At 37.8% G+C, this 144179-nt stretch overlaps 1 pseudogene; it reads right to left on the minus strand.

Moving 5' to 3' along the window:
* Nucleotides 1-17136: 17136 nt before the first annotated feature.
* On the minus strand, nucleotides 17137-17291 carry LOC122789536 (annotated as a pseudogene).
* Nucleotides 17292-144179: the final 126888 nt, after the last annotated feature.

Here is a 144179-nt window from a genome sequence, read left to right on the forward strand (position 1 = left end):
AGTTACATGTCTCAACTTTAAATTGCAACTGGCATGTATAAACTCAGAAGTTAAGCATCCTTCCTTAAATAAACACCCACAGTAGAAATGCAGACAACAGCTCTCTTTCAGTCTGCCCACTCTAAAGCTAAGATAATTTCACCACTGTGTAGAAGTCAGTGGGCTATTCAGAATGATAGTAACAGACATCCCAGAGAGCTATTTTCAAGGATTTCAAAATCCTAATGTTAAACTACTGAATGGAGCTGATCAGGCCACACATTTAAACACTTTAAATTTCAGCTGCCAATACCCAATGAATCTGCAAGACCACAGGCAAAGACATGCACAAAAGTATAAATGTCCGCCAATATAATTACAGTTGTAATAGCACTCATTATGGGATTTAATATTCAGGTCAGGTTGTATGTCTGGAAAGTAGATTTTGCAGCACTTCATTCTTGGCTGCCTGCTAAGTTTTCTGCATTTTAAAATTGCTACCGTAGATTAATTATAGATATGTATAACTTCAGAGTAATGTCGTTTTCGAATGGATTTTTGCTTAACATTTTCAAATATCGTAACCATTTTTTTCAGTGACTAAATCATTTTAAGCAGCCTTCAAGGAACATATCTGTCTTTGTATATGGCCTGGCTTCACCTTCTGTCAGAGATGCAGACCTCAGTTCCTTAGGGCAAATATAATGTGAAAATCAAGAATATTGCCTGTTTATTATAGATGTGTATGGTTATGCTGGCAACAAGTTCAGAGAAGCATTTACTTCTTTACCTATAGCCTACAGGAATTAGAATCAGCTTACAGAAGAATAAAATCTGAGAGTAGATGAGGACCAGTGGGCCACCTAAGCATTTTCCCAGTATACTTAATTATTCCTAACAGCTGGTGCCAGGGCAGAGGGTATTTGTGCCCTGGCTGCATTTTCAGCAAAACTGGTTTAATAGGAAGATCTGGGTACTGGAAGAGTTGCTCAGAAGGGTCGAAGTATGTGTTTACATTTGGTTAATTAATTCTTAGGGATGGAAGGCAGCTTGGTCTGCTTGTGATACTGCCCCTACTGAATCATGGGCAGTAGTATGGCAAAACAGAGAAACTGAAGTTGATTGTTTGGCCTGCCAGAAGTCTTGTATATACACAAAATATGAAAAAATTTATGAGAAAGTTCCTATTACTCCCATAAGATGCCTTCACCCTCATCAGAACCTCCCTTCGGTCCCTTCTGATAACATGGATAGTGGCAGAATGATTTGCCTTGGACAGATGAAATGATCAGGTAAGTACAGGAATAAAAGTATAAAGAAAAAAAATCTTGCCCCAAACTAGATTTAAAAATTGATTTTTTTGTGTTTCAAATAATGTTGTGGGTCATTTTACTTCATTCACCACTTCTCTGGCTAAAATACTTCGTAGGGTCATTGAGATAAAGGTTTGGTTATCAAGCTTTGCCCCTTCTGACATGCAGCACCTTCACTGCTATAACTCCATAATAATTCATTATACATTATAAATGCAAGTGTATAATATGTGTGTGTATTTGTGAACGTGTGTGCATGTATATATATTTATGTTAAAATACCAGGTGCTTCAACAAAGTATTAGTTTAAGCGTGTGCACACACAACAAAATATTAGTTTAAGGGTGTGCACACTTATGCAACCAGTGTATTGTACGTTTTTTATTTTTTATATTTTTCCCCTAACAGATTTGTTTGTTTTTCATTTGAATTGTACAGGTTATAGGCCATATTAAAGGTGGGAAAAGTTTTGAAATTATTTATTATGTCTCATTTTTTATATCATAAAAACCTGGCATTTTAACAGGGGTGTGAAAACTTTTTATATCCACAGTATATACACACACACATGTATAAATATATATATATATATATATATATATATATATATATATATATATATATATATAGATAGATATATAGATATATAGATATATATATATATATGTGTGTGTGTGTGTGTGTGTGTGTGTGTGTGTGTGTCCATGTCTATCTATACATCACTATATAATAATTTAGACTTTAAAATTTTTAAATATCTACTTTTCGTGAATTGGGTAATCGTATGTTAGCAGGGTGCCTTTTTAAAGAGTAGTTTCTATCAAAAAGTATTAATGAATATAAAGCAATTGTCACATTGATGCTCAACAGTTACATTTTGAGAAAGAGTACAGATGATGGAAAAGAACAAGTTAGAAATTAATTGGGTAAGAAGTACTTGTATTACATAGGGACACTGCACCCATAATTAATTAAACATCTTATACAGAGTCTGTACAAAGTTGTACTGAAGATCAGTAACTATCTCAATCCCAAACCGCACGCAGTAGCCTGGTCAGTATCAGGAAAAATGGGGTTTACATGTACAAAGTTGTCCTTACACCCAAATAAAATAATTCTGCAAAATGGGTCATTAGAGTTCTGCAGAAATATGATTTCTGAGAAGAAGAGAAGAGAATGATATTGAATGCTCTTTCTTCATATTTTAGCTGCAGTTCCTTATATTTATCTAAAACAGCTATCAACATAGTAAGATCACTGCTAACGCCTCAGTTCCGGTTTCTTCTTTTTTTTTTAACAAGAGGCTTTTCGTAGAAAATAGTGGCACCATTGTTTTTTGTTTTTATTTATTTATTTTTTTTTTTGTTTAATTATTTTTGTCTATGTCTGTGTCAGAAATGATAATGTTATAGCCTGGTGGGGGAAATTCATTTTTTGGTTCCTGACAAACCCTGGTTTCTGTGACTAGTAAGATGTCTGGAGTGTGTAGTGCACTGTGATGCACACATTTCGGGAACTTTGTTGTAAATGCTTTATATATGAACTCCAGAAGGAATGTGGGTAAGATGGCAGTGGTAAAGAAGCTGATATGGTGTGAGAGAGAGAGAGAGAGAGAGAGAGAGATACCATCAGGAACAATCTTCCATCAGTGTGACTGAGCCAAAGGTATTTACTGTATATTAAACTGTCTGCAATACTTTATTTTTGCTTCGAAGAACCTGCACAACTCCCACTGCTATACTGTTTTACAACTCCTCTTTATGCCATCTCAATACCTTTTCTTGCTAGTAAGAATTTCTACTTCTCTCTTCCAGACCGGTTTTCCTTTTTCTACCTTACACAGAAAAAGTCTCATTTTTTTCCCTTTCTTCCCAAAAGCATTGTTTCAAAGTTGAAGCACACTATCTCACAAATTCTAAACCTCCTTACTTATTCAGCACATATGAAGCCACCATCCCTTCCTCTGTACCCTTAAAAGAGTGCTTGCAAGAATATCTGATGTATATTGCCTACTTTATATCACATGACACCTTGTATGCCATTTTCCAAACTTTCTTACAAATAAACATTCCCTCTCTCTATAATTCTCTAAGCATCTTCCATTGTTTTTACAGCTTTCTCATTAACTTACCTTGACTCTTCCTTAAAGACCTATACATCACTAGTATCCATCCTTCCTTCCTAAATATTGTCCCAGTCATTTCCTGGCTCTTGCTTCCTTAAGCCAAAGTAGCCACTATTTTTGTAAATCATCTTTTACTTTTAGTGACTACTTTATTCAGTTCAAAAACTCATATAAATGCTAAATCATCTTTATGCACATTAAACATTTCCTTCAGCTCCTTTCATTATCATGCTTTATTAATAAACGTCTAACTGTTTATATCCTCCTTTAATGTGCCAGGCCTTACATTTCTAAACCCCTTTATGTCATTCTAACCATACTAATATTAACACATACTGCCTTATCTATATATTGGTTGAGATGACTGTGGGGTGTAGGATAAATGTGTTATATTTATGGATTTGTTCATCGGGGGACAAAACATTTTTGAAACTCTTAAGACCACATAATAGGGATCTATGGCTCATTTTTGAGCAATCTCTAAACTTGGATGAATTCATAGGCAATTTGGTGGCCGGATTTTGTCAAGGAAGGGATATGATTTGTAGATGTACAGATAAAGGCATCATTTATGAAGAAAAGCATTTTTCTCCATTTCATTGCAGCTTGAACAATTTCATCTGCAGAGTTAGAATTAATGAAATCTAGGAGATTGTGGGCATACATATGACTAGCAGTATACGACCTCAAATTTATATATAGATAATTGAAGTCACCTAGAATTTAGATAATACATATAATCCTGAGATGATGTTGAAGAATATTTATAGTTGACAAAGATTTGGTATTTGACTTTATTAAATATAACAAAAATGCTAAGAAGTTTAAATTCACAACATTGAAGTATTTGATATAAATTAATATGATTCAATGATATGTTTAACAAGCCATGGGCCTTCATAGGCTATTTTACAGTTTCCTTTATAGTAGTTCCTGATATGTAATGTACATCACTAAACCAATTTTCTAATAGTATCTTGAAAGATATAACATATTTTGCCTATCTAATAGACTTAAGTAGTGACATTCAAATTCTACCAGCCCTGGAATGAAAAAAAAATGAGCCTTTTAACTTAAAATTTGCAGTTGGTGATCTAACCAACAAATTATTTCTGATATCACTAACATCATCAAAATTTATATCCAGCATAATAGCTATTTACAATTTTTAAACCATTTATAAATTATTATCAGGTCACCTCTCAAAAACATATATGCAACCAAATATAAAGACAATCATTCAAGTCTTTAATTGTATGGCAAATACTTAAAACCTTTGTTAAGCTACATTTTTAATTGTGTAACACTCAACACATAAAAAGACCATCTATAGTTAATATAACATGCATACTAGTTGTATATATCTTAAGTAATACCTGACTATCTCTGACAAGAAAGGAAGTATATGCTTGATAAGTCCATAACATTTCCTAACTGTATTAGTAACATTTGCATCTGATTTTAAATTTGAGTCCACCACAATACCCAAGTCCTGTATCACATGTGTGGTGATGCTCAGATCTGATAACCCAGTGCATAATAAGATAAATTATTACAGGTCACAAAATACAGAATCAGTTACCAGCAAGAGAGATAGATGTTATTTATTTATTTATTTATTGGCATTTGTTTACCGGGATAGCCCACTGGGCTGTTGAAAGCCCATTTTTGGTGGAGGCCTGGAGAAAAAAAGCTCCTCAAAAAAACAAACATAAACAAATATAAGCACAGAATGGGATTTAACATTTGAAGAGTCCCATACAAATCATGCTCATAGAGCAGTAAATACGAATTAGTTAAATTAAGGGTTAAACAGAATTTGGTAATAGTTAAATAAACTTGTTTAAATAAAGTGTTTAAATTGTTTTAAATAGTTAAACAAAAAGTGTTTGCACCTGTAAAGAATGCCTAGCTTTTCGTGTGTTTTGTTAACATTATTCTGTATGTGCATGTCAAATTTTAAGCGTTCGTCTATAGTTACTCCTAAGAGTTTAGTGTAAGAAACAACTTCTATTATTATTTTGCTCTAAGAGAAAATGGTAAACTGTGACTTGTCTGTGATGTTTCTTTTTCTTGGGGGTAAATATAAGTAGCTTGGTTTTATTTGGATTAAAAGACAGGTGATTGTTACTAAGCCAGGTCTCTGTGGAGGTAAAGACCAGTTCAGTGGTATGTTGCAACGCAGATATGAAATTAGCAGAGCAGATAATATAATCATCAGCATATTGTATTAGAAGAGTATTAACTGTGTGAAGACTGGAGACTGTTAATAAAGATGCTAAAGAGGAGGTGATCTAAATAGTGCCTTGAGTAACACCAATAGGGTTAAGTATGAGAAGAGGGAATTATTCCATTTAACTGCCTGTTGTCTGTCTGCTAGGTAACTTGAAAACCAGTTAGGAGAGGGAGTGGAGACACCAGTTTTTGAGAGATGATTTAGAAGTAGCTAACCTTGGCTCTAGATGATTGTCACTGTTGAAGTAACACCCCAACACTATGTGCAAAAATGGGAAAAGGGGGTTGTGGATGGATTTAGATGTAGTGGGTGAGAGACTGTATCAAAAGCCTTGGATAAGTCTAGAAATAGAGAAAGAATATTTTGCCTATGTCTCAGGCTTTGTTGACTATGTCCACTAAAGATATCAAGGGAGTCATGGTACTATGACCTGGTCTACAACCATGTTTTGTAGGAGATAGAATTTGGTTATTAAGAAGAAAGTTTAGAAGTTGTACATGAATGCATTTCTCAAGGAGCTTGGAGATTGGGTAGATAACACTTATAGGAAGGAAGTTGGAGATTTCAATAGAGATGCCCCATTTATGAAGGGGTAGAATAAATGCCTTTTTCCAAATTTTTTGGACATAGGATTCAAGGCTAAATCTGTTGACTAGTATATTGATAGGGAAGGCAATGGCATCAGCAGCTAGTTTTAAATATTCTGTGGGTAAGTTATCAGCTCCATTGGAGCAGGTTTGATTTTAAGGAGGAGTCTTCTTATAGTAATAGTTAGAACTGATTTAACTGTGAATGTGGTTACTGGGTGGGTTACTAATTCATGAGAATTGAGAGAGGAGGGAGAGGAAGGAGAGTGGGTGGGAGGGGATGGTAAACATGGACTTGTATAATAAGAGTTATTTGAGAGTGTGTCAAAATAAGGTTGGGGAAAGTTGGCAGTGATGTTTGCTATAGTTTTAATAAAATGAGATTAAAAGAGATTGGCTATTTGTGCCAGAGTTTTATCAGGATAAGCACATGAGTTACTAGTAGTGCCAGGAATTAGAAGAGACATTATGGCTGTCCAGAGTTTTTGGGGGGATTCTGCTTATGATTGGTTTGTAGCATTAGATAATAGTGTTTTCTATCTTTGGTCACTTGTCTTTTTGCTCACTTACGAAGCTGTTTGAATTTCAAGAGATCTGGAGGATTTTCATTTTTTGCCATTGTTTCCAGATTTTGTCGCTGTTTAGCTTTAGCTATTTAGTTAATTTAGTTAGCCATGGGGCATGGTTAGTTTTGATTCTTTATACCTGAGGAGGTGCAAGGCCATTTAGGGCATCCAGGAATATTGTATTACAGTAATTTACCATATCATGTAGAGGTAGAGTTTTTAGGGACTCCAGTTCAATGTTTTTCAGTAGATTGGTGAATGTCTGTGGGTTGAAGCTGGTCAGATTACATATTTGTTTATAGTGATGTTCCTTTTAAATGGATGGTGCTGTTCTAAGAACAAAGGCAGGGAGATGGTCACTAAGTGCACTTGGGAGAAAACTGGCTGAGGAGAGTTTACTCGTGTAAAAACCAGTATCCAGTCCAGAATACAGCCATCAGTATTACATCTACTGAGGCCATTTGGAGTGATGATAAGCTGAGTGAACTTAAATAAGTTGATGTTTGAGGATGTGAATTCAGAGCAGAAGTTTAGCCAATTAATATTAACATCACCCAGAATGATAATTTCATTTTTAATTATATAGGTTATCCAGGCAAGGATATCTTCCAGAATAGGTATATTATTGCCAGGGAGTATATATAGAACATATGATACATGGACTTTTGGATTTATTTATTTATAGGAAAGAGATGAGAATTTCAGCATTAGAGAACATGTAGCATAGTATTAATATAGGGGTTATGTTGTAGGTGCTAGGAAAAAGGACAGCTATACCACCTCCTTTCTTGTAAACCCTATCAGACATAATGGTGTTGAAGCTTGGAGGAAGGAACTTGAGTGTTTTACATAAAGTTTGAGCCAGGTCTTAGTGGCAGCAATGGCATTTGTTTGAGTCCAATCCAAGCATGAGGGTCAGTAATTTTGTTATGAATGCTTTGAAAGTTTAGTGTAACAATTTTAAGGATTTACAGTAATAATAGTTGTTGTCTAGAGCAGAAAGGTTGGTGGAAGTGGGTTCTGGATTAAGGTGGCTATCACCGCATAGGGGTAAGCCTGAAAATCTGGGAGAGTAAAAGGATATTAATTAAATTATTTTTAATTTGTTGAAGAGATTCTATTGTGGGTAAGCATATGAGGTATTACTAAATAAACCTTCCGCAAATAATTTTATCAGCTCTATTGGCTCGGTGATATCATTTGACCCCTTTTTTAGAACTATTCCTGTGATATCATCATATCCATAATTTCTCAAATAATAATTTAGAGCAAGGTTTAATTCATAGCTTTTTTCACTTATTGTATTTCCTTTATCCATGCCTTCTAAATATAAATGTTTTTATTTATAACTATTTGATAATCTTTATAATTCTTCACATATTAATCTTTTCCCTTCTCAACTTAGATAACCTTATATTCCACCACAAATGACTACTTATCCTGTTCTAAGCTTGAACCCTACTGTTATATAACAATATGTTAAATAATTTATGGAAGTGTAAAAACTTTCCCAATTATCTCTTTTCTTTATTTTCAAAATTCTTTCCCAGTTGCATAAAAGGATGTCATCTCTGATTAAATCAACATCGGATTGATAAAACATTTTTACTTATTCTCTTTGTTTAATATGTGATGGATTACAGATTGACACCTCAAAAATAACATGTAACTGATTTGATCTTCCTAACTGTGGTCGAACATCACAAGCATTTAGCTTCAGTCTTTCACTTATCCCTACAACATCCAGATTAGTTTTACTGAATGTAAATGTGTTTACTATTTGTGAATAACAATTTGTTATACTGGTTTTTATCAATGTGTTTATCTTATTCGATGTAGCAGGGGCTTTCTTGCCAATCAACATTAGGAACATTTATATCCCCTATAATGATATCAACATTGAAGCATTTACTAATACATTATGTCAACGTATTGTCTGATTAATTAATGATATTTGGTGGATGAAAGAAAACAGCTACCTTACAATTAAAACCCCATCAACAATTTTGCTATTACAGATTCAGTACATTCATCACTTAATATTAGTAGGGAAATATATTTATTTGAGATATAAACAAATACCTCTCCACCCCTTTAGTCAGATCTAAAAATATGGTGCACAGTAAACCCAGGAATACTTACTGGTTGCTATCACTATTGAACCAGGTTTCTGTAATAAATTGTACATCAGTTATATCAACCACTATAATAGCCTCTAGTTCCACAAATGTATTATTTAAGCTGTGAGCATTTAGTCAACAAACATCTTAATTTGGTATTATTTGGTCTTAAAAGACTCATTAAGTCAACTCTAAAAAAAATGTAATCAATGTTTTTTGGTATGTTCCCATTACTGTATGACCCATATGATTCAAATGCAGCTTGTCTATAGAAAAATGCAGTCTTATTATGAAAAATCTCCCAGCACAGAATTACCTTTATTGAGTTTGATAAAGATTTAAGCCTTAACAATTTGTCACCAAAGGCTAGCTCATATGCAGATGTTTTACTGAAACCATACTGTGTCTCTTACAACCATTTGAATGGAATCGTCATGTGTCCTTGTTACATCATTATTCCCGCCTACTGCTATACTACTATAAGAACATCATACTTCAGTGCATTATTATATATTTTCTTAATAGCAGCTCTTATATCAGCCATTTTATATCACCTCAGTGATGATACTGTTACCAAGTCTCTATTTACTCTGGTATAATACTCCTCAAACTTCTCAACATCAAGTCACCAATAACAGGAATTTGCCTTATGTTCTTTGTTCCACTTCATTCAAAAGAGCATGAGTTACAAATACTACAGACATCCCCTTCTTTCTGTATAGCTTAGTAAGTTTCTTTCTAAAGCCCTTTAGAATGCATTTCACAACTTGAGTAATCTCATCTATTGTTGTATCTTCAACTTCATAGAGCACAGACATATATGTGCGACATACTCCCTCATCAAACCAGCTAGAGCTCCTAGCACTTATTCAGACAATCTTATAATACTGTGAGTGCTATCAGAACATGGATACATATGCATATCCCAGAAACATTGGTAGAACTGGTGCAGGTTATGTACAAAGATCCAATGACTCAAATATAAACACACAGAGGGATTCCCAATGGGAGTGGGAGTGCATCAGGGTTCAGCTCGGAGCCCACTGCTGTTCATACTGTTGATGGACTACATTAGCAAACAGGCTAGAGGGGATAGATCAACAAAGCTGCTGTATGCAGGAGATGTGGCATTACAGGCAGACTCTGAGCAAGAACTTCAGCAAAGAACAGGTGAATGGAATGCAAAACTGAAGGCACATGGATTGAAATTGAGCACAGATACAACAGTTGTAATGGCAACTAATGGTGGAAATCAGAAAAAGCTGAGAATTAATATAGAAGGGAAAGTAGTGGAATAGGTCAACACTGTCAAGTATCGGGGAGGGGTCTGAACAAGGAGGCCAAAGTTAGAATCAGAAGGGCTGCAACAAAAATGGCACAGAATGTCAAGGGTGTAAACAGTACTACTGTGTGATTCAGAAACCTGGGCACTAAAGGCAAAGCATATAAGGAAGCTAGAGGTCATGGAGATAAAGGGCTTAAGATCAGTGGTAGGATGTACTCTGTGGGACAGATAAAGAAATAAGGACATCAGTGCACAAGCCAAAATAGCACCAATTTCAGACAATGTCAGAAAGAATAAATTACATTGGTTTGGGCACATTTGCAGAAAAGAAGACAATCTGGTGAAGATTATTTGGGACAGACAGAAAGAAGGCCATAGGAATTGAGGGCATTCAGCTAAGAGGTGGATGGCTTGTGTATGAGAAGACCTGTGAGAGTCAGGCATGAGTGTTGAAGAAGGAAGTAGACTGGCACTAACTTGAGAGTGATGGTGACAGCTGACACAACACCCTCACCCCATGTAAAAAATGGGAAAAGAGGGGGTTGATGATGATGATGATGATGTACATGCAGGAGTTTTAGGAAATCTCTATATCAGGCAATTTGTTGTTCCCACAACCATCATTCATCAGTGAAACTTAAATGTAGCCTTGCTTAACATTTACTAAGATGGAATGTCTAACAAATTAATTGTGCCTAAAAAAGCATTGTTGGTATAGAAAAGCTATTTCACAGCTTATGGAAACCCTGCAAAGAATAAAGTAAAACAGAAGCACAAACCAGTCCAAAAAAGAAAAGTAGCCAAAGTGAAGCAGCTGGATTGGACCCACTCATCAAAAATGGAGGACACAGTAGTATAAATCATAAAACCACTTTAATTGAAACAGTACATAAATCCAGGAACAAAATGGATAAGCGCTTTCGTCTAGATAATCTAGACTTCATCAGACAACAGTTAAAGCATAGATACTTCCTTTTATTCAAACCAAACAGGAAGTGACACAATTCAAAGTTAATTAGGGAAGATAAATGACTTTACATTAAATATTCATGAGATTAATAAAATAAGATAAAATGAAATCCTGAATATAGCAACAAACTGCAAAACACAAAACCCCCACAGCAGTATAAATACAAGTTAAGTACATTAAATATAAAGAATGAAATTACAAATTTAGAAAAAGACTGATGGTATGTAATAAATATAATTAAAAAAATTTAAAACCATGTAAAATAACAATATGATATCTGTGTGTGTAACATGGTATATTAAACAGTAATTATTTGGGAGGTCATATTGCCTCTCCAATGCCTTTAATTTCAGTAAGGAGCTGACTGAAATATATTCATTTAAGCCTGGCCAGTTCCCTGCATTCAGGTCTAGCTGCCAATATAATTCTCTTTTTTCCAACAATAGTGACCATGCTCCTCCTCGAACATCAGTGTTGATACTGTCTATAATGAAGAATGTAAATTTATGATTGTTGTTCTCCATTATGTGCTAATTTAATACATTATTGTCTTTAGTATTTTTAAAGTCATATAAATGTTCATAGATGTAGTTTTTCAGCTTCCGGTCAGCCTTGCCATCATAGAAACATGAACAGACAGTGCACATAGCACAGTAAACTACTTTCTCAGAACAACAGTTATATTTCTGCCTGATCTTAATTTCCACATTGTTAACACAAAATGTATTACCTTCTTTTACAAATTTACAATAGTTGCATCTAACACACTTATTCTTGGAACCAGGTTTTTGGTGAAAGACCAGGATCCTGGTTTCAAAAATGTTCTTTAAATTCTTTCCTTTTTATACACAATAATAGGTTGTGAGCCTATCACAGATCTAATATTCTTTTCATGTTTCAGAATGGACCAATTGTTCAATAAAATATCCTTTAAAATGAAACTCTCATCAGTAAAAACAGTAATAAATGAGGTTTTAAAATATGTACTTTCTTCCACTATGCTAGTGTCATGAATGTTGGATGAAGGAGAGGTAATGGATGTACTATCACCAGAAAGTAAGGGGAGGTAAAAAACCCTCTCCCTTTTGTTGAAAACCTCAATCATAATGTTAATAATAAATTTGTGAGGGTAACCTCTTCTTAGAAACATTTCTTTCAGCGTGTCACATTAATTCAGAAATTCATCCATTAAAAACACCATACATGCTGCACGCACGAATTGACCTTTAAAAATAGCCTTCTTTTTTTCATAGGGTGGGTGATAGAATAATGTAGCAGAGAGTTAAAATAAGTATTTTTTCTAAAAAACTTTGAAATGAACTTATCATGATAGTTTTTGAGTAAGAGGATGTCAAGGAAAGAAATCATATTAAAATCACTGGTGTGTGTAAACTTTAAGAAACCAGTGGTGGTTCCAATATATGCAATAAAATCATTAACAAGTTCATTAGGTCCATCCCATAAAATAAACATGTCATCCAAAAAACTGGTATAAACCTTAATATATCCAAAATACTTTGAGGGGAACAAGAGTTTTTTTTTCTCTCATTGTTTTACTACAATGTTGGTATATAGCCCACCACATGCTGACCTCATGGCCAGTCCTTCTTGCGTAAATATATTTCCTTATTAAAAAGTATAAAATTGTTTTTGAGAACCATTTCCATCAAGTGTACATAAACCAGAACATCAAAGTGTGCTATACCTTTCTTATAAAGGTATTATGTGAACCAGAATTGGTGCAGGTTATGTACAAAGATCCAATGACTCAAATATAAACACACAGAGGGATTCCCAATGGGAGTGGAAGTGCATCAGGGTTCAGCTCGGAGCCCACTGCTGTTCATACTGGTGATGGACTACATTAGCAAACAGGTTGGAGGGGTTAGATCAACAAAGCTGCTGTATGCAGAAGATGTGGCATTACAGGCAGATTCTGAGCAAGAACTTCAGCAAAGGACAGGGGAATGAAATGCAAAACTGAAGGCACATGGATTGAAATTGAGCACAGATACAACAGTTGTAATGGCAGCAAATGGTGGAAATCAGAAAAAGCTGAGAATTAATATAGAAGGGAAAGTGGACAGATTAATAGTGTCAAGTATCGGGGAGGGGTCCGAATGAGGAGGCCAAAGCTAAAATCAGAAGGGCTGCAGCCAACTGGCACAGATTGTCAAGGGTGTGAACAGTACTACTGTGTGATTCAGAAACCTGGGCACTAAAGGCAAAGCAGATAAGGAAGCTAGAGGTCATGGAGATGAAGGACCTAAGATCAGTGGTAGGATGTACACTGTGGAACAGACAAAGAAATAAGGGCATTAGGGCGCAAGCCAAAGTAGCACCAATTTCAGACAAGGTCAGAAAGAATAAAGTACATTGGTTTGGGCACATTTGCAGAAAAGGAGAAGACAATCTGGTGAAGATGATTTGGGACAGACAGGAAGAAGGCCAGAGGAAATGGGGGCATTCAGCTGTGTGAGAAGACCTGTGAGAGTCAGGCATGAGTGTTGAAGAAGGAAGTAGATTGGCACTGAACTGAGAGAGATGGGGACAGCTGACACAACACCCACACCCCATGTAAAAAATGGGAGAAAAGGTGGTTGATGATGATGATGTACATGCAGGGGTTTTAGAAAATATCTATATCAGGCAATTTGTTGTTCTCACAACCATCGTTCATCACAGAAACCTTAATATAGTCTTGCTTACCATTAACTAGGATGGAAATTCTAACAAATTAATTTTGCCTAAAAAGGCATTGTTGGTATAGAAAAGCTCTTTCACAGCTTATGGAAACCCTGCAAAGAAGGGGAACTCTATCCCTGACAAAGTAGGCTGACTTGTTAATCATCATTTTCTGTTTTGACACAATCTGGATCCATATGGAATGTTCCCAGTTAATAAGCTACTTGCTAAAATAATTTATTTTTTCAAATTGTAGCACCACTGTCAATGAAGGTGAGGTACTGCTGACGACAAGTGTCTTACCTACCTCAGACATATAAATGCAGAGTTTATCTCTTGCTCTCTCTCTCTCTGGGTCTCTTGCTAGCTGTCTACATCTACTACAATGTAAAGCCACTGCAGGTATCTATCCTTCTGTGCCAACAATGGGAGTGTACTCATTCTTGGGTTGAAGGGAAATAAGGGCTGAGGTCACATTCTAAATCTTGAGTACCAAACAGATAGCTGATCGTGACCCTTTCTCTGCACAGCCTACTGTTTCCAGGATCTGTATACTTGACTATAAATTCAGGTTTAGCTAATACACTATAATATATGACTGCAGTCACTGGAGTTCCTTATGAATGTAGGCCTGCAACCAGGGAGGCTCACTTTAATCGTGGAAGAAGGTGCAAGTAAAGATGTGTTACAGTGAGAAGTGTTATGTGGCAAAGAAATGCTCAGAGGAGGGCTTATCAGTTTAGATAACAATGTCCACATGGTGTTGGCAATATTGCATTGACTGTTAAGTTATTTAAGTTGTTTACTGACATGTCTAGTGTGTGACAGAAATAAAACAGTGAGAAATGAAGGAAATCAGTTTCCTCCTGATAGTAAATTCCAAGCCAGGTATATAAAAGTATCACTGAAATGCAAGTAAAATGTAGATTAATGCATGCTGCTGCACTTAGCACAGACGGTCTAAAGACTAGGGCAATATAAAACAAAATCAGATTAGTGCAGCAGGACTCCAACAAGCTCAGCACTATAAGCCACTGATCCCACAACTAAGCTTCATAAATGCTAGATAGAGCCAAAATGGAAATAACACCAATCAGCAACAACGAAACAGACAGCAAGTCAGTAAGAATAGGAATCAAGTTCATAAGTTGTGAAATACATAGTGAGGACTAGAGTTACAAAATAATTGCAGCTGGAAATAATGTATTGTGTGCACAACAAGATTATAGGTCATCATCTGGAATGTGAAACATCTGTGAGATTCTGTTACGGACAGCAATTGAGATGTTCAAGGCAAGCTTGGCAGCAAAGTGCTTGGCAGTTAAACTTCAAAAAGGCTTCCAAGTGGCAAAGACAAACTAGGCTGCTCAGCCTGACATCCTCCCTGAAGACAGTTATTGGTCTGTTTGATGTCATTAGCAAGTGCAATGACTATTTCTAATAGACCTCACCATGACAAGACTGAAATAGATTCATGTAGCAGAAGACTATCCTGAAGCAGATCAGTTTGACACAATGTGCTTCACAGACTCCATCCCAGTCTCATCAGGTCATGGGGCTCAAGATTATAGCATTGCAAACATGGCATGAAATGGAGAGGGTGTGACTCTACTCTGAACCCTCAAAACATCAATGTTCATACTGAAAATGTTCAGTCAATCTTGAAACTTACCATTGACATGAAATCAAAGTGCAATACCTCAAGGGGAGTGATTTTGCAGGGGAAAGCATCCCTATAGTAACATATAATAAAAATCTGGATAAGCAGCCAAACTGATTTCAACATGAGGTGTCTACCTAGGTAGACAAGATCCCCTTCCAGAGGAATAAGGCAACCAAATGTAGTTTTCAAAAGTACTGTTTATTTTTTGTGGCAACCCCCTGACCTTTAACCTATACATGGGAAACCCAGCACAGGCTCATGCAAACCACAAGACCCTGGTCATTGTGTGCCATCCAAGGTACTCTAACCATAAGACAAATAAGGCTGTGATCAGACTATATGACCAGTTCTGTCACTACCTCTCGGATCTCAACACCCAGATGGAACACCAGGCCAAAAGTATATTTTGGGTAGCAGTGGCAACAGCTTTACCCCTTTGTAGCACAAATTACTTGTTAGACAAGAGTGCTAGGTTTATAACTAGACTTTAAATTGAAAATAGCCAGAACTAACTGTCTTGATGATACCAAGACAGAGTAGACCAAGGGAGGTGGAGAACTCCTTTAAGAGCAGCCTTGCACTACCCATTGGATGGTAGACAATGTGGTACCAATAGGTTGTTCCTGCACCCATAACATATCATAGAAACAGGCAGTGCAAATCTTATCAACCATCAACCTTATGGTTGAATGATGCAAAATAACAATCCCACTGCCAGACAGGCTCAGGCTAAGAATTGCATATCTGCAAACCCGGGGACACTTTTGCCATGAGAATCTTCAGGTATCAGTAATAAAGACCTTAATAACATAAAGGACCTCTGGGTGGACCACAAGGTCCCTACCCATTTACCTCTGAACAATTTCACCCCCTCTTGAACTCTCAATTCAAAGTTCTTGTTCAACTTTCTCTTACAATACTTGTCTGCTGTCAGTTTCGTGCAGGTGTTTAGCCTTAAATGGAGTGTACCACATGCTTTGGGCTGCATTCATAAACAACCCAGCTCTTGGAAAACCTGATCTATCTGCAGGCTGAGCTTCAGTCACAAAGACTTGGGCCCCCTGGGCACTGATGAGGAGACAGACTTCTGTATGCCACATTTCTATGTGGCTGTCACAAGAGCAGGGATTTGGACCTAGGCTCTTCCCTCTTCACTCACCATTACTGAGGGAATCTTGTTTAGTTTCTTTTCTTCTGCTTAGTAATCTGCTTAAATCTGGGGGGGTCACCACATCTGATCTGAGGTCATGTTCCAAGCATGGTTGCAGGGGGGCAGTGGCGGGGGGGTCATGCTGCCCCTCCCCTGATCCAAACCCACTCCCCCACAGCCTGAATCTGTTTGGTGGAAGAGGGCTGATGTGACCTGGTACACATGAAATAGGTGGGTGGACATTGGGCCATGTCCTCTGGAAGGGCAGCCGAGTGGTGGTACCACTGACAGCCTCCAGGGGCAGGACAGACAGGCTTCCCAGCTGGGTGTGGTAGAGACTCCTCCCCTCTATCCATTTCTCACCCCGGGGAGGATGGTGGCCCATGATGGCCTCTCTGGACACCCCAGCTATGCCCTCACTGGGGTAGGACAGCTCCAGGGGCAATGGAAGGCATGATGACCCTTAGATAGGTATAGCCCCAGAAGTAACCTGGGGATGCAAAGTGCATTCAAAGTGTTGATGTTCAGTGTGTTCATGTAATTCACATTAATTCTAGCAGCTAGTTGCAGTCTTCATCAACACATGAGCCGAGTGATCCACTGCTCTGAGTAGTACCTGTCTCACTCCATCATCATGGGCACCTCTGCTGATACAGCATTGCACCAAAAGATGAGCAGGCAAGATTTCAAGGGCATAATCATGGGCCCTCAGACCAGGGTTACTGGCCCTGGGCCATGGGATGGCAGGCAGTGCTGCTGTGGCTGGCACAAGGCTGACCTTTGGGTTCTTCAACCTGATGCCCAATGGGGAGTGGAGAGTCCTCTTTGGGTAGCTGTGACCACCATTAAGGATAGAGGACACCAGTGTATGCCCCTGGGGTGGCCCTGCATAGTGTCTCCTGCTAGGACTGGACCCTCTACCCATCCTCCAATGGGAGCCTGCCACCTCCGAGGTGCTCTGCAGACTGCGCTGCTGTCCAGGCACTCCCTCAGTGGCTGTCCCCTCAGGGAGGTGGAAGAGTTCCTGGCACAGCTGTGCTTTCTGCCACATGGACAGGACCCCTCACTGCCAGGAGGTGAGGGGGAAAGACACTGCCCTGCCTCTTGCTCCCCCTTCCCCCCAGGAGTCATGGGCATGGTCCCAGCAGTCTCCCCTGGGGCAGTTGGAGAAGGAGAGAGAGGGTTGAGGTGGCAGAGTGAGAGAGGCAGTCTCTGGGATGGTGGCATCCTGGGATCCTGCACATTAATGATTCTTCAGCAGGTTCACCTACAGAAATGTTATTATGACTTTTACTTCCTCTAGATATTCAAGTTTGATTGTCTTCTCAGTGCACAATTACAGTCATGACCAACGCCAGTGGGGTTGACATAGGACCTCACTAAACCAAACAGTCAGTAGTAGTGATGGGCAGTGTGCATTGCAGATACTATTATATTAGCTTTGCATTTAAATAAGGTATTATGGCCTAATTTAAAGGGGAAAAGGCCCCATTTAACTGTCCTGAGTGGAAAGTGGGATCCATTGTCATTGATGATGGTTATGGTGAGCCAGAGAGAAGGCTAAACATCAGTTAATGGTCTGGAGGAAGACTGTTGTAAATGGCAGGTGGTAAGAAGAGTAATTGTGTGAAATATGTGGACCTGCATGACTGAGTCCCATTATGTGGAGACTGAGTTGCCAAAATCCAGATTTACATATATTAAGACCAACATTATCATTTTCCCTTTTCTCTGAGTTATGGCAATCTCAAGAATTCATTTATGTATGCTTGTAGGTTGTGGAGGCCCCTGGAAAAAAAGAGTTTTAAAGGAGAAGAGAGTTGGTACATATTTGGATTTTTGGTCTTTTTTTATTTCTACATGTCTGAACTTGGCATTTTATTTCTGACATTTCAATAGGTAGCCAGTAAGAAGATAGGTTAGACATACTACATGGATGGAAGCAGAAGAGTTACTGTAGAGATACAGACATAAAAGCTGCAACCCCAAAATGGAGTTGGCTGAAGGCTTCAAGTACAGGAATAATATGTTTTATGTAGGAATGATGAAGGAAGGGCAGAACTGGTCAGGTTTTATAAGGATGAGATGGAGAGTGTGGAAAACAGAGGACATATATGGCTATTAAAGGAAAGCCTTGCCTTAGCCTTAATAAAAAATGGGAAAGGAGCATTCTATGCTTGGAGAAAACTTCAGCAAAGCAAAGAAAGCAATGAACAGCCACTGCTGTAGACTAGAAGTAGGTAGAGAAAGAACGGTCTGTCATATGGGAGGCTGACCTCGTTGTCTTTTTACCTACATCCTTACCAATTTGTTCAAGTTACTATAGCAGATCCTCTGATAGAAGTCTTCATCTGATCCCCCTCCATGTTTGTGGAAAGACTTATTTCATCCAGTGCTATTTTCCTTTGCACAGTTTGCTGAGCTATGCTTAGTTATGGCTTACACAATTTACATTACCTCCACTAAGTGTGTTAGGGTGTTGCAACTTCAGTAAAATGCAAAGGACAAAAACAAATGTTGCTGGGCTGAGTTTTACAAGAGATCAGTAAAACAGCGACTGTCTCAAAGAATACAGATTCAGGACATTTTGTTGTTTTTACCCCCAACAGAGTCTGGTAAGAAAAAATAAAAAAAAAATAAACTGGAGCTATTATGTATGCTATTTGAGCTGCAAGACATTGCAGTTTATTTAAATGAAACCTATGCATTATTTCTGGTAACAGCCTGTCCACTCTGCTTCCTACTGGCTGCTATGACATTGAGACTTATTGGTTATAGCACTAACCTACAGGGCTCATGATCATTGTGAAGTTACAAAGTATCTTGTGTCTTTGAGAACAATGGTGACATACTGTTTTAATCACTGTTTTATTGTCTCTGTCTGGTACAAACCTGAAGCATAAAGCAAAACTGCCAGGTTCCTTGTGAGTCAAGTTACTTGGTGATTTGCTCCATTTATTCAAAAGATTAGGGTAAATTAATTGAGGTCAGCTTTGCAAATTGTTTTTATGTTGTCTATTGGCTGCATAAAAATGACGTGAATTTTATGCACTGAAATTTTTTTGAGGCTTCTCATATTGTTTGTATTTCTGGTGATTTGGTTGCATCCAATGTGTATATGTAGCAGTTTCTTTTGTTTATCACCCGTTTGTGGGATAATTGGTAGTGGTATTAGAAAGGCACAGGATTATGAAGGAAAGATTTGTTAGTGAGTTGTCATTCCTTAGTTGTCTTAGTGTATAATTGCAGATTCTTTTTTATTCTAGTTTTTGTTGGTGTGTTTTAATTTGTAGCAGCTCTATGTGGGTAAATTTGATTTTGGATTAATTTTAAGGGATTTAGAATTATTTATGAGTGAGATTTTGTCAGTAATCATTACTTAGATTTTTGAGTAGTATGTATATAATTTCATCTGTGTTCCCCCTGTTTGGTTTCAAATAACATTTTCAGTTGTTCAGCAAATGTTATGGGTTAATTAGTGGTAGGAATAGTTAGGTGTGCTATAGATTAGGTAGGAGAGTGGCTTTTGGTGAGTTGCCATTCCTTAGTTCTCTTGACTGCAGTCTGTGTATTTTTGTAGTTACAGTCTTTTTCAGTAGTCCTGATTTAAATTAGTGCCACTCGTTTTTGGCTGCTGTTTGGGGGTTAATTTGTTGGTTAGGTTTGTTATAAGAACTTAAGGTTAGTTACAGGAGGTCTGTTAAATGAGTTATTTTTCAGTTTTCTACAGAGAAGTATGTATAATTTTAGCTGCCTCCCCCTGATTTGACTTAGTGTTATCTGTTTTTTAGCAGACATTAATTAGTGGTTGGCTAATTCAGAGTGGCTTACAATTAGGTGAATGAGAGGCTTCTCTGCATTGACATGCCTTATTTTTCTATGGTACTTTCTCTGAAGCTTAAAGCACTTTTTGACTGTGATTACTCACTTATTTCACAGTATGTGATGGTCAGCTGTGCCATGCACATCTCATAAGGCAGGCTCAGTGACAGTGCACGTGATTTGAAGAGGGGCTGTCATGAAAGCTGGATGGTGACTTGGTTTTATGTCATGATCTACTTGATGCAAGTAATCCTGCAGGCACTGATCTGACAGTGCTGCAGGACCATGATCGGGACCTTGAAGGACAGGTTCTGCTAGGTGTAGATGAACACTGATGTGGGCTGCATGAAAGCTGTTGCACTTGTTCCCCCAGACTAATTGCTGTACTTTCTTGAGCAGCACTTGTAGTCTCCTATGATTAGCCCCAACATGTCCAGACATTAGCCCCTCCTCATCCTCTTCCAATACTGACTCCTGCTTGAGTGAAGTAAGTCCTAACCAGTGTACAAATGGGGGCAGCCACTGATGCTTGGTGTGCAGCCATACTAAGCATCACTGTGATTATGGCATTATCCCTACTCTGTGACATTTCCATGTAGTGCTGGCAATCCTCACTATGCATCACTGTGATTATGGCATTATCCCTGCTCTGTGACATTTCCATGTAGTGCTGGCAATCCTCACATGTGCCCTGGAGGACTTTGATAATTTCCGATTGACATTCTGCAGCAGTGCTCTGAGCCCTAACTATGTCACAGCACATTTATTGCTGGGCAGTAAATGCTTTACTTATTTTTTAGGGTTGCTGTAATAAATTCCTGCATTTCAGCCCCCCTTTGTAAAGATGTTACTGTGGACACTCTTACATTTGAATGTTTGCCATCATCCTAAAAGTTTTTGTCTGGGTTTTGAGATACTGGCATAGACATTCATGAGTTTTCTCCTAGTACAAGCATGAGTGTAATGTTAGCATGTACTTGACTTTGTGATGCACAGTCACTTCCTGTAACGTTACTATCATGTCGTGGCATGTGAGATCCTGCCATGAAACTAAGAGATTGTATGCTACTTTCTTCAGGCTGCCTCATAAATTTAACTATGTTATCATCATCATCATCACCTTCATTAGCCATTCTGCTACTGATATCCAATTAATCATAATAATAATAAAACTGCACTCCTATCATGTATGCACAGTAATTACTTTCACAGTGATCACTAATCATTTTCACTGCTGCTGTCTAAAGCCATGACATTTACCCATCTTATCCATAAAAATAAACATTCCTTGAACTGACCTCACTAATTTCACATCCTTTTCTAGTGTTTTGTATTAATTTACACTGTTTCTGTTATTTGTTCTTACTTTAAAATGTTTGCAGTTTTCTAAGTCATTTACCACCTAAATCATTACCACAAATTAATATGGTGGTGTTAAACTATTTCAGGTAAATTCAGGTCTACTTTCCCATTTTGTATTCAAATTCAGTCCTTTTATATTTATCTTCATGAATCACAGTAATACACACATGTGTATGGTCACTTATGCTCATAAATCACTCTCTGCTAGTAATCAATGTAGTCTTACGTTCAAGTGAATGTGGTAGGGACAACAGCGGACTCGGCTTTAGTCTTCAGCAATCCCCACCATGCCATGAGAATGTGCAAAAAACCTTAGATATGCTAAAAGCTAAATAAGTTAAGAAAAATCAAAGTGGAGTCATATTCATGACAGTTTGCACAACCATGAAGTATTATCCCTGCCTATCGAACACTATCACCTAAAAGCACTCAGCATGTAAAAAAAGTTGATACGCACTCACATATCAATATTTATTCTTGCAAAATAAAGCCACCCCCAACCCAAAAAATGAAAGTTTGCTAATGGAAAGTACAGCAGCGGTAACAATGGTAAGTCATATAAAGAAAAATAAAGATTGTATAATGTCCTTTATCTAATGCATAAGTGAAATATAAGTTAACCAATAAAAAAAAATAATAATAAATAAGTGTTGAACATGCTCCATCTTAGCAAAACCAAATCCACTTGATCTACATGCTCTAGGGATATAAACCTCAACACAACAATGAATAGAACATGCTGGAGGGATAGATTCCCTTCGCAAAGACTTCCCTTGCTATGAAACAAGGTCCTGATCTACATAAGACAGAGCCCCTCACTATCACTCTTCAAGAAGAACCTTGACAAGTGGATGGGTAACAGAATGTTCACACCAGAGGTCATACCAAAAGCTCTACTAGATAGGGCCAAGGGTACTAGCTGCTAGATCAAGGGCCTAGGGAACTACCGCACAACATGGCTGGGCTAATATATGCCTTCAGGCAGATAGCCCAGTATCTACCTATGAACCTATTAACCTATATGAATGTATTCCTTTACAAAAAAGATCATGTGTGTGACAAAGCATTTTTGGCTAAATCAAACTTGCCAGTAATAACAGTAGCTGGTCTAATGCCCCTGCTGGTTAATTGACTTTGGTTAGGGTGACATCATATCCAAGCAGGAATGATACTAAACAGCTGGTCTAATGCCCCTGCTGGTTAACTGACTATGGTTAGGCTGACATCATATCCTAGGAGGAATGGTACTAAACAGCTGGTCTAATGCCCCTGCTGGTTAACTGACTTTGGTTAGGGTGACATCATATCCAAGGAGGAATGGTACTAAACAGCTGGTCTAATGACCCTGCTGGTTAACTGACTTTGGTTAGGGTGACATCATATCCAAGGTGGAATGGTACTAAACAGCTGGTCTAATGCCCCTGCTGGTTAACTGACTTTGGTTAGGGTGACATCATATCCAAGGAGGAATGGTACTAAACAGCTGGTCTAATGTCCCTGCTGGTTAACTGACTTTGGTTAGGGTGACATCATATCCACGGAGGAATGGTACTAAACAGCTGGTCTAATGCCCCTGCTGGTTAACTGACTTTGGTTAGGGTGACATCATATCCAAGGAGGAATGGTACTAAACAGCTGGTCTAATGCCCCTGCTGGTTAATTGACTTTGGTTAGGATGACATCATATCCAAGGAAGAATGGTGCTAAACAGCTGGTCTAATGCCCCTGCTGGTTAATTGACTTTGGTTAGGGTGACATCATATCCAAGGAGGAATGATACTAAACAGCTGGTCTAATGCCCCTGCTGATTAACTGACTTTGGTTAGGGTGACATCATATCCAAGGAGGAATGGTACTAAACAGCTAGTCTAATGCCCCTGCTGGTTAACTGACTTTGGTTAGGGTGACATCATATCCAAGGAGGAATGGTACTAAACAGCTGGTCTAATGTCCATGCTGGTTAACTGACTTTGGTTAGGGTGACATCAATCATATCCAAGGAGGAATGGTACTAAACAGCTGGTCTAATGTCCCTGCTGGTTAACTGACTTTGGTTAGGGTGACATCATATCCAAGGAAGAATGGTACTAAACAGCCGGTCTAATGCCCCTGCTGGTTAACTGACTTTGGTTAGGGTGACATCATATCCAAGGAGGAATGGTACTAAACAGCTGGTCTAATGTCCCTGCTGGTTAACTGACTTTGGTTAGGGTGACATCATATCCAAGGAGGAATGGTACTAAACAGCAGGTCTAATGCCCCTGCTGGTTAATTGACTTTGGTTAGGATGACATCATATCCAAGGAAGAATGGTGCTAAACAGCTGGTCTAATGCCCCTGATGGTTAATTGACTTTGGTTAGGGTGACATCTTATCCAAGGAGGAATGGTACTAAACAGCTGGTCTAATGCCCCTGCTGGTTAACTGACTTTGGGTAGGGTGACATCATATCCAAGGAGGAATGGTACTAAACAGCTAGTCTAATGCCCCTGCTGGTTAACTGACTTTGGTTAGGGTGACATCATATCCAAGGAGGAATGGTACTAAACAGTTGGTCTAATGCCCCTACTGGGTAACTGACTTTGGTTAGGGTGACATCATATCCAAGGAGGAATGGTACTAAACAGCTGGTCTAATGCCACTGCTGATTAATTGACTTTGGTTAGGGTGACATTATATCCAAGGAGGAATGGTACTAAACAGCTGGTCTAATGCCCCTGCTGGTTAGCTGACTTTGGTTAGGGTGACATCATATCCAAGGAGGAATGGTACTAAACAGCTGGTCTAATGCCCCTGCTGGTTAACTGACTTTGGTTAGGGTGACATCATATCAAAGGAGGAATGGTACTAAACAGCTGGTCTAATGCCCCTGCTGGTTAACTGACTTTGGTTAGGGTGACATCATATCCAAGGAGGAATGGTACTAAACGTTTGAATCGCAGCTCTACTCATGCTTTCTTCTTTCTGGTTCTAGCACTTTGAATCATGGTAAAGCCTGTGAAGCCTCCAGGCCACGCTCCAAGCCAGTCAGATAAGTAGACCAAAATTATTCCCTACCTTCTTAGCGAGTCTTACCTGGATAAGATCCAAGTGTGTGTGACGTTTTGATTTGGAACAGATAGACATCTGTCAGGGGTCAGGTGAGTAGCTGTTATACCTAACAGGGATCACCTGCCTCAGTCACCAATGCTGACACAGGTGCAGCAGCATACAGAAGAATAGGCCCAATTTGCTGGCCAAGTGAGTTGACTAGATAATGGCGAGAAGGCCAGAATTCCATAGTAAGTATAACTTTTTTGTGTCTCAATTTTTTGATTATATTAAAATAAAAATAATCTATAAGTAGGTTGTATACATGACTGTATTTGCTAAAAATATGTGCAACTGCAAATTTGTGTCTATAATGTTATTATAATGGAAAAAAACAAACATATCTGTACATAGAACTGCATCTACACACAAATATATGGCATGTTTAAGTGATAACATAATTGTATAAAAACAAGAGCATTATATGCATTAGTAAAATAAGCTGCATATATATATGTATGTAAATCACAGATATATATCTGCATGAGTATACTTAAAACTGTTTTTTAAATATATGTGTTTATACCAAAACCAAAAATAAAAAATAATGCATTACTACATACTTTAATTTAGTATTATATTACCTTAAGTAGTAGTTACAGTACTTTCCGTTTCTGTAAACAAAGGATTTTGTTTGAGTAAGCCAGAAAAATATTTACTAGTATAGTAATTATTCAAGAAAATCATTACTTCAGCAATACCAGCTGCATGTAAAAGATGGATAAACTCAATCAGACACCCCACCCTAGTCCAGAGTAGAGATTGTGGTGGGGAGTTGCAGTATCAAGTAAATGACCAGCACATACTCTAGTGAAAAGTGACCAATTGTGTTACTTCTTTATTACTTCAGTACACATTTTTAAACCATCCCCTTATGTGCTTAGAATTATTAGTTAGAAAATTATTGACACATTATTGCAATTCATATAGTAACAAATATTTAAACAAATACATAGCAAGCAAGTGCATCAATGAATGAAATTCCTTGCATAGCAGTATTACTGATATCAGCAGTATTAGGAAAATGAAGTGAAATATAGTTAAATAACAATTGTCTTATTTCTTTTTCTAGCAGAGGAGAGAATAAATTGCAGTTGGAATCAGCAGGGTAGGAGAACAGCTAGGCTGGCTGAAGCCACTTGATATTATGAATAAAGTAGTAAATAGTATTGTGTCTGATTTCATTAAATTTATATAGGAAAGTAAATGAAGCACTGTGGATGCATTTCTTGCATGCATTTCACATGACTTGAAAGATGTTCTATGATAGCTTGATTTTTTTTTTAATTTATTTGATGGTATTTTATATATAATGAGTGCAATGTTAATTTAACTTTAGTTCTGATGAAGTCCTTAGATATAGGACTAAAGTGATTAACAATGGTTTTTAACCAATTTGGGTGACTACAATAAAATAAAATATGTCACATCCATCAACTTATTCCCATCTACTTTGTAAAAATTGGTAAGGCTAGATGACATTTTTTTTCCTTTTTGGTGTTGAACAACAAGTCAGCTTTTATGCTTTCTCCTTTAGCTTTCATTAATGAACTGTTGAACTGTTCTACCCTTTCTGCCATTAGAGTGCTGTCATATGCATATTTGAAATTATTTCTATTCTTTCCAGCAATTTTGATTTGAGCATCAAATTAGTCTAACCCGGCATTTTGCATGATATAATTCTGAAATATGATTCTGTAGCAGACATCTTTAAATTTTATACTAAATTGAAATTAAGTGCTATGAAATAACCAACAAGTTTTGCATTAAAAAGAAAGTCCACAGCAGCTCCCAGAAACAAAGGCATAGACAGTTGAATCACAACAAACTATGAAATGACTGAGGTTACAGAGCATGGAAAATCTACATTTTCCATTAGAAATGTCACGCACACATCTTTTTTGAGCAAGTTGCAGAAAGCAAATGTACTACAAGCACACAAGCATCTGTACTAGAAATGTCTGCCATCACCAGGAATAATGCTAAGCAACAAAGACAAGATAATTAGCTTTTGTAATTGGCTATGTAGCTTGTGTCAGTCTTAGAGGATCTAGTATGTGTCAGCCTGGTACAAGATTGCTGTCAATCCTCCTGTTTTACCAGAGATGGTCTGCATCTCTCTTTCCAAGGCTTTAGCATTCTGGCTGAAGCCAGCTTTGCTGTCATTATAGCACCTTTTTAGGCAGAGTCCATTTGCTGGACATTTTAATCAAGTAAATTCTAATTTGGAGCATATTAAAGTAGTACTACACAGTGCCAGAAAGTAAAAAAAAAAAAAGCTAGAACCTGAGGCTTTACAGCAACTTAAACACATTTACACATCTTCAAGAGAACTGTCTTAAACAAACTGATGTTTTTAAAGAACTATTACAACAACAGCAAATCAAAATATCTGACATGGAGAATGCCATGAATGTCATAGATGGTAAGTTAAAAGAAAAAGAATCTGAAATGGAATTTTACTAAAACAAAATACATGGCTTCTAAACAAAATAGATGACTTAGTCAATAGAGAAAGGAGTTTTGGTCTTCCAGACAAAAACAGAAGGTGAGGATTTAATTTCATTCTTAAATACTTGGATCCCTGAAATATTAAATCTACAGGAGGGTCTTTCTTATGTTATTGAAAGAACCCATAGAGCTACAGATAAACCAATTCCTATTTCACCTTCTGCTCCACCTAGATCTACAGTTATAAAACTTTTATCATATATTGATAAAGAACTACTACTCAAAACTGCTTGGAAGAAAGCCCCTTTGAAATGTAAACAGAATTCAATCAGATTTGAAAATGACTACTCAACTAAAACAATGTACTTAAGGAAAACTTGCTGGCCGCTTGTAAAAACTCTAAAATAGAATTGTTTTAAATCACAGATAATTTTTCCAGCAAAAATAAAAATTCATATGTCAAATGGAGTAAAAGTATTTAACAATTTAGAGGAAGCTTCTGTATTTGTCAAAAATAATAATCTTATTTCTATGACTGAAAACATGGATCTCCTTCTCTGAAAAGAACCTTGGATAAAAATATATGGACTGATATGAAGAAGAAACTGATTCCAGTTCTACCAGTGGTAAAATTACAAACTATTCAGTCATAAAATTAATGTTGCTTTTGAACACTTCCTTCTGTTTTTAATCCATAACTATCTGTTTGTCCTTGATAATAATATCCTACAAGTTCAACATATAATTGCTAGATACATATTACTTAAGCATACCTTGTTGAGAATTTGCTCTCCTACACCTCTCCTAAAGTCAAGATGGATATTACAGTTTCTTTATGTTAGCCATGTGTTATTTCTTTTGCACAGGTAACTTCTTTCTTCACATATCTTCTTTTACAGTTTAATAGTGAATGGTTCTAGGTGATAAGGCTGAATTATATCCCTATTTACTTGAATATCTCACTACTTACATTATATATAGATTTGTAGGTACTATAATCTAATTTTAATTTCTTGGGATCTCTATTTTATACAATAGAAATCTATATAATACACTTCCTGATTTGGATATGTATATCTTCATATGACATTGGAACGGTTAGAAGAATTCCTAGGATATATCAACAGTTCCACGTCCTTCCTATCTTTCACACATCAAGTACACAAGGACAGTATCAGTTTTTTAGACATTACGCTCACGAAAATAGACAATGGTTTTAAATCACAAATTTTCAGGAAAGAAACTTGGTGCAATAGCTACCTCCACTTTGACAGCCTGCATCCTTATCATCACAAAAGAAGCATAGTCAAGGGACAGGCAGTCAGAGTGGCCAGGATGACCTCGGAATTTCATGATTTAATACAAGAATTCATTTTCTTGGGGGAAAAATTCATTGATCGAGGTTATCCTAAGGAAATGGTCGGGGGCATTCTCAGTGATGTATACCAAGGATGGGGTACTAGATATAAACCATTATTAGGCCAACCTTTGATAGTCATTGACAAATTACCTGAGGAACCCAAAGATTTCATGGGCGCATGTATTATAGAATATAACAACTTTTCGGACTATTTTACACAAATATTACAAAACAATTGGTCAATTTTAAAACCAATAGTGACATTCTGGAGGTCATAGGGAACAAACCTAGGTTTATATATAAGGTTGGTAATAATTTTAAGGAATCTTTGGGTAGAAGGCCTCAGTCACGGAGATATGAAATGGGGACCAAACCATGTGGAAGGTGTAAACAGTGTTCATTCATTAACCAAGAAGGGAAATTACCTTAGACAATGGTTTGGGAAGTAGAATTAAGTTTTGTAGAGGTAATTGTCGGACTAGGATGTTAGTTTATCTGGCTACCTGTAATCATTGTTCCTCGTACTACGTGGGCAAAACTGAAAGATCACTCAGGGAAAGAATCTATGAGCACAGCAATGATATTAAAATTAAAAAGGAGACTAGTGCTCTTTACAAACATACCACAACATGTAATTTAAATCCAGATTTTAGATTTGGTATTATAGATTTAGTGGGTAAGGACAACAGGGGAGGTGATAGTAAAAATCTCCTTTTACAATAAAGAAATTAGATGGCAGTTGAGACTCAGGTCAAATATTAAACCTGGTCTCAACGAATATATTAATATTAAAGCCATACTGGAAGGTAAGGCAGGCAGTGTTTAAAGTGATGTAAGTAACAATGAGGCAACTATTTCAAAATGTTAAGGAAAACAACAAGAACTGCGTACATAGTACAACATTTGGGTTTATAATTTTCTTAATTTTCTTTATTTTTTATGTTTTATATGTAAGTTTTTGGATTAAATATTTTTAATATTATATATTTTATTTCTAGAATAAAAATGTATACATTCTAGTATGTTAGAATTGGTTAGGGGAGAAATACTAGAGGCATTTTCTGATTCAAGTCATTTGGACTGGATTCTAGTACTATATGCCTTTAAGGTAATTTAATTAAGTGAATTTAATTGAATTCATTGTTTGCATTCATTTTATATAAAAAGATTCTGTACCAGTGACTCTTTTATCTGAAGAAGTCTGCCCTGAGCAGACGAAAGCGCTCATTTGTAACGTTTTACAATAAAGGAGAACTATATTCCAGCGGAACAGAAGACTTTTTTTTCATGGTGTTAGCTGTTTGTATTTACTATCTTCATATGTTTCACAATCTTAAATAGTGTTTTGACTCCATTTAATTAATGGTGAAAACTGGATATGATCTAGTAGCTATACTTTATTGTTTTTCTGTGATTATGTAGGGGGGGTTGTTTATCTGATGGACTTGTGCATTTGTACATCTTGAGAAACTATTTTTGATTTGGCACCATATAACCTGACTAAACACTATTTTTTCCATACTACAATTTAAATTTACATCTCGCACTCACCATGAGATACATTTCTCAAGCCTGCTTTGAATAGTCGGGGTGTTTAATTATGAAAGGTTCCATGAAGCCTTTTTCCTGCATGTACATATTCTGTAGGAAGCCATTTGTGCTGCTATTGCATTAATTTCACTCTACAACTCATCTTGACATTTTGTTTTTATAATCCTGTTTAAGGTTAGCAGTTTCACTTAACTTTGAATTAATTCATTTCAATATATATTAAAGTCAATGCTTTCAAACCTGTTTTATCATTGGCTTTCTTTATTGATTTCCGAAATTTTCTGCTATGAATTATTGCCACACATGTTCTGGTGATGAGTTTATACATGAATGATTGTTACACAAAGGTTTGATTCTTCTATAAATGAATACTAGGAGTTGAAACAAAGTCGTGATTATTTAAGATATGATCATTTTATAAAAATGCTTTTATTTATGTGAAAATATTAAATACCTTCATTCTCTTTTCATAAACTTGTATTAGCTTTCATTATCTCTGATGCATCTTTTATAATGGGAATGGAAAGATGTGGGGAGAGAGGAAAAGGGGTATGCATTACCTTATTTCTGTGTATTAGCTCATTACATTTTTTCTAATTTTATGGCTATATAATTGGTTGTAGGGATTTCTCATTCTTGATAGTGAAGTTTAATTATCAGTTAATCACAACTGTTCTCATTTGTATTTAAGTTAATGAATATATACTTAAATGTTGTTTCCTATTTAATGATAATCAGAAAATATAATTATTATAATCCATTGGTTTTGCATTAATCAGTTTATTGTTTAGATTATACATCACTGCTTCTTCTTTCACTTGTTCAGCTATCTACTTTAATGCTGACACTGTTTACCAGAATGATGGCTGAATAGTTAATTAAATATTGACATAATTAAATGGAAGTGAGATTAACTGAAATTAAATGATGCTATTATCTCTAGGTGCTGGTAATTCTGGATTTCAATGAAATTATAAGTTGGCTCAACATTAACAAGGAAATGTAGATAGTATTAGCTGTCAATGAAGTTATAAGTTGATTTAGCAGTAACAAGGAGATAACACCACAGTAATGAGCAAATAGTGTAAAAACAATTTTCTTAAAAATATATACACGTATTAACACAGTCAAGCTAGAAGCAACAAAAATGTTCTACATTTAACACTAGTAGTCCATGTGTTTAATGTAGCATAGAGAGGAATTAAGTTGTATTGACCCCTCACCAAAATAAACAGATTATACATATATGTATATAAGATTTCAAATAATGAACCAACATATCTGAGGCAAAGTATTAGCTATTCGGTTTGCTGTCATTATATACTATATGTTTTTTTTGCTAAGGGGAGGGAAGGTAGGAGAGAAAATGGGAGAAGGAAAGAAGTAAAAGAGTGAAGAGTGAAAATATTCTCTTCTTTATTATATATAATATCTTGCTATATCTGTTTATTTCAACATTTGTATTATTGGTTATCATGTTTTTTCATATATACTTTTACCAAAATTTAGCATTGTCTCTATTAGATAAAATATTTTTCTTCTGAGTTCTAGTAGATAGTTTTTTTCTTGTTATCAGTTTAGGTCAAATTCTGGTTAGTTAATTTTGGATACTTGATATTTTGGGCTAGGATTTTTGATAATTCCATGTTTGCAATTAATATCCATTACTTACAACATAACCATTATATTTTTTTATTTTTATTTTTTCTTTTGGCAGGAATTTTTATGCTCCAAAATTATGAGAGGCATTTGGTAACATACTAGGTTTCATTATTTGTTTCATTCTTTCCTGTTTAAGGAAAGCGAGAAGATGGGGGGTAATTTTGTCATATAGATGGATTTATCATTATTATCTTTAAAAAGTAATGGTTTAAGTAATCCAAGGAAAAGATCAAATCTGATACAATGTCTAAGTATTAATAAGGCACAAGTGGTCTTCCTACAAGAAAAACATATTAAACAGTTGGAAAAAGACATTTGGAACCCTGATAACTTTATAATTCTTGCTCAAAATTATTTTAAAACTAAGAAGAGGAGTCATTATACTTTGAAAGAAAACTGTAGATTTCTCACAAATTATTTATAAATGCTCTTATAGTTTTAATGTTTAGCAATACTAAACAAGGGAGTCCATCGTCTCCGATTCTAGTTGCCTAAGCCATTGAAATTATTGCTATTTTAATTTGAACAAATTCAATTATTACAGGCATAGATATTTTTAATCATTACTCCTCTAAAATTATGCTGTTTGCAGATGATGTATTATGAACTCTTCCTAATTCAAAATCATCAAACTTATTCCTATCTATTTCTGGTCTTTACTTCAATCAATCTAAGTCTAAATTCAAAATACTAAAGAAATAGAAAACAATTCAAATACATAAGAATTATATTATTGGTAAACAAGGCTCTTCAACTCAATACTTAGGTATCACTTTCTTGAAGTGTATAGAAGAAATATCTGTCAGCTGTGATATTATCATAAATACATTAGATATTCTTATTTCTAAAAGGAACACATTTATTTCCTTTGAAGATAGACTCCAGTTAATAAAGATGATTCTTGTATCTAAGGTTTTGTATATAATCAAGCCCAGTCTCCTTTTCCATATAAACATCACATTAATAAAATAAATAATTATTTAAATTCCTTTGGTTTCCTAATAGGAAAAGAAAGAAATCAAAACTGAAGGTGGAAGGATTGAAGAACATTACTGTAAGAAAACAGAAGAGAAAGACAGATGTTGACTACATGACCCAAGCTGTGGATTTACAATGGCAGCTGGATGAGAATTTAATACGCAATGAAAACAATGGAATTATTAAGACTAATAGTGATGAAGCTCTATCCTTCATAACAATTGATAGAGCAGAAATGACTGTATTAGAAGTTGAAGATTGTTCAGAGATGGTCAGCAAATATATTCTTGTAATTGGAGATTCACTTATTAGAGGAACTGATATTTATATTTGCAGAGATGATAATGAACATCGAGTAGTGTTATGCTTGCCAGGAGCAAAAATAGAAGATGTGAAACAGGCCTTGGAATGCTTTAATGTAAGGAAGTATGGATCTGGTTTTATTCATGCTTGTACAAATGATGTCACCAACAAAGATTCTCTGACTGTTAGTTGGGAACTGACAGCCCTCCTAGATGGTCTCTGTTATAAAGTCAACCACTTAGTTCATTGAATACCTAAACGTTGACCCGTGGTCATCGAACTGCATAAACACCGAACGCTCTAAACCGGGAAATTTAAAAGGTCGAACTCTCATACTTGTCCCACCCCACCGCCCGCTACATACTACCTACACAAACTAAATAAACCACATACATACACTAACCAAAACCTTACTTCTAACCCTAAACTAAACCCTACTTCTAACCCTACACTAAATCTTACATATACCACCATGTATACATTTAACTTAACCTGCACCCTAACCCTAAGGTCTGTAACTATCACACACGTACCTTAAAAAGCTAAACCCAAACAAACTAAATAATCCACACACATACACTTAACAAAACCCTACACTAAATCTAACATGCATTACCATCTATGCACATATCTTAACCCGCACCCTAACCCTAAGGTCTGTAACTATTGCACACTTACTTTATGGAGCTATACCGCAGAAGGCTAACCATGATGATTTGATGTTTCCGCTTTCGCTCTTCTGGACGATCGATGTTTTCATGGTTCGATGAAGATGGATTGACATTTAGGCATTCGGGTAAGTAAGTGGTCAACTTTCTAATATAGACCCCTCCTAGATAGTATAGTTTGTACTGGTGTTAGGACATATTTTTCACAAATTGCCTATAGAAAGGATAGTCAGGTCTCTGTGAATGGAAAGATTTTTTTGGATAAACACCTACATGGAAAAATGTCCTGTTTTAAAAAATGTAAATTTGTAGAGCATCCAAGCCTTTTTTTGGGCACACATGCTCAGACAGGATGGTGTGCATTTGTCTAGATCAATGAAGAGAATTTTTGCAGCAGATATTTTGCAATATTTGACAAACACTAGCCAGGACTTTTGCCAGGTCAAAAATGTAACAGTTCGTAGATAGCAACATTTGATGCATCTCTGATGGTTGTTAATGCTAGGAGCATTAATAATAAAGTTTTTTTTATTAGAAAATTTGCTACGTTCCCACAAGATTGATGATGTTATAGTTTGTGAAACATGGTTAAAAAACAATGACTGGAAGCCAGTTATGTCAGGGTATAAATGTTTTTACTGTAACAGACATTCTAACAAAAAATCAGGTGGCGGTGTTATGATAGGGATTAAAGATAGCTATGAGGCTTGTGATTATTACATGTTCAATGATAACACCAATACTATAGACTATGTAACTGTGACAATAAAGACAACCCTGGAACATTTAACAATTGTTGGAGTGTGCAGACCACCAAAGTCAAGTACAGATGACCTAGAGGAATTCATACATTTCTTATATGAAACACAGGAGGGGAGAATAATATTAGCTGGGAACTTAAATTTACCAGAAACAGACTGGAATAGTATTGATTCAACAACATTAGTAAAGAAATTATTCACAGAGTATATTCAGGAACAAGAAATGCTTCAGATTGTAAAGAAACCTACCAGGGGACGGAATATACTAGATATTGTTTGTGTTCCCTAAGAAAATACTGTAACTTCAAGTCAAGATTTACCACCATTGATGTGCAGCAATCATGGGATCATAAAGGTTAATTTGTTGCTAGATAATTCTACCAAACTGAAATTTAAGCCAATGCACAGAAGGTTAATTACAGATTATAGGGAATCAAAACAGTTACTATATAAAACTAACTGGAGTGAGGTGTTCAGTGGAAAAACTGCAGATGGAATGTGGAAAGTTTTGAAAGAGAAATTGTTTGAGTGCAAAAAGTCAAAAAATGTTTAACATCAGGATCTAGGCACACAATATCAGGGGGGGTATATTTCCTTAAGAACAAGATACCTGATTAAGGTGAGAGACAAAAAATATAAAAAAAAATGTAAGAGAGGTCGAACTACAACTTTGAAAACTGAAATAAACAAACTGGACAAACAGATTAAGCATAGTGTCACACAAGATCAAGATAAATTTGAAGAACAGTTATATAAAGATATTGAGCATAATAGGAAACCTTTTTATAGATATATATGATGTGGAAGGAGTAAAGATACACAAATTGATAAACTGTGTGCAGATTCTAAAATTTATTCTCAGACACAACAGATTATAGATATATTTACAAAATCTTATGCAAAACAGTTTGCCTCCACAAAAGGGGTGGTAAGTTGTCCTAGTGACATCCAGGTAACCCCAGATACTGGAATCAAAATAGATTGTATTGAAAAAGAACTGTGCAAATTGGATCCAAACAAAGTGCAGGGAGGAGACGGAATAAGTAACAATGACCTGAGAACACTTAAGCAAGAACTTACACTGCCGTTACATATATTATTCACTAGGCCATATAAATATGGGGAGATTCCTCAAGATTGGAGACATGCACTAATTAAACCTGTCTTAAAGGGGAGTAGGACAAATCCAGAATAATATAGACTCTTAAGTCTATTTTCATGTTGTGAAAAAATAATGGAGAAGGTATTACTGGATAAGTTATTGTCAGAACTGGATAGGTTAGGGCTTGAAACCATATATCAGCATGCATATGTTGAAAATAGATCTATTAACACCTGGAACATGATGTTCTATAACAATATAATAACAGCTATGAATGAAAAATTGTGCTGTGATGTGATTTATATAGATTTAACTTCAGCATTTCACAGGGTCATGCACAAAACACTGATCAATAAATTAGTACAACTAGGTATTGATGTACTGTTGATAAGATGGATAGTTGTGTGGCCTACAAATAGGACACGGCAAGTATCACACACCAAATGGACAGGTGAAATCCTTGGTTACAGTCAAGGTGTCCCACAGGGCTCAGTACTAGGTGCTTACTTGTTTAGATTGTATCTTTCAGACCTTACTTTTTCATCTGAGGTGTTCTACAGTCTATATGCTGACTACCTGAAATTGAGTAAACTAATTACAAGTGTTACAGATAAGGCATGTCTGCAAAATAATTTGACTAAATTGACCATTTGGGCACAGGAGAATAATATGTTGATAAATACATCAAAAGCTAAGCATATGAGATTTTTGGAGACATAAACTGAAAGGTGAATATTTAATACAGCACACAGTGATTGAAACTGTAAATTAATTTAAGGACCTGGATATATGAGTACATTCAGCTACGAGTTTTTGTAATCATTTCAACCAATTGGCTAATGATAGTTATAGAACTATAGGTTGTATAAAAAGAATTATAAAGTCTAGGAAATCAAACAAATAAAGTCATTGTTTGTTAGTTACATTTGACCCTAACGTGAGTATGGAATAACAATATGGAAACCCTATAGAAAAACAAGCATGAATAAACTGGAAAGAGTACAGCAGAAATATACTAAGGGCATCCATGGATGTGAAAATCTAAGTTATTATGAAAGACTAAAATATTTGAACTTGTACAGTGTCTCTTACAGATATTTAAGAGGAGATCTTATATAGGGCATTTAGGGACAACTACCTCTGGGAATGTTTGGGGTTATCAAAAAGTACTAGAGAATCATCAGATAACCTATGTAGAAGATTCTATAGGAATGAGAAGTGTACTAATTGGTTCTCTGACACAGTAGCTGATGCTTGGAACAGACAACCAAATTATATTAAAGCAAGTACTAGTTTACATATTTTTAACAACAGCCTGGACATGTATTATGGGAACAAGTGTTTTGGCATATTGGCAAGCTAGAAGGGCATTAATGCCCATGCTTGAAACATTTGTATGTATGTATGTAATAAATATAGAATAGCATTATCTCATGGTATCCAACCATTGGTTCTTGGAGGAGTTCATTTTACAAATATTGATACTTATATTAAAGCATCACTTTTTTAAATTATTTTAAACTGGGTTGAAACAAATTCTAGTTCTAATTATTAAGCATTGCACTTAACTTTTCTTAAAAATAATAATGACAAATTGGGTAACTTCAATTCAACTAATAAAGAAAATTTCCTTTGGCATTATCTTTGCAATTCCATTCAGTATAATGTCCTACAAGCTACTACTTATTTAATCTTATACTTAAGACATTTAAGCATATAATTCCTCTAGTATAGATGTTAAAATCCTGGTTTGATTCTTAAATTCACTTTACTATCACCAGAAACTTTAACAAAACTCATAGCCACACATTCACTATTTGGGAAACCAAGAATGTTGTTTGTTGGCAACATTGTTTTAAAAATATAAAAGATATCCAGCAGCTTATTATAGAATATGATTTAAACCTCCATGATTGCATTTTCACACTTTGTAATAATAACACAACACAAGAATGATATTTCTCACTGACTCACAATTTAAAGAAAATCCCAAATTAATATTTTTATGAAATGATATGTAATAAATCAAAAATTATAAATGTAATTTCAAAACTTTACAAAATATTTATGGAATACAATATAAATTTAAATGTTAAATTCTGGAGCCATGTCACACTGGGTCACTCTTCTTTTTTAACCTCTGAGAATAAATTTCAGATATCATGCCTCTTTTTTAACCTCTGAGAATAAATCTCAAATATTATCCATTAAATATTCCTCTTGGTCTCATTATTAGCACATATTTACATGGGCATCTCTACACAGAGCATTACAAACTTCAAACAAAATGGCTAAAATTAATAGAAACGATATACACTGTTGGAGGTGTTTGCAGGAAAGCAATGCTGATTGGATATATATATATATATATATATATATATATATATATATATATCTTTGCATTATCCAAATCTTTAATATTATTTAATGTAAAGGACAAATGTGTTGAAAAAAGATAATCTCTTTTTGCTATGGAATATTCTTCTGGTAGCAAGGGAAAGTATTACCAGAAAATAGAAATCAACTACATCACCACTTTTTGAAGGCCTCTTATCCTTCATAAAAGAAACTGCCTTAAGAGAGACCAAAGTAAAAGAACTCAGGGTTCATCCTAAACATTTAATAATAATCCTTGGATAAAAGTGATATCTCTTATTGACTTTTTTGAACAAAATCTTGCATCTGAAGATTAAAAAAAGAAAGGAATCTTTTCTGGAACTTTAATAGTATCACCTATTGAATTCAGTTCTTGTATATATATTGCACAAAGCTTGAGTATGTTCATCCTTTGTGTATTTATTCTTTTATCATTATATTATTATAATAACTGAGCATCATCTTTTCATGAAAAAAGAATACATTTTTGAGCAAAAAAAAAAAAATCATGAATTAAATATGCTGCCAGGTAGTTGTCATGGCATATGCATAACAATATTCTTTAGGCAAAATATGAATTTGTTGCATCTGTCTATATAGGGAATGCATTGATTTATTATTTCTTTTTATTTATCTGTTTAGATTTCTATATGTCAGTAATACAATTATTAAATATCTAGATTCCTACTGAAAAACAAACAAAACTAATCATAAACAGAATTGGCTATATTGTATTCTGGAATTTACTCTGATCATATTTAAAATTGATCACTGCAAGTTATATTATCACAAAGTTTACACCGTTTCCATTAATCTAGCCACTGAAAAGTCTCTTATCCATATACCATCATCAATTCAGTTTTGTCAGTGGAATGTCCTGCCTCTTTATCATCACTAATTTATTTGAAAAAGTCATCAAAGTAGTAAATACTGGTTACATAGTACATATATCATATCTGGACCCTGACAAGGCATTTGACATTATTTCCTGTGCTAGTAATGTTGACAAACGTGTAATCTAAATATACGCCTTTGTATTGTGTGAGGGATAGTTATGTGGATGTCTGTGTGGTTGCCTCATGCCCTTATGGTTACTGTCACAGATGCCATTTGTGAAAATAAGTGACTAGTGGTGTACCTTAGGGCATCTCTTTCTCAAACCTTAAGGCTGACACTCCTAGCCTATGGTTATCTAGATTTGCAGATGATTGTTAGACAGGAATGTGTTACTTGATCTTCTAATGATTCACAATAGCTCCAACACAAGTTAGATCATGTCAATTACTGCAAGGACTATTGCCTCAAATCAAATGATAAAAAAGATGTAGCACAATTAATTCTGATAATCAAAACACGTATCTGTACCATGTTTATGAAATGCGTCTCCAGTCAAACATTCTTACAAGGAATCTATGCATTACTGTTGCTTAATTCCTTATATTTTGACTAGCATGTTTCCACAGTGGTTAACAAAATCTAGCTGGCTCATCAGGCTAGACTGGCCTTTGTCTTCTCCTATATGTCCTGCTCCTGTGGCACATTGTGTATAGCATTGCTTACTGTGGTTATATCAGGTGGAACCACTTGTTTGCTCTTCAACATGTTGTGAGGCATGACACACACTATACATATTTCTTCTGCATCTCATAGGACCAAACTGTATTCCCCAACAGCAGATATTTAAAATGCAGAATCAGTTCTTTAGAAATACTGTGCACATTCCACAGTGTTTCTGCTTTGAGCATGGGCCATGTTGTATGTCATTTTCACCATGGTCTATGGATTGGGAATGGAAATCACCATTGATGGATCAAGGGCATATCTGGCATAGCTTAAAATGCACAAGTAACATTATACTGTATGTACTGCTCGCATATGGTAGCTGTCTCTATAGCCCATTCTGTCTGACAGGACTTTATAACTATCAACCAGTTAACTTTATGAGAAGACCCCTTACAGGAACCATTGGTATAATTCTGATGTGTGCCAAATGTTTAAGTAATGTGAACTTTTTGTGTGGATCAGAGACACATTATAGACAAAACTCTGGTCACTAGAAACTACCTAGTTTTTCAGGGAGAATAAGTATTTCCTATTTATGTATCTCTGTCTATTCAGGAGCAGGTGGGGCCTTAGAAAAATGTGTGTAATCAATACCATTCAGAATCTCAGGGAAGAGTGTAATCTTGTAGAATCTGTTCATGTTGTTGGTTGTCTCATCTGCTGTCCTTGAGAATGAAAAACACTCTTCTTCATGTTGTACAATTATATCAAATCATTGACTATTTGTAGAGCAGAAGACTGAAAAATACCAAATGTGTCCAACAACGGATCACATGGAGGTCTCTCCAGCCAGTGTTATATATACCTTTATGTCTACAGGAATGGGCATAATATGCATTTCCCATTGATTCTGCCCATGGGTGACCTAGCTTGACTAGGCCCATACTGTACCTCTGCTTAATCTGAAATAATCAGTTATCTGCTGGCCTCTGAGATGGTTTGCGAGTTGTTGCCTGTATCTTCCACACTGACACAGGTGGATGAGATACATACCATGTGTCTTATTGCTGTTCAGAACACGTTAATGTTTTGCTTTCTCTGTAATCCATGACATTCAAAATGGGTTGGGGCCACAAAGGGTCACCTTTCTAGACATGCATGAATATTGACACCATGCATTTGCATATTCTGCATTACTCATTTGCACAGGCTTTCTCCTTTAAATGGCATTATGGGCTCATTTACATGTAATGTATATTGCACATATCTATGGCAGTTTTGTACTGTTGGTGTCTTTGAATTGCACACACCCTGTGCAGAATCACTTCCTATGCTGTTTTGTGCTATGCATTATACTACCTATCTGTGCATCCCAGCCAGTCTCTTTTCTATTACTTGACTCTCACCAGGTACTATGAAGTGGATGTAATTACTGCAGTTATCTAAAGCCATGCGTGCTTGAAATGTTTCTCTGCCTCCTGGCTTAGGTTGGGACAGGGTAGGCTTCAATGTATTCAGTCTAGCTATGAGGATAATACATTCTAGGGCACCTAGGCATCACATTTATTACCTTACCTAGCACTGACTCCTTAAGTAGCTAAGACAAAGGGAGCTGTGATCGATTTAAAAATCAACCAAGTTTTCCTACCTGAATTGAATTTTATAGTAATCTATTGCATCCTGAAACAATGTACCACCTACCACAATTCAAATACTTTAGGTACCTCCATTCTAACTGCTATGTCATATAATAAAAAAAAACTTTACAGCACTGCATATACTTAATTAGCCAAACACCAAAAACAAATCATAAACTGGCAGTTTTGCAGAAAGAAGCACGCCCAAAATAGGATGAAAATCGTTTTAATATCAACTTTTGTTTAATGCTTTCATCCTAAAAACTATGGAGTTCATCAGAAATTTATTGTTTGGACTGTGCAAGGTTGCTGATAAATAAAGGTACTTTCCTACAGGCCACGTTAATCTGCAGATTTCTAATAGTTTTGCAGCTCCAAAAACTATTAGAAATTTGCAGATAATCCAACCTTGGGGGAAAATAACTGTGGATTTAATTATAGAGAGAGAGAGAGCACTGAATACTGTTTATTAAGTTAGCAGAGCATATTCATTACTTAGTCATGACCCATGTATTTAGCCACTATGTCTACAACTGTATACCTTCCTTGTAAAACAAATGGAGCTTATGGCATTCTGTAAACATGAGTAAAAGTGTGAGCAGAATTATATGTTTTTATACCATAGCCATTTTAACACCTAGGAAGGGATTCATTTTTCCATTTACCTCAAAGTAGGATTAAGAAATATCTAAGATTAAGCTGATGCATCATTTAGAGATCAATCAACATGGTGATGTTACTGATCTAAAGAAGTACAGTTGACTCTTTTATCTTGCTGAACATGACACAACATCTACATTATTTCTGTTTCTCTCATACTGAGATCCTTATGGCATTTAGACATATTTTCTATACAAAAATGAGTACATCTGAAGTGCTTTTTGACATTTTATTCTTATTTATTTGATATTTGTTTACCAGGATAGTCTGGTTGGGTCAACAGAACACATTTTCAGCAGAGGCCCAGGGAGAAAAGCTCCATGAACAAGCAATATAATAACAACATCCATATATTACAGTATCACTACCTAAATTCAAAATAAAAGCAGCCAATATGTAGAAACATGTAAAACAAATTAAAGCATATCATTCATAATTAAGCATAACACTAATAATTTACAGCACCATGGCATATGTTCAGACACAGGAAAAAAAAGCATTTATATATATATATATATATATATATATATATATATTTTTGTGTATATATTATGCTTTTTTACATTCAATGTCAGGTTTCGAGCTTTCAAGTTCAAAGTTAAGTGCTTCGAACTTGTCAGCATTCAACAATCTGATATAGACCCTGATAGAGACACTGCCCTGATTTTTTTGTGTTTGGAGATTATTAACAATTTTTTGTCCTCAGGTCTTTGGGTTCTGTTTGGTTGGTAGGGTTGAATTAGATTGCTTAGTGCTGGGCAGGCAGAGGGTTTGTAAATTAATTTGTGCGCTGTTTGTAATTGGATATACTGGAGTTGGTTGGGGATTTCAAGCCAGTTAAGTTATTTTAGTGATTTACTGTAATGTGTTTGGTATTTAGAGTTAGTGGCAAATTTTGCCACGTTGTTATAGCATTGTTCCAGTTTGCTTAAAATGGAAATTTATAGGTTGGTTAGAATAGTGGCACCGTAGAATAGGGAGGAAAGCCAGGGTGATTTGGTTGAAGTGCTTAGGAAGAGTTTGTTTCTATAGAAAAGTCCAGAGTTTTCTCTATACTGTACTGGATGTGGAGGTCAAATTTCAGTTGTTTATCAATAATGACTGCAAGCAGTTTGGTGTGCTGTACTAACTCAATAATATTATCAGTTGAGTGCATTTTGAATTTGTTTAGGTCAGAAGTGGGATATTTTGGTTGAAAGAAGACAAGTTTGGTTTTCTTAGGGTTAAGGAATAGTTGAGCATTTGTAAACCTGGTTTTGACAGAAGTAAACTAATTTTGTGTGTTGGAGAGTAGTTCAAGAAGCGTGCGAGAGGCGCAAAGAATAGTGGAATCATCTGCATATTGAATGAGAGTTCTAGGGACTGAGGAAGTCTGTAGCATCTGCATATTGAATGAGAGTTCTAGGGACTGAGGAAGTATGTAGCTTATTTGTGAATATATTAAATAGCAGGGGGCTGAGGGTGTTGCCTTGTGGGACTTCTGTAGGGTATGGAGAAATGGGGAAGTTTGTTTATCCATTTTACAGCATGGTTCCGATTTTGTATTTAACTTTTAAACCACTGTACTGTATTATGGGGAGTTTTTAAGTTGTAGAGTGTTTCTAGAAGTAAGGGGTGAGAAACTGTATCAAAGGCTTTAGAGAGATCAAGGAATACTGCAGACACATGCTTCCCTGTTTCTCTAGCCCTGTTTATGGTGTCTGTAAATGATTAGTTGAAGTGAAAGTGAAAGAAGGTAAGGTCAGAAACAATGTTGAGTTGGAGTGAGTAGATTATTTTGTAGAAGGTATCATATTGGCTGTTGGTGTATACATCTTTCTAGTATTTTAGAGGCAGGAGACAGAATGGATATAGGGCAGAAACTGCAATCCTCTGTGTAGTTCCCTCCATTGTGGATAGGTGTGGTATGGGACATTTTCCATATGGTAAGAACCAGAGATTCTGATGTAGATCTATTGATTAGGATACTGATTAGGTAGATGATGGATTCAGAAGGTAGTTTAAGGTAATGTGGTGGGAGATTATCTGCTGATGTGGAACAGGGTTTTCATTTTAGCAGTAGTATTTTAATGGTAGTTGTAGGTATGGGCTGAAATGAGAAAGTGGTTGAGTTGTAATTATAGCGTTATGTCTGTTATCCTAGTAGGATTATAGTTGACTGGAGAGAAATTATTTTTGGTGGTAATGTTAGTGAAGTAGGAGAGTCTGGTGTTAGAGGTATTTGCTATTAGGTCTGCTATAGATTTTATAAAGTGCTTGTTGAAGTTTTCAACTTCTAGGGATGGAAGGGTATCTGGTGATGGGCAATGTTCTTTATGTGTGCCTGGGTTAAGAAGGGTTGATACTGAGTACCAGAATTTTTTAGGATTGGAGTTGTGTTCATTTTGAAGGTGAGAGTAATAAGATATTTTATCTTTGTTCACTAACTTTTTTACATTGTTGCAATGTTGTCTAAAATGGATGAGATTTTCCTCACTTTTATTTTGCTTACAAGTATCCCATGCTAAGTATCTTTGCAGGTTTTTACATTGCTTAGTTAACCATGGAGCAGTATTCTTTTTAACTCTTGGTATGTACAGGGGCTAGGGTATCAAATATTTTAAGGAATGTTAAATTGAAGTAAAGTGTGGCTTCATCTAGAGGAAGACGTTTTAGGGGTGTCATATTTATTTTGTATAGCAGATCATTAAATATATGCTGGCAGAAATTAAATAAGTTTCAAACTGATTTCACAGTATGTATTTTGGGTTGGTGAGTATTGACTCTAAAGGCAAATGTGAGAAGATGGTCACTAAGGGAAATAGAAAGGGTGCCTATGCCTGAAAAACTGGTTAGATGTGTTACTAGGATCCAGTCTAGTGTAGATTGTTGAGTAAAATATTTATTATTCTTAGTGGGGCTTTTGATGAGTTATGAAAATCCATAGAGATGAATACTATTTATTTATTTATTTTTATTTATTTTACATTTGTTAACCGGGCTAGTCTGACTGGATATATTTCCATTTTCAGCAGAGGCCCGAGGAGAAAAGCTCCACATAGACATAGTAACTGTTTCATAAGATACAATAAAGAGCAGTAAAAAATTATACTGTGTCAGGAAAATATTATACAAAAAATCAAACTTACTATGGACAGAATAAACAGTTATACAATAGTGTACTCATCGTTCTTGGAAGCAGAAAACAGACATAACTTATATAGCAAAGTCAAACATCATAAAAAATAGATAAGGGTATTTAAAGACAACTATGTAAATAGATTAGAATAGTTTAGATTGGATTAGATAATTTCTTGAAACCTACAGTAAACTAAGAAATATAATCAGGAAGGAGAAGGAAAGAGGAGGGGTAAGTAATAGAATAGTGAGGAAGTAAAAACAGAGGGTGGGAGAGATCACAGAGATGAAGGGGTAGAGGGGGTAGTCAAATACATAGGTTCAGTCTGGGTTAAGGCAGGGGCAAAGCCAGTGTTTTGTAAGGTAGAGTCTAAGTTTTTGTTTGAAAAGGACAGGAGATACAATAGATGTCAGTTCAGTGGGCAATAGGTTCCAGTGTTTACCAATAGAGTTAGAGAACAGGGAGTCACCTGCAAGGTTATTGGATTTGGTAGCAGTAACTAGGAGTTTTTTAGAGGAGCGAAGTGAGTTCAGGTTAGAATAAGGGGTGAGGAGGTTAGAAAAAGAAGGAGTGTAGTTTGGCTGATAAAAAGATCTGTGGATTATGGGAAGTTGAGCACTAGATACTACATAGAAATTACAAAACACTGGGTTAGCTCAAATAGAGATAAAGAGGAGGGTATTAACCTTGGAGCAAATTTTTAAATAAAGGGCACTCTTCTTTGGACTCTTACTAATGAATTTCTGTGCAGCCATGTATGTAAGTACCATTGATTTAAAGCTGTTCCAACTAAGCTTAGTACGGTCCGTCCAATTTTTTGAGATGTATAATTTCATGAGTGAACATAAAAAAACCAAAACATGTGTGTCAAATTTAGAAAGAGTACACATAGGTATGTGAAGAATGGCTAGTTCCCAAGAAAGGGTAGATTTATGACATCCCATTTTTTGGAGATGGACCTTTAAGGATGTCCAAAGTTTGTGAGTGTGATAGCAGGACCAAAAAATATGAAATAAATCAGCATAGGGCACTGAGCAACAGGGACAAGAAGAAGATTTATTGGAGTCAAATTTTGCTAGTTTAGCCGGAGTAAAGTAAGTATTATTATTAATCAAAGAATAATCCTCGACCTTGAAGAAAGGAACCGGAACTCTGCTAAAGTCCAAAAGGCTGTATTTTTATTACTGAAGTATTCCAAAAATCACAAATAAAATCACACAAGCGCTTTCGCTCAGGCAATCCTGAGCTTTATCAAGTGAAGACAGATTGCAGTGTGCAGTAACCTCCATTAAATAGCCTGGCAATTATACAATTAATTAATTAGTGAAATCTAGTTTAGCCGGAGTAAAGTAAGTATTATTATTAATCATTAACTGTGTATAGAAAAGATTCTTAAAGGGGGAAAAATTAATAGTGTTTTTTATGGACAAGAGTTTTTGATTATGTGAAAGAAGAGGGTGATATTTATCCCAATAATTTGAAAAAAGACATGAGTTACTATTAATCATGGATGAATGAGTTTATATGAGTTAGAAAGCATTTTCTTGGGCAGAATAAGATTGTGTAACATGGATTCTAATAAGGAAATATTTTGTCCATTATCTAAAAGGTGTATGAATTTATAAGTAATAATATCCCATATTTGCCTAATAATTAATAAGTATTTTTTATTTGTTTTCAAAATTTTGCACAAATTAGATAATGATTCATTATTGTGTTTGAGTATATCCCAAACCACCAGATGTTTAATTAACGGGAAGTTAGAAAGATTAATAGGAAGATTATTAATTCTAATATTGGGATTTAGGTGTAGGGGTTGAAGTAAGGGGAAGGTTTTATCAAGATTGATGAGTTCTAACAAATTTTGAAAAATAATAACCTTATGTTTTAAATTATTTAATAGTTTGAGGCTTTTTAAAGAGTCTTGTGAAAGAAAGGGGAGGGCAGCTGGATTTAAATTCAGACTCAGAATTTGTTGAAACCATATTTTAGACCAGGTAGGATAAGAGTTATATTCTGCTAATTTACGTTTGGAAATATATAATAATCTACTTGCCGAGATTATTGAGTAGTATAAATGAAAATTTGGAAGACCCAAACCCCCTCCAGATTTGGGAATAGTTAATTTATTATATGCAATTCTCACAGATTTGGGATACCAGATGAATTTAGCTAGATCTCTACCTATCTTGGTCAAAAAGGACTTTGGTACTATCTGATCCACAGAGTTAAACTGAAAAAGGATTCGAGGAAGAATATTCATTTTAATTATAGCTGCTTTAGATAAGAGAGATAATTTCAGCTTCTCCCATCTAAGAATATCAAGAGATATTTTGGACCAAGATCTGAGAAGATTATTTTGAAATGTAGATGAATGATTATGATAAAAAAAAATCCCTAAATATTTGATATCAAAAGTAGTTATAAAAGGGGATGCAGGAAAATAATTTGGGTTGTAACCCTGAGGATTAATAGGAAAGATGTGAGATTTCTGAAAGTTTATCTGATAATCTGAAGCTTTTGAGAAGGCATTAATAGAAGATTCGATCTTATGAAGATCAGTGTTCGGAAGTTGAAAATAAATGATTAAATCATCAGCAAAGGCTGATAGAGGTATTTTAGTATTCATTACTTTAGGAATCACATGGAACGTATTTGATTTTATATAAAGAAATAGGGGTTCAATTAATATATTGAAAAGGAAAGGAGATAGCGGGCATCCCTGCCTGGTGCCATTAGTTATTCGTAAAGATTTGGAAAGAATTTTGTTTATCCATAGACAAGTAGAGGATTTATTGTATAGAACCTTAATCATATCTATGAAGTATGAGGTGATATTAAAATATGATAAGGATTGAAAAAGAAAATTCCAATTAACCCTGTCAAAGGCTTTAGCCGCATCTAATGTTAAAGCATAAATTGGATTTTTATCTTTTTTTCAAAAGATGTATTAGGGAATCTAGGGTTAAGGTGTTATCCCAAGTATGTCTACCTGAAATAAAGCCTGATTGTTCCATGGAGATTATAGAAGGAAGAACTTTTCTAAGTCTATTAGCCAAAAGCGAAGCTAAAATCTTTATATCAATATTAATCAAAGAAATGGGACGATAATTGTGTGGATCTGTTTTGTCCTTTTGATTTTTTAGAATTAAAATAGTTTTTGAAGTATTCCAATGAAGGTCTGAAATACCATACTTTATTACATAGTTATAAACATTTAACAAGATAGAAGAAATTAGTGAGATATAAGTTTTAAAGAATTCAGCTGTGAAACCATCAGGACCAGGGGATTTACCTAACTTGAGATTCGAAATAGCATCCTAAATTTCTTGTAGGCTTAAGGGAGCTGAAAGCAAGTCACAATGATTTTTATTTATGGAAGGGAATTTAATGGAATTCAGAAAATCAATCATATTTTTATGTGGAATACTCCCTGTATTATCCTTGGAATAAATGTCAGAGAAAAGGTTAGAAAAGAGTTGTATAATTTCCTGATCGGAATTATAAATCTTGTCATTAAAGTGTATACGAGATATTTTAGGGGGTTCTTGGGTATTTCGAATTAATTTTGCTAGAAATTTAGATGGGGTTTGTGCCCATTCAGAGTAGATCGCAATCATCCTTTGTTCAAAAATGGTTAAATTCTGTTTATGTAATTGAAATAATTGGATTTGTAATTCATTTATTAAATTGTCTCTACTGGGGTCTACATTAATTTTTTGTTGTTTTTCTAATTCAAGAAGTTTATTTGTAAGTTCAGTTTCTTTGCTTTTATACTTTTTTTTAAGAAAAGAGGCTTTAATAATCAAAATACCTCTAATATAAGCTTTACAAGCCGCCCATTGTATATCCAAAGGTATATTAGAAAGTTCAAGATTAAGGGTAAGATTAGATAGTATTTCAGTGATTTCTTGAGTTATATCTTTATTACAAAGTAAATTATTATTAAGTGTCAAATTATTATAAGTAGATGGGAAAGTTCTCCTTTGATTAGGGTTAATATTTATGGAAATCTTAGAATGATCCGATATGGATCTCGGTTCCAAGGACAGATCAATATCAAAGTGTGTGAGAGATTCAGAGATTAGAAAGAAGTCCAGTCTTGACCAAGATTTGAAACATTTTGAGTAGTAAGTATACAACTCATCTTTAGTTATTTGATCTTTTAAGGATATAGGGTCAGTAAGACTAAGATCATACATTAAATCTTCCAAGGCAGAAGAGGATTGGATACTATAATAATAATAAGGAGATTTGCTAGAACGATCTGTAATAGGATCAATAACAGCATTCCAATCTCCTCCAGCTATAATATAATGATCTTTAAAAGTTGCTAAAATATTGTGAATTTCTGTAATAAAGATATGTTGTTGGGAGCACGGGCCATATAAGTTAAAAAATAGGATAGGTTTGTTAATATTGGAAATTGAGAAGAAAACAAACACCATCTACCATTTACATCAGATCTTACATTAAATATGGTACCTTGGAAGGATTTTTTGATAATTATCGCTACTCCTCTAGCATTAGAACTATTACCTGAAGAGATAATGAATTTCACCCAGTTTTTTTCGCTTTCTCTGGCCCAATCTTTATCATGAATGTGCGTTTCTTGAAGGAAACATAAATTAGCATGTGATTTAAAAATCAAGTGGAAGAGAAGCGCTCTTTTAGATTTGTTTTGTAGACCTCTAACGTTCCATGAATCTATATATAAAGTCATGATAAAGTAAGTGTAGACAGAACTAGCTTATATTTATTAAAAAAAAAAAAAAAAAAAATGATGTAACAAACGATATATTGAAAGATAACAAACTTAAAGAAGGGAGGTGTAATTGTAAAAGCCAAAAGCGCTTATTTTTATTTGTAAAACAAACGCTGGATTTTATTTTAAGTCTGCACTTATAGTTTCCGTTCTGCCTTTTAACAGTAATTGTAAAATGACAATAATAGAAAAAGGAAAAAGGCAAAAAAGGAAAAAAATTAAGACAGCAAAAAAATTCCTTCCATAAATTCCCGGTGCCTACCCACCCCACAATACTAATGGAAGGAAATAATATATAGTTCAACTGAAATTTTTTTGTTAGGTTAGCATAATAATTCTTGTTATAACAATTAATAAGGAAATAAAAATTAAAAAAACTAATACTACAACAATATATACATATATACAACACAAACTGTATCCAAGACCAGGCTATGTTAGAACCCACAGCAAACACACCACAAGCTCATATCAAATACCATTGATATTAGCCATATAAAAAGGGAGATAAAACTAACTAAATAAAGTCTATTTGTATATATTTTAAATTTGAACCCCAAGAGATTATGAGCATAATATGAGCATATAAAAAAACATAAGATATTTGACTCTTGGGTTAAGATAAGAAACTACCCATAATAGAATAAAGTTATGTTATATTATAATGTTAAAGTAATATGTCAGAGAGTACAAGGAACCTAAATGAGTATTTGTATGATATATATATAATATAATTAAAATACATGAGAGATTTATACTTTAAGACACATTAGAAAACATTAGAAAATACCAAGACAAAAAACAGCAGGTAAAAACTGATGCACGTTATAAACGTGCATACTGAACTATAAATGAGAAGCCCCCACAAAGATGAGGAGAACAGCCACCTGCAATATAAATGGACCGTGGATATCAACCATACGCACCATCCATTAAGGCAGATAAAATTAACCCACACACTCGGTATACTCTAAAAGATACCAAAGAAACCTAAACAGTACTGTAACAAAGAGAAAGAGGTACAAGTAATTGTCGCTGCAGGAATCCGCAGGAAGTGAAACAGGTCAGCTATCCAACGATTGTACCATGAACAAAAGTTCCGCCTCCTTCAGTTACATCGAGGACCAGCAATCCCAAACAAAGCCATGAAGAGTGAAGGTACCCGGAGTAAAACTCCCAGCAATAAGTGTGACTCCAGTTGTAGCAGCAAACTTTAGATCAGCACACTGCCCATTGTTTCTGGACGAAATAGCACAGACATCTGCATGGTATTTGAGTCTTTATCTAGCTCCATAGTTCAATCGAAGCACAGATCAATGAGATTGAGCCATGCTGGAATAAGCAAAAAACTTAGCAGCAAAGCATTTCTTTCTGTTTATCTTACTGTTAATGGAAAGTTTAATTAATAACGGGAAACAGTCATTGTACTTCCATAAATGCTACAGAAAAACTAAATGAAAAAGCGCTTACATATAACTGAGCATGTAATACTCAATATTGCTTCATTGCTTTACTGAACGGCAAACTGACAGCATAACTGTATAAAAATACTCCTCTATATCACCGGATAGGAATTAAAGGCCTTTATGAAGGCATCTTTAGCTTCAGATGGAGTATTTACTAAATACTTAATTTCTTTATATGTAAATAAAAGGACATTTGGGTACCTCATTTGAAATCTCACATTTCTTTTTATTAAATCAGTGCAGAAAGGAGCCAGTTTCTGCCTATTTAATTTTATTTGGTGTGGCAAATCTTGAGTGAAAGTAATTTTATGACTGTTCCATAACAGTATTTTTTGCTTTTTTGCTGCATTTAGAATGTTTTGTACATCTTGAAAGTTCAGTAACTTTGTATAGATGATGCGAGGGATTTGTGACTCTTGCCAGCGTCTAGAGGCTCTATGCGCCCTCTCAATTATCAGCTTATCAGCTGAATTACCCGGACCCAGAAGTGCACTGAAAATCTGATCACAAATTAAACTAAGGTTTTGGTTATCATAGGTTTCAGGTAAACCTCTGACAATGATGTTATTGCGCCGGCTTCTAGCTTCAAGATCTGTTAATTTAGATTGTAGTTCCACAATAAGCGCAGAGTTATTCTTTGTGTCAACAGATACTTGGTTTATTTGAAAGTCATTTTTTTGTGTTTTTTGCTCAAGAGTGTCAACTCTTTGCACTAGATGATTGATAGATTTAGTAAGTCCAGACATCTGATCAGATAAACCCTGAATAGCATCCTGAATAGGTTGAAGCACTGCTTTGAGAGCGTCGATGTGAAGGTTAGGTTCGGTTTTAGCTTTAGCGCTTGATTTATTACTTGTAGTACTATTGTCCGAAGGTGTTTTCGAGGTTCTCAACCTTTTACATGTATTATCCTTCTCCGGGGAAAGTATTGAGGAGATTTTCGCCTTAGTACTTTGGGCATCCATGACATCCGCGTTGTCTGTCATAACTGAAAACTGGTGAAAAGCATAGAATGTGAGAAGCGCCAACTAATAGAAGCACGAATCCTGTCAGGCACAAACTTGTCACACAGGCCTCCTGGATGTTCGTATCCCTTATCCCAGGAATTGAATAAAGTGGAAAATTTTCAGTTTTTACCAGAAAAAAACTTCTAACTTATTATCAAATACGTTGTAATAGTCTTTTATGTCAGCGAATAGTAGTAGTTGCTATTTAAAAGTACTTAAGGCTTTTTAAAGTAAAAATTTATAGTAGGAGCTCGTGGAAAGGGTGCCAACTAGCCGACCACCATCTTGGAATCCCCCAACAAATTGGGAACTTTATTGGTAGACCTACATTTACTGGCAAATATTTTCTGTAGTGACCATGAAGCTTACCTGAATGTCCAGACTCTGCTGCTTTGTATCCCAATAAAACTGTACTTTATAAAAATTGTAGATGTATAGCCTAGAGTAAGGCAGAGCATACCACTCAGCTGTTCAGGCTTATGCCTCGTATTTGTGATCTGTTCCTCATACTGTTTTTTTTTCTTTTTGTTATGCAAATCATTAAATACCAAAGTCACTAGATAATAACAGCCACTTGACTTTCTGACTTCATAGCCTTTAGAAGTTACAGACTGTAATTCTCAACGATTGGTATGTGGCAGAGGCAGCAGAAATAATCCAAAATTTTGTGGCAGGTTAGCAGCAGAAATTGCAGGATTCTGATTTCTGGTGGGTGAAAGAAAAAAACAGTTGTAGGAGGGTTTGTAGATTGTTTAACAGGGGAGTATTGGGTCTTGAGGAAAGTGCAGGCAACAAGAATCCACTGTCATATCATGCTTTGGGATGGATGGCTACAACTTTTACAGACATTTGTTTTGTTGTTGTGAGTGTGTGCATGCGTGTGTGCTCCTTTTTAAAAATCCTGTCAAACAACCAGGCAAACTTCTGCATTGTACCTCATGTTAACTCTTATTTCTGCCTATACTTCGTGATTATTTTCTGAAAAATCACTTAGACTGTAACAATGATGGGTATGCTTTATATTGTTCAAAAATGCATTTTGATGAAAACAAGTTCTCCCACTAACTTTTTAAGTGAGTAACGTTTACAAATTTTCTTTGATTTTAAGTCTTTGACTCCCCTCCCCACCATTATTTATGGTTTTGTCCCTGACTTATCATTAAAGAAGTTGAGAGGTATATGGACAACTCTGTAGTATGTTTGTATGTCTGTGTTTTTGACTGTGTCCGTCTGTGTCTGTATTCAGAGAGAGAGAGAGAGAGAGAGACAGAGAGTGTGTGTTTGGGGTTGACAGCAGGTAATTAAACATCTAATTTATTTATTTAATTAGATTTTTTTTAATTGCCATTCATGAGGAAAGGAATGCTGACAGACTAACATCTCAAAAAGAAATGTGTTAGTTGGCTGCAAAGTCATGTCCTGAAATTTAGTCATAACTGCATACTACAAAGAATAACTGAACAATATTTAGAGGGGCATATACAGCTGGATTGCAAGTATTAATTCATAATTCACTGATTTGTCAGTTTTTCATAGAGTTATCTAGCTTACAAGGTAGAGTCACTGTATGGACCATTATAGTCTTTCTAGTACTCACCCTTGTAGGGCACCCTCCTGCCTCCAAGAGGGCAAAACAAGTCAAACCCAAGGTGAGTTTGCAAGAACCCATCTATTTATCATTTTTGCATAAAAGGAGAAAAAAATATCTCCCCATTTTTAATACATAAAATGAGGAGATTTCTAAATATCAAATAAAAACCAAACCACCAGTCTGACCGAACCATGAAGGAAACCACCAGCTGGTGGTTTGGTTTTTATTAGTTTTTGTTGCTGTTTTTCTTTCAAGACAATTAGAAGTTGTAGCCCCCTGGCTGCAGAAAACCACTAGGACCTTACTTAAAGACAAGGATGAAGCTTAGAGAACCTATCGCCAATACAAAACACCTACAACTAGACAAGCCTTTCATAAACTCAGAAACAAAGCAAAACAACAAATTAAGTAATACAAACAGAACCACTATATCTCCCTGCAAAAGAAACATAACAATAACCCTCAAAAATTCTGGGTAGCAGTGAACAAAATCCTCCAGCCCAGAAAAAACACTACACCCCTACCAAACACAGAGGGTACACACTTAAACATAGCAACCAGTTTCAATAATTACTTTACCTCCTCTATACTTAAAGTGATTAATGGGATGAATCCCAACACCCCCCACAAACCCTTAAAGTCCAGACAAGCTCAACCCCTTCTTACTCAAACCAGTACCAGTATCAACAGTCCAAAAACTCTTACCTAAACTCAAACCAACCACTCTCGCTGTAGACAACCTTTCTGCCAAATACCTACATCTAGCAACCAAGGCCATAGCTTACCCTATCTCATTGCTAATAAATAGTTCTATCACTGAAAACAGCATCCCATCCTTATGGAAAATCTCATTCATTATTCCCCTTCACAAAGAAAGCTCCGCCTCCTACCTCTCTGACTACTGACCTATCGCAATCCTCTCACACCTATCAAAGATCCTGGAAAGGTGTATTCATCACCAACTCCTCACCTACCTTCTCTCTAACAACCTACTAATACCCAGCATGGTTTCTGTCCATCACATAGCACCACCACTGTCCTAATTAACTTCATCAATACCATTAACCCTTACAGGAACCAAGGTAGTCTAGTCTCTGCTACCTTCCTAGAATTATCAAAAGCATTCAATACTGTCTCTCATGATAAACTCTTAACCTGCCTCTCAGGACTCAGCATCAACAGCCCCTCCCTATTCTTGCCCAGTAGTTACCTAAATAATTCTCAAATGTCAGTCTGTCGAATGGCTCAACTCACTATCCACCCCATCACACTTGGAGTACCCCAAAGGCTCAATTCTTGGTCCCCTCCTCTTTAACATATTTACAAAGCAAATCCACCTAGCAACCACAAAAGCAGAAACAGGCCAATATGCTGATGACACAACCCTGATCTGCTCAGCATCCAATCTACAACTCCTCCAAAAAAAAGCACAGGAAGCCTTCACAGACATAGAAAATGCACAATTAATACCAAACCCAAAGAAAACACAACTGATGCTATTCCTGCCAACAAAGTCTAATGACCTTACTTTTTCCATAGTCTCAGCCAACAAAACCCTCATCCCCCCAGTCCCAGTGGCCAAATTACTAGGGCTTACTGTCGACCAGCAATTAAAATTTAACAAACATATATCTCTAACTATCTCTGAAGTACATAAAAAACTAGGGGCCCTCTATCACAGCAAAAGGTACCTAACCTCTAACTTTAGGGTTGTATCTCCTATCTACTTTACTCTATGCATCCCCAGTACTAACAAACCTAAATAAAACTGACCTGAGCAAACTGTCCACCTGCTACTACAAAATTGCCAGATTTGCAACCAATGCAAAATCCCAATCTCAACATTGAATGTCTCTACATACTTTACACTGGCTTGAATTTCCCAACTTATTACAATACCACCAACTCAGCCTACCTCTCCAGATTCTACACTATCCTAAGAAAAGCCCTGCCCTATCTGGCCTTCTAAATTTCTACAACTTAAATAAGCAATTGCAATCCAGTAGCAAATTTTTGATTGCAAATATGCCTTTAAAAACAGCTATGGGGGAATCTCTTTTCCCCAATGAAGTACAACATTGTTCCACTACTTTCAAAAACCTTCTTAAATCTATGCAACTGCAATACACCCTCCTGAAGGCTAACCCAACACAAGATCCTACCTCCCTAAGCCTCTGTTGCACACTTATATATTGCTCTACAGTTGCCTAGTGTATAAATTGTATGTAGTGTAAATATGTTCTACTATGAAAATGCCTTGCACATATATTGTACCTCTGCTATACCATGAAACTGTTATACTTATATATTGCACTCCATATTGGTATCCTTTAATTACTAACTATGCTATAGCATGTTACTCAACTGGCTTTTCCATGTTACTCTATAACCTTCTATTAATACTATGTATAACCAGCGTAGTTTCTTACTGTATGGAGCTTTTCTCCCCAGGACTCCACTGAAAATGGACACTAGTGGTCCAGACAGGCAGGCTATGCTGGTAAACAAATGTTAAACAAACAAACAAACAAACAAATATAATGGAAGATTATTCCAGACAAAGGAGGAAGTGCTGATTAATAAGTCTGATTTTCCCAGTCTGTATTATTCATTTAATCATAAATATTTAACTCTTTGCTTGTGGATTATGAAGTAATACGTAATAATAGGCCTGATTCATTGGTGGAAATGTTAAGTTTTCTCCATTTAAGTACATTTTTTCTTTGTTTAAAATCTGTATCAAGCTTATTTTAAAATGAGACAAATGCATTAGCCAAATAATTAGTCCTCATCTTCCCTTTGAAAATCAACGCAAAGTTTAACCATGAAGTGGTAAGTATAGTAATGACCTAAATGTTTTAGTAAGCTATCAAGACATTAGAAGCAAAAATCCTTTTTAATTACACTGCAATATAAAAATATGCATCTGTGCACATATCTTTACAACAGAAACAACCATGTAGGTGCATTCTGTGGCTGACAATCATAATACATTATTCTAATAAATCTGTAATAATACTCTGTGTGGTTACAAAGAAGTGGTCCTTTACTGCTATGTACCATAAGTGGTCTAATATGATTGTATGGATGCTCTGGATTTGCTATTTGTTTCACAAAGAAAGTATACATTGTATATTGTTGTTTTCAACCTGTGTATTCATCTGAATAATAGCACTGGTGCATTCTTATGAAAAAAAAAAATAATCAAAAATGTTACCCTTTCTGTGAAAGAATATTATTTTCTGTATATTTTATATATCCAAAACCAGACAAAAGCAGGTTTGTTAAGGAATCTTCTCTTGAACATTTCATAAAAATAAATTGAAGCAGCAGAGAGATGTTGCTTGAAGTTAGGATGGAATTCATGCGAGAGTCTACCCAGCCATCCATCTCCAAGCCCTTTTTCCCATTTTTGCCATGAGGTCAGGGTGTCACTTTAACAGTGACAATCATCTAGAACCAACATTCTAGAACCAATGTGTCACTTCAACAATGACAATAATCTAGAACCAACATTCTAGAACCAATGTTCACAATGACCTTTGCAAATTGAAAGAATATGACTTTTATAAAATAGTCAGATGAAAATATGAACTATTCTGTTCTCTTAAGAGTAAAATATGTGTTAAGATATCAATATATGATGTTTTGTGTAATTTCAGAGGTAAAAGCAGAATGTATTGCTGTATAAAAATAGATTTTTCATTCTCTGTATATGTTAAGGTATAAAACAATTACATTAAAAAGTTGATTTTTTTCATTAAACTTAAAGATGCAGCTGCTCTTTTGTTTTTTGGAGTCCAGTTTGATTAATGCTTTATAGATAAATGTACCAGTAACATTCTCTGAAAGCATCAATAGTAAGTGTTTAAATACTAAGAGCAAAAAAAAAAAAAAAAAAAAAAAAAAACAAAAGACTCTAGTGCAACAGCCTTTAAGGAGTAAAACAAATAACAGCATATGTTTTACTCCTTGAAGGCTGTTTGCCGAAGCACTAGAGTCTTTCTTTGTGTAATAAATTTAGTCTGGAAGCCTTTGGTTGTTTTTAATTATTTTTCCTTTTTTCTCCTTTTTTTTGTATTTGTGATTGGTAGTATTTTGGGGTTAGGCCTGGCAATATACAACAGTTAAAGGGTTAAGCCTCTGGTTTGACTGTTTGTGGACCTATGTCATTTTTCAAAACTGTAAGAGATCAAGGAGTGTTGGTTATTTAACAGCATGCAATGATACACTGTTATGCAGGAATATAGGGAATGCTTCAAGTAATTGAGTGTTTTTAGTCTAGTAATTGTGCTAGGAACCTTTGAGATCTTAAGAGCTTTGTTATGTGTTTCGATAGCTCTATACTAAATAGGCCATTCTATTCACAGTTGTTCTGACAAAGGCAAATTGCAGAGGAATGATAACCTCTTTTGTCCTGGATGATCACAAAATAACCTATTTAAGCCTTTTTGTAATACACCATTGATCTGAATGGTTTAGTCCTTGTAATAATGTGATATCAGCCACCAAGTGAGCAGCAATACCCAACTTACAGTCATCAGCAAATTAAGTTATCCACGTTTCAGTGTATACATCTTGTGTGTAACTTTCAGTGGGGCATTAAACTGAACTACTAATTGTTTAATAGAGCAAAATTCTGATTTAGATCAGCCCTGGATTAGTTAAGCATTTGTGCATCAGCAAACAATTTAGGGTTCATGTACTTAGTCAGATCTGAGTACATCCCAAATAAAATGTATAGTTGAGAAGTAACACCAATTCCTAAAAGGGTGTGCAAACTTTCCTGGTTTTGTAGAAAATGTTCTAGTTGTGGAGATATGCATAGCATATGTACAAATCTGTTACTTATTAAGGCACCTAGTTCTCCTCTGATTATGTGTATGCCATGATATCAGAAGTTTTATAGTGTAACTATATGTTTTTCACAATTTCTAGTTTGCCAAAGTGAGAAGAAGAATGTACAACAGCACATATAGGTTCCTGATTAGATCTTCAGAGACTACAAAAGAAAGAAGAAGAGAACTGGATAGAAACTTGGAAGTCCTTAACTCTTAGGACAGTCTGATTTTTTTTCTACCCTTGACATGTTGTACTGTGTCATTGTAATTAAATTAGCAATCATTGTGTTTTCTTTTCACATTACAGTAGATGCTATTTGGCTGCAGGTAATTAAACTTGTAACATTAGACAGATGATAACAGCCAGACTGACCTCCTTAAAAGTTGTCCCTTAACTCTACAAACTGTATGATTGGATTGTTATTGTGTTTCTTTTGAACATTTCTACTTTCTTTTTGCATTTGACTTTATCTTTTACTTAACTGTCAGCCCATCTAAAGAACATACATATACTGAACTTTATTCTGAAGAATCATAACTTGCTGGAAATGGAGACAACTTGCATTTGGATTGACAAGGACTTATGCAGTTTCATATTGCCTGGGTATGCGGCTGCAGTTTAGATTGATCCACATTGCTCTGCTCCAAGACTAATTAAAATACTATTAAAGCATTCTAAATATTGTTAAATGGCATAAGAATACAAGGCAGTGGGTTTTGAACTTCACACATGTCAGTTGCCCCACTGAAGCCAAATTATCAATGGTAACAAAAGTAAACGTCTAAGAATATTACTTTCTTTAATCTGATCACTTTAACAGTCATATATAGTAAATATATGAAGTGTTTCGTTGCAGATGGGCTGTGGATGTTATATATGCTGTAAATGAATTGCATGAAATGAAAATTAGAACCCAAAGCATGTGTGATTCACAAGGTATCTCATCAAAGGACAGCATACCCGAAACAGTCAGTATATTAATTCTGATTCTTAAATATTTAGGATTCAGACACAGTATAATATTACAAATAAAAGCAAACTGCTAGTTTGTGATTCTAGAGGATGTTACAAAAATGAGCCCACTACTACCACAGCAGTTAACAGCCATCAGACGGTCAGAAATGGACTGGTGTCATCAGATGGATAACTAGAAGAGAAATTTCTAGTATGCTACCTTAGGATAAGTCATTGTGTTGATCGTACACACTCTGGGTAGTAATACGTAAAGGGTAACAGGTTGCTGTGTTCTACATACACTGGGTAGTAATACATAAAGGGTAACATGTTGCTGTGTTCTACATACTCTCTGGGTAGTAATACATAAAGGGTAACATCTTGCTGTGTTCTACATACTCTAGGTAGTAATACATAAAGAGTAACATGTTGTTGTGTTTTACATACTCTGGGTAGTAATACATAAAGGGTGACATGTTGCTGTGTTCTACATACTCTGGGTAGTAATACATAAAGGGTAACATTTTGCTGTGTTCTACATACTCTGGGTAGTAATACATAAAGGGTAACATGTTGCTGTGTTCTACATACTCTGGGTAGTAATACATAAAGGGTAACATGTTGCTGTGTTCTACATACTCTGAGTAGTAATACATAAAGGGTAACATGTTGCTGTGTTCCATATGTACTGCTAATGCATGTCAGGCATGAGTGAATGTACTGTCTTCTCCACTGCTCATCCTGTCTCTCCTATGTGAGCTGCTATGTTCTCAAAGGTGGACCTCCTTGGAGCTTACTCAACGATCAAGCATACCAATTTCTTAATACTAGAGTGGCCTCAGACCAGTGGATATCTGCATAACAATTCAGCATGGCAAGTCATTGTGCAAGGAGAAATGGCAGCATCAAATAAAAGATACAACAGGGAATTATTGATACAGCCATCAATAAAATGGAGTATGTTGTATAGTGGCATGGTGGTGCAGCGGTAGCATTGTCGCCTCACAGCAAGAGGTTCTCCCGTTCGATTCTTGGCTGGAGCGCCTTCTGTGTGGAGTCTGCATGTCCTCCCCACGGTCGAGTAGCATTCGAAAGACATGCGTGAATGGGCGTGCCTTCGTTGAAGGCTGGGCGTCGAGCTGGCACCTTGGCACCATATAAATCTACTACCAATCATTAGCGGACTGGAGTTCCTTTGTGGTGACCCCTAACTGGGAAAAGCAACAACATGTTGTATAGTGATATCACCATATATCTGATATGTATACCTACACCATATCTAAACAGAATGGAGTGATGTTTTCAGATTTTCATGTAAAGTAAAATAATGGCAGTTTTCTGAGTTGTTGTATATTCTTCTTGTTCTTCTTTGGAGAATTCTCATAACCTAAAGATCTGTGGGCCATACAGCTTAAATGCACTAAAGTATAACTAACAATTTAATGAAGGAATAATTGCTATTTTATGAGATAACTTTGGTTGGACTTTGTTGCAATGATCTGAATTAAGGATTTTACTATCAGAATGATGTTTACTGGAATTGCATCAGAATTTCTGTAACAAATACGGTTATTTTTTCATTTAAAATTTAACATGGACTATTAAGATAAAAGACATTCACAAGAAATGACTTTCAGCTTTTTCTGTGCACTGGCCCTATATTACAATAAGTGTGTATAGTTAGAAATAACTGAAAGTGAGTGCAATAATTTAATGCAATAAAGGAGAAAAGTCTGACTGGTTAGGGACAGCCATCTGCTGAACTAATACTATTGTACAGATAGCATTCATGCACATATAACAACTCATTGCTTTGCAATGTGATTACAGTAACAGTAGGCTGTGTGATGAGCTCTGCTAGGTCTTTGTATTATTTTATCTGTATGGTATCCTCAAATAGTTTTATTAATGTCATTTAGCCGGTATCTGTGTGTGTGTGTGTGTGTGTGTGTGTGTGTGTGTGTGTGTGTGTGTGTGTGTGTGTGTGTGTGTGTGTGTGTGTGTAACTAGTTGATCTTGCACAGTACATATTGGATTGAATACCTCTCATACACCTAAGTCCCTACACCTTTACAAACCACCTCCTGTTACATACTTTGCAAACTGCACTCTCCCTTTTGCAAACTCCTGGATCTGCCACTACATATGGGTGCACTTACTATGTTTGTCCAGCACCCAAAATTTCTCTTTGGAAATTCTGATGTGTACTGCACTTAACAGGAGTTGACTACTTAATAACTGAATGAGCTGATGTCCATGGATGATCAGAAAATAAGCTGATTCCTGCTTTTATAATAACATGTATTGCTGCTTTCATCTTCCTGAATGAGCAATCTAATGATTTGAATGGTTGTATGCACTTCAATTTGCATTAAAGTACAATGATAAAACACTTTATTTATAATTAGATATTTAAACAACTAATTGTAATGGAGAAAGGACATTATAAATCCATCCCTTTCTAACCATCCAGTAATCAGTTAGCTAAATGCTTAGTTCTGTGTATTATTATATCACCAGAAAATCAGTAACAGACATTTTAATACACAGGCAAAAGGTCAATCAGATAAACTGCAAACCCATAATAAATCAGTGGAGTACAGACATCACAGCCATTCTACATATATCTTCCACCTGGGACTGCTGTATACTGAAAAATGGAGTTCTGGCACATGCATGTTTCACATTAAATAAAGTTCAGAAATATTTCAGTGACACAACTTGGGATCATAAAAGGAAAAAATCCTTTATTCAATTACAAAGATATTTAACTCCCTTTGACTGTATTACTCCATATGTACTGTGATGTCTTTGTCTTGCACCTAGTGTGTGGTCAGGTGAAAGTTGGCAATGATGCAATATTCAGGTGAACAAATAAATGTGCTTGTTGATTTTTGTTAACTCAAGAATCTAAGCCAGCTGCAGAAGGAAAACTTTTAAACAGTAGTGGGTGGGTGGCCTCATTGCCACATATGTGTGGATTGTTATAATAACAGATCAAACCACAGATAAAACTAATGAAAGTCACATCGCATTCATTGCACAGTCATCTTCCTTTCCTTTACAATATGCATGAATTATGTCACTTGGCTACACTGTTTTGTTTTGTATTTCATTATTGTTTTTCTTTACAGCATAATTAGAAAAAACTAAGTTTAGATTTTAAAGACAATGAAAAGATCATCATCTCTATGTTATTTCAATCAATCTAAAATAGAAGTTTGAAAAATATGCTTTACTCTCATAGGTTTTGTCAGTAGTTACTGCCATGTGACACAGCAACAAGCATACTGTGTTTTGCTCACAGCTGAAAATTAACTGCTTACATATAAGATGACTTTTGATAACATATATTTTTATAGCACTAGTCTCTGACAGTAAATGTGAATAAATGGTTTTGTAGCTGATAAGTTAACATGCTCTAGAAATATTAGACTGTTATAACGTATATAACTGTGCAAACATAAGGTTTATTTCATTTGTTTTATTTTATATCTGTTTATGTTTATAACATAATGCATACAAAAAATGCATTTATTAAATCTGTCATTATGCCTTTCATACAAATGCAAACAATTTTAATTTAAAGTAACTAAAGTGTATAGGTATCTGCATTCAGGGCTGGCCTTTGGTCAACTGGTGCCCTAGGCAAAATGGCTCTATAGTGCCACACTTCACCACCTGGTGCTCCCATTCTGGTCTGCCTTTATCATTCAGATTACTGGACAAGTGCCCCTGCTAATGTGGCAACCTAGATGGCTGCCTACTTGGCATAAGCCTAAGGCCGGCTATGTCTGCATTTATCATATCATGCACATGCTCAGATGTTGTACCCTCTGCTGTCTACAGCAACAAGGTAAACATTCTGTACCATAAATCAAAACATACTTTTTATCTACAACAAAAAGTTGTGAGGAAGGTAAAACAGCTATATAGAGGCTGGTTATTATATCGATTGGAGATGCCCAAATGGTAAAATAACTCACTAAGATTCCAAGTGTCTTGTCACTTTAGTCATCAGCACTAATTTGTATATGACTTATACTGGAGTAGACTTTATACAAATATTTGAAAGACAAAGATAATGTTATTCCAGGATGAAAGTCTGTATCAATAATTAATCTATAATAACAGCTTATATGGAGTAATAAAGAAGCTGGTGATGATATTGTACAAAGATAGAAAGTATATCAGCTGAGAAACATCACAGTTCTAATGATAAACTCCTTCTTTATTTTGGTGACTTAAAAATAAGTGTGCTGAACCCCGTGAAGTTTAAGCAGTCCATACTGAAATTTTGGCACTGTTAATGCCATGTACTGACACTGCAAACAAATATCCAAACTACAGGAAAAGAACAAATACTGAACATTGATTTTCTCCTTTAAACTTTTTTTTTGCAATAAAGTAAGCCCCCCCGCAGCACTCAATGTGGGCAGAAAGCACCCCACACCACCAAACATATATACATATAAATAGATATATACCACTTTCAAAATTGCAATATCTTAGAGAAAAGGAAATATTCCAAGAAATGGCAATCTCAGACTTAATACGTGCAACTCCATATTTTTGGCCATTTAGTTTCCATATAATGGGACTTGCTAAAGTGTGTCCCAACATTTCAAACTGTTACCATTAAAACATTTAATGGAGCCTGTAAAGTTTAGATAATTAAGTTGCACGGGTGTCTTCAAACATATATAATGCATGGAACATTGCAATTACACCTCACAAATAAGAAAAATACAAGTTTGCTTATCAACTTTCTGACATCAGAAAGTTGCTTAACAAGGTTTTGTTAAGCATTTCTAAACACTCTTAGGCTTTTGTTTCATGCTAGAGATCTACAGTTACTGGTGTCAGCCACTTCAGTACAGTGCTGTAAAGCTGATATTGTCAAATATGTTTTCTACCAAGTCAAAAATTAAGTCCTAAAGACAGCTTGGTCCAGTAGTCCTATAAAAATAGGCGATAGAAGCATCAGGTTTGACAATGGCTATTCATTCATTATAGCAGCTAAGGAAAAGCAAGTATTCCATTTTATAAAGACCTGAAGAAATCTGTTATTAAAACTCATTTGATATTTCTGGCAAGAATAATAATTTTTCTATGTGAAAGACAGAAAACATTTTGTTCATTGTATAATGCAATTTCTTATATATGGAAGAATAAAGTCCCGGGTAATGCTGAAGCTATGGACTGGAACATCATTTCCCTAAAATGATGTACAGGAAGAAATGACTGGAAGACAACTGAATTATTTATATTTTCTCTTTAAAATGTTTTATTCCATTGCATTATATCATAAAAGGTTGTTTATATATTAGTTAAGCTATATACATTCACATAGTTATATAGTTATAAAATTTATAGTACTAAATGATCTAGCATGTTTCATGTATTTCTTTATTTAATAAGACTGTTTGAGAAGCACTTATAAAACAGATATTCATTTTGAAAAGAACAAAAGGTAAGGAGGCTAGATCCAAACCACAACGGTTTATTCACAGATTAATGTAAGCGCTTTCGGTTGACAAAATATACAACCTTCCTCAGACAAATCATTCAAAAAGTGGTAAGAATTTAAATATAAAAACATGGTGACATCATCACATCCTAATCATGAAGTTAAAGCAACAGTCATCATACAAAATATATTAAATGTGTAAATATATGCATGTATACATGAATAAATACGAACATTGCACCAAATTAAGGCTATTTATCAAGTTAGAAACTTTTAAAACATGTTAAATCTAAAACCTATTGCTATATTAAAAATCTCTCTCTCTCTCTCTCTCTTTATATATATATATATATATATATATATATATATATATATATATATATATATATATATATTATATATACATTAACGTCTCTCCAAAGATTTAAGCTTAAGTAGGCATTTCAAAGAGCACATTTCATTAAGTCCAGGAAACATGTAAGCATTCGTTAATAACTGTTGCCACCAAAGCTCCCTGTATTCAAGCATTAAAAACCAAGGGCCACCTCTAGGGTTAATCTTAACCTGCTCAATCACTAAAAATAGAAAAAAAATTATCTTTATATTGATTAATATGCCTTGCTAAGACATTCGTACAATCATTCCTAGAGATACAATACTGATGTTCATAAATTATCTGTTTCATGTGGTGCTCAGTCTTACCAATATAAAATTGTGGACAATGTTGGCATCCAGCTAAATAAACAACCCCAGTGCTATTACAATTACATCTATCTTTAATAGAATAGGTGATAGACCTAATCTAAAATGTATTTGAAACTTTAACATGCTTGCACTGGGGACAGCACACACATTTAAACATCCCTCCTGGTCTAGAGATAAAGGGGTGTTTTCTCTCAACCATGTTCTTGAGATTAATACCTCTTTTAAAAACAATCTTAGGAAAATCCTGTATCTTATTTATCAAGCTACCATCATCCATTACAAAAGCCCAGTTTTTACATATAATAGATCGCACTTCATGGGCATCCAGAGAAAAGGCAATAATAAAGGATAGAGAAACATTTGTATCCATAATTTCTTCAAAACTATTCTCATCCTGAACAGGCCCACCTAACGTTGTTCCTGATGGGCTGATGCAATTATTTAATAAAGGCTTAAACCAGCCACTGCAGTACAGTGTTGTAGAGCTATAATTGTCAAATATGTTTCCTACCAAGTCAAAGATTAAGTCCTAAAGACAGCTTGGTCCAGTACTCCTATAAAAATTGGAGATAGAAACATCAGGTTTGACAATGACTATTCATTCATTATAGCAGCTAAGAGAAAAGCAAGTATTCCATTTTATAAAGACCTGAAGAAATCTGGTATTAAAACTCATTTGATATTTCTGGCAAGAATAATATTTTTTCTACGTGAAAGACAGAAAATGTTTCATTCATTGTATAATGCAATTTCCTATATATGGAAGAATAAAGTCCAGGGTAATGCTGAAGATATGGACTGGAACATCATTCCCTAAAGAGATGTGCAGGAAGAAATGACTGGAAGACAACTGAATTATTTATATTTTCTTTTAAAAATGTTTTATTCCATTGCATTATATCATAAAAGGTTGATGTTTATATATTAGTTAAGCTATATACATTCACATAGTTATATAGTTATAAAATTTATAATACTAAATGATCTAGTATGTTTCATGCATTTCTTTATTTAATAAGACTGTTTGAGAAGCACTTATAAAACAGATATTAATTTTGGTGTTTATAGTTGCTAGTATATGTTCTGTTTTATAACATTTTTTTTGCTGATTAGTGTCATAGGGATGGTTGAGGTATCTTTGCTTTAGGGTAACGACTTGTTGAAGAGCTTAATGTTAGCAATTATTTGATGAGGCATGTAGATATTTACTGCTGATTGATCTTCTAGTTGTTTCATTTTTATTAGATTCTTTTTGTTTTTTGGTTATGTGGGCTGATTGGAATAACTTTTGTGATTATAGTCTGCTGTTTTTAGATTAGATGTAGCTTGACTTGACTAAACCTTGATAACCACTAAATAATTTCAATTACTTCTTTCCTATATCAAAACAAAAAAAAACACTATGCTCTAGAGAGCATACTTTAATGACCTCAAACAAATTAGATTTAGTGCTTTTGCCTTAACAAAAAGATTTCTTCAGAATATTTTTCTTCCTTCCTGTATCTATTTCTGTCTTATTTCTACCAATTTTCAACTCCATTTTCATTTCATCCCACTCTATAGTGGGTCTATGCCATATCCAGCAATTGTCCAGCATCTGAAATTTGCCCTATTCTCCACTGTAGTGTGATCTCAGAGTTGGTATATTTAGTTAGGGAGGGTGGGGGTATGTACCCCCCCCCACATTGGCAGGTTGGTGAACCACTTGTGTGCCCCAGTTAAAATCTGCCATTCACTGAAGAGAGGCTTTGATAAATAGGTATTTGATGAATTGCTATTCACTGAATAGCCTTTCAACAAAATGTCATAGACCCATATCTAGCTATCCCTTGTGAAGAAATGACTCACAAATTATTTTCACTAACAATTTCTTAAATTCATCAATTTTTAACAAAAAAGTAGGAAAGGGCAGAGTCTCCTTTTTACTTCCTTAACCTGCATCTTTGTACATTAATATGTACTTACTATAAATAAGCCTAATCATACAGTCCAATTACGTTTTCAGTCTTTATGTTTTAAGTATGAAACAGTCAGAGCAAAGCAGAAAATTAAAATGTTGACCTTATCCATGAGAGATAAGATGGCTTAACCATAAGTGAACTTGTGAAAACTCATCCATCCATCTAGATAGTTTAAGGAAATTGCTTTGTTTAATATGGAGAGGAAGACAATTCCAAACAGTTGGCAGTCTCTGTGATGCATATTTATCCCTCCAAATATATATAATAAAAGATAATGAGACTTCTTGAGCAGGTTCTTTGATGCCCATTTCAGACAATTTGGCTGCAGAAATGGCCTGAAAGTGTACATTCATGGTTCTGAGTTCAGGAGGAGTTGTGTCTATGAGGTTTGGAATTGATCACTTAAGTTGTCTGATTGGTAGTGGAGAAAGTTCTGGTCTCAACACAGCTGCATGCAGATAGGAGTCAATGATCCTTATCTTCTTCTCTTAATAGAATAGCATTAATCTCAAGCTACTTCATGAGAAATATGTTGCTAGGTTTAGTACACTTGCTACAGACCTCTTGTGGTAGATACCCTGGATGAAACCTTCAGCAGCTGGACGCAACAGCTAAGCTGATCTATGACTCTAAAGAGATTCTCAACAAAACCTCATCCAGACCTCTCAGTGAAATCCCATAATACTGCCCAATCATAGAATGTTCTTCCACCCCTCCTTTTACCAGAAGCAGAACAGACACTATTCCTAATTCCTGAGAAGCAGTTCCTAGGCTCTCCAGTGACTGGTAGTCTATTTCCAGGCCTTAAAGATTTTAAAGGTAAGATGGAAAAATAGATTAATACTGTAAATATTGCAGTTTGCACTAAGTGAGTGGGATTATATGAAATAGAGGGTAAATCAAGCTTTAAGAGTCTAGGGCCTTCCCAGTTTGATCTTTCAGTGCCCAGTAGAATAAGAGATGAAATATGTCTGTGTTGAGCGTCCAAAATCAAACTTACAGTAGGGGCAGGCAGATCAAAGCCACCACATTTAAAAGCACAAAAGGGAATGCACAGGTGGGTGTGAAAAAAATCCAGTGCATTCATGCAACTGTAGTAATCTCACAGTACTTGCAGCTAAATGAGTATATAACTAAATATGAATAGAGCTATTTTAGTTATTATCAGTGCATGATATAAACTATTTATTGGATGTGTGTATCAAAACTTTCAATTAAATGCACATGCTCTTTTGAAATATAATCTCTATTGAGTCTCAGTTATTGTACCTTGGGAAATAATATGTACATTCTGCCTTTGTTCCTGCTAATAGTAAGCTCATATATTTCTTCAGAAATACATTCTTTTGTTATATTTTTACTTCTAGGTTTCACGATACATCCTCGATATTGCAGGTCAGGTTCCAGTCCCAACCCATGAATAATATTCCCTGTTGAAAGATAATTACTTCTTCCTAAATTTTCTTCAGCTTCATAATAGTATTTTTTTCTGAAATATAAATACATGTTGTTGCACTCCTTCTTCCCTGATAATAAACCCCTTATTATCATAAATCTGATATTACTGTCATTATTTTTCTCTTCTATCACTGTTGGAGCCTCTCTCATAATCACTTTTATTACCACCTTTTCATTTGTCCCTAATACTCTACAGAATATCCATTTTGAAATCCTTTCTTGCATGCTGCTAATTTACTTAACTTATTAGCCCTTTGTCAGGAGTTCATAAGTTAAGTAAATCCTTTCTTGCATGCTGTTAATTTACTTATCTTATGAACTCCTGACAAAGGGCTCATGCCAGCTCAAAAGCTTGAGTATTTGTATAATTTGTGTTAGTCCAATAAAAAGTATTACATCACATCTGTGTGATAGGTCCTTTGTGTTTCTGACATCTACAACAAATACTGTTAAGCAGAGTAACACTGTTGTCACCTTCAAAGCAAACCTAGATAAATCGATAGGCAGCCTGAAATTCTCTCTGAAGCTGAAAGAAAATCCTGACTATATTTTATTGAATAATCTTGGAATACTGTGTAGACTAATTGCCTAGTACTTTCCTATAGACCTACAAACCAATGAAACTATGAACCCAGTTCACATGTTAACAGGCCCTTTGCAAGTAAGCATGTATCTTTTTTCACATCTTTGTTAACTGTTAAGCCTACTCTGCAAAAGTGTCCCTTTTCAGTAGCCACTGAAAAGCAGTATCTGGTTAAAATTACTCACTTAGTCACAAAGTAAGTAAGTGGACACTGCAGGAATAAACACAAACTAAGGAGTGAAGCTTATTATGTAAGATCTTCCCTTTTGTGGTAAGCATTGATAAGCAATGCCTCACAAATGTAAAAGTAGAAACATCTGACAAATTGACTTGAACTAGAATATCATTAAAGAATTGGAATTTAATGATGCGTGGCCAAGAAAATGAGAACGTTTGAGGTGGTTGGCAATAAAAAATACAGAAATATCAGAATTCTGTATCTAACTTTATAAAGCTGAAGACTATTCCTTTTAGTGTCATGAGTTGTCAAACTTTACATGGCTGAATTTGTACTTCATGAAATACAGTTTAATACCACAATGGCATGCTATACATTGAACAGTTATAAACAACCTACATTCAGTGTGCTAATGTCCTGGGAAGTCTTAGTCTCTGTGACTGATTTTGCAGCACAGTGGACCAAGTTTAGTACTGCTTGATTGGAAACCACTTATAGTAAATTGAGGTTGCTATAATGGCTAAGGTGTTTACCTCATAGACACAAGGTAGAAAGATTGATTCTCACCAAGGGAAGCTGGCTATGTTTAAAATGACCTATAAGGACAACTAGCCTAGTACTTACCTATGAACCTAATCTATACTTCTGATTTTGTAGCAAACTGAATTCGGTTTAATGGTACCATGGGATGTTGTAAGTCACAGCTTAGATCCCTGGATTGTAACAAATACTGTGAGGGGATGCCATGATTTGCTCAGCTGATTTTTTATCATGCTAGATTGAGTTTAGTGTTCCTCTTGAATTTAGTAATGACATGTGATGCTGTTCTAATTTGCACAGCAAATTTTTGGGTATACACTGCTGCAATAATACATTTCACACTGAACAAAATCACCCAAGCAAGTGGATACATAAAGATCCACCAAAAAAAAAAAAAAAAAAAGAGTAAGCGAGTAAGCATGTTTGTCTCAAAGTCAATATGGCTTAAATTGCTTGAGATTGATAATGACTATAAAATCTCACCTGACTTACATACCATTTAATTATGACCACATGATCACACCTAAAACACTTTAATTGAAATTCAAAATCATCAACAAAATAAATTATAAAAGTAAACTATCTCTTTTAAAACACACTCAAGCCTGGGTACATGGCTGCATTAACTAATACTTGCCAGTGAAATTCCTTTTTCACCAGTTCTCTCTGCACCCTTCTCTAGCTTTAGAATCTAAAACATAAAAAATAAGCTTTTTGTATGGACTACTGTGTCTGAATGACATATTCAATAAATATATTCTTCTTGTGCCACGTTTTTTTTTATATACACACGTCCAACACAGTCTAGTGGTTTTACACATACAGAACAGATCAGACCCAATGTAAATTGCTACACACATTATATAACCAGAATTTTACCTGGAGGACTAAAAGACTTTTCTAGTCTTTCACTGTAATGTGAGGGACTGTGATATATACTATCACTTAATACAGCATTCAAATCCATAGCTGCCCCTTTTAGTGCCAAAATACAATAAATTAATATTCTTTTTCTCAGAAAGATTTTTTTACAAAAATAGATTTCTCACCAAACTTTCTAACCAAACCATCTAAAGAATAGAGTCCTCCAATTAATTGTAATAACAGATTTAATGAACTCTGAATAAACAGTATGTTCAACTGCCAAAGAGAGAAATCAGCCAGTTTGTTTAGTTCATAGAAAATTTTTGTTGTATTTAGTGATCCATGGCTTTTTGTATATATTCTGAAATTATTGTCTCATGACTTAATTCCTTTCTAACTTCATCTGACTCACTTGTTAAACAAATCCTACTGACCTGTCCTATAACTGTATACCACTATAAAGCAAAGGGATGCATGCTATGGGAATGTAGTACATTTTTGCTGACTTCATTTTTATAACTCATTTGCACCGCTAACTTATCTCAGTGCAATAAATTCTATGTCCTCAAGTCCAAAGTAATACATTTTATCCACTTGCTCTTCATAGTTCATGCATAAAAACTCTGGTATTATTCAAATACTTAATAAAAACATCCAACTTTCTATATCCCCATTCTATATGAAAAACACTGTTAATGAAACAAAACCCACTTTACAAAATTAAAATCATAACGGTTGTAAACAAATGTCTTTCCTCGAGAAGTTATAACAAAATTTGCATAAATGGGTACCATGGCAACACCCATTTATTTGACAGAAGTAAAACACAAATGGAAGGCCCAAGGAAACAAACTGCTGCAGACAAAATCCAGAACTTTAATTGAGAAACTTTTTGAAATAAAAACTTGTTTAAAACTAAGATAGATAAGTGCTTTCATTCACAAAATACATGAACTTCCTCAGATCTGATGATGATTTCCTTGGGCCTTCTATTTATGTTTTAATCTGTATTCCTTCAGTTTGTTTTTTGGCCTAATTCTTGATGAAAGTACTTACTGGTAAAAACAAAAGAAATTATTGTGTAAAACTATAATAGGTCTGCAAACACTCCAAATTCCTGGCACAAAACCTCATTATAATGAAGCAACTCATTACTAAACCAGTCCTAATCCTCCAAGTGGGGTATAACTGTGGATAGTGAATATAAAATCAGTGCTGTTAACAATTAACATGGACATTGTCTAAAATGTATTGAATGAAATAAATAAGATTGTGTCCGGTAAAAAAATTCCTAATTTTGCTTTTTATAAATATACATTGTGATTCTATTTTTGAGCCTGCTTTGCAGCTGTTTATCTAAGAGGAGAGATACATTACTCTTAAAACCAAAAGTCATAAGAATCCTCACTTTTTAATTAGATAATTATATGACTCCTAAATTAGTAATTCATTGTTCAACACCACCAAAATGCACCATCTATAAATCTGTTGGTTTTATCAGTCAGTAATTTGTTTACCTGTTTGTTAAAATTATCATTATTCAAAAGGTCAGGCATCATGTTCTGATAATATTATCTGTTCATTTTAACTGTAGCCCAACCTTCTGTGTGTCCATTATACATATATTTCATCAGCTTCAATATTATCAAATAGAATTCTGTTTTTTGCTTATAGATTTTGCTTTGTTTTGGCATAGTTTTATGTAGATCATTTTTGCAAATCAGTTCAAATGCAGACGTGATGGGTAATGATGTAATCAAATCACTTGGTTTATTCACTGTAGTTAAAATACCACTATTGGTATGAACATGTTCTTAAATTCAAGTTACAAATATAACTTTTTAATTCTGTAGTGGTTTCCATGATCCTCACTCTCCTTATATGTATGCATGTGAAGACCTTCTGAGGAAGGAATGATTTGTCAACATTAAACATTTTTGAAGACAAATTGTAAATTTCAAATAGAAACAAGCTTTTATAACTTAAGTCTTTGACAATTGCTCTAACAGACTTGTGATGGTTTGGGGTAATGGATTACAATCAAGTCCCTGTATTGCCAAATGTTCACAAATTTTGCTGAATGCATAATTTTTTTCAATTTAAATACCTATACTGTTTGCTGGTAATATGTTTGTCTTATCTATTCCCATTGGTTGTTATTGTGTGTATCCTGCAGAAAACTGTTCTTGTTGTATTTTCTTTTGGTTAGCCTTGGTAATCTCTATATCTGCTGTTGTATGTTTCATGGAAGTTCAGATGAAGGTAGAACCTTTGAAAAATGTTATCTTCATTAGGTGATTCTTGTTGCTCACTGTCAATAACTACATCAGGAGATGACATAAACTTAATTGCTTCAGATGAGTTAACTGCTATTTTATTGTTATAAACTTTGTTATTCTTATAATCACTGAATCTCTCATTCATTTCATAGCTTTTCTCACCCTAAAGATAAGTTCCTCCTTATTTGCTTTAATGTACATGCCATTCAAAATATTTATAACTTCCTCATCCAAACACACCACTTTTATTGTATTCATTATACTCTCTATGTTTTGCCTTAACTGGACAATCTCAGCTTTCTGATAACCCAGAAGTAACTTAATACAAGTTAAAATAATTTTTGATGAATGCTCTTTCTATATGTTTTTTAATAAAATTAGTATTGTAATTAGCTCCAACTGGTAAAGTCAGGAATCTTAAACCTCAGTAATTGCTGTTTTGTATGAATCATTCATAAAATAATACATCCCATTAAACTCTTGTTAACTTAGTAATAGTTTTACAAGTTCCTTTTCGATTTTGTCTGAATTCATAAAAATATTTAAATGTCACACTCATGAACCTTCATTTAGGTCTCCAATGGTGTATCACACATAGGGCCGGATTCACGAAGGCTTGCACGGAGTCTAAGAGTAGTGTAAGACTCCATGCAGCCTTCGCGATCCAGGAACAACCCAAAGTCCGTGTAAGAGACAAGCTAAAACGTCTATTACACGGAGTGGGCGTGGATAAGCTAATCACCTCACTTGCAGCCGAATAGCATGCAAATGAGGATGATTAGCGATCCAGGAAGCCCAGAACAGCCCGTGTAAGAGCCGTTTTAGCTGCAGAAATGTACTCAGTTGACAACTGAGTAAGTTTCTGCAAAAACTGCAATGGAGCCATGTCAGCTCCAAATAAAGGGTGCATACGTGTCAGGCAGCATGCCAATGGCCAAATATGTGGCCATTGGCAAAGTAACCTGATGCAAATATATTAAAAATATAATTTTTTTTCGGCGATTGCCGATGTTTAAACCCAGCGCAGCCCCGCACAAACGGGCTGCACTGTATAAAACATAAAAACGAAGGTTATAAACCCACAAATGTGGGTTTTATGCAATACATGGAATGTCAATGCAGGGACCAGCACACCAAAACCAACATGGCCACCGTGTAGTGGTTGCTAAGGGGGGAAGCTAAGTCTAAGACATGTAACTAAGCATTAGTAGGCAATCTGATGCAAATGAGTGTTAGGATTCTGAATTCCACTGTCACATAGCAAATGAGCACAGTCTGAGTAGTGTAAGAGTTACAGAAGGGGGAGGAACAAAGTAGGAGATAGGTGACATCACAGGGGGGAATGGTAGAAAGAAATGCAGTTCATTGGAGGTCAGAGTTACATGACAGATGTCAGACAGATATCATGGAAAGAGGTGTGCCACTAGATAAGCATGAGAAAGTCAAGAAATGGAAGGTGTACACTGTTGCCTACACTGAAGTTTCTTGCTGGGCGTGCATGCGCACGTGTGTGAGCCATGAAGCGCGAGTAAGGCAGTGTGTGCGCGTGTAAGGCAGACTGAGCATGTGGGAGCGTGTTGGGAGATGTTTAACACTGCGTGGGTGTGCACGCGTTTTAATCCGAATAAGCAGATTCTGAACCGTGTAAGCATGTGTGCGCGCGTGTAAGCAACTGTGAGCGTGTTTCTGCTGGTTTGCACACGGCTCCTCCCTGAGGAAACAGAAAGGAAAAAGGAAGCAACAGATTTAGTAGGAAGCTAGCAGGGAATACTGCTGGAGCTAGCAGGTGAAAACAATTAGAAGCAGGCAATTACACAGGCAGAATAGTAGCCCAGCCCAGCACTTAAAACTCTGCAAACAGCAGTGCAGGATGTTTCTCTCAAGAGACACTGCAAGACAGGAGTAAGCTATTAGAAGTGAAAACTGAAAAAGCTGAACTCAGAGCAGAAATGTTAGGGGCTGCCATAGCTGTCATAATGAGACATAGGCGACTTGCTGAGGGTGGTGACAATGCAGATGGTGCCAGACAACCCACAGTGAGGAGACGGAGAAGAGTGTACAGGCCCAGGGTCACCTACCACGGGTTACATGAGCTGGAGATAGTAGAGTGCTATAGAGTGGACAGAGACCTCCTGCAGCAAATAGTGGAGATGTGCAGGCCACGCCTCACACACAGAACCAACAGAGGGGAACCCATCCCAGTGGAAACCAAGGTATGTGTTGGCCTAAGAATACTAGCAACAGGTACCTTCCAGAGACCAACTGATGATATGATGGGGATATCACAGGCATCAGCCTCCAGGGTACTGCACCAGTTCCTGGATGCCATGTCAGCACATGTCAGTGATCATGTATATTTCCCCAATGCCCGTGAGGTATTGGCCAGCAATATGCATCTCTTCCAGCAAATAGCGGAATACCCTGAGGTAGTGGGTGCAATAGACTGCACGCATATACGCATCAAAGCACCAGCCGGTGAGTGGGGTAGGGCATACATCAACCGCAAGGGCTTCCCCTCCATCAACTGCCAGGTCATGTGTGATGCCCAGGGCATAATAATGAATGCGTGTGCTGGCTGTCCTGGGAGCTACCATGATTCCCACATCTGGCATTTGACGCAGCTGTACCAGACATTTGCCAATGGGGACATCCCGCACGGACACCTAGTGGGGGATGCAGGTTATGCACTGGAGCCGTGGCTGATGACACCCATCAGAAACGCACACACACCTGAACAGGAACGCCATAATGAAGCACACGCACACACACGTAATGTAATAGAGCGTTTGTTTGGGCTGCTCAAGTCACGGTTCCGGTGTCTGGACACATCTGGTGGAGCCTTGCAGTACACACCAACTACATGTACCCAAATTGTCATGGTATGTGCTATGCTACATAATATGATCTTGCGAAAACAGCTGCAGCAGGACCAGCATAGGGCCGGGCCAAACAGCCCCCCACCATTGCCAAGGCCATCACAGGCAGAGCGTGACTTGGAGGAGGAACAACCTGAGCCTGCCCCAGTAGGCAGAAGGAGGCGTGCCCAGTATGCCCTGGCCTTGGCAAAGAGGCAACGCATAGCACATACACTGGCTCAGTAGGAACCCTGGGATTGATACCCCCTCTGACTCACTCAAATAATAACATGGATGCCTACAATGACATGACCTGCTCACAAACATGTACAGGGAAGTGTAATATGCGCATCTGACAGAGGCAGCCCTGCAGCACCACCTGAGCCATGAATGCCATGTGTTAAGTAATGTAACACCATGTACTATATGCACACCTGAGGACCCTGACTAACATCCTACCCTCACCAAGCATCATGCCACAATATGACAATGAGATGATCAAGTGCAATAATTGACTGAAGTATTGCAGTTAGTCAAAGGGGATCCAATGTGTGCCAGTCTGGAATGACATGCTGAGCATGACATGATGCTCCACCTGCTAGGACTGGCGTGCACCTATCAGTGCAGACCGTATGGATACTGGCAAAGGCTGTTGTTACCCACAGTGTGCCCTGAATAGGTAAGGCTCAAAGCACAAATCTATCTCCATAAGTATCAGAAGGGATAAGAATAAGATAAGGGATAAGTCGAAATAGCAAGATGCATGCAGTCTAAACTCACCCAGTATGGAGAATGTTGATATCTGTGCTGTAACAGAAAACTGAGTCAAGGCTCACAAGAGCACCCTAACACTACCAGGTTACACCTCATACTGTGCTATACAGACTCAAAACATAGGACAAGCTACAAAAGGAGGGTGACTAGCAAGAATTGTCAAGGATAACCACACCCTCATGTTGGTACCACAACAAGAAGCAGCATGGACTAGCCATGGTCAAGTAACAGTGGCTAAAACTGCCCCCCCCCCAGTTTATAGCCTGCTACAGACTACTGTCCCAACACCAGGAACTGCACCTGGCCTATGCTGGAATACATGAATATATCAAGTCCTCCAAACCACATTATATTGGGTGACTGAAAATACCCAGACATAGACTGGGAGCATTATACTAGCTCCAACACTGTAGGACAAAAGTTCATAGAATCCATAAACCAAAAGGCCCAGGAACAACGTACCACTCCCACAAGAGGGGTAAGCATACTGGATGTTATAATCAGCAACATGGGTACTGGATGGCAAGACGAGAAGTGTATTGCTCACTGGTAAAACCAGACCATAGAGTAATCACACTGGATATACAAATCCTGACCACAGTCCCTGGCCAGAAAACCACAGTGGAAAACATGTGTAAAGCAATATTTGCACTCCTCCAAACTGATGTGGAATCCATTAAAGGTCCTGTGCAGGTGCAAAATATGGGCCACACCTCAGAACCTGTAATACAGCCATTCCATGAACACTGCCAGGAATGCTTGGATTATGCAATCCTAAATTAAAACAAGACACAATGCCAGGCATCTGGCATGGTGGACACCAGTCATAACCAAACCATGCAAGAGAATGAGGAAGCTACTACATGATAGAGCAAACATAAACAATGAAGTAATCACTGATCAGTAGTATGGCAATAAAATATGTCCACACATACAATCCACTAAGGCCAGCCACAACAAGTTGAATCTGTGAATCCTGAGGCAATGTTACACCTGCCCCAAGTACACAGACAACCCCCAACTCCACCCAAGAAATACAAATATATGTGAGAGATGCAACCATCTATCCAAACTGGAGGCTCAGATCCCTCAACCCAGTACTCCCAAAACTAGTCAGGAGGAGAAGGTAACCACACACACCACAAACACAATCCCACATAGACCTAAAACAACTGCAAACCAAACACATAAACACAGAAAAACATTCCCGGAGGCACAAATTACAAACACAGCACACCAGCAGAGGCCTCTAAAGCAGACACACAATCAAACAACCGCCAAAAATAGCACATGTAACACATAGTACACAAAGCTGGTGTGCCAAACAGTCACAGGCCAGAAGGAGAAACAACATGCCTGATACAGTTGTAATAGGTGACTCCATAGTCAGACACACTGCTGTCCCGCACACCAGACTGAACAAGGGAAAGGGTACAGTAAGCTGCCTGTAGGCTGCCACAATACGCCACATAACAGAAGTATGCAGGTCACTCCAAAGCAAGTAGAAATATGATGCAGTCATAGTCCATGCTGGTGTGAATGACCTGAGATGTACCTCCCTAGACTACATGAAAAGAGACATAGATGAGCTCTCTGATTATGTAGTCCAGGCCAGTATGACACTCACCGTTTGCAGCATCCTACCCTTACCAAGAATAATGCCACAGTACAAACATGGAATGATCAGTCATAGCAAGTGGCACACTTACTGGTGTCATTCCAAGGGGATCCAATGTCTGTCTGCTTGGGATGTCATGCTTGACAAGCCACGCAGCTGTTCTTGGGATGGCTTGCACCTGTTACCCCTGGGCGTCTGGATATTGGATAAGGCCTTTGCCACCTCCATAGAGCCTTTTGTAGGCAAGGCTGAAAAGACTAACCCACCACCCTAGAAAACATAAGTGGAAAGAAACATAAGGGTAATGCTGACCAATGCCAGATGTGTAAACCTCAATATGCATGCTCCCAAGGCCATCCCCAGTATGGAGAACATTGATGTCTGTGCAGTGACAGAAACCTGCTGCAAGCCTCCTGATAGCACACCAGCACTACCAGGTTATACCACATATCATGTGTCATGACCCCAAAACCTGGAACAAAACATAAAAGGAGGGTGAGTATCCATATTCAGCACGGACACCCATACGTCCAGGTAACTGACAATGCACAAGGCATTGGAGTCCACCCATGTGCAACTAACTGTAGGCAAGACTGCTGTACAGTCTGTAGCATGCTACAGACCACACTCTCACACACAGGAACCCCACCCAGCCATCCTGAAGACACTGGACAGTATGAATGTCCCACCAAATACCAAACAAGGTACCACAAATTACCACATAGGTGGTAAACCATTATGTATGGAAGGAGTAATCAGGGACCTAGGGACACAAGTGGACAGTAACCTGTTATGTGACACTCACATTGCCAATGTGGCTAGGAAGACTGTCTACATTTGACACCGTATCAGGAAAGGATTCACATCTATGTCAACAGAGGTCATTGTGCCCCTATACTGTTCTGTTATCACACCCATAATCTAGTACAATGGCTCATATGGGATGTACCTTACCTGACACCTGCAGCAGTTAGAAAGACCTCAAAGGTACCTCACCAAGAGGATAAAGGGTCTCAAATACATGTCATATGCTGCCTGGCTGTAGACACCCCAGCTGAATGCAGTCACATACTGCCTACACAGAGGCATTGCATGCCTGTTGTAGAAGGCCATGCCCAACACAGGAGTAATGGACATGCTCCACCCCAGAAAACTCAAAGCCATCGGAGCTGTGAGAGTGAGAGATGTCAACCTCAACAAATAATGAAATAGGATGTGCTGGGGGGACAGATACATAATCCAGAGGCTCCCCACACCCTGGACCAGAATCCCACTCCATGTTAGGCAGAGCCCCTCACTGACACTCTTCAACAGGAATCGTGCCAAGTGGATGGATGATTGTAGAGTTACACTGGGGGTCTTCACTATGACATGTCCAGAAAGAGGCACAGCAAAGCAAATCATAAATGGCCATCATATTCACATAGCAAGGGGTGGCAAAAGCCACACACACTCTGGCTAGGCTAACAAATGCCCTAGGGTGGATAGCCTAGTATGAACCTATGAACCTATTGAGATACAAATTGTACAGGACACTAAGGATAATCCCAAGGCTTTCACAACTGATGGTAGGAACCGTGTTGGGAATTCACAGATATGCTCTGAATCACACAAATATCACAAACACACACAAATATTGCCAACATACATCCTGACAGGTGCAGTGCAAACCCCCCCCCCCCCAGAATGCAGAATATCTATCCCAGCAGACTGCTGGCCCCCTGACATTGCAGATGCTGAGGTAACAGCCAGCATCTACAAAGCAAAACACACAGCAGCAATGGTATGAGATGGTGTCCTGGGCTGAGTGCAACATGGACTCCAAGATGAATGGAATGCCAAATCACACTACTGCTCAATGTCAGCCTTACCACAGAATATGTACCCAAAGAGCAGTGTACAACAACAGTGGTCCTTCTCAACAAAGGTGTTGCCTGAATGGATACTGAAAACTACTACCCCAGAATCCTGAGAAGCTCAGTCTGCACAGCTATGGAAAGGATCAGCATGTACCACAGACATAAAGATATTGGGGACCTACTGACACCGGACCCTACCCAGTGTGGCTTTCTTAAGTGTAGATCCTGCCCCTAAACATGTTTGACTCAATTGAAACAGTCATTAAGGTCATTGATGAGGGCAATGTGGTCCACACAGTGTAGCTGGACCTTGCAAAGGCTTCTATACAATACCCTATGTGTTCATTATAGATAAGCTCACCAGCTTAAATATAAACCCCTATGTCAGTAGAGGGGTTGCAAACCAGACCAAGGACAGAACAGACATGGTCAGACATGCTGCAGCCATGTCAGACTACAAACTAGACATAACTGGCATCCCACAAGGCTTGGTCCTTGGATCTCCCTCATCTGGTATACATGTCCCATAGGTACAGGCAAACATGGAAGGACTGTGTCTGAACATGTTTGCAGAGGACTACAAACTGCTCACCATATATGATCCACCAGCTGACACAAGCATCCCACAAAAGGACCACATAGAAACAGACAACTCGTGCCATAGCCATGTCAGCAAGCTAATTGCAGAAAAGTGTATAGTCAACCCCCGTGGATATACAGTAAGTGTCCACCAATTACCACATAGGTGTTAACCCATTATGTAGTTAACATGTAATGAGAGACCTGGGGACACAAGGTGATAGATATCCTGCATTGGACAAACATGTGCTGTAGTGTTTACAGAAACATACCATATACCCACCTAATCATGAAGGTTGTCAGATCTAGATAAGGGGAGGTCATTGTGGCTCTGCAGTCATCCTCCATCAGCGGTACAATTGACTACAATAGCCCCTGTGGGATGTACCTCAGCAGACACCTCCATCAACCGTAAAGTCCCCAACAGTACCTCACCAGGAGTATCAAAGAGCTTGCACAGATGCCATGTGTTGCCTGTGTTGCTGGTATCAATAAACATGTTGCACCTTGCACAATCTGAATGGCAGTGAGCTATGCACATGAGAGACCTGAACCCCAGCACTGACATACATAGGACAAGCTGTACTGCATGATCCATAACACAGAAGCCACCCCCACCCATGAGTGAACTCTCAGTACAGGCTACCCATAGAGTCACTTATCAATTTTCCTCAATAGGAATCTTGATGAGTGGATGGGAGATGGTAGCTTTATCCTGGGTATCACTGTCATGTCACAGGTAGACAGAGGCACAGTATACTAACCATGACATATGTCATGGCAAACTCCACTTACAATGTGTGTTGAAGGACAAACACACTCTCCAACTAGCATTAGACATGGACTAGGGCACATCGCTAGTGTTTGCAAATGTACACTTATGTTGTGGAATACATTACCAATGTTGGACAAGCCTGGTTTAAGTAGTTCATATCTGAACAGAATGCAACATGGTCAGATGTACACAACTGGCCCCTAACCAGGCTGTTGTGCTCACTATCGAAATGTAAAGCAGTGATAGCACTAAAGCCCAGGATACTGTCCACCACAGTCAAAGTACTACCAGTACACTATACAGTACTACAGTGTTAGGTCAGTGTGAAAGGATGTTGACAACTGTATGCAAAGTATCCCATGCAAACACTGCAGGCACAGTATAATCCTGTTGTGTTCACGCACAAAGCAGTTGTACAGTAACTACACAACATGATACACAACACACAACCATAAACGGGTGATATTTGTTGAAGTTCACACTCATCCACAAATGTGGTGGGCTGCAGAGTTCAACATATGGAATGCTCACACTGGGCATGCTCACACACTTTGATAAATGAGACATGTGTCAGACAACATGCCATGGGAAGGCTGAACTGGGCATGCTCACACACTTAGGCCAAATCTCAGTTTAGCAGTTGGACACACATATCTGGTATTTTATGTGTTATTCCAGGAACCAACCACATTACAGCAGTCTGCCCAGTGCACACAGTTAAATGACTACAGAGACATACGTGATATAGTGGATCCCTCCCATATGCAAACATCTTCCACAGATGCACAAGTTGTTCATACAAACAGGGAATGCTATGGCAATAAAGATGTGCAAACAGTCTATCAGCAACAAATAATGTGCATTTGACAATTAAACATATGGGTGTAGAGGTCAACACTAGGCTGTTTGCCCTAGGGAATGACAGCTTAGCCAGAGTGTGCTTGGCGTCTGCCTCCCCACAGGATGCACATTCCCCTTTCTAAACACCGATGATGTCAGCACCCTATAAGTATAGCAGGAGAAACAAAACCTCCCCGTAATGCGAATAGCGTGCTCTGCTAATGCAGCCGTCACAAGTATCAAAACATAGTTAAGTAGGAGTTTGAATCCTGCAAATGCTGTGAGTGAGTGGGGTTGGTGTGTGTGTAAGTCTGTGGGAGAGAAATGTCCCTTTTGGCAACTGGGAAAACACACTACAGGATGCACATTCCCCTTTCTAAACACAGATGATGTCAGCACTCTATGAGTATAGCAGGAGAAGGAAAGCCTCCCAATAATGCGAGTAGTGCGCTCTGCTAATGCATCCGTCTCAAGTGTCATGGCATAGTTAGGTAGGGGTTTGAATCCTGTGAGTGTATTTGGCTGAGGGGGGTTAGTGTATGTGCAATTGTGTATGAGGGAAATGTCCCTTTTGGCAACTAGGAGAACAGACTACAGGATGCACATTCTCCTTTCTAAACACCGATGATGTCAGCACTCTATAAGTATAGCAGGAGAAGGAAAACCTCTCAGTAATGTAAATAGCATACTCTGCTACTGTGTCCGTCTCAAATGTCATAACATAGTTAGGTAGGGGTTTGAATCCTGCAAATGGCAAGTGTGTGTGTTTGGCTGAAGGGGGTTAGTGTGGGAGTAATTGTGTATGAGGAAATGTCCCTTTTGGCAACTAGGAGAACAGACTACAGGATGCACATTTCCCTTTCTAAACACTGATGATGTCAGCACCCTATAAGTACAGCAAGAGAAAGAAAACCTCCCAATAATGCTAATAGCACACTCTGCTAATGTGTTCGTTTCAAGTGTCATAACATAGTCAGATAGCGGTTTGAATCCTGCAAATGGCAAGTGTGTGTTTTTGGCTGAGGGGGGTTAGTGTGTGTGAGGAAAATGTCCTTTTCGGCAACTAGCTGAACAGACTACAGGATGCACATTTCCCTTTCTAAACACTGATGATGTCAGCACCCTATAAGTACAGCAAGAGAAGGGAAACTTGCCAGTAATGCGAATAGCACACTCTGCTAATGTGTCTGTCTCGAGTGACATAACAAAGTCAGATAGGGGTTTGAATCTTGCAAATGGCAAGTGTGTGTTTTTGGCTGAGGGGGGTTAGTGTGTGTGAGGAAAATGTCCCTTTCGGCAACTAGGTGAGCAGACTACAGGATGCACATTTCCCTTTCTAAACACTGATGATGTCAGCACCCTATAAGTACAGCAAGAGAAGAAAAGCCTCCCCCTAATGCAAATAGCACACTCTGCTAATGTGTCTGTCTCAGAATGCCGTAACATAGTCATATAGGGCTTTGAATCCTACAAATGGCAAGTGTGTGTTTTTGGCTGAGGGGGGTTAGTGTGTGTGAGGAAAATGTCCCTTTTGGCAACTAGGTGAACAGACTACAGGATGCACATTTCCCTTTCTAAACACCAATGATGTCAGCACTCTATAAGTATAGCAGGAGAAGGGAAACCTCCTAGTGATGTGAATAACCCGCTCTGCTAATGCGTCCATCTCAAGTGTCATAACATAGTTAAGTAGGGGTTTGAATCCTGCAAATGGCAAGTGTGTGTGGTTGTCTGAGGGGGGTTAGTGAGTGAGCAATTGTGTGTGAGGGAAATGTCCCTTTTGGCAACTAGGAGAACAGACTACAGGATGCACATTCCCCTTTCTAAACACCGATGATGTCAGCACTCTATAAGTAAAGCAGGAGAAAGAAAACCTCCCAGTAATGCGAATAGCGCGCTCTGCTAATGCATCCGTCTCAAGTGTCATAACATAGTTAAGTAGGGGTTTGAATTCTGCAAGTGTGTGTGTTTATCTGAGGGGGGTTAGTGTGTGGGCAATTGTGTGTGAGGGAAATGTCCCTTTTGGCAACTAGGAGAACAGACTACAGGATGCACATTTCCCTTTCTAAACACTGTTCAGCTAAAGGCCATGGCTCTGGCACAAGTTGTCTGTTTCTATGATGCCCATTTGGAAGATGCTTGAGTCGGCTGGAGAGTCGATTATGGTGGCCAGTTCGCAGTCATCTGCATATTTGGTCAGCCACAGTCCATCCGTGTTGGCCTGTACCTCCAATAAATATATACCAAACAAGAGAGGTCCCAGGACTGAGCCTTGTGGGACACAACTCGTAACTGGTTTGGAGTCTGGCATGGCTCCAGCAATTCTAACCATGTGGGTTCTGTCCTTGAGCCACCGTGCAATCCATCTAGTGACATAGGGGCTTATATTTAAGCTGGTGAGCTTCTCTAGAATGCCCAAGTGGGGTATTGTTGTGAAGGCTTTGCGAGGTCCAGGTAGGCTGTGTGAACCACCTTCCCCTCGTCAATGGCCTTGGTGACTGTTTCAAAGAAATCAACCAGGTTAAACCTGGTAGTGCTGGTGTGCTCTCAGTAGCCCTGAACCAGGCATCTGTTACTGCACAGATATCGATGTTCTCCATGCCAAGGAGAGTTTCGGGTGCATGCATCTGGAGGTTTAGACTTCTGGCGTTGGGTAGCATTACTCTTAGTTTCTTATCCCTTGTGATGCCTATGAAGGTGGGTTTGTCATTTGAGCCTTGCCTAACATAGGCACTATGGGGGTAGCAATATCTGAAAGCCCAGGGGTGACAGGTGCAGGCCATCCCTAGTGAAGCAGGTAGTTCAACAGAAGATGAATATGTGAAGGTGTAGTGCCTGTGATTAGTTAGCAGTAGCATATATGACTGCTCACATGGACACATGCCAGGTAAGTCATATGCACTGTGTCACAGGCAATGTACATGTGAACAGGACAAACAGTGACATCCTGTCAAGTGGGACATGGACATACATATAGTAAGCTATGCAGATGGCACTAGGAGTCCACAGAAGCTCTATAACTATGCATTGCAGGTGTGATCAGTATTCCAGGGTAATTGCAAGCAAACATGCATGCAAACAAAGCTACAGTAAACAGGGCTGCATGTAGTCCATTGTACAACAAACAAGCTGTACCACTTCCAGTAGGTAACACTGCAAATATGCAGGCACTATGCACATGTACATGGAAATACATGGGTCAGATGGCTAGGGTCCAGTCTCAGCACACAAGTGTACAGACCATGTACTGTCAGGATGTACAATAACTGGATGGAAACCCATGTGCTCATACCTGCAGTAATACACATGTCAAATGACAGACACTGAGCCTTCACTCAGTGGTTCCATACTTAGTAGGATGTATGCTACCTGGCCTGCCACCACAGTATCCCTGACATATATGGGGACTCTCCCTCCTGTGACAGTTAGTTTTGTGTGTTGGGGCTGTCTAGCATGGTATGAGATGTGAGCATGCAGTGCTAGGGTGCTCCTGTGTGTCCTGTACCAGTCGTGTAGTACTGCACACATATCAACATCCTCAAACATCTGCATTGCAGAGTCCAGTGTGGGCAACATGCCACTTGCAATTTACATGTCCATCATTGCGTATTACTACATTCATTACCTTATCCCCTGTGCTACCTGTGTATGTAGCCTTCTGTTGACATCATTACCACCAGTATGCCAACATGTGCAGATGATACACTATGGTAATTACCATGGGTGTAGACAACAGTACATAACAATCACACACTTACTGCATCAGGCATGCTGTGATATACCCACAATTAATTCAGCACACAGTACTGTTAACAACATGATACTATTACTACACATCTATGTGGTCACCCTGTGCATCAGCAACATGTTAACCTGTACCTGCACAGTTGTTACAGATTGCAGGAGGTGGCACAGTTTCATCATATGCACAGGGTGTGAACTTGGTATGCCTGAGTCAGCCACCGATACCACAGATTGACATGTATGTGTATGTGTGTTGGTGAGGGACAGCAGTAGAAGGTGGGGCAATGTTGATGCAGTGTGTGCATGTATGCGGTAGCCCTAGGTGTTGTCAATTTGCATGTGTGTATGGATGCACACAGTTCCACCTCATGGCTGCCATATACTGGTGTTTGTGGATAGCCACAGACTGTACCTGCCAGGTCATACAGATCAGTGTCTCTGGCCACGAACATGGTACCTGGGTACTGTCATCAGAAGCAGGTGTTCATTGACTGGACACAGATCCCTGTTGGGCCTGGCCAGAGCCACGTGCACGTGGTCTCCTGGGGCGGTCTGATGACAGCACAGACCCAGCATTGCTGGGGCTGCTGCTGGCACTACGGCCCTGTTGTCATCTGCGACTGCCAGCTGCTGCTGTTGCTGGCATACGGCCACGTCGACACCTCAACCGCCCACCATCGCCCTGGCTCATGGACATGTAGTTGTGGAACCGGTCTAATATGTTCCCACAACGTCTGTCTATGACATCGGTGAAATCACGGATGGCAGCCGCAATGTCACGCATACTGTCAGTCATGGCTGTGCGACATGCTGTCAGCTCCCTCAGACCGTGTCTGGTGTACCGTTCCATACGTGACTGTGCCTGCATGACAGCCCAAAACATAGCTGAGGTTGTAAGACCTCTGTGGGCACATCTGACAAGGGCAGTATGCCCACGGATGCTCCCACGAGAACCCCTGGACATCTGTCTGTGTGGTACCATCTCTGGGCCATGCCCATGGCTGCTGTGTGGGGAGGCATGTGCCACAGATACCACATTACCCTGGTCAATGCCCACTGTATACTGTCCATCACCTAGGGACATTGGTGACAAAGGGTGCATTGGCAGGATAACTGTGCACATTGATGGGGTCGACAGCTGTGTACTGTCAATCGGCTGACCAATGGCGGACCCTGGCATACCTTCCTGTGCCATTACACAGATGTCATCATTATCAGTACCCACGGCACCTGATTCAGGTTCCCTGCTACATGACACCAGAGCAGCACCAGAACCTGTGGGAGGGAAACAGGAAACACAGTTTACAATGTCTACACATTACCAGTGATGCACACATGCACACATGCACAGGTACACACATGCAGACATGCACACATGCACACATGCACAGGTGCACACATGTACACATGCACACGTGTACACATGCACACATGCACACATGCACAGGTGCACACGTGCACAGGTGCACACATGTACACATGCACACGTGTACACATGCACAGGTGCACACATGCACACATGCACACATGCACATATGCACACGTGCACTCATGCACACGTGCACACGTGCACACATGAACACGTGCACAGGTGCACACATGTACACATGCACACATGCACACATGCACGCATGCACAGGTGCACACGTGCACACGTGCACACATGCACACATGCACACATGCACACATGCGCACAGTTTCACACAATTGTACAGTACTCAGTATGCGTGATTTCAACACACAGACACAGACACACCTACATGCATACAAAGAGCACTACTAAGTGAGCCAAATAGTACTATTACTATCAAAACTATTACAGGAATTGTTAATACACACTCACCAGCATGGATAGGCTGCATTGCTGTTATACCAGAGGGACCTGCAGACGTGAAGAAACTAATGTCAGTGGGCGCAACTGTGCCATTGTTACTGAGTATGATACAGGTCAGTAGTACAACAGTCGCCTTTCACAGGTCAGCTGCTAATATTGAGGATATCACACTTGCACATTAAATACTATGGTGACAGCTACAAACCAAGGACACACCTCACACATGCATTAACTACCAGTGTACACAACAGTCAACTATACATATGGCATATTACCTGCACGTTCACTGTCTTGCTGCTGCGTGGCTCCAGCCTCCATCATAATGCATGCCTGTTGCTGTTGTTGTTGCTGGCAGACTGGAGCCACTACACTCATGAGTAGTCCCTCCAGTCTGGTGAGTGGGGGATGTGTAGCCACCCCACCACCTGTGGCGACCTGTTGCCTGTGGATATCCGACGCACGCTGATGGACATGTCTGATTAAATCACTGCAGCGATGTCGTACCTGCTCATATGTCCTATTATGCGTGCCTATGTCATTTACCCGACGGACAAGGCCTTGCCACAGTGCAGCCCTCTCCTGCTGATTCTGGCTGGTGCGGGAAAAGAGTATTGCATAATCTTGCACCAGGCTCTGATGTATCTCCTCATCCTCAGCAGTGGAGTAGGTGGGATTCCGGGTGGGCCATGTACCTGAGAAAGAAAATAACCTGATATCAGCAATATATGTCAGCAGAATTTGGCACACATACTACACATGCTACTCGACTGTTATGATACAACATATCTCACATATATAGCATCTGTCTGTCTATTGGTGGATACACATGTAAATGGCCAGGTATCAGTGCTCAGCCAGCAACTGTACAACAGTACCTGGCACACTCCATACGACATACTACCAAACCCCAGCAGTCAGAACATTGATTCAGGTCAAGAGCACCTGCTCACTCTGGGGGTTTGTATCTAGGTACTGTATGGCCTACATCATCAACTACTGTGAGCTGACCACACACTGATTGCCCTGGATATACATATCCCACCTCCACCACCAGCACAAACGACTATAGTGAATAACATTACAGATGCACACTTTACACTTTGTAACAGTGACATGGTATCCTTTCAGCCCACTGGGCCAGTGGCAGATACAACCCACAATGCTGACCCCTACACAATTGCTTTCTACAGACATCTCCGAGAATGCATGGATCATGCAATCCCATATATGACCAAGACACTCTCCACAAAGGTACAGCATCCTGTCTGGTGGACCCCAGCCATAGACAGATTGTATTACAGAAGATGGAAGCTACTGCAAGATAGAGCATAATTCCATAAAGGGAGGGCATGCCTGAGCAGCACTAGTAAGGATCTATTTTCCATCATACAAACATCCATGGGCAACTTTGAGAGGGAAATCAAGAGTGACACTACAGATAACCAGAAGGCCTTCTTCAGTTATGTTAGCAACCTGGTCAGGATCCATCCTCTATGCCCATAGTTAGTACACAACAACAAATATTTCACTGACACCACAGATATTGACAACATTGTGGCAGACAGGTTCAGTGCAGGTGTCACCCCACCCTCTCCCCCAAAATAAGACATAGTTATCCCAGCTGACTGTAACCTCCCTGTCATCACAGATGTCCAGGTGAGAGCCACCCTCAGGACAGCAGAATACACAACATGAATGGGACCTGATGGTATCCCCAGTTCCATGCTACATAAACTCTGACAGGAGATAAACACACATATAGAAGTGCTATGTAACACTAGCCTGACTACAGGATATGTACCTGTACACTGGCGCACAGCAGCAGTGGTTCCACTCCATGAAGGCGGCACCTCAACATACCAATACAATACAAAACAATACATTACATTACAATACAATACTGTACAATATGCTATTGCCCCTGGGACTACAGCAGTGCACTGTTCTGCTACCCTGACCATTGTGACACATGTGGTGTGATGGTACCTGCTGCTGTCACACAGTTACACAGGGTGACTCATATGGCATATTACCTATCTGACTAACATTCAGCAGGGGTATGTGTGACATGTACTCATGGGGAGTCTTGCTTCTTAACACTGTGTGGTTTATTGCAGGGTATGTCTTATCTGTGGGTAGGAACTTTTACCTCCACATGTGCACTCTATTGCAGTGGCACGGAAGACACACAGCAGTCATTTAGGTTGTGGATGGTGTGAGGTGTTACTATGGTTGTTGGACATCTGTCATGGGTGTGACTTACATATGTAAATCCGGGAGTGGTAACCTCTATGTGGGTAGTATATGTGTACTCTGGGTGTTGTCAGTCACTGTGCATTGGTAATGTGTTTGAGTGCATTGTCACAGTGTTGTACATGTCACTGTGTCCTTCTCCATATCTGTAGCTGTCATGTGAGGTCCATACCATGGCATCCATTATGTGGTGTGGAGGGGTACACCGACCTACATGTCCAAGGTTGACACACCATGTTCGCTGACACATACCATGTGCAGGTATTCCAGGGATAGTGTGCCACTGTGAATATCATTGTGGCCACTATTGTACACATTTATGACCCTGTTCACCCCTGACACATGCAGTGGTGGGCAGCCAATCACATATCTGGTGGTTACTGGTGTAGGTGATTTGGAATGTGGTATGGTACTCCGGTTTTGACACTGGTGTTCACTCCATGCCTTTGTCACCAGGCACCTGTTGCAATACATCTGTACACATGTTCCTCACTCAGAATTTATATACATCTCTCTCTCTCTCTCTCTCTATATATATATATATATATAGATATATATATATGTATATAGATATATCTATATGTATATATATATATATATATATATATATATATATATATATATATATATATATATATAGATATGTCTGTATACATATACACATATATATATTGATGTACATGTATTGCTATAGATGTGGAGAGGGGGGGGACACAGAGGGGGTGAGAGTGAAAGAGGGGGTGGGACAGGGTGTGTTGAAGGTCGTCATATGCAGTCATACCTGTAGATAGTCAGATCAGTCTGTCTATGTATATGTATCTACATATATCTATATCTGTATGTGTGCATTACATATATATGTTTGTACAATATTCTATCTACATCTGTCTATGTATTCCTACATCTCTCTCTCTATGTATGTATACATATATGCATGTCATATATATATATATATATATATATATATATATATATATATATATATATATATATACACATACATATGTTGACAAACATATGTATCCATATGATAGACAGGTATATCAACATGTTTGTCTACCATACTGTATACACACACTAACATACTGCTAAACATACATAACTGTGAAACCTACTTTGTACATGGCACTACAACCTACAATCAACCAACATTGATATGTGCACATAGATGCTCTCACATACAAATGTATGTACAGCCTTCACTGATAGTTGCTGTATGTCCCCTGCCCTTTATACATCTTCATATATATATGGATACAGACCAATGACACATATGGAGGGTTCACAGTATGTAGACCTTTATAGTATTACTTTACATTACCTGTGTTTGTCACAGCTGCTTGTGTTGCCATCTGATTCTCTGTCCTGCTGCTCCACTTCCCAGTTGTCAGCTTTCAGGTGGCTGTTGCTGAACAATTTGTTTGTGTCTGCTTAATTGCAATTTTCTCTGTCTCTGTCTCTGTCTCTCTCTCTCTCTCTCTGTCTGTCTGTCTCTCATGTCCTTCTCAGGGTGCAATGAAAGTATTGCATGTGTGGACTGGGAGTACAGCATACATTTGTAGGTATCTGCATATGCCCATGTGATGGCCTCTGCACTAATTGTTAGCCAGCATTTGCTAATTGCATGCAGCCAGTTGTGTACTGATTGCAGTTCTCACTGTGACTTCAGAACAGTGCTATAAAAAGGTATGTGAGATAGGCTTAGCCCTTTCAGATTTTAAGGGCAGGGACCATGCTGGTATGCTGTGGACAATGTTCTGTAAGTGTAAAGGTTGGCATCTCTCTCAAATTTCCAGCTGTGTTGTAGATTAACATTCCTCCATACATTTCTCCAATTTCCTGTACTAACTGTGTATGTACGCTGACACCTACAACTACTACTACTGTTAATGTGTGTGTGTGTGTGTGTGTGTGTGTGCTTTCCTTTCACTTTTGTTTGCACTTTGTTGCTAAGGCTTCAATATTTGCCCTTTATAGTCACTACTTGTATGCCTGCTAGGTGTCCTGACTGTAGTGTGCTGCTGTAGCTTTCCTATTTTCCATGTACATTCACACCTTGGAATGCTTGCTATATCTGCTAGGGTGTTACAGCATGCTGTGTGGTCTGGCCATGGTGTGGGCCTTGACATCTATTAGGGTATGTGAGTATGCTTCTGAGCAGGCCCCAGAGACTCTCAGGTTCATCTGTTATCTGCCTCATGGAATGGTACATATCAGTGGGGTACACCCATTAAATTGTCTGGTATGCTGCAGTTGTGACTGTGGGTTAGCATGAGCATATGTATTACTACACTTATTCTGCCATGCAAGTGGTGGATACTTTCAGGACTCCATAGTTACCATTGCATGTGTTGTTACACCTTTCTGCCTACTGTTTGTACATTTCACATGGAGTCTGTGGGGCATCCCTGTAAGTCATTCACTGTTGGTATGTCTAGGCTCTTAACTATTAAAATATGGTGGTGTCAGACCTCTCATGTGTACAATTACTTGCAGGCTGTCCACATTACTGCCTCATATTTTGGTCAATATCTCATGCAGAGCTTTTTCTGGCAAATCACTCTGGGCTCAGGTCGGACTATAGTGTGAAACATTAAAGTTTCAGACTTCATACCCTTCCAAACATCCCACAAAATGCAGACCCTGTTACTCTCTGAACTGTCTGCATTTGTTGTAACATTATTTGTAATGTGTCCCTGGTTTTGGGCCTTTGCTCCACATATTTTATTACTTGGTCCAGATGTGTTCCTGTAAGAGGTTGTGGGGTATGGGCAGTGATTATCCTGCTGTGAGTATGTGTGTGGCTTGCAAGGTGCTATAGTGACATTATTACCTACTAGCTACCAACTAGCATGGCTGTTTCTGTTCACACACTACTATTATGGAAATCCACTAGTGTTGATAGTAATTCTAAATGGCATGCTTTGTGTACTACACATCTATATTCCCTTTACATTCATTCCTACTATTACATGATATATTTATTTTAGCACAATGTTCTTGTATAAGTTTCATGGCTTAGTGGTAAGTCATGCAGACTACTGTTTCCAAGGTGCTGGGTTCGGGACTACCAGTGGGATTTTATTTTGCTTCTGAACTGACTACAAGACCTGTCAATCAAAGTGACTAAGGCACTTTTAAGCAGTTGTAACCGGGTTAGCGCTGGTTTGCGCGGAGCTCACACATGCGCACTGGCGTTTAGCTCCGCGCACACAAGCGCAGACCCGCTTACAACCGCTTAAACGTGCTTACTCTTGCACACACCCGCGCTATTTTCTTTGAAAGAAAAGAAAATGGGGAGACAGGAAAGTGGTGAAAAAGGGGTCACAAAGAGGGTAAGACAGTAGGGAAACAAGCTTGGGATGTGCAGGAGGGATGTAGGTAAGGCCCATACCTGCCCATTTCTTCATCAGCAACAGCTGTGCATATGTATGTAATTTGGTGTGACATTTGAAACCTTCCACCCCTGAGAGAGGTGTCAGGACAACAATAATACTTGTTGTACAGCCAATTGTAATTGATAGGTTCCATGTCCAGCAGACATGTGTGCGGAATGGGCAGCTATGTATGGGGCATAATTTTTTTGTGGGTACAGAGTGCCCTTTTTTTTTTCAGGTGAGAGTGGTATGTCAGGTGAAGGAAGTCGGTACAGCTGGGGAGGTAGGTTGGGTAGGTAAACAGACAAGACAAACAAGATGCATACAGGGGCGGTGTATGACACGTGTGGGGAGGTTACACAATTGACGGCGACGGAGGTTTGGATATCCAGTGCCCATGAGCCCACAGATGGCAACAGTGGAACTGATATCCCCACCCATAGGCAGTTACCACTGTTCCTTCACTGCCCAGGACGGGGCTGTGCTGGGGGCTGTGTAGGCGGGGCAACAGGCATGCCCATTAGTTGCGCCACCCATGCCTCGAGCTGGCGTAGGGGCTCGAGAACAGAGTCTCGAATCTCCCTACGCACCACAGTCCGGACGCTACGGAGGGTGAGTGGTGGTTCCCCTCTGGCCACACTTGCAGAGGGGGGGCGAGCCCCATCCCCTGCAGCGCTTCCACCCGCAGGTGGCACAGGGCCACCGGAGGAGAGTCCGGACTCGGCACTAGTGCCAGGTGCACTCGCCAGCTGAGGTGGGAGAGGTGGGTCCGCTGGAACCCACCTTCCCTGTCGTCCTATGTTTTGCATTATGTCATGACAGTTTGGGTTAGTGACATATAATACCATTCGCAATTAGTTGTAACAGCATGCATTAGTATTCCCATTAACCAAACACCCAGATATTCACACCATTGAACAGCGTGCATAACACATGCATAATTTGAACAGAAATACACAGTCCAACAACATGCAGGGTTAATTGATGGCAACAGGCTATCAGGTGTGGATGTATGAACAGGGCAGATGCATCAACGGACATGCAAATATATATGACCCAACAGGACAAACGTCCAGGGGTGTTAATTGTGATTGCACATACCATTTTCACGTGGAATGGGTTATATGTGGTTATAGGGTGGGGTAAAGAAAGTAATATTAACACCTTCAAATAACAATACATATGCTGTACATTTCTAATAGCTACAGTTATATACACACTACTGTTCTGACTACAGTTTCCTATATGATAACTATTTCAACTTGGTGATAGGACTGTTACTGCAACATCAATATACATTTTATGGTTCTTCATACACATTCATATCTAGCTTTGTTCAGCTATATCATCCTGCTACATTTGCTTTATATAGCTTTAGACAAGTGTGGATGTTTGGTATATCAGACAATCATCCTATCTGCATATTGCAGACTGAGAGCAACATATCCAGATTTTGGGATACACATTCCAGATGCAGCAACACTTTGAACAGATTTTGCTGTTTGGTTTTGAATCTCACATGCATTTCATTCTGTCTTGACTGCAGTATACTTTATTCAGTGGTTATTACTACTGTATTGCTGGATTCATGACACTTTCTCACACTCTCTCACTTGCTTTCATTTTACTATTCAGGATGGTACTTACTTCTAGGCTTTATTGACATGTTTTACCTGTAGTTATTACAATCCTTTCCAGCAGTCTCACTTCTGTCATGTTTCAGTATTTCCACAGGGATATATTTCACACATGTGATTTCATCATCTTCTGCAGCTATACTTTTCAGCCTGCTGCAGGTTGTGTACTATTTTCTTACAGGTAGGGCATTTTTATTTCAGAATATATGTCAGACAGTTTCATTTTTGGTTTAACTTACAGGCTGAAACACACTTTTGTAATCAAGCAATACTTGCATACACTTTCACACTGTTACTTGCAGATTTTATTCCTTACTGACTACACTGCACTCTTTTGCTGACTGTCATACTTTTATATTTCTTTACAGTTACTGGTAGTGGATTACTGACCTGCCTGGTGGCACAACCGCACCAGCCTATCGCCATAGGCTCTGCGGTTCAGAACGGACACCTGCAGCTGTAATATAAATGAAGTAATATTGGAATACACATCTCCATAATATCAGCTAGTTTAATTTCTTACATACATAATTAAATGTTACTTACTCAGTAGTGGGGCGTTGGGTGTTTGCCGGGCCTCCTGGATCCAAAGATTCAGTTGGTCCTGCTTGCATCTCTTCAGGTCCGCATGGTGGTGACGGACCTGCTCACCAGTCCTTGGAATCCCTGTGGCACTGGTGAGATCATGAGCCAACCGGTCCCACGCCTCGGCCCTGTATGCTCCCCAGAGGACCTGGCCCTGCATGAGTTGGGCCTCATGATTATGGACTAGGAGCCAGACCATGTACCTGGACTCCTCAACACCCCACCTCTGTGCTCTAAAGCAACTACCCTCTCCTACTCCTGTCATTCTGCCTGCAGGTCAGTTCTACAATCGTTTATGCTGTGTATTCCCACCTATGGGGCTTATATAGTCCGTTTTTCCCGCACATATCTGTGATTGGCCATTTTGGAATTGTATCAACTTCAGTAAACCTGCATTGTCATGCTCCAGTTTGTATTCATTCCTATATATTAGCTATTATTGCATTTCTAGGTACTGTTGTCATGGCTTAGTGGTTCTGTACCTTGACTATTGTGTATGTTATCCTGGGTTTGAATCTGGCCACTGCTTTTTATTTCTCATGACTGTCTAGACATGCTGAGGGATGTGTCTGTGTAAAGGCAGTTTTGATACGGCTTGCTCAACATTGCCCGTCGGTTAGCTTGTTTGCACGGTGCGCATCTCCGCGCAAACGGGGTACACTGCTTTAAGCCTCATTTGGCTATCGGCACGCATATTACGCTCAGATCAGTTAGGGGCACATAGATTTAGCGTGTTAGACCACTGCTCAGCTACGGGCACTCATTTTGCACCAGTTAAACCACTGCTCATCTACGGGCAGATGCACTCACTCTGTTAAACTGTAGCTCAGCTATGAGCACATCTGGCATTTTTTATTCTTTTGTTACCTCTCATTTCTTCAATATAAATGGGCTATTTCATTACATTTTACATAAATTGTGGTTTTATGTGTACATATTTGTCAGGGACTTGTTTCCTGCTTATTTTGCAAAAAAAAAAATTGGTGCTGTGGGGGCTCGAACCATGAATGCCTGCTCTTCAGCCAACATCTCTACTGCTACGCTATTGCTTCCTGGCTTATTTTGCATATTTAGTTCTTATATGCTTTCCCACTGACTGCTAACTGTAGCTGCGCTTACGGCACGCCAGCATAAGCGCACTCACGGTTAAACATCTTTACAATTTAAAAAAAAATATAACATGTTCATTTATATATTTTATGTTCATAGTCTGTGGGGGCATGTGTTGTGTTGTGTTTATTCACATTTCTGTGGACTCTGTTGTGGGTGTTTACTTTGGGCACTTTTACACTTCTGGGGGCATGTCTGCTTGCAGGGCTCGGCCTACGGACATGCCCCCTACTGTCTTACACGGACCGTGTTAGACTTAGGTGTGATTCAGCATGCTCTCATGAATATGCAAAGCATGTTGACATCACTCCGTTTAACTGCAGCCTCCGTGTAAGAGTTATAACTCTTACACGGAGGCTTCGTGAATCCTGCCCATAGTAAATAATGTATTAATCCTACTTTCTATAGTCATTTCATTACATTCCTTTCCTGCCACTGCAGGTTTACTTTCTGCTCATCATTGTCATTAGCCTGTCTTATGGAAATTTGTTGGGACAACTTCATACCATCTTGCACTATGTAAATGGTACCTTATTGTGTGGAACTGACACAGTCTTTCTGTCTAAACAAAACCAGAGAACTGATGAATTCAGGCACTTCTTCAGCTACTAGTATGTTATTACCATTAAACACAGCTCCTGATCTCTTGATGGACATCTCTAATAATTGTGAAAAAAAAACAAGTCACTCCATACAATGATACAGAAAAATAAAGTGATCACTTCAAAAAAAAAAAAAAAAAAAAAAAAAAGAAAGAAGCAAAAGTTAACTTAAAGCTACACAATTTAGTAAACAAAGAGATGATGAGCACTTTTAAATCATGCCAATTTGACAGACTGCTTCAGTCTCCTAATGAATTCAAAACATCAGCTGATTTATACAGTACTTGAATATGGTCACATGATCTATGTATAACATGTCTTAATTGAAGTTCAGAATAAGAACAAAATAAATTGCACATGTAATAAAGCTCTGCCTTTTAGAACAAATGTCAAACCAATAGAATCACCCATGAATAATGGTTGCATTAAAAATGCATGCCAATGAAATTCTATTTCCCCTCTTCCCTAAATTCTCAAGCTTGGGAATCTAAATCATAAAAAATAAATCATCTCTATCCTGAATTATATATTCAGCTTTGTCTTTACATTGTTATCACTGTCTGGAGTGAGATGCTTCCATTTTACAAGTGAAAATCATGTAATGGATGTGTCTGATTTTACAGACTTTTGGTTTCAAATTAGTACCGTTATAAGATTATGTAAATTATGTAGCTGAATATGAGTGGATTCAGATCAGTATGGTCAGAATATGTTTTACTTGCATATCTCATTGTATAGCACATTAGAGAGAGTTTAATACTGACATAGGTTCTGCATTTTTTGCATCTTGGCGGTATTGAGAAGTATTGGATCCACTTTTGTATGAACATGAGATGTCCTAGGTAATGCTGATGATGTTGCACTACTTTACACTCAGTTTAATAATGCCATGGGATCCTCCATATAGTGTAGCAGAACAGCAATGTATGTACTATAACAGTGTCATCACAAGACTTACATTGTGCAGCTTATCTTCTGGTGCTTTATAATGGGTATACTAGTGCCACTAGATACTCTGCAGTGCATGGTTGAAATTCATTATATCCACTTTAATGCCATATGGCACAGCTTAAATTGCAATGATAATTTTGTTTAACATTACCAGAAATGCTTCATGTTTGTACTTCAATAGCTTAGAATTAAGTTTAACACTGGCATGGTATGGCCTTGAATGGAAACCTGATTTTCTGCTGCATTAATTTCATTTTAAAAGTATAGGAAAATGCTCTGTGGTATGCCATATTACTGATTTTGCAGTGGCTCAAAGCCAGTTTAATATTGCTACTCAAGTCTTTACCTTGCATACAGCAGCAACATAGGGTTGTGGGTAATTCTGATGTGGCATGCCTAAAGTTGCAAGACTAATTTTATATTGCAATAGCCTTAGTGTAATATGTCTACAAGCAACTCCATATCACACATCACTAACTTGCAAAGATAATGTACAATACTGACCATTATTAAGCCATCAGTGTCATGTTGTCCTTTCATAATTTCTCCAAGTCTTTTGAGTTTCTAATACCATGATGGGAATAAACCCCATTCCTAAGTCAAAGTATGATTAAAGTTCATGAAATTAGTATTGTTTCAATCTTTGATGTTAGCCAGAAGTGCTCTTCACAGCACCTCCAATGTGCCCAGTAATGACTCCTTCTGCAATTCCTATGGTGATACGTATATCAGTAACATATCTAAGTACGATTGTAAATTCTTTTTTTATAAGACTAGCTGCTCCTACTACTATTGGAACTGTCTGGGTATCCTTCTTCCACATTGCCATAGTTTCTGCCTACAAATCCTGGTATTTTATGAGTTTATCTTCGTCCATACATATGACTGTAGTCACTGGGTATAGCAATTTCAATGATCAATGCTACTTTTTTCTTCGTTTCATGGACTACTATATCTGGTTTTCTCACATCTATTTTTTGAACTGCTAGTAATGGCTGATCCCATGTCCTTCATATATAGATAGATTGATAGGTAGGTAGGGAGATAGATAGATAGATAGAGAGAGAGAGAGAGAGAGAGAGAGAGAGAGAGAGAGAGAGAGAATAACAAATCATTTTAATGAAGTACAAACATTTTTCAGCCCTAGGGGGTAAGATGCCCTCCACCCTTAAGAAAAAACATTAATCCACATGGGAATAATAGTACTTCTTACTGAAGATCGGCAATTAACCTTTATATGATACCTAATTCTTCATAGTACTATGACAACAATCTTTGAATTAATCTATACTTGCTTCATTTACAGGCAGAATATATCTTTTGTCATTATATGGAAATACTAAAATAAGAGGAAGTCATTTTCTTTATTTATCAAGAATGATAGGATAGGTACTTTTAGGCAAATGGCATCAGGCTGTTTGATGACATTACTGCATGAATTAAATTTATGTAAAGGCAGAGATAAATATACTTTAATAATAACTGGTAAGCTGTCTTAATGGGGCAGACAAAAGAGAGTAGAGCAAGTTCACAAAAGGGGAAAGTGAATGAAAGGCAGGTTATGGATATTTAGGAAATAGGTCCATGCCAACTTACTGAAAGTCATAATACTGGATGTAGTGTTCAAATGTCAAAATACTGAAATGCTAAAATGTAGAAATCAAAGTAACTATTGCCCTGCATGTGTACAGAGCTGGACTTGCCTCCTCCAGGCAGTACCCATGTTAGTGCTTGTTTCAGAGTTTCATAATAGGGAGGTGATCTTGTTTTGTTGACTGACTGTATACTAACACATATGTAGCACACGTATGCTATTGATATGTATTGAGTTTGACATAGTAAAGTTCTGCATTTTGACATTTCAGGATTTTGTATTTATTACCCTGACTTCCCATATACTACTGTTCAGTAAGTTGTCAGATACCCATAGGAAACATAACAGACCAGGGTGATGTCACCAAGAGAATCATCATTACCTCATAATGATACACTTTATTTACAGTAGGCTGTGATGGCAGAAGGAAAGGAAAGAAGGGAATGCAATGGCTGGGTCAATATCTAAAATAAATTTAATATACAGGGAGTGGACATTATATTGGATATTACAGTTACCTGCTGTATAGAATATCACAGATCTCAATAACATTTTACACAAATATATAACTTACTACTGTATGTAGCTGTATGAATGCATATGATTTATAAGTGTTTGATGCTGGAAACTCCTTGTGTTCTGACTGGAGTGGTCTCAAACAATCTGGAAATATATCGCTGATAAGTATAATTCTTAGCATTTTAACTTGTCAGAGTTCTGCTTTGACTTAATTTTTGCCTGACTGAATTATTTTATATATTTGTGGGCATTGTTTTTTGTTTCTGGTTGTATTACCTCAGCAAGAGCCTGCCTGGGTGTTCTGCAGAGTCCTACAGCAGCAGAGAGAGAAAAGGGAGACTTTGAGTGGATTAAGTGTCTCTGTTTTGCTTTTTATTGCTAATTTTTGCTAGCCGCATTATTCAGACCATTTTTTATTAACTGTGTTACTTATTTGAACTGTTTTTTGAATTCTTATACTGTTTGCACTTTAATTGATCATTTTAAGTGTTTTTCAACTGTTAACTGTTAAGGGTTACACACACAAGTGTGATAGCCATTTTTCTGCTTTAAAAGTGTTTGTATTTCTGTATCTGCTTTAACTTTTGAAAAAAAAATTATATCTCTCAATTTGTTTCCCACCTTTCTAGTGCCAGTAGAGTCCAGTTTTCAGATTTTGCTGAATTCTGGGCTGTTTTTTAGTTTCTGTGTTGCCCAGACCTTATTAAGATAGAAGGAACCTTCTCTGTTCATCAGTGAGAGTGGTGAGCTTTGAACAGCCTATCTGTTACTGGAGGAGTAGTTTCAGCTCAGAATCTGTAGCTTTATTTGCTATTTTTGGCTATTTCTATCCCTTTCATCATCATGTTTAAAAAAACGTGTTTGCACATTTTTTGCGCTTGTATTACCTCAGCAAGAGCCTGCCTGGGTGTTCTGCAGAGTCCTACAGCAGCAGAGAGAGAAAAGGGAGACTTTGAGTGGATTAAGTACCTCTGTTTTGCTTTTCATTGCTAATTTTTGCATTATTTTTACCATGTTTATTAACTTTGCTACTTATTTGAACTTTTTTTTTTAATTCTTATACTGTTTGCACTTTAACTGATCATTTTTACGTGTTTTTCAACTGTTAACTGTTAAGGGATACACATACAAGTGTGATAGCAATTTTTCTGCTTTAAAAATGTTTGCATTCTTGTATCTGCTTTAACTTTTGAAAAAAACAAAAAAATAGAAAAATCTTATCTCTCTCTATTTGTTTCCTGCCTCTCTAGTACCAGTAGAGTCCAGTTTTCAGATTTTGCTGAATTCTCGGCTGTTTGCAAGTTTCTGTGTTGCTCAGACCTTTCTAAGACAGAGGAAAGCTTCTCTGTTCATCAGTGAGAGTAGAGAGCTTTGAACAGCCTATCTGTAGCTGGTGGAGTGGTTTCAGCTCAGAATCTGTAGTTTTATTGGCCATTTTGAGCTATTTCTATCCCTTTCATCTTTCTGTTTAAAAACCCGTGTTTGTGCGGTTTTAGCATTAGTATTACCTCAACAAAAGCCTGCCTGGGTGTTCTGCTGAGTCCTATAGCAGCAGAGAGAGAAAATGGAGACTCTGATTGGATTAAGTACCTCTGTTTTGCTTTTTAGTGCTTATTTTTGCTAGCCACATTATTCCAACTGTTTTTGATTAACTTTGCTACTTATTTGAACTGTTTTTTTGAATTCTTGTACTGTTTGCACTTTAATTGATCAAGTGTTTTTCAACTGTTTAACTGGTAAGGGCTACACCCTCAAGTGTGATAGCAATTTTTCTATTTTAAAACTATTTGTATTCCTGTATCTGCTTTAACTTTTAAACAAAACAAAAAAAAGCAAAAAACTTATCTATCTATTAGTTTCCCACCTTTCTAGAACCAGTAGAGTCCAGTTTTCAGATTTTGCTGAATTCTGGGCTGTTTGTAAGTTTCTGTGTTGTCCAGACCTTTCTAAGATAGAGGGAAACTTCTCTGTTCACCAGTGAGAGTGGTGAGCTTTGAGCAGCCTATCTGTAGCTGGTGGAGTGGTTTCAGCTCAGAATCTGTAGTTTTATTGGCCATTTTGAGCTATTTCTATCCCTTTCATCTTTCTGTTTAAAAACCCGTATTTGCTCAGTTTTGCATTTAACTACGGTTAAACTATTCAATGTGTCAGAAAGTCTGTTCTTCGGATTTTTCCTTAGAACTAGCCAGTTTTCTAGTTTTAGCACTCAAAGCTGTTTCTGTCCCCTTAGAACTAGCCAGTTTTTCAGTTTTAGCACTCAAAACTGTTTCTTTGTGCTCAGCACTGTCCAAATCACATTGCAAGCACTAAATAATCTACAAAGTACTCCAGCACTCAACTTTCCTCACTTATCAAGAGGAAATCAGTTCTCATTACTTAAATTAATAAGCACTAACCAGGCATGTCTAAGGGTCATCTCCTGGTGTTTTCTCCTGTCCACCTGATGAATCTGGGCATCTTGGAACAATGTAGCGATTGCCTCATGTACCCTGACAACCCTCTCCTCCTACCACCCAACACTACAACCTGTGAGAGATGCACTTACATAACCAAACTGGAATCCAAGCTCTCACCAGCCAAGACTGGACTAGATAGTCAAGAGGAGAAGGTTAACACTACACCACACTGTACACATAGTCCATCAAAACCTCCACCACCTAAACCCACACATAGTAACACAAAATACACACCTACATTTATGGAGGCACTCAATAAAAATCTACCCAAACAACAGAGACCTCCAAAGCTGAAACGCAAGCAACCACCACCCACCAGTACTACCCAAACAATACACAGCGCACAAAATCAGTGTGCCTCTCAACCTCAGCCCATAAGGCAAAACAACATACCCAACACACTAGTCATTGGAGACTCTATAGTCAGGCACACTGACGTCCCTCTCACCAGGCTAAACAAGGAGAATTTTACTGTCAGGTGCCTGTCGGGTGCCAGGATCCACACACTCAGGTCACTCCACAAAGTACAAATATGACTGTCATTGTCCATGTTGGAGTGAATGACCTGAGATGTACCTCCCTGGACTACATGAAAAGAGACATAGAAGAGCTCTCTGACCATGTGGCCCAGGTAGGTATGACACTAGCCCTGAGTACCATCCTGCCATGACCCAGAATGATACCACAGTACAAGGACAAAATGATTGACTTCAACAATTGGCTAAGCTTCTGGTGTCATTCCAAGCAGATCCAGTGTCTGTCTGCTTGGGATGACATGATCGGCAGGCCACGATGCTTTGCCAGAGATGCCTTGCACCTGTCGCCTCTGGGATTCCAGATACTGGCTAAGGCTCTTGTCGCCCCTATAGTGCCTTTTATTAGGCAAGGCTCAAACATCAAACACACCACCATAGTAGATACAAACAAGTGAAATCTAAGGGTAATGCTACTCAATGCTAGAAGTCTGAACCTCAGAATGCACTCACTCAAGGCACTCCTTAAGATGGAGAACATCGACATCTGTGCAGTGACAGAGACCTGATTTAAGGCTCCAGAGAGGACCCTGCATTACCAGGCTACAATTCTTACCATACCTTTCAACCACCTAACCTGGACCAAAACACTAAAGGAGGAGGCGTGTCCATATTCATAAAGGATATCCACACCTCCAGGCTAGTTGCTTAACATAATGCATCAGAAATTATGCAAGTACAATTAACACTGGGCAAGACTGCAATTCAGGTTGTAGCTTGTTACAGATGCCCTGCCATACCCCAGGACACCCACTCCATGTTTCTTGATATACTGGATAATATTAAGGTACAGCCCAATATCCTAATTTTGGGAGATTTCAACTACCCCACCATCAACAGGGCAAACTACTCATGTACTAACTCATCTGCTCAACGTTTTCTGGAATTCATCAATTCCAATGCTCTGGATAAGCTTGTCCATACCCCTACCATGGGCAGCAGCATCCTGGGCCTGGTCATTACCAATATGGGTAAAAGATGCTCCATGACAGAGGTCAACTCCTCACTGGTCAGGTCCAACTACAAGCTAATCACCCTAGACATCCATATCCCGCCCCCACCTCCCATTAAGGAAACCACCATAAAAAAATTTCTCCAAAGCCAACTTCATGCTTGTCAAGTCAGAAGTGGCCAACTTCACATCAACCACACAGATGGAAAATAGAAACACAACTGTTGAATCATATACAAAAGCACTGTATAAGCACATACACAAGTGCATGGACTGTGCCATCCCCAACAGAACCAAGATGTTATCCCCCAAAAAAGGATGCTAATCTGGTGGCACCCTGCCATAAACAAACTCTACAACAGAAGGAAGAAACTGTTGCAAAAAAGAGTAAAATCCCATGATTGCAGGAAATCCCTGGTCAACCTCAGCAAGAAGCTGAGATCCCTCATAAAATCCTCCAAAGCTAGTTAAGAAAATAAAATCACCATGGATTCTAAAGACAACCACAAAGCCTTCTAGAGCGATGTCAAGAATCTCAATGGCAACACTTAGATCTGTTCAGAACTACAGCACAATGGCACTACATTTACTGAACCAACTGATATTGCCAACATCCTGGCAGACAGGTTCAGTGCAAACTTTACCCCCCTCTCATCCCCCAAAGGGCCCATTTCAAAGCCCCTGTAATCATGGACACACAGGTAAAGACCACACTCTCCAAAGCCAAAAACACAGCATCCATGGGACAGGACAACATCACAGGCTGTGCTCTACATGAACTACAGAATGAACTGTCACCCCACCTAAGTACCATGTTCAACCATAGCCTCACTTCAGGCGTTGTGCCTATGGAATGGTGCACAGAGATGATTATCCCACTCCACAAATGGGGTGCCACCACTGACCCCAGGAACTACTACATTCTGTAGTTCATGTAGAACAGTGTCTGATGAGCCTGGTCTGCAAGGCCATGGAATGCATCATCCTGGAGCTTATAAACAAAGACATAGGTAACCTCCAAACTCTGGACTCCACTCAGTTTGGGTTTGTAAAAGGTAGATCATGCCTCCTAAACCTCATTGACTTCTTCAAAGCAGTCACCAGAGCCATAGACAAGGTGGTGCACACAGCCTATCTTGACTTCTCCAAGGCTTTCAGCACCACCCCCCACTCTGGTATTATAGATAAACTCACTGGACTAGGAATAAATCCATATGTCACAAGATGGGTAGCCAAATGGCTCACTGACACAACACACACAGTGAAAGTAGTCGACTCCAAATCCAACTGCAGACCAGTGACAAGCAGAGTACCACAGGGTTCAGTCCTGGGTCTCTCCTGCTCAGTATCTACTTCTCTGAAGTCCAGACTAATACAGCTGGTCTCTGGCTAATGGAATTTGCAGATGACTGCAAACTAGGAGCTATAATCGAAACTCCTAATGATGTGGACATCCTACAAAAGGGTGTCACTGAGACAGATGCCTGGTGTCAAAGCCATGGCCTCAAGCTCAATGCCAAAAAATGCACTGTTATCCCCTATAGTAAAAACTCTGTACCCATATGCTACCACATAGGTAGTACTCTACTCAACACCAAAAGTATGATAAGAGACCTTGGGACATAGGTGGACAGTAGTCTCTCCTTTGATAATCACATCACCACAGTAGTCAGGAAATCCTTCTATGTGGCACACCTCATCACAAAAGGTTTCTCATCAAGGAAAAAAGAGGTCATTGTTCCCCTCTGCTCATCACTCATTAGACCCATTATAGAGTACAATTCCCTTTTTGGTATGTACCTCACAAGACATCTACAACAATTGGAAAGGCCATAGAAATACCTCACAAAGAGGATTAGTGGCCTCAAACAGATGCCCTACACAGACCATCTCAAAAAACTCCAGCTTACTCCGAGGCAATCTCTGACTAACATACAAAGCTATGTTAAACACAGAGCTGTTGGACATGCTCCACTTAAAGAAATCCCAATCCCTCTGGGCTATATGCTCTAGGGACCTAAACCTTGTCACCACAATAAACAGAACATGCTGGAGGGATAGATTCCTGTCCCAGAGACTTCCTATACTCTGGAACAAACTACCTATCTATATCAAACAAAGCTCCTCATTAGCACTCTTCAAGAAAAATCTTGATGACTGGATGGGAAATAGGAAATTCACCTGGGGGATCACCTTTGTGTCTCTGCTTGACAGGGGCACAGGAAAATAATTTTCCTGGGTAGCGAAAGCCAGGGTACCTTTTTGGCTAGGCTTATATAGGCCCTAGGGCCAATAACCTAGTATCTACCTATGAACCTATTAACCTATACAGACTCCTCAGAGGTGACATCTGTCTGGCATACAAGGCAATCTCAGACCCCATCTTTATGGGACTGCTGCATATCCACATGTCAAGCTCCACTCAAGTAACCCACACACGTGGCCTCAACCTGGTCTGTGACATCAATAGGACTTGCTGATGGGACAGATTTGTGTCCCAGAGACTCCCCATCTGTGGAATACACTCCGTCTCCACATCAAGCAGAGTACCTCTTTAACCCTTTTTAAGTGCAATATGGATAACCAGATGGGAAATACAAAAATACATGCCTAGAATTTCACCCATGTCCCTTTTGGGGAGGGGCATTGGGTGCTGATTTGTCTATGAATGGGCTAAACTCTTGGCTAGGCTTATAAGGGCCTCAGGGCCAATAGCCTAGTAACTTCCTATGATCCTATGATACTATGAACTATCATGAAGTTCCAGAATGTCTATGATTTTAGCTCTTAACTGTCCTGTCGCTACTCATGGACTGTGATGGTCAATCAGGAATGCCAGACATTAGAATTTCATATTTCTTATTGTTCAAAATATGCTTTGTGCTGGAAAATATATTACTAACATTTAACATGAGCTAGATTCATATTTAATAGTTATTGGTGTCTAGATCACCCATCTAAGCTTTTATCATTAGGCTAGGGAGGGTAGAGGTATGGTAGTCACACACACACACACACACACACACACACACACACACACACACACACACACACACGCACGCACACACACACACACACACACACATATGCTGCTACACATATATACATACACACACATATACATACACACACAGACACACGCCCAACAATTCTTCTACTTTTAATTCCCCAATACTTTCCTCTAATATCATAGGATGATAGGAGGTTACTAGGCTAATGGCCTTGGGGTCCTTACAAGCCCGTAGAACACCAACCCTCGCACGTTAAGGCTTGCACGACCCAATACAATAACAGAGAACAAACAAGGGCCAGCAAAGCAGTTCCAAAGAGCTTTATTGGCAAAACGGTGTATAATTACACCATATTCTTCTGTATAATTCAATATACTGTCAAAACCTCATACTAGTTTCGGTGTAAACCTTCTTCAGTGAGGAACAATAAAAGGCATTCACCAATAATGATGCACAATATATATAGGCTGAAGTAGCCAATAGAACATAGTAACATCCATAAATGTCAGAGCATCAATCCCAAACTTAAATGCTTAGTATATATAACATATACATCCATATATAACAATTGTATATACTCTAATAAGTGATGTATATAATATATATAATATATATAATATAATAAATATAATGGGTGACATATTTAAATAAACTAAATAACATCCATCTAGTGTTTACATGATAGGCATTCTATTCACTCCGTCTAAATACAGTATAATACTTGAACACCTAAATGAATGAGTCCATAAACAATACAATATGAATATCTGAAAACATAAGTCTTATTCAATAAATAAGTGGTAGTGTTGTTCTAAATACAAATCTATAGATGGTCATTAAGTCCCGGTGGAAATAGGGCCCCTAAATGTATTATCCAATATCTTTCTTTATGGCTAAGAATACTTTGCCATCCAAGCTGATTGTGTCTATTACCCTGAACCTTATCAATGATAGTGAACATGAATTTGGCTGATTTGTGTTTGATAGAATGTTGATATAAGGCATTGCTGGGTTTTTGATTACGAATGTCACTACGATGTTCACCTATTCTGATTCTCAGAGACCGTGAGGTTTTGCCTACATAGAAGGCATGACAATGACATGTGGCCAAATAAATAACCCAGCTAGACGAACAATTACCAAAGATACGAGTATCAAATATCCTACTAGTATTAGCACTGGTAAATTGTTTGAGTTTATTAACTTGTCCACAAGATGTACAATGGCCACAGGGGAAGGTTCCCAATAATTCATCCCCTGAAATAGTCAACTGCCTGTATGTGGCACCCCCACTATCTTGATGTTTGTAATGAGAAAACAATGTACCCAAATTTTTACCTCTCCTGTATGAAATAGAACATTGGTTGTCCAATATATGACAAAGGTAGTCATTGGCTAATAGTATATTCCAGTTGTTATTAAGTATGTTCCTAACTACTTGATGGTTTTTGCCAAAAGTCGTGATAAATCTAATGGTCTCATCATGTGTGCCCTCCTTCTTTTGTTTATATTGTAACAAATCTTGTCTATCTTGACAATCCGTCCAGATCCTGGCTGTATGAATGTCAGACCTTGAATAACCTCTATCCAAAAATCTTTTGTTAAGATCCTGTTTGGCTTCCTCATAATCCACCACGGAGGAATTGATGCGTTTAATCTGTAAATATTGCGATTTCGGAATATTGCGGATGGTGTGGCGTGGATGCATACTGGAAGAATGTAGTAATGTATTAAATTGTGGATATTTTCTATGTATTTTGGTGTTTAAGGTATTGTCCTCATTTCGATATATCGTAACATCCAAAAAGTCAATAACTGACTTATGGTATGTTATGGAAAATTCAATACCCCAAATATTGTTATTCAAATGTTCCACAAATTCCAGCAAATATTCAGCATCCGCACGCCACACCATCCAACAATCATCAAGATAACGCCTCCAGATGTCCATTTCCACCAGATAGATGTTATGTAGGGATCGTAAATCAGACATTCTTCCAAATACGCCATAAAAGATCGGCATATATTGGGGCAAAGGAGGCACCCATGGCTGTACCTCTCAATTGCCAATAACAATCACCCTGAAAGAAAAGGACATTCTTATTAAGGACATGCTCAGACATGCATACTAATAAGGTGTTAAATCCTGGTGGATATAATTCCGCTTTTTTCAGCCAAAAATCCAATGCCTGGAGACCAGCCCAGTGTGGTATGCTGGTGTACAAAGATTTTACATCTAAGGTACACATGAGCCACTCAGGATCCAATTGAGTGTCAGCAATAATGTTGAGAAATTCCGTTGTATCCTGTATGCGAGCTCTCACCAAAGACAACAATGGCTTCAAATATCGCGTTAAGAATGCAGATAAAGGCTCTGTAAGTGATCCGTGTCCAGACACTATAGGTCTACCTGGGGGATGTGTGATAGATTTGTGAATTTTAGGCAACAGATATAAAATTTGTTTCTGAGGGTCGCTGACTTGTAAATGTTGAACCGTCTTTTGTGAAATGATTCCTTCCTCTAAGGCCTCATTGAGAAACTGGTCTATATCTTGCTTAAATCTCTTGGTAGGATCTATCCCCATATGCATGTAGCAATTGGTGTCTGATAGTTGTCGCAGGCCTTCCTGTATATAATAATCAGTATTAAGAATGACCACTGCTCCTCCTTTGTCCACTTGAAGGATCACTATTCTATGGTTTTGTCGTAGTTCAGAAAGTGCTTGTCTCTCCTGAGAAGTAATATTATCCTGAGCTATATTAATCTCATGATGAGGAAAATGTAGATCTTTCAATACAGCTTGCTGAAAAATTCCCACATGTTTATTCATGGGTGGTTGAAAGCTAGATTTCTTGAAAGTGAAATCAGTGGATCTTTGAGAGAAAGGTTGATCTTTATCAGAGAAAAAAATCCGTAAATTAAGTTTTCTACAAAATTCCATAATATCAACCGAAATAGAATAATGGTCAGAGAAAAGGCTAGGGACAAAACCCATTCCTTTATTAAGAATGTTATGTTGATCTTGTGTTAGTACATGGTCCGACAAATTCAAAACATTATTAAATGGTTCAGTTATTGATTCAGCAATGTCTGAACTAACCCTGTCATAGAGTCTGTATTTATTTCTATTCTTGTGTTTCCTCCCCCCTCGGGATTTCCTACCATACCTAAAGGGAAATGAGATTGACTTTTCTTCTTAAGTGGTGAATGTGTTCTGGTGCCCCCCTCACTGTCGGTGTAAGATGACTCCTCTCCTGATGTACTGGTGTAACTCTGGTCACTAAGTTTCAAAATGGACCTTGGTCTTTTTCTAGACTTGACCCCACTCCTGTTCGATCCCTGATCTTTAAATCTCACTGTCCTTTGTATTTGGAAGGGCTGACCCCTTTCATAGTCATTCACATCCCTGGTAATTTTTTTAATTTTTCTGTCTTTCACCATATTATCATAAGTGGTCAGTTCCTTGGACAGCCTATCTACACAAACCGAATATTTGGAATTAGATTTGAATTTTTGGCATTCCGTGCTTACTTCTTTAACTTCAGACAATATAGAGTCCACTGTTCTCTCATAATATACTGTTAGAATTTTTACAAATGCCATCGATCCTGTTCTTAACGCTTCATCCCATTCCTCTGTCAGCCTCTGTTCAGATCTGCCAACAAGAGGACGAAGCTTGATTCGGAGACCTCTTGGTGCCAAATTTTTATGTAAATAAACTTTAAAAAGTCTTAGATGCCAAATATTGGCTCTAAGGCCCTTCAAACTCTTTTCCAGGTGACGGAATGCCAAATCACAAGCCCCCTCATTATTGGGGTTGTTCTTGTTGTGGTTGTTGCTTGGGGTATCCTCCAAACCAAATATCGCTATATCTCCCTATCAGCACACAAACCATGAAGAATCTGGTCCAAATCCATATTGAAAACCAGTGGTATAGAACAGCTGTTCAAGGAAGAGACCAATTCGCCAACAATAAAATATATGTAGGGATCAAAAGGACGGGAGTCAATTAAGAACAAGACCAGAGTCACCCACCATAAGATGGTATATCAATAGTGGACTAAAAAATGACCATCTGAATAACATATACACTAGACACCAAGGATATGGTAACAATAAACATGTGTTGATGATACACAAGATGTTGCATTTAAGCCCCAAAAACACAATACCCTAATCTATAAAAATGACAGCCCAACAGGTGCCTCAATGGAATCTGATGAAAAAAAATCCAATATGACTATCAAAAAAATATAGATATGGTAATATAAGTCTGGTAAATAATAATAAGTTATATACTAGAGTCTCAAAAAATTAGTAATGTAATACTGTGTGAAGTGTATCTGTGTCTCAACTGCCTGTCATATAACAATCTATATAGATTATCTCCCTGAAAACAAGCCTAGATAATATATATAAAAGTTCAAATAAGAATACAGTGTGTGTTTTAGTAAAAACACACACCAAGGCTGAAGATACAATCTATATTAATTATTATGAATGTCCAAGGTAAAAAAAGAATTGACTGAAATCTTCACTGTGAATACAATAACTGGATAGTCTCAACATCAGACTCTAGATAAATAAATCTTGCTGACATCCAACTAGTACAAGTAAGAAAAATTAGTTGAAATATAGATGTATCCAAGTATCAAGAAAAAGCATTCACATAATGTAGGACCAAAACACAGACCCCCCATAAATTCAATGTATATACATCAAGTATCACTGAGTGTGATGGTTAGGAGACAAATAATTAGAATAAACCCTGGTAATTATAGATTCCCATATATAAAACTTTAGATAATAATAATAACGACCCTATGTTGTGGCCGAAAAAAGAAATTCCAGTCAAACAAAATTGTGCTCGCCTAGACATTAAGCAAACACATAACCCTGTATGTATGATGTAACATATTCAAAGCGTCCACTTGTTAAATAGTAATACTGTTCCCCGACATAGTTCAAAACATGCTTATCTTCAAAATTGAATGGTCAAATATAGCGGTACAAGATAATGAGAAAAACCATAAACCATTTATCATACGAACCCGCTATTATAGTAAAGAAAGACCTGACCAAACTGAACGTAGACATATGTTGCCATACAGCCAATCAACCATGGTTCAGCACAATCACTATTAATACACAATACAATGTCCAAATGTATGTCCCAAAATCATAAAAATAGTTGTTAAAGGTCATACATAGTCCCACCATCAAAAGATATGTCGTTTTATGTCCAATAGGTAATAATATTGATCCAAAAGATATCAGGTATGTTTTCAATAGACATCCGCGTGGAAAATAAACGCCATATGCGTATCCGCTGAATGTTAGACAAGCATAAAGCTAACAAAAACTTGTTTATGTCCAGTTCCAAAGTACAGAATCTATTGATGCCACAAATGCCCAAGGTATGTAGGTCTTTGACAATCCAGAGCCATATATGATTGGATAGATATTAAATCCAAAAAATATTATATTAAGGTATATAGTCACCAGAGCATTGTAGGCCCCATCCACCTGGTTTGGTCGCATCCACGATATAACATACCCACATCAAAAATCTAACTTATATAAAGATGAGTAATAGTCTCGGAATTCACAGTCATAGATACAAACTTGAACCAGAGAATCTACGATAAAAAGTAACTGTAAACCAGCTTGCGACCTGTTTTTCAAACCAAATATAGTAGATTTTCTCGGAATGTTTGCAGTCACGCTTGTGTAGATAACATATATATATGCAAGGCCCGTTGAAAAAACTTTTAACTGTAGCAAAAATTAAATAGAAATAAGTCACCCATAAAAATGATGCTAATCCGATTGTAGAAACATCAGATTCTTAATTGACTCCCGTCCTTTTGATCCCTACATATATTCTATTGTTGGCGAATTGGTCTCTTCCTTGAACAGCTGTTCTATACCACTGGTTTTCAATATGGATTTGGACCAGATTCTTCATGGTTTGTGTGCTGATAGGGAGATATAGCGATATTTGGTTTGGAGGATACCCCAAGCAACAACCACAACAAGAGCAACCCCAATAATGAGGGGGCTTGTGATTTGGCATTCCGTCACCTGGAAAAGAGTTTGAAGGGCCTTAGAGCCAATATTTGGCATCTAAGACTTTTTAAAGCTTATTTACATAAAAATTTGGCACCAAGAGGTCTCCGAATCAAGCTTCGTCCTCTTGTTGGCAGATCTGAACAGAGGCTGACAGAGGAATGGGATGAAGCATTAAGAACGGGATCGATGACATTTGTAAAACTTCTAACAGCATATTATGAGAGAACAGTGGACTCTATGTTGTCTGAAGTTAAAGAAGTAAGCACGGAATGCCAAAAATTCAAATCTAATTCCAAATATTCGGTTTGTGTAGATAGGCTGCCCAAGGAACTGACCACTTATGATAATATGGTGAAAGACAGAAAAATTAAAAAATTTACCAGGGATGTGAATGACTATGAAAGGGGTCAGCCCTTCCAAATACAAAGGACGGTGAGATTTAAAGATCAGGGATTGAACAGGAGTGGGGTCAAGTCTAGAAAAAGACCAAGGTCCATTTTGAAACTTAGTGACCAGAGTTACACCAGTACATCAGGAGAGGAGTCATCTTACACCGACAGTGAGGGGGACACCAGAACACATTCACCACTTAAGAAGAAAAGTCAATCTCATTTCCCTTTAGGTATGGTAGGAAATCCCGAGGGGGGAGGAAACACAAGAATAGAAATAAATACAGACTCTATGACAGGGTTAGTTCAGACATTGCTGAATCAATAACTGAACCATTTAATAATGTTTTGAATTTGTCGGACCATGTACTAACACAAGATCAACATAACATTCTTAATAAAGGAATGGGTTTTGTCCCTAGCCTTTTCTCTGACCATTATTCTATTTCGGTTGATGTTATGAAATTTTGTAGAAAACTTAATTTACGGATTTTTTTCTCTGATAAAGATCAACCTTTCTCTCAAAGATCCACTGATTTCACTTTCAAGAAATCTAGCTTTCAACCACCCATGAATAAACATGTGGGAATTTTTCAGCAAGCTGTATTGAAAGATCTACATTTTCCTCATCATGAGATTAATATAGCTCAGGATAATATTACTTCTCAGGAGAGACAAGCACTTTCTGAACTATGACAAAACCATAGAATAGTGATCCTTCAAGTGGACAAAGGAGGAGCAGTGGTCATTCTTAATACTGATTATTATATACAGGAAGGCCTGCGACAACTATCAGACACCAATTGCTACATGCATATGGGGATAGACCCTACCAAGAGATTTAAGCAAGATATAGACAGTTTCACAATGAGGCCTTAGAGGAAGGAATCATTTCACAAAAGACGGTTCAACATTTACAAGTCAGCGACCCTCAGAAACAAATTTTATATCTGTTGCCTAAAATTCACAAATCTATCACACATCCCCCAGGTAGACCTATAGTGTCTGGACATGGATCACTTACAGAGCCTTTATCTGTATTCTTAACGCAATATTTGAAGCCATTGTTGTCTTTGGTGAGAGCTCGTATACAGGATACAACGGAATTTCTCAACATTATTGCTGACACTCAATTGGATCCTGAGTGGCTCATGTGTACCTTAGATGTAAAATCTTTGTACACCAGCATACCACACTGGGCTGGTCTCCAGGCATTGGATTTTTGGCTGAAAAAAGTGGAATTATATCTACCAGGATTTAACACCTTATTAGTATGCATGTCTGAGCATGTCCTTAATAAGAATGTCCTTTTCTTTCAGGGTGATTGTTATTGGCAATTGAGAGGTACAGCCATGGGTGCCTCCTTTGCCCCAATATATGCCGATCTTTTTATGGCGTATTTGGAAGAATGTCTGATTTACGATCCCCTACATAACATCTATCTGGTGGAAATGGACATCTGGAGGCGTTATCTTGATGACTGTTGGATGGTGTGGCGTGCGGATGCTGAACATTTGCTGGAATTTGTGGAACATTTGAATAACAATATTTGGGGTATTGAATTTTCCATAACATATCATAAGTCAGTTATTGACTTTTTGGATGTTACGATATATCGTAATGAGGACAATACCTTAAACACCAAAATACATAGAAAATATCCACAATTTAATACATTACTACATTCTTCCAGTATGCATCCACGCCACACCATCCGCAATATTCCGAAATCGCAATATTTACGGATTAAACGCATCAATTCCTCCGTGGTGGATTATGAGGAAGCCAAACAGGATCTTAACAAAAGATTTTTGGATAGAGGTTATTCAAGGTCTGACATTCATACAGCCAGGATCTGGACGGATTGTCAAGATAGACAAGATTTGTTACAATATAAACAAAAGAAGGAGGGCACACATGATGAGACCATTAGATTTATCACGACTTTTGGCAAAAACCATCAAGTAGTTAGGAACATACTTAATAACAACTGGAATATACTATTAGCCAATGACACCTTTGTCATATATTGGACAACCAATGTTCTATTTCATACAGGAGAGGTAAAACCTTGGGTACATTGTTTTCTCATTACAAACATCAAGATAGTGGGGGTGCCACATACAGGCAGTTGACTATTTCAGGGGATGAATTATTGGGAACCTTCCCCTGTGGCCATTGTACATCTTGTGGACAAGTTAATAAACTCAAACAATTTACCAGTGCTAATACTAGTAGGATATTTGATACTCGTATCTTTGGTAACTGTTCGTCTAGCTGGGTTATTTATTTGGCCACATGTCATTGTCATGCCTTCTATGTAGGCAAAACCTCACGGTCTCTGAGAATCAGAATAGGTGAACATCGTAGTGACATTCGTAATCAAAAACCCAGCAATGCCTTATATCAACATTCTATCAAACACAAATCAGCCAAATTCATGTTCACTATCATTGATAAGGTTCAGGGTAATAGACACAATCAGCTTGGATGGCAAAGTATTCTTAGCCATAAAGAAAGATATTGGATAATACATTTAGGGGCCCTATTTCCACCGGGACTTAATGACCATCTATAGATTTGTATTTAGAACAACACTACCACTTATTTATTGAATAAGACTTATGTTTTCAGATATTCATATTGTATTGTTTATGGACTCATTTATTTAGGTGTTCAAGAATTATATTGTATTTAGACGGAGTGAATAGAATGCCTATCATGTGAACACTAGATGGATGTTATTTAGTTTATTTAAATATGTCACCCATTATATTTATTATATTATATATATTATATATATTATATACATCACTTATTAGAGTATATACAATTGCTATATATGGATGTATATGTTATATATACTAAGCATTTAAGTTTGGGATTGATGCTCTGACATTTATGGATGTTACTATGTTTCTATTGGCTACTTCAGCCTATATATATTGTGCATCATTATTGGTGAATGCCTTTTATTGTTCCTCACTGAAGAAGGTTTACACCGAAACTAGTATGAGGTTTTGACAGTATATTGAATTATACAGAAGAATATGGTGTAATTATACACCGTTTTGCCAATAAAGCTCTTTGGAACTGCTTTGCTGGCCCTTGTTTGTTCTCTGTCCTTACAAGCCCAACACAAGGGCTTACTAAACATGTCAAAGTCACCATCACTAGGACTCAAATTCTATCCACCTTCCTCTACCCCTCTCCCATCTTGATTAATCTACGCCAAAATGAACTGAATAAAATGGAATCTTGCTATAATAAGATTGCCAAGTTTGCATCTGATGCTTCTTAAAGGTCCCACCACTGTCTATCCCTAAAATAGCTTAACTGGCTTGAGTTGCCTCATATACTCATGCTCAATCAACTCTCCATAGCTCACAAGCTCTACTACCTCCCAGAGTTAACCACAGCACTTCAGCATTTAATACAGCCCCACATTCCCACTAGAGCCCTATGATCTAACAGCCAGAACCTAATAACTGTCATCCAGCATAAAAACAATGCTGGTAAATCACTCTTTGCCAGCACCCTTGCCAAAATCTGGAACACACTACCAATCCATATAACTTCTAGCACCTCCTTCAATCATTTCAAAAAAACTCCTTAAAACCCACTACTTAACTAACTGGCTATGTGCATGTTACACTCCAGGTTAAATCTAATTGTGTCACATGTTCAGATAAGCATAAACAGATTTGCCCTAAAAAGCTTGTAAACCCAGATACTGGTAAAAAAAAAAAAAAAAAAAACTTTATTTTTTTAAGTTTTTGACTATGTAGCTCAATGTTTTTACCATGTACCTCAATGACTGTCTACTGGACTAACTAAAACTGTTAACTTCTAACCTTTTATGTATTAAAATCAATTGTATGTTCTATATTTTGTTCTGTCATGTACTGCATTCTATTGTACTGTGGAGCTTTTCTCCCCTGGCCTCCACTGAAAATGGACCTCTATCCAGTCGGACTTTCCCAGTAAACAAATGTAAATAAATAAATAATAAATACATATCTGGACCTCACCAAGGCCTTTGACACCATCCCCCCACTCTGGAATCATAGATAAACTTACTAAGCTGGGCATAAATCCCTACATCACTCAATGGGTTGCAAACTGGCTTACTGACAGACCCCACACTGTAAAAGTAGCCGACTCCAAATCCAGCTCTGGACAAGTAACAAATGGAGTACCTCAGGGTTCAGTCCTGGGACCACTCTTGTTTGGCATCTACTTCTCTGAAGTACAGGCCAACATCGAGGGGCTCTGGCTAACAAAGTTCACAGACGACTGCAAACTGGGAGCCATTATTGAATTCCCAAATGATTTGGATATTCTGCAAAAGGACGTTACATAAACAGATGCTTGGTGCCAAAGCCATGGGCTCAAGCTCAGTGCCAATCAGTGTATAGTTATCCCCTTTGGGAAAAAACATGTACCCATGAATTACCACATAGGTGGCAGTACACTAAACAATAAGTTTAATTAATAATGATAAGAGACATAGGAACACAGGTGGACAGTGGTCTCACCTTCAATAACCACATCGACACAACAGTCAGGAAATCCTTCTATGTGGCACACCTCATCACTAAGGGCTTTTTATCCAGAAAAAATGAGGTCATTGTCCTACTGTACTCATGCCTCATTAGACCCATCATAGAGTACAACACCCGTTTGGTATGTACCTCACAAGACATCTGCAACAACTGGAAAGACCGCAGAAACACCTCACTAAAAGAATCACAGGTCTAAAGTAGATGCCCAATGCTGACCAACTAAAAAAACTCCAGCTATACTCTGTCGCATATCGGCTACTCAGAGGTGATCTCTGCTTAACATACAAGGCCATGTCAAACCCAGAGCTGTTGGACATGCTACACTTAAAGAAATCCCAATCCATCAGAGCCACATGCTCCAGGGACCTAAACCTTGTCATCACAATAAACAAAACATGCTGGAGGGATAGATTCCTGACCCAGACACTCCCCATACTCTGGAATAGACTGCCCATACATGTCAAACAGACCATCTCCTTGGCCCTCTTCAAAAGGAACCTTGATGACTGGATGGGAGATAGGAAATTTACTCTGGGGATCATATCAGTCACCCTGTTAGACAGGGGTCCAGGGAAGTAAATATTGTGGGAAGAAATAGCCAGGGAATTGTTATGGCTAGGCTTGTATAGGCCCTAGGGCCGTTAGCCTAGTACCAACCTATGAACCTATGAAACTATGACTCTGGCACCAGTCATTAGTTGCTATGAGACCCTCTTGCAGTATATTAACATCATTTGATGAGTCAATGACAGCACCCAACTTACAATCGCCCACAAACTTGGTCAGCCACAGGCCTTTTGTCTTTGCCTAAACCTCTGAGATGTATTTGCCAAACAGTAGAGGTTTCAGGACAGATCCATGGAGAATTTCACTAGTGACAGGTCTGCTATCAGAGGTGGAGGTGCCTAATTTGACCATGAGGGTCCTGTTGGTGAGCCAGTTGGTCACCCACCTGATGAGATAGGGATTTATGCCAAGTTGTGTTAGCTTTTCAATGATGCTTGAGTGGAGTCTTGTGTCAAAGGCCTTGGCCAAGTCAAGGTAAGCTGTATGTACTAACCTTTCCTCATCCAGGGCCTTGGTGACACTCAAAGAAGTCAACCAGATTCAACTGGCAAGATCTGCCCTTGACTAATCTGACCTGGGTGGGGTCAAGTGCTTGGAGATTGCTTATGTCCTTGTTTATGAGATCCATAATAATATGCTCCATGGCTTTACAGATCAGACTTGTCAAGCTAATGGGGCGATAGTTTTCTGGGTCAGTAGTGGCACCACATTTGTCAAAGGGGATGACAATGGCAATTCTCCACTCTGCTGGAATGAAGCCTGTACTTAGGCTGTAGTTGAACAGGGTGCTCAATGGCAAAGCCAGTTCTTGCTGGAGATGGTGCAGAATACAGCCTGGGATACTATCAGGTCCAATGGAAGGTGTGTCCTTTGCCTTGGATAGGGCCTTTAGCACTTGATCTGAGGTGCAGGACAAGTAACACTGATATCGAAAGGGCCTTTGGAGGGGGACAGCAGGATGATGAAGTTTGCTCTGAAACTATCTGCTAGCAGGTTGGCTAAGTCAACAGGATCAGTGTAAATGATACTGCTAAGAACTCATTCAGAACAAACCTGGGCCTTGCCATGGAGGTTCCTGGTGTAACTGAATAAAGCTTTGTGCTTTCCCTTTGTTTTGCAGGCTAACTTAGACTCAGAATTGGCTTTGGAGGTTTTCACTAGTGATCTAATTTGCTTGTTGAGGCTAAAGAGGGAGTTTTTCCAATTTGGAATTTGTTCCTTTTTACCCTTGGACAACAGTTTCTTCCTTTTATTGTAAAACCTGTTGATAGAGGATGTCTAATAAACAGGTTTGTGTTTCCTGGAGGAGCAGGCTTTAGTTCTGTTGGATATGGCTGAGTCCATGCAATTGTACAGGTGCTTGTATGCAGCATTGGCGTACTGTTCAGCATAGCTGTCTGCATCCTCTGAGAGGGGTGGGGGTGTGAAGCTACAGATACCCCCCCTTAGGAGGTTGTAGTCAGCTTTTGAGAATTTCATTAGCTTGATTATGGCTGGTGGGATAGAAACTTCAAACAAGATAATCCAATGATCTGATCTCATGAGGGAAGAGCATACTATGGGAGTGGTACAGCAGTCGTGCATGTTGGTGAGAACCAAGTCCGGAATGTTATCTCCCTTTGTAGGTATGAGACAGGCTGGTCTAGTGCAATAGAATGATGAAGTCAAGAAATTGAGTGCGTGCATTAGTGCAGAAATAGTTAACCCAGGCTATGGTAGTCATTGAAGTCACCAAGGATCAGGGTGTTAGGCAGTATCTTGATATGGTCTCCCGATGAGTGAAAGTGGACTTCTACTTGGGATGAATCACTTAGGTGTATAAACCTCTTACCACAGGCATTTTGGGGAAGAGCCTATGACTTGTCATTATATACTGCTCCCCTTGAATGGCTCATTAACATTGCGGTAAAGCATGAGAACAACCCACCAGGACGATACTATAGATCACATAGCATCACTGACATAGGGCTGTCTATGGAATTAAAATTACTATTTAAATATTTCAAATAATAATTAAAATCTACACAATAATGACAATACCATAGGCAATATACTGAATTTAGGCTTAGATAGTGTTTTCAGGCAGTTTTGTTCTATCATTTTGCAGAAAAGTGCGTAATGGAGTGCTTTAAGATGTCAGGAATTCCTCCTTTCCATTCCCAGTCCATCTCAACTTTTCCTTTCCTTCTTTCCTTCTGTCACTTCTTCTACCTTCCTTATACAGCTAGTTGTGTATACTGCATATAAATGATATTGACAGCATATACAATTAAGTGTATATAGTTTATATAGTGTATATAATAAGTATTTACTGCACACTGCACACATTGCATACTAAGTCTCTCACAGAACTTGTCTATCAGGTAAACATTTTCAAGTGCTTTTTAATTACAAAAGGATAAAAACATAAGTAAGCTCATAGCTCCAAACTATGTGCATCAAGCCTGATGTGGCTATAATCACAGATACACGTAAAGTAAAAAAGACAGTGTACGATGAATTAAAAGTAAACTTTATTGAGACACTAAAGTGTAAGGTAAGTGCCTTCATTTTCTAAACTATTTTCAAGAGCTGCAGACTTCTTTAGATCAATGTTCATGCATAATTACATTACAGAACATGACTCTTGCATAAACATTGATCTGAAGAAGTCTGCAGGTCTTGAAAATAACTTAGTAGACAAAGTGTTTATGTTTCATTTTAGTGGCTCAATAAAATTTCCTTTTAGTTCACCTGAACTGTTTTTTTAGTTATAGTTGTATTTTTGGAAATAGTGCTAACTGCTTGCTTGTTCAACATGCTTTACTTTTCATCTCTATTCATATGGCCATTTGAAAACAACTACTTTGTTATAATCTGTTTTTTTGCATTCTCACAGCTTGAGCCTGTAAATGATCCGTTGAGATCACTGGTCTACTCCTGTTAAAAGTGAAAATATGTAAATATTAGCTGATACTTTAATGCAAGGATTATTAGCAGCACCGTGAATATTAGTAAAAAAGGACTACCTTGCTGAAATGATATTAAGAATTCTCAGCTGCTGCAGTTTTTACGTACAATGTGTAATTATAACAGGAATGTTAGTTAAATTAGAGTCAATGCACCACTTCTCAGCTGTCAGTTATCAGTTGACATATTGATCGACAGAAGCAGTTGATGAGTGGTCTACCCCATTACGCAAAGCTAAAGGGAGAGTGAGAGGAAGAGAAAGAAAGAAAGAAGAATGAGCTATATTACTGCATTTAATTACAATACCATCATGCTTACGTACTGACCTTTACAGTAGACATAAACTGGGAGAAATATAAAAAATCCTGTTTCATTCTTGCACCTTACCAGGAAGAAAAGTACAATAGATTAAATATCACCAAATGAAATTCACTTTAACTCTGACGAGCATTACAACTTGAATAGCTTAACAAGTGAGTGCCCTATGTTTTCTCTAACATGGACTTGTCAAAGCCAGATAGGCATTGGAAACAAAAATACTGCAAAGTGCTCCCAGAGTGTCAGAATTGTAAACTCCATCCATGTTCTGGAAGGAAATAAACCTGAGACTCTGACAAGGTCACAGTGACAATCATTGAGAACAAATGGCATAAATGCTGGTATTGACAGTACCTGGGAGGCTTTCATTAAAATAGATGTTTCCTCATACTCGCTAAAGAAAAAAGGGAACCGAGTTTGATTCCCAACTATGGCTTCTGAAGAGCCAGCTAGGATCGCTGGAACATTTTGTTGGTTGTCCTCTACTGGGGGAGGGGAAGATCCATTGATTAGGGGTATAGCTCTCTCTCACTCATTGATGATCAGGAGGCACCAAAACACTTACCACATTAAGACTGTGGTCGTATTAGCAGATGTCCACAGAACACTATAATTGTGTCATGGGGATGGTGTGAGTGGTAAGGCAGACACAAAAATGTCTCCCATTATAATGCTGCACTGGGAAGGCTGTATATTCTCCCTTCTTCTGATTATTTTAGATTAAGTCTAGAGTAATTGATGGACTCCATCAAAACAGCACGGATAAATATAGAGCATAAGCATGTAATATGAATATATGCAGGTTCTTTACTACTTGTTTGCTTTGCTGCAGTGCTATTGAAAGAAATGCTGAGTCTTTAGGTGTAGATGGTTTGACCATTTTTACTGGATCAATATATGCATAAGTAGAAAAGGAAAGTGAAGAAATTATTTTTGGCATTAGCTGCCACATAATGGCTAACAATCCTGATCCCCAATATTTATAAGTCTATTAAGAATTAAAATGCAATTATAACAAGTTTAACTAATGTTAATGCTTCTGACCATACGTAATGAGGATGATATTTGTCTTTAAAAAAATAAAAGACTCAAAACCCAACTTCAAACATCAAATAAAAAGGGAATGATAGGGGAAGTTGAGACAGAATAACTGTTGACAATATGACCAAAGGTTCTAAGTCAATTGCAGCTTTAGTTGCAGAGACCATGTACCATACTGTTACAGCTAGTAAATTTATTTTACATTTGTTTACCGGGAAGGTCCAGCTGGGCATAACTCATTTTCAATGGAGGCCCGGGGAGAAAAGCTCCAAGTTATACATTGACAAATTATACATATTTACAATCCGACAAGTATGTGTAGTAATAAATGATGGCATATACACAAATTGGCAATTCAGTCAAGTATTCAAGTGACACAACTTCAAAAGTATTAAATATACATTATATGAACTAGACATTTACTTGTGATTACAGTAGTAATGAAGCTCACAAGTGGTTTTTGCATTACATACTTACATACAGAGAAGTCATTTCTTTCTGCTGTCATGGAGGTGCATGTTAAAAGGTAGTTTAGAAATAGAACATATTTAATTATAGTAAGAAAGTGATGTTAAGAGTTAAGGGTGTCGTTTATCTATAGGGAATGCAGGGGCAGAGCCAGGAGTTAGCAAGGTGATTTTTCAGGAATGTTGTGAATTGCTTTGATGGGGTAATGGAGGCAAGAGAAGTTGGTAGGTGTTCCATAGTTTGGAAGTATAGTTGGAAAAAAGGCCTTCTCCAGCTGAGTTTTTGCTCTGGTCGCCTGTAGTAGGTATTTATTGTCAGAGCAGAAGGATTGAGGAGCAGAGTATGGCTGTATTAGCTGTCTGATGGGTGGGGTTTTGTTTGGGTGGTGTAGAATTTGGTGGGCTAGGCTTAGCTGGTTAAAGTGTATTAGTTGTGGAAGTTCAAGCCAATCAAGCTGTTTTAGGGATTGACAGTGATGTGACCTGTATGGCGATTTAGTGGCGAATTTGGATATTTTGTTATAGCAGGCTTCTAGTTTGTCAAGTTCAGATTTACATAGGTTGATAAGGATAGGGGATGCATATAGAAGTGTAGATAGCAGGTGGGTTCTGGCCATTGGGATTCTTGTAGTAGTTGTGAGAAACTGGGCAAGCCTGTACAGGAGGCCTAGCTTCTTATGGATTTTTTGATGGTTTGATCTATATGGAGGTCAAATTTGAGATTATCGATTACTATCCCAAGTAATTTGGTATGGGTAGTAGGAGTTATAATGGCATTGTTTTTAGAGTAAATGTTGAAGGGGGGAGGGGGTTGTAGTCCTAGTGGGTGAGAAGATTAGGAGGTTAGTTTTACTGAGATTTAGTATCAGGTGGGAGTTGGTTAGCCAGTTTTCCACTGATAGGAAGGTGTCTTGGGTAAGGGTTTGGAGAGGTGTAAGGGATGGGGCTGCACAGATCAGGGTTGAGCCATCTGCATATTGAATTATGCTGGCATTTGGGAGTGGGGTGTGTAGTTGGTTGGTAAAGAGTGAGAATAGGAGGGGTCCAAGGATGGAACCTTGTGGGACCCCTATTGTGATTGGGAGGGTGTTAGAGAGGGTTTGTTGCCAACAAACAGTTTGCTGCCTATCTACTAGGTAGCTGCGGAACCAATTAAGGGTTGTGATATTAATGTTTAGGGAAGAGAGAACATTTATGAGTTGTTGGTGGTTGACCATGTCAAAGGCTTTTGACAGGTCAAGGAATAAGGCTGCTATAAATTGGGAGTTGTTTCTAAGTTGATTAACTTTGTTGGAAAAGGTCAGCAGGGCAGTTGTTGTACTATGGGCAGAACGAAAGCCATGCTGGGTACTAGATAGTAGGTTATGTGAGGTGTGGTAGTTCATGAGCTGTGTGTGTAGAATTCTTTCTAGGATCTTGGATGGGGGGAAAGAATGGCAATGGGGCGGTAGTTAGTAAGCTCATGTGAGGTGCCGCTGTTGTGGAGGGGTATTATGTGTGATATTTTCCAGATGGATGGTATGTGTGCTTCTACTAATGACCTGTTAATACGAATAGCTATAGGATAGGAGATGACTTCTGCTGCTATTTAAGATAGTCAGTTGGAAGGTTGTCGGTGGCTAAGGTTGTAGGTTTTAGTTTTATCAGGTGCTTTTTGATGTAGCTGGTGGATACTGGGTGTAATTTAAACTGGTTGGAGGTGAGTTTTATGGGAGAACTATTGATTGATGTAGGGGGGGTATTTGTGTTAGATTGATGGCTAAATTTAGAATAGTTTCTGTGATGAAGTTGTTGAATTGTGTAGCTATGTTTTTATTGCTATTATTTATTTTTGGAGTGGGAGTAGAAATATTACCTGGCTGTAATAGGTTTTTAATTGCGGCCCAGAATTTTTGTGGATTTTTCTGATGCTTGTTTTGGATACTTAGGTAGTACCTGGATTTGTCTATTTTCACTTGTTTTTTGGCTTTGTTTCTAAGTTCACGGAAGTTCTGTTTAGTGGTCATGGATTTGTCTTTATGGTACTGTGACCAGGCTTTATCTCCAACTTTTAGTAGGGATTTGGTTTCTTTGGTTAGCCAGGGGGCATAGTTGGCTTTGACTCTCACATGTCTTGGTGGTGCGTGGGTATTGAGTATATCAAGAAAGGTGTTATTGAAATATAGTACTGCGTCATCCAGGGGTATATGTTTTAGGTATTCCCAGCTGCAGTTCTTTAGGGCAGAGATAAAGTTGTCTGGATTAAAATATTTTTTATTCCTGCTTGTACGGTAGGTGGTTTGGTGTGCTGGGTGTGTACGATCATGAAGGAGAAATGTGGGGCTGTGGTCACTCAGGTTATCAGGGAGATGACCTGAGTGGGATACAAGGTGGGGTGTGTTTACTAGAATCCAATCTAGTATAGATTTACATTTGGAGACTTTGTCAGTTCTTATGGGAGCTGTGATGATTTGGGAGAATCCATAAAGGTTCATGTGAATATCTGGACTTTGTGAGGAGCATAGGAGCCAATCTATATTGAAATCTCCCGTGATGATGGTTTCTTGGGGGAGATGGATGGAGCACCACTGTAACAAGGTTTCAACACTGGTAGTGTTGTTGCCAGGTAGAATGTATCTTCCTGTTATGTTTAGGTGATTGCTGGAGTTAATTTTTAATTTAGCTATAATAATTTCTTCCTTATCTGGGTCAGGGATAGAGGAGTTGTGTAGTTGTAGTGAGAGATGATCTTTGTATAAGATTGCTATGCCGCCCCCTTTTTTCTTTGTTCTATCTTTACATAGAATGTTGTAGCCTGGGGGTGTGATCTCATTACTGTCAGTGTGGGGTTTCAGCCAGACTTCTGTAATTGTAACTATATCTGGGGAGCAGTGGGATAGTAAGGCTTGTAGATGATGAGTTTTTTGGCAATGCTCCTTATATTCATGTTGAGCAGGAGGAGGGATGTTTTGGATTTTTGGTGGATGTAAACTAGATTAGGTTGGGGTGGAAGGGGTAGTGAAGGATGAGTGTTGGTGGGAGGGGGTATATTAGGTTGAGTGTTGGTGGGACCGGGGTTGGGGTGTATGTCACCTGCAAGGCTTAGTTGTTTGTGTAGGTAGTGATAGAGTTTGGAGAGCTTATGTAGGAGTTTGGTGAATCTCAGTGTGTGTTGAGATTTAGGTTGCTGTGAGAGGATTCTATGGGTATGATACTTTTTGGTGGTTGTGTGGAAGAGGGCTGGGGCTATAAGAGAATGAAAAGGGTGAGTGGGTGTTTGATAGATGGTATTATGCCAGCGAGTGTGTGTGATATATTGAAGGGAGGTATTATAGGATGAAAGGGTGTATAACAGGAGTAGGAATGAGGTGGATGTGGTAAGTAGAAAAGTTAATTTTAGGCCTGTCATTGTTTGGGGGTGGGTGGAGGATGTAAGTGTGTAACTGTATGGGATGTAGATGTTGCGATGGGAGTGGCAAAGGTAAATTGGGCGGATGTGACTGGGATTGGATTGTGTAAGATGGGTGTGGTGTGGTGAAGTATAAGTTCAGTAGCAGTGGGGGTGGGTGAGATTTGGGGATAGGGGAGCAGAGTGAATGAACGAAGTGAGCGAACAGAGCGGGTTCAGACCACGAGGCAGCAGTTACGGACAAAAAACTATCAGTTGGGTGGTATGAGTCAGGTAAGCTTTACTGCTTGACAGTTCTGCCTGACCAAGCCTGTTTCATCAATTAAATTTACTTTATGGCAGGGTAATTTCACCATGTAGGTGTACAAATGATAGCCATAAATTATCTAGTCAGGGTTAGGTAGGGACTAGAAGTTGGGAAACTTAGGCAGGTACCTAGCGACTGGCCAGTGTGCATACCAGATAGGCAAGGCTAGAGGGTTACACAAAACCAGCTTTTTGCTTATGTAAAAACATACACTGTTGCAGGGATTTTCCTGGGAGGTAGCAGGCAGAAGTTTTGATCAGCCGATACCAGGAGCTTGGAGAGGACCTTTAGGTATGTAATTCCCGGGTGTGCTCCACTTAGCACTCGGTGATAGGGAAACTGTTGCAGGGAATTTCCTGGGAGGTAGCAGGCGGACGTTTTGATCATCCGATAGAGGAGATTGGAGAGGACCTTTAGGTATGTAATTCCTGGGTGTGCTAAGGTTCTAAGACAATTGCAGCTTTAGTTGCAAAGACTAGTACTGCACAGTTACAGCTGGTATTAAGAGAAAACCTTCACCTGAAGCAAATAAGTCCGAGCGTGTTTTCATTACAAAATATATTTTATAAAAAATACAACTGTCTTTCAGATAGGATGCAGGAAATCAAAATAGGGGAAGTTAACTCCACAAAGAGATCAGTCACCAGTGGAGTATCCCAAAGCTCTGTGCTGGGACGTCTTCTGGTTAGCATCTACTTCTCTAAAGTTAAAGCCAATACTAAAGGTCCCTGGCTGACTAATTGCATATATTTGCTAGCTAGAAGCAGTTATTGAATCCCCAAATGACTTAGCCATCCTGCAGGAAGGCTTGTCCTAAATACATAACTGATGTCAAAATCATGGATTGAAACTAAATGCCAAAAAAATGCATTACTGCATCCTTAGGGAAGTCAACTATTCTGAGGAACTACCACATTAAAAGTAGGCCCCTAAACATTAACCCAGTTGTTCAGGATTTGGGAATTTATGTGGATGGTGACCTAACTTTTGGTCAACATATGTCCATTGTTGTAAAAAAAGTCATTCTATATTGCACAGTGTATAACGAAATGGATTGAGTCTAGATCTGAGGATGTCATTGATCCCCTTAGTCAGCCCTCATTTGGTCAGTCATTAACTATTTTGTCTTTGGCATGTATCTGTCCAGACTCATGCACCAAATGGAATGCCCCAGGGATACCTTACTAAAATGAAACAAGGCCTGAACAACTTATCCTACATGGTACGACTCACAGCTCTGTCAAAATGCTCTGTAAAGACTGTAAATATGTGACCTGCATCAAGCATTACAAGTCATCCTCTGACCCAGTGTTGTTGGATTTACTGTACATCAAGTCAAATGGCATCAGAAATACTAGGTCTATGGAACTAAACTTCTTCAGAAACTTCAACAGGATGGTTTGGAAGGGCATGTATATCTCTCAGAGGATACCGCAGCTCTGGAATATTCTCCCCATCCACATGAAACAAATTCCATCCCTGTCCATATTCAAGCACAACTTCGATGTATGGATGGGAAACCAAACATTGACTACAAGACTGCCCTCTGTACTAATAATTAAGGGCAGGGGCAGCTTCTAAATGCTTTATCCTATAGATGGGTCTTCCCAAATATATTTGGTATGATCCAGTTAATAATAACTTTCAGCCATGGGATGGGCAAGGCAAATCTCTAATCGAATGGGATACATTAACTCATGTACAAAAAGGCTAGGCTACAAATGGACTGCAAAGGCAGCTAGCCTAGTATTTACCTATGGAACTATAAAACGTATAGAAGTATGCAAATTCAGAAATATAGTTGACTGTGTCTATGTGTTTTTTTACCAGGTGCTCTACTTATATCCAACATCCCAAAGACATACTGTAGGCGAAATGGTGTTCTCCTTCTAAACCTTCATACAGTTTCACTGATGTGTGTGTGTGTGTGTGTGTGTGTGTGTGTGTGTGTGTGTGTGTGTGTGTGTGTGTGTGTGTGTGTGTGTGTGTGTGTGTGTGTGTGTGTGTGTGTGTGTGCATATGTGTCCATCCTGCGATGGTTTGCTGCCCTGTTCTGTAAGAGTTCTAATGCCTTGTGTCCACAGAGCACAGGGATAGTGCCCAATCATGACCCTCCAGATAATATGGAAATGAGTGAATGAATATTTAGTAAGTAGAGAGATAAATAGTATTAATTTATTACAATTCACAGAAGGAAAGCTAATTGTTTTAATTATGTTTGTAAAGAACTGTGATTTTATTAAACTATTTTAAAAAAGTATGGTAACACGAGAGATCATTGCATTAAAATAGGTTCAGTGCAGTCTGCTCTTTGTGTTAAATGCTATAATGAATCAACTCAACATGCACAGCACACTTAAGTACTATCCCATGCATAATATGAGCATAAGAAGAATTTAACAAAGATGAGGAAACAAAGACTGACAGATTGACAGATTAACAGAAAGAGGGGTTCTACAAGCAGCTGGTATAAGATTTAAGTGCAAAAGAAATATAATCATTTAGAGGATCATTAAAGACAGGTATGTAGGGAAAAAGGGGAAGCACTGAAGTTGGTTGTGGAAGGGAGATGAGAGAAAATACAGGATTAAGGGTAAGACCATGCCCCCCACACACTTTACAAAACAAAAAGTGGCATATTAAATATAGTGTGTAAGTTGTGCGCAATGCACAACTGAACATCTGTAAAATCTTAGGCATTAAGCAGACAACTTTAGCAATGCAGAAGATTTTCTCCGTAAACAAATAATAGCTATTGTTATCTCTGATGCTGTGGTGACCAGACAAATAAACTCATGGTACAATGTCATCAGTGCAGTATAATGCAGCATGCAAGCACAGTAACATCAAGTAATGCAACATAATATACTGTGAGTGTTCCTATGTGACAGGATGTGAAGTGGTTATACAGAATAAGAGCAGGAAAGAAGCAGAGTAACCTAGTAAGCAGAGCCATATATGAGCATGCAAATCTGTGATAGTATCATCAACAATCTCTGTGGATCTTAAGGCTAGAAACCTCAGGGTACCTAAATAAAGTAGTGGGTATGCAGAAAGTTAAAAGAAAACAGTTCATCTAACACAAATATTGAGATGGCGAGATGGAGGAGCAATTACTGTACAAACACATACAGAGTGTAAGGGTCATAATATAATAATATATACAAATACAAAACCATAGAAAAATCATTAAAAATAGGGTGCTAGTTTACTACCTCCATAATATTGACAACAGCAAGAGTCAATGAGAACCAAATGGGGCAGAACACACTGACTGCATCCAGAAACCTTGGAGACCCTTGCTAGAATTGTCAGAAAAAAGACAGAAAATCCACCCAAGGATGGCCAATCAACAAAATCCACAAGTGTTCCAATTAAAATATAGTCCTTTAATATGAATAAAACTTCAACTTGAAAATAAAATGAAAATTAAAAAAGCTCAAAACTGTCCCCTGAAGATATCTGATAAGTGCTTTCGACTGTTGTCTTCCTCAGATCGTATAAGGTCTTATAATATTGTCAGGAAATATCAGCCTCCAGCACAGGCATGATGTAGAAGTTTTCACATTGTACTGGATCAGGAACAGCAGGGCTTCATTTACATAAATGAAAAGTAACTACAATGTGTCAACACAATCTGTCATTGTGCTCCTCCACAAATCATGTAACTAATCCTGTTTCCTATATAAATATCTTCAGAAAAAAGGCCTCTTAACCTCCCAGGTCAGCCACATTCCTAGCTATGTAAATGAAACAATGTACCTAGTTCCCACTATTTGCTTGTTTTATAGGATCTTTTCTCCTTAGAAACAGAAAATAATTTGTATTTTAATTAAATTTATGATGTACTCATTGATGATAGTGTGAATGAGCTTCTACTGCTCTGTTGCCTCCTCTAATAACGAATAGGCATAGATTCTTTTTTACTATATAGAGGATTGTTATGCTACTAAATACTAATGTTTTTTTTTCTGTTTTAAATCTATAGATAGATAACTATATAAAGGCAGATATAGATAGATAAGTATAGATACATAATGCATATTATTACAAAATGTGAAGCAAAACTTATCATCGAAACAATATATTTTGCTGTGTTACATCAGAGATGGTGTTGTAATGCATTGACTTTACACACTGTTTTAGTGCTGATTATGTTAACTCTTTTAGAAGAGAAGGAAAAAGTCCTAACTGTGTCCTAGACAACAAGACACCTGATGTGTGTAGTAAGGATAAAGTCCTAACTGTGTCCTAGACAACAAGACACCTGATGTGCCTGGTAAGGATAAAGTCCTAACTGTGTCCTAGACAACAAGACACCTGATGTGCCTGGTAAGGATAAAGTCCTAACTGTGTCCTAGACAACAAGACACCTGATGTGTGTAGTAAGGATAAAGTCCTAACTGTGTCCTAGACAACAAGATACCTGATGTGCCTGGTAAGGATAAAGTCCTAACTGTGTCCTGGACAACAAGACACCTGATGTGCGTAGTAAGGATAAAGTCCTAACTGTGTCCTAGACAACAAGACACCTGATGTGCCTGGTAAGGATAAAGTCCTAACTGTGTCCTGGACAACAAGACACCTGATGTGTCTGGTAAGGATAAAGTCCTAACTGTGTCCTAGACAGCAAGACACCTGATGTGTGTAGTAAGGATAAAGTCCTAACTGTGTCCTAGACAACAAGATACCTGATGTGCCTGGTAAGGATAAAGTCCTAACTGTGTCCTAGACAACAAGACACCTCATGTGCCTGGTAAGGATAAAGACCTAACTGTGTCCTAGACAACAAGACACCTGATGTGCCTGGTAAGAGGGAAGTGATGTAGCTAAGCAGTTCAGCTTATCTCTAGGGGCACATTTGGGGCTGACAATGCTGTTGTAAAATCCCAAAGACTGAAGACTATATGGGCACACTGCCTCTTGTGGCCACAAGGTAGTCCTGAAGGGTTACATCACATTTTGAAGGGAGTGGGCCACCATCATTGATGTCCATTGCATGCCAACCTCTAAATCATGCCACTAGGCAATCGAAGGGTTAAGTCTAATATGGAAAAAAAGATATCTGTCTAAATGATAGCTCTCCCACCTCGCTCTCAATGCCATTTAAATGAGAAAGTATGTGCAGCTGGCTGAGGGGGCAGCTAATGGTCAGTAGGCAGCAGGAAAGACAAAAGGGACAAAATATTTTTCTGAAGCTTTTGTGTCCTCCTAGGGTTGCACTGAAAATAAATGAGAGTCTTATGATTTGATATCCATTATTAGCAAATATAAATTAATATTAATTAATTAATTTTGGCAGAAGTTGGAATGATACTTGTCTCTACTGTCATGCCAAAGAATTCAGAAGTAGAACTAATGAACACTTCTCATATTGCACCATGCCAGAGATGAAAAGTTGCCTGTTAAATTTCTTTCACAGGCTTCAGAAGAAAATGTCTTGTCAATGAAAGCATCCAACAGCATGACTGCACATCCCAGGTGCTTTCTGGGGTCTGAATGTAATATCATTGAGCTAAGTGACTGCTCAGTCTTGTTACATGGGAAAAGCAGAATGGAAGTCCAGAGAAGCCTAGCCACTGAACCACTGGAGAAGAGGTATGTAAGTGGTTGGTTTCCAGCTATAAATGGCAGCTTATCACAAATAAATGTAGACAGTAGGGATCAGCGATGGTGATTTGGCACTTCTTACTACAGTTGTATAGCCACGCAATCCTAATAGAAAGCCATGTTCCACATCCACCCTGCAATATATATATATATATATATATATATATATATATATATATATATATATATAAAGTAATGGAGATAATCCTTTCCGAGGCAATCAAAAAAATCACAATTAGTTTTAAATTAAAAGGGACACATTACAGCTGGCAGACAAATTTACATTCTTTAAAGTGCATTTCAGTTGAGAAAAGTTAGCTTCTGTTAATACTTGGCATCATAGAATAGGGATATATAAAATAATTTATCTAAAGCAAAGTTAAATCGCAAAATAAATTGTCAAATGCAGCTTATGTGTCAAGAATACATATTGTCCTTGGAGTTACCAAAACTGATGTCTGGAGCTCATTTTAAGATTATTTTGTTTATATTTTATGGCTCCTAATGCACAGAGCCTGTTACCGAATCATGTTTGAAAGATAATTTCATTAGGTTTACACGTTAAGTGTCCTTTCATAGATTCATTTTCTTTTAAACAAATGCAAACTAACTGCCATTGTGGAGAGCAATGCTAAGCAAGTTAACATTGTGTATTCATTTCACAAGGAAGCTGAAATAAATATTGATGACCGTGTCATGAAGTTACAAAAATAAACTTTCATGCAAAAGTTGTCATAATGATGCAGGGTATGTCGCAGCTGTGCTAATGTATGGGACTTCACATTTGTTCATTTAATGTAAATAGCAGTTTTGCTATATAGATTTTGCTTTAAGGTGTCAGATAGCAATTGCACCTTCACTCAAAACAAAGATAAAGGGTATCATAAAATGAGCATAAACATGCCTTTCAACATTTCCTCTAACCAAGGACAGCATGGCATGTGATGCCAAAAAAAAGAACTGTATGAGTAAACAGTGCAGTAAATCTGCAGTTTGCTACTGACCTAGCTAAAAACATAAGATTGCTAACTTTTACTGAATTGGTGGCTTTAAAATAATGTAGTATAACCATGTCTGTAATGGATCCTGTTTCTTTGGAAAAGGTCAGCTAGTTAAAACAATTTTGTCTCAGTTTAGAGGAAGTGTATTATGAGTTTATAAGGTCAATCTTGGTCACTAAATCTTGGAAAAGGTACAGTTTAAATTTCAAACCTGTCTGCTTCTTAACATTTCCAATGGCATCTGGTACAAATGAAGTAAACAGTATTGTAGTGCAAGTCTGTGTATATTTGTTGCAGCAGCAATGCCTGATAGAAAACAAAATTGGCTGGCCCCATCTCCAGGTGCCTTGTACTCTAGCAGTTTTTCTGTATTATACCAATATATATTTTCATAAAGCTGTAATTCTACCAGCAGATATTTAAGGAATTAAACTATGTCTTTTAGTTTCCTTTCCCTACCTTTTGATACAAGTACTTATTACTGGGTCTATATCAGTCCGTCAAAACGGCTGACAATTGAACACCAGATGTTCGAACTGTGAAGTTCAAACACTGATTATCGCGAAGCCGCGGAACAATGTATTCTTTCCCAGGAAAATAATTCGGTGGGCCGTTTCTGTGGCTTCACAATTATCAGGATTGTGGTGGGAAGTTACGGGTCGGGTTCAGGTAAGTGTGAGATTGTGTGGACATTAGGGTTAGGGAGCGGGTTAGGTGAGTTAGTATTAGGGCACGAGTGAGGTGGGTGTGTGATAGTGACAGACTTTAGGGTTAGGGTGGGATAGGAGAGTTAGGGTTAGGGTGCGGGTCAGGTGAGTGTGCAATAGTGACGGACCTTAGGTAGGGTTGCCACCTTCTCAAATGCTCAAAGTGGGACAATTGTGGTACAGACATCATATTTTGCAGGCCAAAATATACCCACATCCAGTACAAAGGACAGAACTTCACTTTTTTGCCTAAATAAAAGCTTATTTTTGTAGAATGTTAGTTGCTTATTCTGTTCCCTATAACATTTAGGTGTTTCAGATACAGAATAACTATTTTATGCAACTATTGCATAAAATTTAGGAAATAATTTTGCCCTAAAATCTCAGGACATTTGCTGTTTTTGCAATTTTTTTGCAGGACACAACTGCCCAAAAAGGGACTGTCCCTCGAAGAGTGGGACACGTGGTAATCCTAACCTTAGGGTTAGGGTTTGGGTTGAGGTAAGTGGATAGATAGTAGTGTATGTACAGTTTATTGTAGGGTTAGATGTAGGATTTTAAGTGTTTGCGTGTGGATTGATGTTTTTTTGGTGTGCTTGTGTAGTGTGTTTGTTTCTTGGAACAGCGATGTTTTTCCCTGGGAAAAAAAATTGCTGTTCTAAGACTTCGATGTTTTTGTACTTCATGGTTAGAAGTTCGAACATATGTTGTTCAAACTTCAGCCATTTTGGTGAACTGATATAGACCCCTTATTACTCACTAGACAATGATGAGGGTTACTGGTGTCCATAAACAATTCATATTTTGTTAAAAATAGGCTACAGCAAACTCAAGCAATACATACATATACATCATGCATTGAGTATCTCCACAGCTTGAAGAAGAGTCAGATGATTTGCAATGCACAAACTGTTAGCTGAAAAATAATAATTTCAATGTGATGGGAAAGTAGACAATCTTGGGTTTAGATTTAGGCTCTGCACTCTTTAATGAATGACTGTTTGAAGAAGAACCATACAGGCCAATATAAAAGGGAGACTAAATATCTCTCTGGCTAATATGTACAGCCCACTGGATGTGGGATTAGTGACATTGCAGATTTACTGACTGCAGGGAAAGTAAAGAAAGCTAACCAATGAGTGATGACAGCAAGAGCGATATATCCTATTCTGTCATTGGTACTTTGCCAACTGAACATAATGCTAATGATGTCTTTTGGTCACTCTTTGCATCAGTGTAGAGGCATGTACAAGGAAAGGATAAATGACTACCTTGCCTGTGCTTTTGATTTAATTGTTTACACATGTTTCACTGCTAATCTAATTTTATTACTGGACTGTACTTTAAAGTACAAGCACCATTCTCATAGATTGTGGATCATTCAATGTTTTCAAATCACCAGGTTATAAGCTGTAGCCCTGATGTATTCAGTCACTTTGTACTGATGTGCTTGCAGAATCCCGTGCTCCCCAACTCCTTACATCATTTTGGTGGTGGTAATTTCCCAGGCAGCATTACTTCTGTCTTCAATGTCAAAGAGAGAGTCACGTGGAACAATACAGAACAGTAAGGATATGCTGGTTATCTCCAGTCCAGAAGTCCTCTTAAGCAGTTATGTCAGAGTTCCACATGCTTATGGGTAATGAGAAACACAGTTGAAAACAGATATTTAATGTTCCAAAAGCAAGCTGCACACATTAGTGGAAGACGAAATGTTTTTGTGGTATCCTTTTGACATATTTGTGGTGCATGTCAAAGATGTAGTTCCTCCTGAAAAAGTCATTAAGGGATTTTTCACATACAGCCAAAGCTCTCCTCAAAGTTTCAAGCCCAGCATTTATTACAGACTTCGGTAAGAAACAGAGGACTAAAAGAATGTAACTTTGAAGAAAAACTGTTGGCTGTTGTGACGGCCATTGCCAGAATCTTAGACACAAGGTTCCACAACAGATCTGTGATATCTGAAAGCTGCAGCTCTTATGGAAAGTGTTATGGAAGGCAGAGAGCAAGGCAACTATGGGTGGCTTCATATACTTAGAGGTAAATGAAGACTGGCTTCAAGGTCATGTCAGCATTCTCTACCATTGTGAATAAGTGGCACTATAGGACATCTTGGGTTTGTGGGATATTAAATCAAAAACTTAGTAGTATTACTCTGTCATCAGGACATTTGCTCATAGATCTAGCAAAAGTGAATAGGATTTCAAGAAAAAAACATAATAGAGTGAAATAGAACTTCTTATAGAAAGTGGGAATGGCAAATAAAAGAATTGACATTATGCATTTGGAGAGACTGGTTTTGAGAATCTGGGCATCAATAATCCTGCTAAAGTTCTAGCATGCTGTTTTAAACAACATTGAATCCAGTGATGTAACAATGCTTCAGAGATGGAGGGTGAGCATGCCATAAATTATTAAACAGTAAATTGCATTATGAAATTATAACTGAGATGGATAGTTTTCCATCTAAGTCAAGTGTGCCTTCACTATACCTCCAATTCAAACAAAAGTTTCAGGCAAACATATCATGGACTAATGTAGCTCAGGCAGTATGGTCCATCTTCAGTGAGAAAACCTAGGACCATGTAAGACCAGGCAGAACCATCTAGTTTCTGTAGGTAAAACCCATATCCAAATAGTTTGTTGACAGAAGGTTGACATTCTTTTTGAGAGGGACCCAATTCTTTTTATGACAGATATCTATAAAATGATACACACAAGGGGACCTCAACTCTCATAATTTTAGTTCTTTGTTACAGAGGTTACACCAATAATAGGAATGAAGACCTTAAAATATGTAATAATCCACAGATGTCTTTGTTGGACAGAGATACTACTTTTATTTTAGGGTCATAGCTCACTGCTTAAAGCAGCTGCTTCCCAGTTTATGTATTCCAACACAAGGTAGCTTTATTCTAAGGTGCACTACTGTGGACCATTTCTATGTATTACTTTTTTAGATGCAAGTCCAAAAAGGAGAGGAATCCCCAGTTGCGGTTATCTTTTGTAAACTTCAATAAAGTTTTCAATTCCATATGGTGAGTCTGCCTCTGGAGGATGATGGAGGCTTTTAAATTTCCATTCAAATTTATTGCAGCAGAGAACCTTCTAGATAATGAGCTATGGGTTCAGCTTTTGACGAACAGTAAACAGACTAAGTAATTTTCTTTGTTCAATGCATAACTCTCACCTCTCCCTGATTTTCCAGGTCGTGCTTGATTTTTCCTCATATTGTTGCCCTGTGTCTCTCATGAAACGTTTGATTTTCTGGTAAATCAGTGAGGATTGCAGTCGATAATGCCAGATATGAGAGTTTCATCATTCTTATCATTCTTATTGTTCTGAAAATCCATGTTGATGTAAAACCTGCTGGCCCATTAACTTTTTAAGTGAATTATAGTAATATTTAAAAACTGACCCGTAAGGTTGTGCCTGAGGCCACTCCCTTTTTAGTATCTTATTTTTTTTTTTCTCAAATGTCAAAACCAAGTCCACTGTTTGGCTGACCAAACATTTCAGGTAATTGCAGACTTGAAAATATTGCCTTAACTCTTCCGAGCCTATCCATCTCCCTTCAAAAAACATTTAATATTACACATGAATGGCACAACAGAAATAAAAAAAAAAAAAATATATATATATAAAATTCAAGTATTTGGAAAAAAATCTTTATGAACTACTGATGGGAAACAGCTATAATAAGACAAAACAGTTAAATACCATGTAGTCCTTATAGATAATGACCTTTTATTTGACATGTATACCTACCATTATCTGCAAACCATATGGAGCTGCCCACTTCATCATCCATGGGGATGAGAGCCATGACAAATAATTATCACCTGTTTACAGACCATATCATGGTATTGTACCCTGCTATGTAACCAACTTACACATCAGCTGGAAAAAATAGATAAGGTACAAAGATTCCTCACAAAGAACAGAATGACTTTGGGGTTTATTTTATAGTGAAAAGTAGAAAAAACTCTTCTCTTTTATCTGTACTATATCACTTTCTAAGGTGAAGGCCTGTGCCAAACATACAATAGATTAAAGAATCTCTTGCTATTCGAATCCCAGTGTTTAGAATACCCCACCAGTGGCTTAAACCCAAGAGAGTACTCGTCATCAGTGAAAATGAATATCCCCCACAGCATGAAACATAATAACCATGAGAACTTCATAACTCAAATATTCATGTCTAGGGAACAAACTGCCCCTTTTGAATAATTTCATGCCTTCAAGAATGATTTGGAAAACAAGTCAGGCACCTGGAAGTTCCAAAAGGGGATCTAGGGTCCTGAGCTCCTCATCAGACCTATGAACTCACACATCTATTATGATAATGAAACTCACATAATGTTTACCAAGTTCACGCTCTGCACTAAATTGACAGAGGGTACACCAAGTTCCAATTTCACCACAGCTACAAACATAAGTATTGTATCCCAACATTTTAAACTCCAGCTGTGTGCACTGAATATTTATAATGCTTTCTTTGTTTGCTTATCTGTGTGGTTTTATTATTGTATAAAGTGTGAACTCCTCACTGAAATACCAGATTCTTCACAATGTTAATACTGAAAAATGTGTAGTTCTTGATTTCACAAATTTTATTTTTAGTAATACGCATTGCCGTGTATTTTTGATTTAGGCATTATTACTGAAACTTTTTTCTAAGATATAAATAAATAAATATTGTTCATCTGATCTGAATAATGCTTTATTTGCTTCCTTCTTTTTATGTTTATTTACCAGGGTAGGGCACACTGATAAGTAATGACTGATTTCATGCTCTGATACAGCATAGATCCGGGTTACATAATATAGAAGACATATATACAGCATGCATAACAAGTGATTGTTGGTGTATATATATTGTAAAAAAAACAATAAACAAATACAGCATAGAAAATACAGTAAAAAAATAATAAGCAAGGAGAAGAAATAACAGGATGGAGTTAGAAGGCAATATCAAAGAAATAGTAGTAGCTAGGGAGTAATGTTATGTACATATATGCAAACAGTCACAGTAATAATGATAGTAATAGCTATTACTGCTATTAATTGAGTTAAATGATCACTGTAACATAACATGTTTTTTAAAACAGAAGTTTAGAGAGAGAGTGAACAATTAGTTACACATACATATTTTCCTTATTAATTTTATTATGGTTGTAAAGATGGTATAAGTGTACATAGTTTTATATTTGTTGATTTTTTATTTTATGTATGTTGACTATGGGTGGAAGTGATATTATTTATGCTAACAGTGGTACTGTATATGTTGATTACAAGCAGCAACTTAAAATGCAGATTTTAAAAAGTTTCAACAAAAGTACTACTTTTCCGCATATCAATGCATCTTTCAGGCATGATCATGTGATTTGTTGTTACACTATTTATTTGGTCTCGTTTTTTAAGAATGTAATCTGAGGAAGTTGCCTTACTGAAGGTGACGAAAAGCGCTTAATTAAACCAGTAAATTTTCAAGGTGTTTGATTTTCTTCCACAGAGCCTTTTTGTTAAAGATAGTAATAGCTGTGCCATTTCTGTAATTTATAAACAAAATTACATTTTGCAAATTTCTAGTAAAAAGTAGGAAGGAGCATGCAGATTATTTCATGAATAAGGCAGCAATAGACTAGGTACCTGCTTGTGTGTAGATCAGTTATAGCCATGAGCGACCAAACAGACAATACAAAACACTGTGTTTTATCACAAAGGATAACATTTTGAAGTTAGTTTAGTTAAGATATCTAAAGCATGAATTATTCAACAGCCTTATGTCCATCTATTTGAAATCTTTTCATACCAGATGTGTAATGGAGAAATGAAAAATAGCAATGTCTCTGCACACATTCAAAATATGCTTAGTGAGACAATCAAAATAAACTCAGTGGTTAAAAAACATGGTTACCATTCCCTGCAGTAAAAAGGGCAACAAATAATAGGTACATTGGTTTGAAGCAAATGTTTTTACACATACTGGTCCTAGCTGTCTTTACGATAGGAAAGGTTATTCTAAATTGTAGACTAGATCTTAAAAAGGTCCCCTAGCACTTATTTAAATTAAACTGAAAGGTGTCTGAGAGCATTTGTTTAAAGCATAAGGAAGATATATGGCTAGTTGCATTTTCTGTTGAAGAATTCGTTTACTGAAGGTTGTTTCCATCTCTCAGGTCAAGATAGGAAGAGAAGGCATAGAAAAATTTTTTTTCTACATTGCTATTTATTTATGCACCATTTGATAGCAACAATTGTAGTGCATAAGTTAAATGCATACCTCTCAAGTGTACCTCATTATGAGGAATGCACCTTATTCTGGGTCTTAAAAAGTTCACATTTCTCGAAATTCCACATTGAAAGGGTCTGCCACACATTTAGTGTTAGGAAGTTTTAACTGAGATCTGTGGTGAATAGCAATGAATCATATTAATTCATTAAAATATCTTTTTATAAGTAAAACTAGCATATTTTAACCATCCTATGAGCTTCCCAGTTGAAGTTGTTAGTAAGCAGTCAGTTTGTGTTCCACATGTTACCCATGTGTTCCACATTATGAATGGAAGTGCTCCTCATTTTGGAGATGGAGGGTTGAGAGTTATGGTTAAATGAACCAAGGTGAGGTGAGGAACACTGATTTTCTATCATCTTACCTCTTGTGTTGTGGTCAGTATACTGCATTTGCTAATGGTGCTTCAGATTACTGAAGATAATAGAACTGTTTACTTCATTAAGATCAACTTCAACACAGCAGCAAGATGGCATTTTGAATGATTGTTAACTATAAAAGATAATTTACATCATCATTATTAAAGACATCTAAGCATTTTTATTAAGCAGCTATCATTTCTCAAGGGTAATGAGAAGTATTATCTCAACAATACCCAATAGCTGATTGGCTCATTAATATGATTCTTCATATAATAACACTTTTAGCACAAGAAAACTAAGATACCTGTAAACAGATAGAGATTTGGGGAGGGATTATGTTGACTGCAAATTAAACCTGAACCTCTAGATAATGGATATTGCTATATCAGTAAATAAGAATGTAAATGGGCACATCTACTGCTTCAGATCTAGTTGTGTACTATTAATTATAATAGTCTATAATAACTTGGTAAAGCCTTCTTTCTAGCACTGCATCCCTGTAGATTCTCTATAAGAGTCATCACAATTTTGAATGGTACAAATAGGCTGGTGAAAAAAAAAACATTAAATGAGTGAATGGAGTTACATATCTGGACGGAATAAGCACACTCATTTATTTTTTAGCATATAGAACACTCAGTAAATCTAATAAGTATATTTAAGGCTTTCATTATATATATCTGTTTGATGTATATGAAATGGTGGCCATCTGGGAATGGCTGCTCTAAACAGATACCAGATTGAGTTGAGAAAAGATGTAGTAATCTGCCAAATTAAATGAAAACTGCTGACTAAGATAATTTATTTAAAAATAAACTGGACATGGTTATGGGTAACATAGCATGCTGTGGTTCTCTGCAGACAAATTTGAAATGTTTTTTTTTTTTTTTTTTTTTTTTTTTTACTTAAATATTTTTTATTTCCAAACAAATGTCATGTTAAATCACATACATATTCCAAATTCAAATTAAATAACTATGTACAATATTTACATTCAGCATGACATAAGTAAAAAAGTATATATTCATGAAACATAGATAATTAATCCAGTTATATAAGTATTAGAGGGAAGGGAGAATGAGTCCATTTGTACAGTATCAATCAATGATAAAACTTTTCTCCAGGAATTATTGACTAATGGCTTAGGATAAATTCTGAGTTCTTTGGTTTTGATCTCCATCAATGCTGCTTTCTTTAACAGAGATAAAAAATCCTCCATAGTAGGCACTGTATTGGGGTTCCACTTCCTGGTTATACATTTCCTAGCAATTACTAGTATTGTTCATAATAAATTCAAGTGTGTTCTATTCAAGTAAGTACTTTCATTTGCATTTAATAAAATTAAAGCTTTAGATAAAGCAAAGGATTCTGTAAATAGAGACTGTAAAAATTATTAATATCACTCCAATAAGTTTTAACAACAATACAGTCATAAAAAATATGAGACCAATCAGCTCTTAACTTCTGTTGACATCTCCAACATCATACATTTCTGGAGGAGCTCATTTCTGCAATTTTATCAGGTGTTATAAAAGCTCTACGTAGAAACTTCCAATTAAATATTCTCCAGTACTGTGAATTAGATGTTAGCTTATCAGAGAGTAGAATGGTTGTTATCTTTTCTGTTGATAAATATCGATATTGCCCTTTAGTAATATGTTGCCAATAAGTTGATTTGGGTCTGTTTTATAAGTTAATTCACTCTATAAAAGGGAATTAACATTCTTCATATTATGATTATTGTATATAATTACAAATAGCCAGTTTATAAATTTTGGCATATTCTTATAAGAGGAGTTGTTAATTATTCTACATAGATCTTTTAGTATATGTTAAAACACTCTGTAGTAGGAGCCACTCTTGAGATGTCATCTGATGATATGTTTGTGTTCCCAAGTAGTGAATACATTTCTATGTACCCTATCACAAAAGTTCT

The sequence above is a fragment of the Protopterus annectens genome, chromosome 14.part0 (genome assembly GCF_019279795.1).
Source record: "Protopterus annectens isolate FY-2018-M chromosome 14.part0, PAN1.0, whole genome shotgun sequence".
Lineage (NCBI taxonomy): Eukaryota > Metazoa > Chordata > Ceratodontiformes > Protopteridae > Protopterus > Protopterus annectens.